Below are 144,179 nucleotides of genomic sequence, written 5' to 3'. Positions count from 1 at the left end.
GATTTCTCTGTCAAATCAGTGAGAGCCTTGCTGGGTATAATTCTTTAAATGTTTGGTAGAATTCACCAGTGAAGCCATAAGTTATTTAAAATTTTTTTTCACCAAATGTGATGTCCACACTATCCTGCATGTTTGAAGTTCACATGCGTAAGACTGGCTCTTACTGGAAGACAATTTGACACCAAGAGAATCTCTTCACATACAAAAGAATGAAAGCTCAGCAAGAAAGTTTGTCAACTAAAACAGATGTTAGACTTTAGTACAGTCGAATCTTACTTGAGACATTTGCTTCATTCTGAGTAGTTTCCTATTCAAAGCTATTTTTTAGGTCACCGGGTTATAAATTCACCTTTTTTAACATCACAGTCAGTTACTTGAAGATCCCATCTCAATAACTGATGTTCGATATTTTAGGTCAGAGTGATTAGTTTTGTTTTGTTTTTCTCTAATTAAAGTCAATTCTCTTATTAAAAAGAGACTTGTTTCCATTTTCGTATTTTTTTCTCAGAAGGAGCATTTCCACACACCCCCAATTGCCTTTAAGTACCATCTTTCTTTAAATTTGACTCTACAGTATATCTGTAGATAACAAACTATGGATACCTTGTGCACTATTTTAAATGTAGGCATTAATTTTTTCTCAGTTAAAGAACCTTCTTCTCCTTTTGAGTCCTGGTTATTAACAGCACATACCCAGTATTTAGAGTCATTTGGATAATGAATACTAAGTAGGAAAAGGTATATCATTTTGATGTTTGTTAACCTTTCTTTGACATTTACTTACAACCTGAAATGAAAGATCAGTATAGCAAGCTGTAACTAGCAGGGTGATTTTTTAAGACTTAATTATGTCAGTGGTTATTATTTCATCTCTCTTTCTCTCAACAAAAGATTCTTAACTTGTAGTCTACACTTTAAAACCGTAACCCTTGATTTGTTTTGAGGTGGTCTAGGTCAAATCTTATTTGTGATATCAGTTTCCTCCAGTCAGAGGCCATCAGGAACACACCCATAGTTGAACAAAGTTGAGCTTTTTGGCTATTGTAACGAGGAAGACAGTACATCATGAGGATATAGTGACAGAAGACAGAAACGATGAGGCATCTCAGTAAGAGGGTATCAGAAGGGACTTGTTTGGTGGTTTCTGGGATAGGTTCAAGGAAGCATGATTTTCCTATGGATTGGTTGCTCTCAGATGGCAAGGAAACTTCTATGTTTATGATCTTAATAATTTTTACCTACAAGGTGGGCATTCTGAATGATAAATTTGGGGCTAGTAGAAAATAAATGCAAATGTATTTTTAAACCTACGTGATACATGAAACTAAGAGCAAGGAGCTCTTTGTGAGTGTGGCAGGTATCTCGCAGAGGAGACAAAGATTTAGGACTGGAGAGTGTGAAACTTTGTCATTGGGTCAGTGGTTGGAAGGACATAGTATGGCTACATCCAGTGCAATTGAAGTGATGTCCTTTCTGCTGAAGCTTAAATTGTATCCAGTCTCCAGGCTGTAGCCCAATAGCATCTATTCTTTTTTTTTTTTAATTAATTAATTAATTAATTTGTTTTTGGCTGTGTTGGGTCTTTGTTTCTGTGCGAGGGCTTTCTCTAGTTGCGGCAAGAGGGGGCCACTCTTCATCGCGGTGTGCGGGCCTCTCAGTATCGCGGCCTCCCTTGTTGCGGAGCACAGGCTCCAGACACGCAGGCTCAGTAGTTGTGGCTCACGGGCCTAGTTGCTCCACGGCACGTGGGATCTTCCCAGACCAGGGCTCGAACCCGTGTCCCCTGCATTGGCAGGCAGATTCTCAACCACTGCGCCACCAGGGAAGCCCCTAGCATCTATTCTTGCAGCCATGAATTGTATGCCTTGTCACAGGCCATTAATATTTGTGATAATGTACAAAATATCATCTAATATTTTCCAAGTAGACGGCTGCTGCATTGCAGCAGAAAATCTTATGATTAATATTAATTTCTCTGTTGGTTGTATATCTCATGCTCAGGAGCACTACTGACTATAGTTAGTTCTTTTCATGCTCCAATGCCACAATTTGACCACTGGGAACCCCTTTAGGTTGGCTCTTTTTACTACAACCCCAGAACTTTTAAAAGCATCCTTGCTTTCTTACAGCAAAATAATTCAGACCCAACTTTATTTTTTCTAACATATTACCAGAGTTTACTAAAGATTTTCATTCATACTCTACTAATAAATCTAACTGGTACATGTGTTGCTAAGTATATATGCAATTGGAATGCCACCAAATTCCAAAGAGGGCAGTTTCTAATCAGTGAGTTTATCATCACTGTTGTCTTCATTTGATTGTGTTTTTCAATTACTCTAATCCTTACATTTTAATTATAAATACTGTCAATTTAGCTTCATCGTTATTAATTTAGCTTGGGAGTAGTTGTTTGTTCACCTTACAGTGATAAGGGATACATATTTGCATCAATAATATTTTTGATATATAATTTTCCCATAAATAGATATCTTTAAGATGTGTATACATTGAAGTTCAAATATGAATTTGTCAATCCCTCATTTATTGAGCAGCTGGATTCCTAAACTTAAAAAATATAGAGGGACTCTAAAAAACATCTTTAAAAACTCATATTTTTGGGGAAAGTTAATAAGTGACTCATATGTTGCCAACAACAATTTTACTACAAATTTAATACAGTGGTTGCCTACAGTTCTTTATTATCATGGTTATCACTTTTGGTATCATTATCATTTTTCGTTTAGAAAGTAGGAGCAAGTAATAAAGATGGGTCATAGAAAAAAAAGTTTAAAATTGCTCTTAGTGAAGTCCCCCTCAACTGGAAACTCATATTAGAAATATCAGAGTATATTGGGTGATTTTATTTTACAAAATATGCATATCACTTCGCCACTATAAATCCTGATAGGGTAGGCACATGTGTTACAAAAACTTTCTCCCTGTATTGCTCTTTCCCATCTCACCTTTCTTTCCTACCTAACCAACCTTGAGAAGCACCACTGTTCTAGGTCTCTAGTCCCTAAAGGTTATAAATGGATATTGCTCATTGGGAGCAAAGACTCAGCAATATTTGACATCCTTACAAAGAAGAGAAAGCCCATTGGCCATTTCTGCACCTTCAGGCCATAGGATTTTCAGAATCATATACCTGGTGCCACAGATCAACCTAAAGACTGTAAAGATCTCTCTGATTTCTCTCTCTGACTCAGTGTCCTTTCTAATAGGTACTGCACTATGGATCAGTCACCATGAAGGAAATATCCCTGTGGCTGAATGCTACTCGGAATTGTGTCACTAGAAGGAATAAGTAACAGGGTGTTTTTTTCCCTCCTACTAGTCATTTTGTGGAAGTATTGGTCTTCAGAACATGTAGACTGCCGTTTGTGGACTTTCATGTGTCTGTATATTCAAGATTACAATGGTATTGGCTCCCTTTGGTCCTGCAGTATGACCTATTGGGCATAGAAACAATCATAACATCTCAGTGGTATAAACAAAATCAGCATTTGATTCATTTTTGATCTACTGACCCCAGCTGGGCTTACTCACATATCACTCATCTGTTGTTGGATTGGGTGGCTTGCTGAACTCAAATGGATGGTCTCATGTGTCTAAAGGTCAACAGGTCAGCTGGAGTTTGACTGATTAAGGATATGGTGTCTGTGGTAGCTCTGCTTCACACTGTAGGTCTGTGAATTGGCTGCAAATGTTTCTCCTCCTCCTCGGAACACTGAGCTAGCCAGGGTAATGGCCTCTTTATTACAATGGCAGAGGCACAAAAGGCCTTCTAAGGCCTAGGATTGGAAGTGGCAGATCATCACTTCCTTCTCATTCTTTTGGACAAAGCAAGCCATATGACCAAATCCAAAGTCAAAGGGTGAGGAAATGTAATTAAACTCTTTAGGGGGAGGAGCTACAAAGTCATATATCAAAGGGCATGAATAAAGGAAGAAGAGACAGTGAAGAACTGGGACAATTAATGACATCTACCACGTACCTCTTGCATTTTCTGAGCATAACACATGTAATACACATGAAAAAGTCCCATAGTAATACTTTCTACCCTGATTCGGAAGCCACGGTCTTAATCAGAAAGGAAAGATATTGAAGTGATTAAAATCCCAGGGTTTGCTGGCAGCCAGACCAGGACTTGAATATCTGCTTTACTCCTTACTAATCAGGTAACTTTGAGCAAGTTGATTGCTCTGAGGAATAGTTTTCCCAACTAAACAATGACAAATGTAATAACACCTAACTCTAGGATTTGTTTTAGGACCAAATGAGATAATACTTGAAAGTTGTTTAGCACAACTGCATACACTTGGTAAGAGTTCAAAGTATCATATCTATAGTTTTTTTCTCTTTCTCTCTCTTTATTCGTCTTTTCCCCTTCTCATTTTCTTCTCTCTCCCTCTCTTTTTTCCCCTTTTCCAACTCTCTTTCTTTAGGATTTACTTCCTGATTATTATGCTCATTCTTTGACCAGCTCATTTTAGATAAAATATATTCATCAAGATCTCATTAAAGCATTTTTCTTTTTCTTTTTTTCCCAGTTTTATTTTGATATAATTGACATACATCACTGTATAAGTTTAAGGTGTACAGCATAATGGTTTGACTTACATATATTGTGAAATGATTACTGCAATTTAAAAAAGCAAAAAAACAAACCTTTTTCCCTTCTGATGAGAACTCTTACAATTTATTCTCTTAACTTTCCTATATATCATACAACAGTATTAACTATAGTCATCGTGTTGTACATCACATCACTGATATTTATTTATCTTATAACTGGAAGTTTATAACCTTTTGACCACCTTCCTCCAATTACCCCCACCTCACCGCCCACATCTGATTAATACAAACCTGATCTCTTTTTCTATGAAGTTTTATTTTGGTTCCACATATAAGAGAGATCATACAGTGTTTGTTTTTCTCTGATTTATTTCTCTTAGCATAATGCCCTCAACGTCCATCTATGTTGTTGTAAATGGCAGGATTTCCCTTTTTTTATATAGCTGAATAATATTCCATTGTGTGTGTGTGTGTGTGTGTGCACATTGTGTTTATATGTATGTATGCGTGTGTGTGTGCACGTTGTGCTTATATGTATGTATGCGTGTGTGTGTGTGTGTGTGTATATATATATAAAATCTAGTTTTCACAGCACCATTTATTGGAGAGACTGTCTTTTCTCCATTGAGTATTCTTGGCTCCCTTGTCAAATATTACTTGACCATATATGTGTGAGTTTATTTCTGAGGTCTCAATTCTGTTCCATTGATCTATATATCTGTTTTTATGCTGGTGCCCTACTGTTTTGATTACTATAGCTTTATAGTAGAGTTTGAAATCAGGAAGTGTGTTACCTCCCACTTAGTTCTTCTTTCTCAAGATGGGTTTGGCTATTTGGGGTCTTTTGTAATTTCATATTAATTTTAAGATTGTTTTTTATACTTCTTTTAAAATGCCATTGGAATCTTGATAGAGATTACATTGAGCCTATAGATGGATCGTGGTAGTATAGACATTTTAACAACATTAATTCTATTCCTTGAACACAGGATACTTTTCCTTTTATTTGTGTCTTCTTCAATTTCTTTTATCAATTACTTGTAGTTTTTTAAAAAAATATTTATTTATTTAGCTGTGTCGGGTCCCAGTTGCGGCACACGGGATCCTCGTTGCAGCACGCAGGATCTTTTAGTTGCGGCATGTGAACTCTTAGTTGCAGCATGGGGGATCTAGTTCCCCGACCAGGGATCAAACCTGGGCCCCCTGAATTGGGAGCATGGAGTCTTAGCCACTGGACCACTAAGGAAGTCCCTACCTGTAGTTTTAAGAGTAGAGATCTTTCACCTGTTTGGCTAAGTTTATTCCTAAGTATTTTATTGTTTCTGATGCTGTGGAAAATGAGATTGTTTTCTTTATTTCTTTTTCATAAAATTTGTTGTTAGTGTATAAAAATGCTACTGATTTTTGTATGTTCATTTCATATCGTGCAGCTTTACTGAATTAACTGACTAGATCTAACAGTGTTTTGGTGGAGTGTTTAGGATTTTCTATATATGAAATCATGTTATCTGCAAGTCAGGACAGTTTCATTTCCTCCTTTCCAATTCTGATGTTTTTTTTTTTTTTTTCTTGCCTGATTGCTCTGGGAAGGACTTCCAGTACTATATTGAATAGGTGAGAATGGGCACCCTCGTCTTATTCCTGATCTTAGGGGAAAAGGTTTCAGCCTTTTACCAGTGAATATGATGTTAGTTGTGAGCTTATCATATGTAGCCTTTACTATGTTGAGGTACACTTTTTCTGTATCTGCTTTGTTAAGAGTTTTTATCATGACTGGATGTTGAATTTTGTTGGATGATTTTTCTGCATCTTTTGAGCTGATTGTATGATTTTTTTCCTTTCAGTCTGTTAATCTGATGGGTCACATTGATTGACTTGCCTAAGTTGAACCATCCTTGCATCCCAAGGATAAATCCCACTTGATCATGGTGAATGATCCTTTTAATGTGCTGCTGAATTCAGTTTGCCAGTATTCTATTGAGAATTTTTGCATCTAAATTCAACAGGGATATGGTCTGTAGTTATGTTTTCTGCTAGCATCTTTTTCTGGCTTTGGTATCAGGATAATGCTGGCTTTCTAAAATAAGTTTGGGAGTGTTACCTCCTCTTTGATTTATAACAAGAGTTTGAGAAGAATTGGTGTTAATTCTTCTTTAAATGTTTAGTAAAATTCAACTGTGAAACCATCTGGTCCTGGGTTTTCCTTCATTGAATCAGTAATCAAAAACCTCCCAATCTCCTTAGTAGTAATTGGTCTATTCAGACTTTATATTTCTTCCTGCTTCAGTCTTTGTAGGTTGTATGTTTCTAAGAATTTTTCAATTTCTCTAGGTTGTCCAGTTTGTTAATGTATATTTGTTCATAGTAGCTTCTTATGATCCTTTGTGGCTCTGTGGTGTCAGTTGTAATGTCTCCTTTTTAATGTATTTTGTTTACTTGGGTCTCCTTCTTTTTCCTTTGGTTAGTTTAGCTAAAGTTTTCTCAATTTTGTTTATCTTTTCAAAGAACCAACTCTTAGTTTGGTCAATCTTTTCTGTTGTTTTTATGTGCTCTATTTATTTATGTGCTAATCTTTATTATTTCCTTCTTTCTGCTAACTTTGGGCTCATTTTTTTCTTCTTTCTAGTTCCTTAAGATGTAGAGTTACACTGTTTATTTGGGATATTTTTTGCTTCTTAATGTAGGTGTTTATTGCTGTGAACTTCCCCCTTAGGACTTATTCTGCTGTATCTCATAAGTTTTGGTATGTTGTATTTTCATTTTCATTTGTCTCAAAATACTTTTCCCCCCTTTAATTTCTTCTTTAATTTGTTGGTTGTTCAGTAAACTATTGTTTAATTTCTATGTATTTGTTAATTTTCCAGTTTTCCTCTTGTTATTGTTTTCTAGTTTCATACCATTGTGGTCAGAGAAGATACTGTGATCTCAGTCTTCTTGAATTTGCTAACACATGTTTTGTGACCTAACATATGTTCTATCTTAGAAAATATTGCACATGCACTTGAGAAGAATGTGTGTGTTCCTGTTGTCAGATAGAATATTCTCTATATGTGTGGTAGGCCATTTGGTGTATAGAGTTATTTGCTGTTTCCTTATTGATTCACTATCTGGATAATCTATCCATTGTTGACAGTGGGGTATTAAATAAAGTTCCCATGTGTTATTGTACTGTTGTTTATTTCTCCTTTTAGCTGTTTTTCTTTTTGCTTTATGTATTTAGATGTTCCAATTTGGGGCACATAAATATTTACAGGTGTTACATCTTCTTGATATATTGACCCGTTTATCATTAGATAATGACCTTCTTTTTTGTTTTTTTTTGTTTGTTTTTTTTTAATTTATTTATTTATTATTTATGGGTGTGTTGGGTCTTCGTTTCTGTGCGAGGGCTTTCTCTAGTTGCGGCAAGTGGGGGCCACACTTCATCGCAGTGCGCGGGCCTCTTATTATCGCGGCCTCTCTTGTTGCGGAGCACAGGCTCCAGACGCGCAGGCTCAGTAATTGTGGTTCACGGGCCTAGTTGCTCCACGGCATATGGGATCTTCCCAGACCGGGGCTCGAACCCGTGTCCCCTGCATTAGCAGGCAGATTCTCAACCACTGTGCCACCAGGGAAGCCCTAGATAATGACCTTCTTATGTTTATTTTTACCATTTTTAATTTAAAGTGTATTTTGTCTGATATAAGTATAGCTACCCCTGCTTTTTTTTGGATACCATTTGCTTGAAATATCTTTTTCATCTCTTCACTCTCAGTCTTTGTGCATCTTCAAGGCTAAAGTGAGTCTCTTGTAGGCAGCATTTCTTTGTATCTTGTTTTTTTATCCATTCAGCCATTCTGTGTCTTTTGATTGGAAAATAGAATCCATTTATGTTTAAAGTAATTATTGAAAATATGAATTTACTCTTGCCATTTTGTTGTTTTCTGATTGTTTTGTTTTGCATTATTCCTTGTTTCTTATCTTGTTGACTCTTTGTGCTTTGATGTCTTGTGATATCAATATGCTTTGACTTCTTTATCATGTTCTTTTGTATAAGTACGACAAGATTTTCCCTTGTGGTTACTATGAGACCTACATAATATCTTAATATTATAACACCCTATTTTAAATTAATAAGAATTTAACTTCAGTACAATTCTAAGCTTTACACTTCTCCCTCTCACACTTTAGGTTAATGATGTTACAATTTACTTACTTTTTATATTGTGTAACTAATAAATTATTGTAGTTATGGCTATTTTTAATACATTTGTTTTTTAACCTTTAAACTAGAGTTATAAGTGAATTATGCACCACCACTACCATATTACAAAATCTAACTTTGTATATTTACCATTATCAGTGACTTTTACACTGCCTTCTTTTGTTTTTGTGATGTTAATTAGCATTCTTTTACTTCCACTCAAAGAACTCTGTTTAGCATTTCTTGTAAGGCTGGTCTAGTGGTGATGAATTTCCTCATCTTTTGTTTCTTGAGGAAAGTCTTTATCCCTCTTTCATTTCTGACAGCAAGCTTTGCCAGGTATAGTATTCTTGGTTGACAGTTTTTTCTTTCAATATTTTGAATATGTCATCCCATTCTCTTCTGGCCTGAACAGTTTCTGTTGAGAAATCCATTGATAGTTTGTTGGGGAGGTTTCTCGTATATAAATTCTCTCTCTTCTCTTGCTGCTTTCTAAATTCTTTGTCTTTCACCTTTGCCAATTTAATTACAATGTGTCTCAGTGTAGTCCTATTCAGGTTCAACTTATTTGAAGTCCTTTGGGTCTCTTGGAAATGAATATCTATTTTTCTCCCCAGGTTTGGGAGGTTTTCAGCCATTATTGCTTTAAATACACTTTCGTATCCCTTTCTTTCTCTTCTCCTTCTGGAATATAAAAATAATGCAAATATTGCTTTGTGTTTGTATGTCCCTACTTTTGAAGCTCTCTATTGAATGCTTCAGTTCACTTATTGTATTTTTCAGCTCTAGGATTTCTGGGGTGGTTTTTTTTTCATGGTTTCTATTTCTTTGTTGAACTTCTCATTTGTTTATGCATTGTTTTTGTAATTTCATTTAGTTGTCTATATGTGTGTTCTTGTAATTTATTTCTTTAAGATGATTATTCTGAATTCTTTGTCTTCAGTTCATAGATCTCCATTTCTTTAGGGTCAATTATTAGTGCTGTATTAGTTTCCTTTGGTGGTATCATCATATTTACCTGATTTTTCATGATCCTTCATTCCTTATGTTGGTATCTGTACCTTTGAGTAAGTAGTCTCCTCTTTCAGGCTTGGCAGGTTTGTTTTGGCAGAGACAGTTCTTCACCAGTTGCCTCAGTTTGAGTTTCTGGAAGTGTCTGCTGGTAATGCCCTTGGGCAGGTGGGGCTGGCTATTGGGGTCTGTTTTGGGAAGAGACACCTATTCAAGCTCTGAGGTGGGGTGGGGGGTTGCCACTGGCTGAGAACAGCTAGGTAGGACTGATAGCTTGGTTCCCTGCCTAAGTGAGGCTCTAGGATGGGCTGCACTGTTGCCTGGATTCTCTGATCAGGCTTACTCGACATTCAGGACTAGGTATTATACTCAGCAAAAGGTGGGACTATGAATTAGCTTCCCTGCCCTGGCAAGGTGGCAGGCTAGAACCTGCTTAGAGAAGCAGCTCCAAGGTCACTAAGGCTCTTTGTGGTGTTGACTCTAGCTGAGTCATGCCCCAAGTTCCCTGGCCAAACAGGGCTACTGGCTTTGCTCTGAAAGTTATCAGCTCTATCTGCCTGACTCTCAGCTTGAGCATTTTTGGGTTATGCAGTTTCCAGCCCCTCTCACCAGCCCTTCATGTCAGATGGGGTTGGGGGCCACACTTCAGAGCAGGTCGGGCTATGACTCAGCCCTTCTGCCTGAGTGTGGACAGACCAGGCTCCAGGACTGGCGGAACTCCTCCTTTGAGGGCCCAAATCAGGCAGACCTGCACTCCACTGAGTTTCCTGGTCAGACTGCACCACCAACTTGGTTCTGAAGATGAGTAAAGCTGCTGGTTGGGACTACTAGTTGGACCCTGCAGGTAAAAGCTCAGTCTCCCAAGATCCAAGTGCTGGTTGCCGCAAACTTCTCCCGCATTCTCCGTCATGATGAGATTCGCAATAGTTGAGCCCCTCCAATTTCCCTGTGATCCCTATTGGGCAAAACCAGAGTTTGGGGGGCTCCCATGAAGTGACCCACAATGTTAGGGGGGCTGGATATTCCCCCTGGGTTCTTTTCCCACTGGAGGAACCAGAGGTTCAGGGGACACCTCTCCAAGCGGTGCTGTGCTACCCTGGGGGAGGTGCAGTGTGGTCAGTGTGCAGCCAGCCACTCCTCTTTCCTCTCTGATGCACTCTGCCTTGGCGTCTGTGGTGCAGGGGTACTTCAGCCTCCCTCCTGCATTCTAGGATTCTCTCACTGATATCCGTGAATAGTTGTTCTTCTTGTGAGGGGGGCTAAGTCTGGAATAACTTTTCCCTGTTTTGGTGATGTCACTTTCTAAAGTATTTTTCTTAAAAAGGCACTTTTCAAAAGAGAACTAAAACTAATTTCCTAGATTTGGCCCATGAGTCTGAATATTACCTCTTACACAAAACTAAACATAAAGCAGTTCTCTCAAAGCTACTGAAAAAAAAAAAAAAGTCATGGGGTCTCTAAGTTCAGCATAGCTTATATTTTGCTGTGAAGGAAATATTGATTTCTCTATGGCAACTGCCTAAGTTGTGAGGCCTGGTAAAGCCAACATGGCAGATTCATATTAAATTAACTTGAGGAAATGACAAGGGTGGGGGGGGTGTAATCAGCATAACTGTTTCTATCCCTTGACTACCTAGTATTTAATAATCTCTGAGGCCTTCCTTGACATCGTCCTCTGATCCAGAGGTTCTCAAGCTTGGCTGCACATTAGAATCTCCTGGGGAACTTTTAAAAATGCCAAGGGCCCATCTACAGAGATACTGATTTAATGTCGATGGAACGTAGACATCAGTATTTTTAAAAATCTCCCAGATGATTCTAATGTGCAGCTGGGGTTGAGAACCACTGTTCTAAACTAACATATACCTCCTCATTTGTGATATAATAAGTAGAGATAAGCTGCCTAAAGTTAATTATAACAGTCCCCTCAACTGACTAGTCAGTATAACTGCATCGTATAACCTAAGAATATTTGAAATAGATACCATAGGGAAAGCCAGAGGGGCATTAGGAAGAGTACGACTAGTAAGAAACATATCAAAATAAAGGTAGGTTGAACCCATACCTTGGAAACACACCCGTGGAGGCAGTTTGCTGTTCTAGGAGAATTATACAGGGACTCAGACCCTTGACTCTGGCCTTAACTCAAGCAGAAATACCTGCATAAGCTTGAGCCAGTCACTGCCCTTCTCTGGACCTCATTTACCTCATCTACAAAATAAGAGGACTTAACTCATTGATTTCTAATTCCCATCCTCTTCTCAAATCCTGTCGTTTCTAAAATATAGAAAGATTAAAACATGCTGTGCCAGGGCCCCTCCTCAAACCAGTTAAATCAGAACTTCCAGGAGTGGAGTGTGGATGTCGTATTTTTTAAATGCTCCCAGGTGATTCTAATATTCAGCCAGAGTTACTGACAGTTGGACTTGAAGGACCTGCTACGATATAGTTTTATGTGGAATGGGAAAAAAAGGAGAGAATAAAGTCTTTCAAAAAAATACGGGGTAAAAATCAGTAACACTTTTATAGGTTAATTAAAAACTAGTAGTACCTTTTCCATTTCTTTTTGATTTTTTCATTTTTACCATAGTCTTAGATTATGGTTCAGCATCTGTTCTCCCTCTCCTCTTTTAAACCTGCCTTACTAAGACATTTCATTACCAATGAATATTTCATTTGGAGAATTTAGAAAGTGATCAAAAGCAGTATTACTTAAGAAATGGGACTTACAAGATCTACTGCTAAGAGAGATGTCACCAAAACTGTAATGGAATATATTTTATTTTAATTTTTGCAGTATGCTCTCAGTAAGTATATGTTAAAGGTAATTCACTGTAAAAATGTCAGCATCTGTAAAAAATAAAAAAGAGAACACAGGAAGACAGACTAAATGTAGTCAGAGAGAGGCTAAAGGCAGGGGTCCCCAACCCCCAGGCCACAGACCAATACTGGTCCATGGCCTGTTAGGAACTGGGCCACACAGCAGGAGGTGAGCGGTGGGCGAGTGAGCAAAGCTTCAACTGTATTTACAGCCGCTCCCCATCGCTTGCATTACCACCTGAGCTCCGCCTCCTGTCAGATCAGCGGCGGCATTAGATGCTCATAGGAGTGCGAACTCTACTATGAACGGCGTATATGAGGGATCTAGGTTGCGCACTTCTTATGAGAATCTAATGCCTGATGATCTGAGGTCGAGCTGAGGCGCTGGGGAGCAGCTGCAAACGCACTTTATCATTAGCAGAGAGGTTTGACTGCACAGAGACCATAATAAATCAGTTGCTTGCAGACTCATATCAAAACCCTATCCGTGAGTGGCAAGTGAAAACAAGCTCAGGGGTCCCGCTGATTCTGCATTATGGTGAGTTGTATAATTATTTCATTATATATTACAATGTAATAATGGAAATAAAGTGCACAATAAATGTAATGCACTTGAATCATCCCAAAACCATCCCCCACCCCAGTCTGTGGAAAAATTGTCTTCCACGAAACCAGTCCCTGGTGCCAAAAAGGTTGGGGACTGCTGGCTAAAGGCATCTGTTTTATTCTATAAAGTTGTTGAGAGCATGGTAGCTTAGCCCAACAAAAAACTGAGCAAATGTCCAGTGTCTGGTGGGCAAAATAAGAATCTTTTCCAGATGTACTACATTCACTCCCAGCATCTTCCTGAAGTCTTCACCATTCTTCCCATTGTCTTAGAAGCAGTTGTTAAGAGTTTACTTCCAGAAATTGCACCTCTCAGAAGTCCTGTCTAGAGCTGTGATGCCCCAACCAGTAGTTACTAACCACATGTGTCTTATAAATTTAAATTAACTAAAATTTGAAATTTAGTTCTTTTGTCACATTAGCCACATTTCACATACTCGATAACTACATGTGGGTATTGGCTACCATATTGGATAGAGAAGAATATTTTCATCATCACAGAAAGTAATATTGGACAGGGCTTGACTAGAGTCTTAGCAGTACAGAAGTTAAACCTACTTGCTAACCAAAGGTAATTTCCTGTTCTTTTGGAGCCCCGTAGAACATAGAGATTAATTCTATGGGTCTCAGTTTTCTCCTCTTACAAATGGATATGAAAATAATAGTTGACTCCAAAAGAGTTATAGAATTATTTAAGTGTCCTAAGGAGCATAATTCTAAATAAAAGCCCCTACAGATGAAAAACCGCTGTGTTATAACTCATAATCTAAGGGTGGGAGGGAGAAACTAAGGCGTAATATTCAGAAGGATTACCATTGTTTCTCAAAATATACTCTATGAACCACTTGGTTTGGACTCCTCCCACCACCCCCTTCCCCTGTTGCTTGTTAAAAATGCAGATTTCTCTGCCTTATTCCAGACTTCCTGAATCAGAATATTTGGAGTAGAACCCATGACTGGGCATTTTAACAAATCCACTGATGATGTTTACACACACTATTTGAAAAAATGCCTTTTTGGAAAAAAATCATTTCTATCCCTCCCAAACATCCCCCACTTTGTGTTTACATTTTAATTTGACTGATTTAATTTATCATTCCTTTGGTCATTAGGTTATTTGCAAACCTGTTTGCAAAGTCAGCGGTCTCTCCGACAGCGAGATTACACCCATGATCCTGCAGAGAGAGTTAAATTGCCGTGTATTCCACACTCACTTTTTCTTTGATTGGGCAGTACCATTGAGTTTTAGTTATTTGATTTAGCATATCTTGCATAAATTGCTCATTTGGGGCTAGCCAAATGATTGCCTAGGAAATATTTTGCACAGTTTCTGAAAGAAGCTGTTTCAATTGAAAACAGCAGGAAAACACAGCCATTAAAAGAGAAAGAATGCCTATGTTTTTACAACAAAATAATTAGAAGCCATTACTGGCACCGTTTAGATTTCAGTACCCCATCTATCTTACTTTCAATTAGAAACAGTGTGCCCAAATAGGAAAAGTCTGGCTAAACATGAGTGCACTTGACAGCGCAGTTTTGACCCCATTGATAACATAGTCTATGCAATTTTCTTTAAGTACAACTTTGTTGGCTGATACTAGTTTTTGAGGTAAAGAGCTGGGTACCAATTTCATGAATTTATATCTATTTTTATCTATCATAATAGAATCTCAAAGATGAATTTTTTAGTTTTAAGCCCCAAACTTCTACTCAATGTCTGGATCATTGCACAGCTTTCCCAGTGAGTGATTGTCCATCCTCCATTTGAACACTTCTAAAAATGAGACGATCATTTCTTCCAAAGGAAGCCTTTCCCACTCTGGGACAGCCCTTACTCATACAAACTTCCTGTATCTTTTATCATTTGGCTCTAGTTCTGCCCTCTTGGACCACAGGGGATAAACCTAATACCTCTTTACATGACAACTTTTCCAAGAGTGGAAAATTACTGGGGTGTTTCCCCTTGTCATCTCCATTGTGTATTCAGAAATATTTTCTTTTAACTAACATATCTGGCTTTCAGCTAATGGTGATGAAAATAGAACAAATCATTAAAATTTTCTTCTACTTCAAAACACTTTCCCATATTATACTTCTTAATTTAGACAATGAAGGGTTGACAATTCGTAGTTGCTAATTCAAAGAGACTTAACCTAACCTGCAACAGAGATTATCTTGACTAAAGGAGATTCTTAAGAAAATGTATCCATTTCATCTAAACTTCAATGGTCTATCTGTTGAATCTCTTTTGTTAAAAGCTCAAAGTTTATTCATTAATTCAGCTTATTTATTAAATGCCCAACTGCTATATGTAGGGACACAATCATGAGTTAGAAGCATATGATCTAGAATAACATTTAGATGCCTATTTTAATACAAACCTTAAGCATTGCCCTTTCATGAGTACTCATTTGAAAGTGGGGCCACAGGCATTGGTGGGGTAGAGGTTGGGGGATTGAAGCAGCAGAAAGAGCCCTGATCTAGTTTTCAGAGAGGCAAAAATCTAATTTTGTCAATCCAGCTCTGCCTTGTAAACATATCAAGTGGCTTTCAGCAAGTCGTTTAGCCTGATTCTGCTGCATTTTCTATGTTCCTCCTACCTTGTCAATTTGCATACATTTTGTTCTGTTTTAATCAGTTAAGATGATACTTGTCAAATGACTTTCTATTAAAGAGAATGAAGCATAGTTTACTAAATACAAACATAAAAATAATGTTTTTGGTATATGTACAGTTTACAAAGTGCATCTCAAACATTATATCCTTAAATATTTTCAAAGATTTGTGAACTCATTGATTTGTGAGGGAAAGAAACTGCGACTGGGATGAGATAGGCATTCAATTTAGAAATTATTACAGTGAATTTTATCATTATCTTCTATGTAACCATTTCCAGGTTGTTTTGTTAATGTCTGAAGAATTTTTTTGTTTTTGCCCAAAGTCAAGCCTGCTGTCTACTTGTAGATGCTAAAGCTAATTAGCATTAGCTAAAGCTCCGTCTCTTTGACAGCCTTAATTTTTTTCACGATAGATAAGCTTTTGCCAGTTTCCAATCTTTGCCAAACTGATCAAGTAACTGATTTTATGGTTTGATCCCATGGAGCTCATTTCCAATTTGACATTTTTCCTCCTACCATTTTAAAAGTAGCTGCTGAAACACGAATATCAGAAGGAAAATAAAATGATCTCTTGAATTAGTAGCTTGATCCCCTTAGGTGCTAGTTTCCTTTTCCCAGAAATATACTTTGTACTGTTTTGTTAGTTGAGTTTTAAGTGTCTCAAGAGGTGGTGGATTTGGTACTTTCTTGGCAGCATATTTCACAGTCTAATAATCTTAATAGCTTTAATACTCTGGAATGTGTTTAATCCAGTCTTACTTGTTTGTATAGGTTAAAATTTTCCAAGGGCCTCTCATTACCCTAGCAATAGGAATTTTTAAATGGTCTCATCACTTTTTAATTGCTTAAACTTTTACCTTTTTTTTTTTAGTGTTTAAAATTAAAGGTTTGGAATGAGCATTTTAGTTTGCCCGGCAAAGTCCTTCAGTGGTTATTACCAGGATCACTTTCAGCATGCTTTCTCAGCTTGATCCTACACCTTTTTCCTTTGTCCCTTCCCATCAAATTAAGTTAGTTCCCTGTATTCTTATTTAGGTAGCAATAATTTAAATAGTACTTATAATTTACTCCATGTTTACTACCTGTCAGGTGATGGGCTACACACTTTACCAGAGTTTCTCAATCTCGGCACTATTGACCTTTTGGGTTGGATCATTCCTTGTTGTGGGGGACTGTCCACTGTAAGATTTTGAACAGCATCCCTGGCCCCTACCGACTAGATGCCGATAGCATCCCCAAGTTGAAACAACCGATAATGTCCCCAAATGTTCCCTGGGGAGCAAAATTGCCCCTATCTGAGAACCACTGACTTACATGATCTCATTTAACCCTTACAAAATCCTTGTAAAACAAATGGTATTATCATAATTTTATAGCTGAAGAAAATAAGGCTGAAGGAGGATAAATGATTTATCTAGAGTCACACAGCTAGTAAATGGAGAAGCCAAGGTTTGAACCCCTCTTCTGACTTCACAGCTAATGATTTTCCTCCTTTCAATACAAACTTACCTCAATAATATGTTCACAGTGTTAGTTTCACTTTAATATTTTTATCACAGTTGAGTTGAGTGACATTTATTTTTCTTCACATTTCTTCACACTTTTTCTTCACATTTATTTCATTTGAACTTTTAAATCTCCTTCCTTAGGGGAATATAACTCCCTCAACTTCTGTGTGAGGATCTTTTTTTGTCAGTCAGTACTTATTATCAACCAGTATTTTATCATTGTCTTCTCTGAAGCCAGGATGTCTTATATGATTTATCAAGATCTCATTTTGTCTTAATCTTGACTTCTAAAGAATTTGGGATCCCTCTCAGCTTGCCTAATCCACAAATTTCATTAGTCTTTCCTCTATTACATCAATAAAATATTTGCTATTCTAGATGGCATACTCCATTACATCTCTCTTCCCAAAATATCTTTCTATTTGGATTTTTGCCAGTTTATAATGCATTGATTCCATCTATAATTCATAGCATTCTTGACTATCCAGAAAGATAGGATCAGGTGCTGAGGAGAAGCAGAGGAAAAGGATGATGAACAGGTAAGCAGTGTGACAGTAGCAGCAGGAGCCAAAAAAAGAGCCTGTATTCCTTCATCGCCTAAAGGCATATACCTTAGGAAAAGCATCAGAACACCACGGAATGCAGTTTGAACTCAACCTTAGTCAACGTGAAGGACGAATATGAAATACAGTTGAGCCTTGAGCAAGCAACACAGGGGTTAGGGGTGCTAAGCCCCCACACAGTCACAGATCTTTGTCCTGCTCTCTCTGCCTCAAAAAGAAAGGAATTGATAAATGACTCACCCAGGGTCAAGAAGCTGAAACAGTTTGGACAGGATCAGGACTCAAACCCTAGTTCTTTCTGATTCCACACATTGGAATCTCTAATTGAACACAAACTTTTCCCTGCACTTAGTTAATTTAAAGATCTGTAAAATGAAAATATTTTGTTTTTTGAAAATAATCCATATGTAAGTGGACCTTCACTGTTCAAACCTGTGTTGTTCAAGGGTCAACTGTATATGGTTTATACTTAGGCTTGAGATGCTTGTTTATACTTACTAGCTACAGTGAAAAACCTGATTTAGATTTTAAGAGTTCAGCAATGGTTTCAGAGGAGAAAGAGGACATCTTTTTTTTTTTTTTGGCTGCGTTGGGTCTTCGTTGCTGCACGTGGGCTTTCTCTAGTTACGGCAAGTGGGGGCTACTCTTCGTTGCGGTGCACGCGCTTCTCATTGCGGTGGCTCTTCTTGTTGCGGAGCACAGGCTCTAGGCATGCGGGCTTCAGTAGTTGTGGCACGCTGGCTCAGTAGTTGTGGCCTGCGGGCTCTAGAGCGCAGGCTCAGTAGTTGTGGTGCACGGGCTTAGTTGCTCTGCGACATGTGGGATCTTCCCGGACCAGGGATCGAACCCATGTCCCCTGCATTGGCAGGCGGATTCTTGACCACTGAGCCACCAGGGAAGTCCCAGGAAGACATCTTTTTAAATGTAACATTCTAGGCTCTGCAGAAAAAGCTAAGCTGACCAAAAAAAAAAAAAAAAAAAACAATAGTCACTCTCATTTTTCCCTCTGGTGACTCTAATCACTTTGTCTTGAGATCAACACTCCAGATGTAACAGAATGAGATTCAAAAGTTTTGGAGAATATCAAATAAGCCAAAGAACAAAACTACAACTGTAGACCATAAAGTACTGAGACATAACTGAATTGTTTTAGGAGTATAAGGTTTTTCTTAAGGGTGACCAAAATGATGAATTTGTAAGATGTTTGGCTAAATTGAGTGTGAAATACAACTCTCATATGGAACAAAGCTCATTCAAATACTGGTGGTCTGAGTCTGTGGCATAGGTTTCATGAACACTTTTCTCTGACCAGCTACGAACTATTTAATAACTGGATTACTGATCAGATATTTTGTAAATAACCTGTGAGTTGATTGAATTCAGTCTTTTTCCTTTTCCGAGTTTGTATGTGTAAGCACATGAAAGTAACTTGAACAAATGAAAGGTATGCGCTAAAATAACATTATTTCCGTGTGGCATCCAGATACTCAGGAAAAAATTGGGGAGTGGGAGAGGTAGGTTGACTTTGTACCCTTAAAAGTTTCTGTTTACTACTTTACTATGCTTACCAACAGAACATATTTGTTTAAAAGACTCAGGAGGGTTGAGGAAAGAGCCTTGTAAACATTGTTTAATGATATATCAAAGCCCAGGGACTTCCCTGTTGCTGCAGTGGTTAAGAATCGGCCTGCCAATGCAGGGGACACGGGTTCGAGCCCTGGTCCGGGAAGATCCCACATGCCGCGGAGCAACTAAGCCCATGTGCCACAACTACTGAGCCTGCGCTGTAGAGCCCGCGAGCCACAACTACTGAGCCTGCGTGCCTAGAGCCGATGCTCCACAACGAGAAAAGCAACTGCAGTGAGGAGCCCACACACTGCAACGAAGAGTAGCCCCTGCTCGCTGCAACTACAGAAAGCCCACGTGCAGCAACGAAGACCCAACGCAGCCAAAAGTAAATTAATTAATTAATGAATTTTTTTAAAAAGCCCAATATTGAAAATGCCATGACAAACATCTGGTTGAAACTGAAACAAAAGTGATAATTTCCCAAATAGTTAAATATATGTAAAGTTGGGGGTGAAATACTAAATATTCTGGTTTTAAACTCAAGTGTTGCACATTTTTAACTGAAAGATGTCATGGAGATATTGACTTGAGCTCTGCTGAGTATCCAGTGAACTAATCATGTTTCTGGTTAATAGGTATGTCACATAACTTCCAGAAGTCCCTGTGACTGTATCAAAATATCCCAAGTGAGATGAGATGCTTGCAAGTGAGTTCTTTTAAAATTCAGATTGGTTTAACAATTCTGACAAACATTTATGAATATTTAGGCATCAGAGATGCGATCATTCTATGCATTGTTTAATTGCCAAAATTCTCGTATTCTCTGGGGGCTTCTTTTTGGATTATGATTGAGGAAGGTAAGGACATCAATAAATAAAATCGGGTGAACTTATTTGGATCGATACAAATTGGACTGTCTCTGTACCTCTATCTTAGCAAATAACACTTGTCTTAGGTTGCATTCTCCCAAAAGCAAACCCTGAGACAAGGATTTAACTGCAGATAGTTTATTTGGGAGGTGGTTTCAGCAATTACGGAGCAGGAAAGGAGGAAATAGGGTACACAAGGGAAGGAAGCCAGTACAGACTGCATCATGATCAGGTTCCCACTGAGGGCAACTGGGCCACAATCCCACTGAGAACTTCCAGGAGACAGTGGAGAAGACACCTCCGAGCTGACCCACGCAAGAGCCAAGGAGGCTCATGGTATATTTCTGCCACTTCTGATTGTCATTTATGGATGGATGACTGCTCCCAGGGGCAAAAGTCCCCAGAGTGAGCCTGTGCTCTGCACAGCTTGAGCAAGCACCTGTGGCTGGAGACTGCCCTCTGGCAGAGAGACCACAGAAGCTTGTAGTAAGTTGCCCTTGGCTATTGAATGGGACAATGACAGCATCTTTGATGGCACTATTATTCCCTAAAATATCAACCTGAAGCGCCCTAAATGAAAAATTCAAATAGGTCAGAGCTTTGGATCAGAAATGTGAAATCCAAGTTCCAATAACTGCCCTAAAAAAAGGAAACCAATATTTTCCTGATATTCCTCAAAACTGCTGCTCATACAATCTACAGAACCCTTGTAAAGAGGTTCCCTCACCATTTTTCCAGCCAAGACTGTTGTATGCTAGCTCAGTTTAAACAGAAAAACCTCACTGGTTCTGACTTGCTTTTGTCAATTTGCTGATGGCCTGGGGTGCTTCATTTACACATGCACTTTATAACTGAAAGAGTGGTCCTTGGAGAGGAATCTTGGCAATCATTTTAATTAGCAGCAAGTTGAAGACTGTCATTTCTTTCTTCCCCCAGTAGCCCTAATGAACCAAGAGATAAGCTTATAAAGTTTTGCCCCAAAGGTTTCTCAGCTGCCAGCTGATCAAAATGTGCAGAGGCAATAATACTAGACAACTATTTCATACTCAGGCCAATTTTTAAACTGTTAATTATAGTCCAGCTAAGAGGTGAAGGAAGGCCCATGATTACTAGAATCATGTATAAGTTGTTGTCAACATTCTTTGGTCTACCCTGAAACTGGAAAGACTTGGGGGAAAAAAAATTCACATGCATCCAGAAGATAAACTTTTAAAAAAATGTTCTTTACTCGCTGAAGAGTGTCTCTCTTCTCAACTATCCTTAATAGCTATCCTTAATCTTTCTTGCCTCACAGTTGAGGAAATCCTTAAATATGCAGCTCTTTTAAAATTGAACAAAACCAGAACCAATGCTGAAATCATAAAGCACAAGACAGTGAGATAAAACATTCACTGACATCTGTACACTTTTGCTATATTTTCATTTTAGATGAAGTTTTTTCGGTCCATTTCCATTTTGATCAGACTGTTAATTTTGTTTCTTTTAGGATGATGGTTTTCTCTCTTGCTCTCTCTCACTTTCTTTCAGCCAGTCTTAGGCCAACTCTGAGAATGGATTCAGATGCTCCAAGAAAATGCTTCATTGTATGTCAGTACATTCTCATTCTTCTTTAAACTTACCTAAACACCTGTACCCTGGGCGGGGCAATACTGGGAGGAGAGAGTAAGGGGAAGGGCTTAGATGAAGAGCAGAGGTCTACCAACTGAGCCCTTTCTTGCAGGACAGCACGTCCAAACGAGCTTTTTGTAATTCTTTTGTTTTCCAGAAACAAGTTCTCTGCTGCTGTATTTTCAGTAAGTAGTATCATTTTAGAGATGCTCTTTTTACTTGCAAGTCAGATGGCACATTTTAAATCATCTCCTCTTGTAAAATGCCAGGATAGAGAGCATTATATAAATTCAAGGCATGTACAGTACTATGCACAATTCTTATTGAATAAAGATAGATCTTAGGGTCATATAGTTTGTGTCCACACGATCCTGTAACAACCCATGACATATGAAACACTTAGGTGGTTAGGCAAGTTGTTTCAGCTCCATTAAACCTGGCATCCAGGGTACATATAAATGATTTAGGTGTTTGATTACATTGTTTTCACATTTGGTCTGCTGACTTGGCTTTGTGGCAGTAAAGCCCTGGAACCCCACTGATTCTCTGAAAGTGTTGCATTTATTTCTGAGGAATAATGCTATCATTAAGTTACTTTTCCAACATTTCCATAGTGGTTGGCATAGACCTTGACTATGTTACATGTCTGTGTTAATTGATCATAAGAAAGATAATACCAGGCTCACTTAAAGACGCAGAAATGTTTAAAACAGAGCTTTGTGACTATTCTGAAGTGACATTAAACAATGCAGTACTGCCAGACTTGGGTTTTCTGGAACTATAAAGTTTTTTGTTATTTTCAGAAAATAATTTGAAGAATTCTTTTGGACCATCTAATGAGATGCATTACCAGATACTGCCTTTTATAAACTTGAAGAAGTTAAATGGTTGTTCTTTTTCTTGTCCAATCCAGTTCTCTTTAAGTGTTTCAAGCCAGCATGGATTTCCTTGGCATCTCAGCATGTGGCTTTTCCAGGATTGTCTGATGGTACTGCTGTGAAATGTGATTAGGGAATTTGAGAGAGAAGGAAGTTGGCTGAAGGTCATTACCAATTAGATGAAAACTAAAGGCTCCTGAGCTACTCAAATAGAGTAATGAATAATTATCCAAACTTTTTGAAAGGCATTTAGAATGTAATATCATTGTGGATTTTCATTAAATTGAAAAATGGGCAGAACTATCAAATCCATCCAGACACCGGAATACACATACCTCCATGGCAGGGCAATTTCCTATAATCAGGAGTAGGGAATGGGCTAAGGTTGGAGCAGGATTACAATATAGCTTAAGCCATCATCACTAGGTACCTAAATAGGTAAGAGAAGCTTGAGCCAAAGTATGGCCCTTCAACTACCAATCCTAGTAGCCTCACAGGCCTCAGAATGATGACAGGAAGTTCTTCCACAGTTTCTTAGTTATTAGAGAAAATAAAAGGAGAGCCATCTCCTGAGACCACCATTTGCCTCACCTAATGGAGGGGGATTAGGTTCTTTGCTTGTTTCTCTAATAGGCTGATATAAAATAGTAATTTGCCCCAGTTTAAAATTATATTGCAGATATTCTCTGTGAGCATATAAGTGTATAACAACAACTTAATTGTTTTGAAAGGTAAAATGCAGAATAAACAACTATCCACAAAATTGGATCCTTTTCTCATGTATGATAATTACAGTCATTTTAACAGCGTCACCAATTACATCTCCTATTTTTCTGAAAAGCAATATAATTATATATAAATAATTCAAGCAAAGATGTGACCATGCAGGCCCAGAAACATGTGACTGGTTCTAGTGAGCCCAGAATGAATAATATTTAATATTTATCATTAAACACTATAAACAAAAGGGAAACTATAATCATGTAAGTCTTAAGCATTAAAAAGGAAAAAATATGCCAATCCCACCAGAAGAAACTGCTTCACCTAGAATAGACCACAAAGATTGGGAAAATAAAAGTCAAAGAACTATCATAAAATCCTCCATTAGAGGTCAGAAAATTTTAGAAAATTAGAAATCAAAATTTCAGACAGTGTTCAGTGATTTGGCCCAAGTCACAAACAACAAGAGTCTATGATGAAGGTGGATATTATAGATCAGCTTCTTCCCGTTTCTGAGTTAGAGAATACTTTGTAAAGTTAGGCTGTGTTTTGTCTCAGAAATGCATTGAAATGCCCAAACATATCTGAGCTGGAACTTCTGAAGAAGATAAAGCAGTCAGATGCATCCATAGAAAATAGACAGACTAAATTACACATCCATTCTGTGAAAGGAACTCTTCAGCAGCTATGAATCATAAGATGAAAATTAGTTCTGTGTTTAACTGCAAGAAAACTAAATCCAAATTAAACTAATTTAGTGCTGTCATTTTTACACATTAAACAAATGTTATTAAGGAAACAATCAACAGAGTGAAAAGGCAAACTACAGAATGGAAAAAATACATGCAAATCATATCTGATAAGATGTTAATATCCAAAATATATAAGGTACTTCTCCAACTCAGTAGCAAAATTAAATAAGTAAATAGCTTAATTTAAAAATGGGTAAAGGAACTGAATAAACATTTCTCCAAAGAAGACATACAAATGGCCAGCAAGTATATGAAAAGGTGCTCAACCTCACTAATCATTAGGGAAATACAAATAAAACCACAATTAGATATCACCTCACACCTGTTAGGATGGCCATTATCAAAAATTAACAAGTGTTGGAAAGGATGTGGAGAAATTGGAAAACTTGTGCACTGTTGGTGGGAATGTAAAATTGTGTAGCTGCTATGAAAAACAGTATGGAGGATCCTCAAAAAATTAAAACTACCATGTGATCTAGCAATCCTACTTCTGGGTACTTATCCAAAGAGTTGAAATCATGATCTTGAAGAAATATTTGGACTCTTGTGTTCACTGCAGCATTATTCACAATAGCCAAGATGTAGAAACAACCTAAATGTCCATCAACAGATGAATGGATAAATAAAATGGTATGTGTGTGTGTGTATATATATGTATATATGTATGTGTGTGTGTATATATATATATATATATATACAAAGCAATATTATTCAGCATTGAAAATGGAGGAAATCCTATCACATGCAAAAACATGGATGAACCTTGAAGACATATGCTAAGTGAAATAAGGCAGTCACAGAAGGATAAATACTGCATGATTCCACTTATATGAGGTATCTAAAATAGCCAAGCTCATAGAAGAAGAACACAGAATGGTGGTCGCCAGGAGCTAGGGGAAATGGCGAGTTGCTGTTCAATGGGTATACAGTTTCAGTTATGCAAGATGAATATGGTCTATAGATCTGCTGTACAACACAGTGCCTACATTTAACATTACTGTGCTGTACACCTAAAAATTTATTAATAGGGTAAATCTTACATGCTTGTCTTTACTACAATAAAAAATATCATTTTTATGTCTAATCATTTCAACCTGTTTTGAGATGTTTTGTCATTAGGACATAGCAATTTACTGGCACATAAATTTAGAAAACATGAATATCACTGTGGTTGCAAAAAAAAGAAAGCATGATAAAATATACATGATTGTTTACTTGCCTTCTTTTTATAATTATTTTTTAACTTTTTTTGAAGTATAATATATATCCAAAATCATAAATAAACAGCTCAGTGATTTATCACAAAGCGAACACACTGAAGTAACCACCACTCAGATCAAGACAGCAAATTATCCGCCTCCAAAAAGCCACCATCATGCCTCCTCTCAATCAGGACCAATTTATCCCCAAATGTTACCACTATCCTGAATTGCAAGAAAATACATTAGTTCTGCCTCTTCTTGAACTTTATGAAAATGTAATCATACAGTATCTATTCTTTAGTGACTGGCTTCTTTCGGGCAATAATATTATTTACCCATTCTATACTTGATGCAAATTTGGTGCTGTTTTTTCCCCCTAGTTCTTAGTCATTTCAAATAAAGCTGCTATAAATATTTCTGAACATGTCTGGTACAAATATGTATACATTTCTATCGGTTACATGCCTAAGAGTGGAATTTTGAAGTCATGGGATATGCATGTGTTCAACTTTGGTAAACACAAAGTCATTGAATCAATTAAACCTCCACCAGTAGTATACACATATCCTCCTTGGTCCACATTCTTGCCTACGTTAGATATTTTTAGGGATTTTAAAATTTTAGTCATTCTGGTAAGTCTTTAGGTGTTTAGTTTGCCTTTTTAAAGTTAGTTTACCATTAGGATATATTTTATAAAATGCCTGTTTATAAGTCTCTTGCCTGTTTTTCTGTTCGTTGGTCTTTTTATTTAAACAATTTATGTAAACCAAAAAAAATAACAGTTGACCCATTTCTCCCACCCGCCTCCTCTGGCAACCACCAATCCATTCTCTATACTTATAGCTTGGGTTCAGTTTTTGCTGCTGTTGTTTTATTTTTTTCATATTCCACATATAAGTGAGATCATGCGGTATTTGTCTTTCTCTGTCTGACTTTAATTAGCATAATGCCCTCAAGGTCCCTCCATGTTGTCGCAAATGGAAAGATTTCATTCTTTTTTATGGTTGAATGATGTTCCATTGTATATGTATGTATATATGCCTGTGTGTATACATATACATGTGTGTGTGTATGTGTGTGTGTGTGTATGTGTGTGTGTGTGTATATATATAAAACTTTTCTTTATCCATTCTTTATCCATTCATCCACTGATGGACACTTAGTTTGTTTCCATATCTTGGCTATTGTAAATATTGCTGCCATGAACACATGAACATGGAGGTGCAGATATCTTTTTGAAGTAGTGTTTTCATTTTCTTCAGATAAATACCCAGAAGTGGAATTGCTAGATCATATAGTGCTTCTATTATTAATTTTTTGAGGAACCTCTATACTGTTTTTCATACTGGCTGCAACAATTTACATTCCCACCAACAGTGCACAAGGGTTCCCTTTTCTTCACATCCTAGCAGACACTTGTTATTTCTTGTCCTTTTGATAAAACCATTCTAACAGGTGTCAGGTGATATCTCATCATGGTTTTGATTTGCATTTCCCTGATGATTAGTGATGTTGAATATGTTTTCATGTACCAGTTGGATATCTATATGTCTTCTTTGGAAAAATGTCATTCACATCTTCTGCCCATTTTTAATCAGATTTTTTTTTTTTTTGCTATCAAGTTATATGAATTCTTTATACATTTTGGATATTAACCTCTTATCAAATATAAGATTTGCAAATATTTTCTTTTATTCAGTAGGTTGCCTTTTCATTTTGTTGATGATTTCCTTTGCTGTGCAGATGCTTTTTAGTTTGGTGAGTACCAGTTGTTTAGTTTTGCTTTTGTTGCCTTTGCTTTTGGAGCCATATCTAAAAAATCATCAGCAAGACCAATGTCAAGGAGCTTACCACCTATGTTTTCTTCTAAGAGTTGTAGGATTTCAGGACTTACATTCAAGTCTTTAGTCCATTTTGAGTTAATTTTTGTGTATGGTGTAAGATAGTAGCCAAGTTTCATTCTTTTGCATGCATGTGGCTGTCCAGTTTTCCCAACACCGTTTTTTAAAATAAATTTATTTATTTATTTATTTTTGGCTGCAGTGATCTTCATTGCTGCACACGGGCTTTCTTTCGTTGCATCGAGCGGGGGCTGCTCTTCATTGTGGTGTACAGGCTTCTCATTGCAGTGGCTTGTTGTGGAGCATGGGCTCTAGGCATGCGGGCTTCAGTAGTTGTGGCACGCAGGCTCAGTAGTTGTGGCAGACGGGCTTAGTTGCTCCATGGCATGTGGGATCTTCCCAGACCAGGGCTCAAACCTGTGTCCCCTGCATTGGCAGGCAGATTCTTAACCACTGTGCCACCAGGGAAGCCCTTCCAACACTATTTATTGAAGAAACTGTCCTTTCCCTATTGTATATTCTTGGCTCCTTTGCCATAAATTAATTGACCATATATGCATGGTTTTACTTCTGAGCTATTTATTCTGTTCCAGTGATCTTTGTGTCTGTTTTTATGCCAATACCATACTGTTTTCATTAGTATAGCTTTGTGATGTAATTTGAAATCAGGGAGCATGGTACCTCCAGCTTTGTTCTTATTTCTCAAGACTGCTTTGGCTATTCAGCATCTTTTGTGGTTCCATACATACTTTAGGATTGTTTGTTCTATTTCTGTGAAAAATGCCATTGGAATTTTGTTAGGGATTGCATTGAATCTGTAGATTGCTTTGGGTGGTATGGAAATTTTAACAATATTAATTCTTCTAATACGTGAGCATGGAATATTTCTCCAGTCATTTGTATCTTCTTCAGTTTCTTCCATCAGTGTCTTACAGTTTTCAGTTTACAGGTCTTTGATCTCCTTGGGTAAATTTATTTTTAGGCATTTTATTCTCTTTGATGCAATTGTAAATGGGATTGTTTTCTTAATTTCTCTGATAGTTAATTATTATTGTATAGAACCACACCAGATTTTCGTATACGGATTTTGTATCCTGCAACTTTACTGAATTTGTTTATTCTAACAGTTTTTGGTGGAGTCTTTAGGGTTTTCTATATTTAAAATTATGTTGTCCACAAATAGTGACAGTTTTACTTCTTCCTTTCCAATTTGGGTGCCTTTTCTTTCTTTTCCTTGCCTAATTTTTGTGGCTAGGACTTGCAATACTATGTTAAATAAAAGTGGTGAGAGTGGGCATCCTTGTCTTGCTCCTGATTTCAGAAGAAAAGCTTTCACTTTTTCACCACTGAATATGATGTTAGCCGGGCTTGACATATATAGCCTTTATTATGTTGAGGTACATTCCTCTGTACCCACTTTGTTGTTAGTTTTTGTCATAAAGAGATGTTGAATTTAGTCAAATGTTTTTTCTGCATCTGTTGAGATTATCATATGATTTTTATTCATTGTTTAATGTGTTGTACCACTTTGATTAGCAGACATTGAACCGTCCTGCATCACTGGAATAAATACCACTTGATTGTGGCATATGATTCGTTTAATATATTATTGAATTTGGCTTGCACATATTTTGTAGAGAATTTTTGCATCCATGTTCATTAGGGATATTGGCCTGCAATTTTCTTTTCTTGTAGTGTCCTTGGTTTGGGTATCAGGGTAATGCTGGCCTCGTAAAATGAGTTTGGAAGCATTTCTTCCTTTTCTATTTTTTGGAAGAGTTTAAGAAAGATAGGTATTAATTCTTCTTTGAATGTAGAATTCACCAGTGAATTCATCTAGTTCTGGACTTTTGTTCGTTGGGAGGTTTTTGACTACTGATTCAGTCTCCTTACTAGTAACTGGTCTGTTTTCTTTTTCTTCATGATTCAGTCTTATAAGGTTGTATATTTATAGAAATTTATCCATTTCTTCTAGTTTTTCCAATTTGTTGGCATATAAATGTTCTTAGTAGTCTCTTATGATGCTCTTTATGTCTGTGGTGTCATCTTCTCTTTCATTTCTGTTTTTAATTATTTGAGCCCCTCTCTTTTCTTGGTGAGTCTAGCTAAAGTTAATTTTGTTTATCTTTTTTTCAGACCAGCTGTTGGTTTTATTGATCTTTTCTTTTTAGTTTATATTCATTTAATTCTCTTATCTTTGTTATTTCCTTCCATCTACTAACTTTGGGCTTCATTTGGTCTTCTTTTCTAGTTCGTTGAGGTGTAAAGTTAGGTTGTTTATTTGAGATCTTTCTTGGTTTTTTTTTTTAATATTTATTTATTTATTTGGTGGCGCCAGGTCTTAGTTGTGGCACATAGGATCTTCATTGTGGCATGCAGGATCTTTTAGTTGCAGCATGCAAACTCTTAATTGCAGCATGTGGGATCTAGTTCCCTGACCAGGGATCAAACTCGGGCCTCCTGCATTAGAAGCGCAAAGTCTTAGCCACTGGACCACCAGGGAAGTCCCCTTTCTTGTTTCTTGAGGTAGGCATTTATCACTATGAACTTCTCTCTTAATACTGCTTTTGCTGCATCCCATAAGCTTTGGTATATTGTATTTCCATTTTCATTTGTCTCAAGGCCTTTTTGGATGTCTCTTTTGATTTCTTTGTTTACCCTTTGGTTGTTCAGTAGCCTGTTGTTTAACCTCCACATATTTGTGAATTTTCCAGTTTTCTTCTTGTAATTGATTTCTAGTTTCATACAGTTGTGGTTCAAAAAGATGCTTGATATGATTTCAGTCTTCTTAAGTTTATTAAGACTTGTTTTGTGGCCTAACATAGCTATCCTGGAAAATGTTCAGTGTGCGCTTAAGAAGAATGTGTATTTGTTGCCTTTGGATGGAATGTTCTGTATATATCTGTTAACTCTATCTGATATAACATGCCATTTAAGGCCAATGTTTCCTTATTGATTTTTTGTTTGGATGATCTATCCACTGATGTGAGTGGAGTAATAAAGTCCCCTACTATTTTTGTGTTGCTGTCTAGTTCTCCCTTTAGGTCTGTTAATATTTGCTTTATATATTTAGATGGTTTTAGAGTTCCAATAGTAATCCTGGAGTATATGTTAGGATTCCTCCCTCTTGGTGGTCTTTAACTTGAATTTTCTGAGTCTATTGAAAGCTCTGTCTCACTTAACTAGCCTGTCAGCAACTGCTTTTGGAATTGTTTTATCTTGAGGTAAAAAGCAATGCCAAATGCTAGGCTCACTTCTCTGATTTTTCTTCTCTATAGGATCCTAGTGCTACTAACCTAATCCCTGTACCTTGATAGCTTTCCTATGCCTTCAAATAGAGGTTTTTTAAAAAATATTTTGTTCAGCTTTTCTTATTGTTCTCAGTGAGAGACATGTTACATTGCCAAAGTTGAACTCCCTCTCAGTCTGTGCACAATACATGTAGGCTTTACACAACATTTATTGAGTGGTTCCTAAGTATTGGGTGCTAAACAAAAGGCTCATACTTGTTTGTTTAATAATCCTCATAGTAACTCTGGGTTCAAGAATATCCATTTTACAGACAAAGGTAAAGACATTGCCTAAGACTGTATACCTAGCAATTTCCAGATGTGGAATTTCATACACTTAGTTATCTTTGTCCCCACATCTTATGCTAGATATCTGCAGTTATTTTTATAATAAATGAGACAAGTTTGGTTTTTTTTCCTTCACATTACTAGAAAATGCCACTCTAATCACAGTTATAGAAGTTGAAACTTTCCTCAGTGCCTAGCATTATGGTTGGGTAATAGTTCACCTGCTTTATTATTTACTTCAACCTGTTTCTTCTTTTTTCTAATTTTTACTGGAAAAATTTCCAAATGCACTAAGAGAGTAGAAAGTACAATGAGCCTTAATGGATTTATCACATAGTTTCAGTCACCATAAATATTTTTCATTTAAAAAATCTATTCCCCTTTATCTTCTCCTTTGCTATAGCCTTTTAAACAACATCCCAGAATTTACCCCCTAAATACTTCAGTTTGCATTTCCAAAAGTAAAAATACCTTTGCTTCATACTTTTAAAAGGTTCTGCTGAATGTATCTTGCTCATATCAAACTGGAGTTCCATTTTTTAAAAGAGCATCATCATTCCAGAAGTTCCATTCTAGAGAGAACTGAATGTATATGTTCACCAAAATGCATGTACAAGAGTATTCACAATATTCAAAAATTTTAAAACTACCCAGTATCCAACAGGAGTAGACTATATAAATAAATTATAGTATATTCATACGACAGAACAAACTACTGCCACATGCAACAACATGAGTGAATTTCACAGACACAGTGTTGAGTAAAATTAACCAGGCAAAAAATATATACTATATTACCCTATTTATATAAATTTCAAAAATAGGCAGAATCAATTCATGGTAAAAGCCTTTAGAAAAAAAATGGATCACTTTGTGAGGGAATGTTGACTGGGAGGGAGCCTTTCTTTAGTGCTGGACATCTTTTTTACTTTTATCTGTGTGTTGGTCACACAGGTGAATGCCTATGTAAAATTTCATAGAATTTGTACCTTTTACCCTTTATTCAAGTATTACATTATGCTTCAACAAAAAAGTAATTTTGAAAAAGGAGCAACAAGTATGCTCTAGATCAGGAGCTGGCAAAGTTTTTCTCTAAGGAACCAGACAGCAAATATTTTTGACTTTGTGGGTCATAGGGTCTCTGTCACAGCTCGCTACCTCTGTTATAGTGCAAAAGCAGCCATAGATGATACATAAACTCATGAGTATGAGTGTGTTATGATAAAACTTTATTATGGATATCAACATTTAAATTGCATATAAGTTTTGTCATGAAATATTCTTCTTTGTACTTCTTTTCAACCATTTAGAAATGTAAAAACCAGTCTTAGCTCATGAGACACAAAAACAGGAAGTGGGCATTTTGGACTACATATGGACCACAGGCTGTAGTTTGCCAACCCCTGCTCTAGATATGCGTGTATATAAACATATCAGGAATGTATAGATGAATATGGGCATGAGAACTTGAGCAGTTCTGGAAAAGCTGGAGGCCAAAGAGACTGGACATTCATGTGTGGAAGATTTATTTCAGACTTTCTACAATTTTAGGGAAAGACAAAAAGAGCCAGTGTTCCATGCTGGTTGGTGACAGTGGTCAGTAACGGGAATGTATATTGTTATTTTCATGCTCTGATTTACCATGAAAGTAAATAATGCTCTTGGATTGTTATCATTAGACCATGGTATAAGCATTTAACATTTTCTTCCCTCTGTGCTTTTTATTTACCTGAAACTTTTACTGCACACAGTGGTGACAGTAGTAATTTGGGATTTCAGGGAGATGGCACTAAATGCAGGCAGCTTGTGTGTGGAATATCTCAAATGAACTTTCTTCACCAGCTCATCTCCAAAACAGACTTCTTTTATGAACATATTTTTGTTTTTGTTTTGTGGCTTGGAGGTGTTCATGGCAGTGATGATAATAGTAAGTAAGACTTGGCGCTTACATGGTGTTTTCTCCTTTCAAAGTGCTTCTATCTAAAAAGAACCTAAAGGGTACATTTTAAGTACATCTTCTTTTCACAGCAGTAAAAGCCACAATTTTTACTAACTCCAGAGAATCACTGTAGCCTTTTTGAAAATATGTACTTAGCTTGGTACCAGAAAACCCTGCCTTTGGCCAGCATTTTTCTTTCAGAAACTGTGCATTTAGCCCTTTTAATTCTGTCTTTTCTCTTCTTACATTACACAAATTGCAACTAATTATTATATAAATGAAAGTTAACTCACCTAACCCAATAGTCTCTTTGTATGACTTGACTTACTTGAGTCGTTACACTAGCAAAAATATTGTGTATCTACTTAATCTGGATAATTAGTTTTCCAAAATTTATTTAGGAACTTATTTATTTATTTATAAATTTATTTATGCTGCCAAAATTTATTTAGTTCACATATGATAAGCAATACGGGAATAAGGAGTCCTTAAGTAAGAGCTTCCTGAGGGAGCTCACCGCCTGTGGGAGAGACAGCCTTGGAGTATAGGTCCCGTCTCCAGCCTTCATGGCTGGCTCCTTCTTAATACACTCCTACAGGCGCACAGGTGCCAACCCTGACAACACTGCCTGTGCCAAGAAACGTCTGGGGTAATTCTGTGCTTTCTGGAAGTGAATTTCTCTTCTCCCTGGCATCAAATCCCTGCCACTATCAGCTTCTGGCCTTGTGACTTTAATCATCTGCTTTGATTTGACCTTTCTGACTTATAGAGTCAACTTCCTATTCAACTCCGCTATGCATCCTTCTTGCTTTCAGCCCTGATGAAGCTTCAGGGAAAAGAAATGCTCCATTAGTTCTGTACCCAAAGGACTGTGATAGCCTGGCTGACCTCTGGCCTGGGGAGAAGTTTCTGGGCATACACCACAAATAGGCATAATATAACTGAGCTGAACAACTGCAACAAGAGCACAGAGGAATGAGCCAAACTTCCCTGTGTCGATATTGGTAATATCCGCCCCAATTTAATAGCTTCCTCAGAGGATAAATAGCCTCATCCAAAACAGACAAAATATAGGCAATAATCATGATTTTTAGCCTCTGTTGCCAGACTCAAACGTACAAGAAATGATTTTTTTCCTGTACATACATAGGAAGCAAGTAGAGTTCAAAATCTTATAGTCTGTAGTTTGCTGTTCCATTGATAACTTCATCAATTGCTACATTAAATTTGTGAAATCTGGTTCCCTTAATCTATGAGTAGATGCCTGTTCTCATGCTTCAACCTCAAGAAGTTTCCCATTTCTGAAAAGCTGTCTTTTCTTCCATAGACACAGCCTACTTTTGATTAAGCTGAGTGGAATGGCCAAGCCAGGGAAAAAGAGCATCCAAAATGATAATAACAGTGAGGTGTTCTCTTTGTGGGACTACATCAATTCTAGCAGGAAAATCGATGCACCTGGGGGGAGAGAACAATACTATTCCAGCATTATTAATGCTCAGGAGGCAACAAAAATCACAGGGAGAAAAATTCACTCAACTTTGGCCATACAGAGAAAGAACAGGAGAGGTGGCTAAGCTTGCCCTCAGTCACTAAGAAGAGAATGTCCATTTGAGAGGCATTGCCAGGTTTACTTTCAGTCACTCTAGGTACTGAAAGAAAAGCCACATAATTTAAGGTACTGTGGGCTTTTAAAAGTCTTGGCCATCTTTGTTTTTCATCACACTTAGTTCAGATGGAAGGCTAGGTAGTGATACTGTCCTTGCTTTCCTGGTAACAAAGCTTGAAAGATGGTGAGTTCAGGAAGGAGAAATTTGCGTCATCGAAGCCAGAAATAGACCTTGTTAAAATGAAGGATTCCACTCAGCTGCTTTGCTCACTGATTCGTGCAATTTCTGTTACACAAATCCTTAGACTTTGAAGGTCTCCCTATTCTTAAAACTACTAACAGAAACTGCCTCAAAAACAAGTAATCCCTGCCTGGTCTCCCTGACATTAAATGTAAAATCCAGAGGGAGCTTAGAAGAACTGTGGAGGCTAATGTACAAAGTACTCCAAGAAAGGAGAAATCCTTCTTATATTTCTCTTTGTCTGAGTCAGCTATGCTACAGAAATGGTGAGTAACAAATTGACTCAAAATTCTGTGTCTTAAAACAGACCTGCAGATTGGCTATACCTCAGCTGGGCTAGGATGGACTCCAAGTTCAAGGTGTCAGCCTGTAGATTGGATTCACTTCTGTTCCCACATGTCTCCACGTTCTCCTTGGACCAGTGGCTACACAGGATAGGCTGTTCTCATGGCAATCAGAGGAATGCAAGAGGCTAAACCCAGCTATGCAAGTAAGTTTATAGCCTGTGCTTATGTCACAGCTGTTAACACTTTCTTGGCTAAAACGAGTCACACGGTGTAAGCCCAAAGTTAAGAGGTGAGGAAGTAGACTCAGTTCACCATGAATCCAGGGCAAGTATGTGGATATATAAGGAAGAAAATGAAGTATTGTGAGCAGTGTCCTAGTGAAAGGGATTTTTCTCTGGTTGGAACTGGAAGATTGCTATAGTAGTAGAGAATGTTTCTCTTTTGCTTGTTCAGGAAAAAATATCTAGTTGGTCACCTGACTAGCCTCATTCCACCTATTAAGGTCAGTGGGGACTGACTGCTTTCATGGATGTTCATACAATTTAGGCAGGTGAAAAAGAGAGAGAACATTTTCTTCTATGGCCTCTAAAAAGCCTAGAGCTGTGCTGTCCAAAATGGTAGCCACTAGCCATTTGTGCCTACCGGAATTTAAATTATTTTAAATGAAATAATATTTAAAATTCACCTCCTCGGTTACACGAGCTACATTTAAAGAATGCAGTAGTCACGTGTGGCTTGTGGCCACCCCACTGGACAGTGCAGCTCTATCATAATACCCCATTTATTGCCTTCATAACACAAGTCACATTCTAAAATCATCTTATATATTTGTCCACTTACTTTCTCTCTCCCCCTGTGGTAGACTGAATAATGACCCCCTAGAGATGTACACATCCTAATTCTCTGAACTTGTAAATGTTATTTTTTATGAAAAAGGGGACTTTGCAGATGTGATTGAGTTAAGGATCTTGAGTTGAGTTGGAGAGATTATCTAGATGGGCCCGGGGTAATCACAATGGTCCCTATAAGAGGGCGGCAGGAGGGTCAGAGTCAGACAGAAGGTGATGTGGTGATGGAAGGAGAGGGAACGAGAGAGAGAAAGATTTGAAGATGTTACATTCCTGGCTTTGAAGATAGAGGAAATGGGACATGAGCATGAAGGCAACTTCTAGAAGCTAGAAAGGGCAAGGAAATAGGTACTCTCTGGAGCCTCTAAAATGAATGCTGCCCGGTGGACCCATTTTAGACTTCTGACCTGCATAACTGAAAGATAAGTTTGTGTTGTTTTAAGCCAGTAAGTTTGGTAACTTGTTACAACAGAAATAGGAAACTAGTACACTCTCCATTAGCATGTAAGATCTATTACCATGTCTGTCTCATCCACTACTTTATCTACAGCACCAAGCATAGTGCCTCTCGAAGAGCAGGCATTCTTAATTATTTGAGAAATAATGAGTTTATGGATAAAAGGCTAACATAAACTCCAAAAGGCGCTTCTAATACAGTATACCTTCCACAATCATGTGCCACATATCCACAATCTCCACCACTGGAGATCATCATTTTTTGCATCTTATTTCCAGAAAATCACTACTGGGAGACATTAGATCAAAATAGGAAAGCATATTGGATGAGCAGCCACCAAAATTAATTTATCAGTTAAGCAAATAGTAGAACAGATCCATGCAGAACAAACAATAGTGAAGATTTCAAAACAGAGAGAGAGAGAGAGGAAGGGAGAGGGAGAAACAGAGAAAGGAAGACCAAATGCTTTGTAATAGGCACATCAATAACAATTAGCAGGTGCCTTGCACTTTGAAGCTGCAATTCACCTTCATATATTTTATCTCATTTGAACTTCAGCCACTCATAGTAAGCAAGCAGGCAGATATTAATCCCAGCAGCTTACAGAAACTGAGGCTCAGAGATGTTAACTGTCATGCTCATTGCACTGCAACTAGAAAGTGCCTTATATTCAGATCTCATGGCTTGACACCTAGTTTTCTTTCTGCTACGCTTGAAATGACATCATGTGCAGAAGTATTGGGAAGGCACTGGAAAAATCCAACATTTCTGTTTCAAATTCAACTTAGCATTTTTCTGCTCAGTTTGAGTCGAGGTATCTGGCAACTTTCAAGTCAAAGAAGACAACTGCAAAGACAAGCAGGCCACCCACTGAATGGCTAAAATAACAGCCCACACAATCCTTGTCTTTGGAATCAATTGCACTCACATTTCAGAACTTAGAAACACAGCCTCCATTGAAGAGCAGCGTGCCTGTAGCAGGATATTTGGAAGCAAAAAAGCATGACTGTTTTGAACAAAATATAAAGTGTAGTACATATTATTTAGCCAATAAATGGTTATATCTTAAATGGTTATATAAGTTGCTACATCATAGCCTTGGTTTTGCTTCTTAGCCTGAGAAGCCTAAAATATTTACTGTCTTGCCCTTTAAGTAAAAGTTGCTCTTTAGATGAAAAGTGAGGCACAGGTACTAACAGAGAAATGTGTTTCCCTCAGCCCTGCCAGAGAAATAAGGATTGAAGGCCTGCCTCAGTACCTCATTCTGTGATTTTCTGTCTACTTCTCTATGATTCAGCTCCTTCTTCCTTCATACAGAGAAAGTTTTTAATTTCTTCTCTTTGTGGAGGGACAGAAAGCTAAAGAAGCATTTGGATTTTTTTTTATGGCTGTGTAATGATCACTACAAACTTAGCTTCATAAAACAACGATCATGGTATCATCTCATAGTCATGGAGGTTGATTGGGCTAAACTAGCTGGTTCTCACGAGGAGTCTCTCAGTCCAGTGGTAGCTGAGGCTAAATTTTATCCAAAGGACAAGACAGGCTCTGAGATGCCTGTCACCTGAACTGGAAGACTCAAACAGCTTAGGAATGGAACAGCTGGGACATCTGTCTCTCTGTGTGGTCTCTCCAGCAAGGTGGCTTCAGGTCAGCCATGCTTCTTATATGGTTGCTCAGTGTTCCAAAGGTATGAGTCCAGAGAAAGAGCATGCCAGGTCAAAATTGTACTGCCTTTCTGCTTTTTATAACCTAGCCTTGGTAGTCTTGTAGTATCACTGTGTTCATTTTCTACTGCTACCATATCAAATTACCACAAATTTAGTGGTTCAAATAACACAAATTTATTATTTCAGTTGTTAAGTCAGATGTCCAGGTATGCATGGCTGGTTCCTCTGCTCCTGGTCCCACCAGCAAAGTATGAGAGTTCCAGTCTCTCCAAATCCTCACCAACACACGTATTTTGTTATTATTATTATTTTATTGAAGTATAGTTAATTTAAAATATTGTGTTAGTTTCAAGTGTACAGCAGTAATTCAGTTACACATATATGTATCTATTCCTTTTCAAATTCTTTTCCATCATCATCATTATTATTATTGCTATTCTAATGGATGTGAAGTGGTATTCCATTGTAGTTTTGATTTGCAGTTCCCTAATGATTAATGATGTTGAGCATTGTTTAATGTGCTGATTTGCCATCTGTGTATCTCCTTTAGAAAAATGTCTATTCAAGTCCTCTGCCATTTTTTAATTGGGTTGTCTTTTTTATTTTTGAGTTATAAGAGTTCTTTTTATATTCTGGATACTAGACCCTTAACAGATAAATAATTTGCAAATATTTCTCTCACTGGATGGGTTGTCTTTTCACTTTCTTATTTTTCTGACTTTATTGAGATATATTTGACATAGAATATTGTGTATGTTTACAGTATAAAATGTGATGATTTGATATATGTATACATTGTGAAATGATTAATACAAAAAGGTTAGTTAACACATCTGTCACCTCACATAGTTACCATTTTTCTGTGTGTGGTAAGAACTTTTCAGATATACTCTCTTAGCAACTTTCAAGTATACAATACAGTATTGTTAACTGTAATCATTCTGTACATTAGATCCCCAGAACTCATTCATTTTATAACTGGAAGTTGGGACACTTTGACCACCTTCACCCATTTCCTTTACCCATTCATCTGTTGATGGACATTTAGGTTGTTTTCATGTCTTGGCTAGTAAATAATACTGCAGTGAACATAGGGGTGCATAGATCTCTTCTACATAGTGATTTTGTTTCCTTCTGATATACACCTAGAAGTAAAATTGCTGGATAATGTGGTTCTATTTTTAATTTTTTGAAGAATCTCCATACCGTCTTCCATAGTGGCCATGCCTATTTACAATCCACCAACAGTGCGTAGGAGTTCCCTTTTCGCCACGTACTTGTCAGCATTTTTTATCTCATCTTTTTGATAGTTACCATTATAACAGATGTGAGGTGATAGCTCATTGTAGTTTTGATTTGCATTTCCCTGATAGTGACGGTGAGGACCTTTTCATGTACCTGTGGCCATTTAATGTCTTCTTTGGAAAAATGTCTGTCCAGGTCCTTTGTCCATTTTTAATTAGATTATTTGTATTTTTGCTATTGAATTGTATGAGTTCTTTCTATATTTTGGACATTAACTCCTTATCAGAATGATGGTTTACAAATTATTTTCTCCCACTTTGTAGGTTGCCTTTTCATTCTATTGTTTGTTTCGATGTGCAGAAGCTTTTTAGTTTGATGTAGTCCCACTTGTTTGTTTTTTATTTTGTTGCCTGTGCTTTAGGTGTCGTATCCAAAAAAATCGTTGCCAAGACCCATGTGAAGGAACTTTTCCCCTATGTTTTCTTCTAGGGGTTGTATGGTCTCAGGCCTTACATTTAAGTCTTGAATCCACTTCGAGTTAATTTTTGTGCCTGGTGTAAGATAGGGGTCCAGTTTCATTCTTTTGCATGTGGATATCCAGTTTTCCCAGTACCATTTGTTGAAAAGACTATCTTTTCCCCATTGATTATTCTTGGTTCCCTTGTCAGATATTCGTTGATCATATATGCATGGGTTTATTTATGGGCTCTCAATTCTGTTTCATTGGTCTTTGTGTCTGTTTTATGCCAGTATCATACTGTTGTGATTACTATAGATTTGTAGTATAGTTTGAAATCAGGAAATGTGATGGTGCCTCCAGCTTTGTTCTTCTTTCTAGGGATTGCTTTGGCTTTTCAGAGTCTTTTGTGGTTCCACATGATAGTTAAGATTTTTTTTTTCTGTTTCTGTAAAATATGCTGTTGGAATTTTGATAGGGATTGCACTGAATCTATAGATGGCTTTGGGTAGTATGGAAATTTTAACAATACTGATTTTCTGATCCATGAACGCAGGATATCTTTCCATTTATTTGTGTCGTCTTCAATTTATTTCATCAAAGTCTTGTAGTTTTCAGCGTACAGATCTTTTGCCTCCTTGGTTAAATTTATTCCCAAGTATTTTATTGTTTTTGATGCTATTGGTCTCTTCACTTTGACGCTCTCCTTTGAAGAAGAAAAGCTTTTCATTTTAATGAAGTCCAATTTGCCTATTTTCCTTTGGTTCCTTGGGTTTTGATGTCATATCTAAGAAATGGGTGCCTAACCCAAGGTTACAAAGATTATTTTCTTCTAAGATTTTTATAATTTAGCTCTTACATTTAAGTCTTTGATCCATTCGAGTTAATTTTTATATGTGACGTGAAGTAGGGATCCAAGTTCATTCTTTTGCCTGTAGATATCCAGTGATTCCATTATAGATATTGATATTCCATATTGATTACGTTATTAATGAAAAGACTATTCTTTCCCCCATTGAACGGTCTTGGTACCCTTGTCAAAAATCACTTGACTATAGATGTATGGGTTTATTTCTGGGTTTCATTGATCTGTGTCTTATCTTTATGCCAGAACTACAACTGTCTTTATTTTTTTAACAAGAGAAAAACAAGTTTATTAACATGAGAAACTAAAAAAGGTGGTTAGAACTTGGGCTTATATTGCATCTTTACAAAAGAACAAAAAAATTTTATAGAAGAGGCAAGAGGTTTCTAGGGTGGCAAATTGTAGGATGGTGACTATATGGGGGAGCTAGTGGAAGATAAGGGCTAGTTAGGAAAGTTTGTTATATAGTTTTTTTCTGATGCCATCTCTGGGCTGATAAGGGTCTTGAGCTGTCTCCTATGATTAACTTTTGTCCTTCCTGGTTAGAAGGGACGGGGGACACCTTTACAAATTTGTGTCTGGCTTTTAGGCAAATGGTGGGAGACAGAAAGCTTTTCTTCGTATATGCTTCTTCTCAATTACATTCAGCTCACCATTAATCTTATGCCAAAGTGGCATGTTTTGTGGTGGCATTCTGCTACTCTTTATGGCTCTGCTTCAAAGTTAATGGGCTAGTTTTTAGTAACTGTACTGTGGTGATAATGTCCTTGGTTTTAGGAGACAAACACCGATCTCTTTTAGTGTGACTTATGCAGCTTATTCTCAAACAGTACAGAAAATAATTATATATTTGGGGGACCTGGATGAAGGTCATCGGAATTTTTTTTTATTTGCAGTTTTATTGAGGTATAATTACAATAAAACACTGTGAGTTTAAGGCATATAACATATTGACTTGATATATTTATATATAACAAATTGATTACCACCATAGCATTAGATAACTCCATTCCATCACATAATTACCATTTCTTTTTTTGTGTGGTGAGAACATTATTTCTACTCTTTTAGCAACTTCAAGTATATAATACAGTATTATTAGCTATAATCACCAAACTGTATATTAGATCCCCCCAATGTGCTAATCTTATAATTGGAAGTTTGTACCCTTTGACTATTTTCTCCCATTTCCCCTACTCCCCATAATCACTACTCTGTTTCTCTGTGGTCAGCTTTTTTAGGTTCCACATATAAGTGATGATGTCATAGAATATTTTTCTCTGACTTATTTCACTTAGTATAATGCCCTCAGAGTGAGTTCATTTAAGTTATTGCAAACAGGAGGATTTCTTTATCATTGTTGAATAATCTGCTATTGTGTGTGTGTGTGCCAGCCATATCTTCTTTACCCACTTATCCATTGATTGACATGAAGTTTTTTTTCATATCTTAGGTATATCTGAATGATGCTTCAGGAGCATGGATGTGCAGATATCTCTTTAAGATCCAGATTTCAATTCCTTTGAATATATACCCAGAAGTAGGATTGCTGGATCATGTGATAGTTATATTTGTAATAATTTGAGAAACTGCCATAGTATTTTCTCTAGTGGCTGTGCCAATTTGCATTCCCACCTACAGTCACAGGTTACCTTTTCACCAGACTCTTGCCAACAATTTCTTATCTCTTTGATGATAGTCGTTTTAACAGATATGAGATGATATCTCATTGTAGTTTTGATTTGCATTTTCCTAATTAGTGGTGTTGAGCACGTTTTTATCAAAAGCTATCTATTCAGTTCCTATGCCCATTTTGGAATTGGGTTTTTTTGGGGGTGGGGTGGGGGCTATTGAATTGTGTGAGTTCTTTATATATTTTGGATATTAACCTCCAAGTATTTTCTCCCATTCTTTAGGTTGCCTTTTCATTTTGTGGATGGTTTCTTTTGCTGTGCATACGCTTTTTAGACTGATGTAGTTGCACTTAGTATTTCTGCCTGTGTTGCTTGTGTTTTTGGTATCATATCCGGGAAATTGCTGCAAAGATCAATGTCAAGGAGCTTTTCTTCTGTTTTCCCCTAGGAGTTTTACATTTTCATGTCTTCCATTTAAACCTTGAATCCATCCTGAGTCTGTTTTTTTGACTGGCATAAGATAGGGGTGTAATTTCATTCTTCTGTATTTACTTATCCAGTTTTCTCAACACCATTTATTGCAGAGACTATCATTTCCTCATTGAGTATTCTTGGCTTCCTTGTCAAATACTAGTTGACCATATATGCAAGGGTTTACTTCTGGGCTATAAATTCTGTTCCATTGGTCTATGTATGTATTTTTATGCCAGTGCTACTGTTTCCATTACTATAGCTTTGTAGTATAGTTTGAAATCAGGAAGCGGGATGCCTCTGGCTTTCTTCTTCCTCTATTATTTTGGCTATTAATGGTCTTTTGTGGCTCCATATGAAATTTAGGATTTTTTTTCTATATGTGAAAATTGCTATTGGAATTTTGATAAGGATTGCATTGAATTCTGTAGATGGCCTTGGGTAATATACACATTTAAACAATATTTTTCCAATCCATGAACAGGGGATATTTTTCCTTTTGTTTGTGTCTTCAATTTATTTCACCAAAGTCTTATAGCTTTCATTTTCCAGATCTTTGACCTCCTTTGTTAGATTTATTCATATGAATTATGCATTTTTTAATCCCCTGAACCCCATGAATTATATTTTTTAATGCTATTGTGAATGGGATTGTTTCATTTCTTCTTCAGATGTTTTGTTGTTAGTGTATAGAAACAAACACAACTGTTTTCTGTATGTTGATTCTGTTTCTTGCAAGTTTCCCAAATTTGTTCATTAGTTCCAGTAGTTTTTTGGTAAGGTCTTTAGTATTTTCTGTATATAAGATCATATTATCTAGAAACAAAGACAGCTTTACTTCTTCCTTTCCTGTTTTAATGGTTTTTATTTCTTTTTCTTGACAGATTTCTCTGGCTAGTACTTCCAGTACTATGTTGAAAAGTGGTGAGAGTGGACGTCCTTGTCTTGTTCCTGGTCTTAGAGGAAAAGCTCTCAAACTTTCACCATTAAGTAAGTATGATGTTGGTGTGGGTTTGTCACATATGGCCTTTATTTTGTAGAGGTATTTTGCTTCTATATCCCATTTGTTGACTGTTTTAATCATGAGCCAATACTGAATATCATCTAATGCTTTTTCTGTCTACTGATGATAGTGATCATGTGATTTTTATCTTTCATTCCATTAATATAGTGTATCATGCCTACTGATTTGCATATGTTGAGCCATCCTTGCATCCTAGTTGATCATGGTATATGATCAATGTAATGAGCTGTTCAATTTGGTTTGTTAATATTTGGTGAGAATTTTTGGTTCTATATTCATCAGGCATATTGGCCTGTAATTTTATTGTGTCTTTGTCTGGCTTTGGTATCAGGGTAATGCTGACCTTGTAAAATGAGTTGGGGAATGTTCCCTCCTCTTCAGGTTTTTGGAAGAGTTAGAGAAGTATTGGTGTTTGTTTGTTTGGTAGAGTTCACCAGAGAAGCAGTCTGGTCCTGGCTTTTGTTTGTTGGGAGGTTTTTGATTACTGATTCAATCTCCTTACTTGTTATTGGTATGTTCAGATTTTCTGTTTCTTCATGATTCAGTCTTGGTATGTTTTTAGGAATTTATCCATTTCTTCTATTACAACTGGCTTTATTGTAGGTTTGTAGTTAGATGTGAAATTGTGAATTCCGAGGCCTCCAACATCGTTCTTCTCTTTCAAGATTGTTTTTAGCTCATCTAGGTCTCTTACATTTCCTTGTGAATGTCAAGATCAACTTGACAATTTCTGCAAAAAAAAAAAATGACTGACAGTTGGAATTTTGATTGATAGGTATTGAATCTATAGGTCAATTTGGGGAGTACTGCCATCTGAACAATATTAAGTTTTCCATACCATGAAATTAATAAGCCTTTTTAAGCCATAGTTCTAAGGGGTGCTGCTGAACTATTTATTTATTTAGGCCTCTAGAATCTTGACTATAATCACAAATTGGGGTCCTTTTTTTCCATACCTACCTCCATATGCTGTCTGTTGCTGCGAATGTAGGGTTTAAGAATGTAGTGGCTTCGTAATCAATGGAGTAACATAAAATCTAAAATTAACTCTGAGATATTGGTGTTGGGAATGCAAAATAGTATGATTACTATGGAGGGGAATTTGGCAATACCTATAAAAATTTACAAAATATCATGGGAGATTCACACACACACACCAGAGGCTAGGCCAGCAAGCTTGTTTTCTGTCTCCCTCTTCCTTTAACTGAGGAAGTAGTTTTTGAGAGTCCCAATATTATGAAGAAGTATGTATGTATCTTTCAGTTCCAACTGCCATGTCATACAAGCCTACAGCCTTGTCTCCTATCCTCCGGAAGGCATTAAAAGCCAATTTGCTGAGTTACAAAGATCGGTGTTCATCCCATCTTCATCCAGAGCCCCTTCAGCCTCAGTTAAGGTACTTAGACTCTGGTTTTCACTTTTCTTTTGGATTTTTCCCCTTGAGAATTTCCCCTAATTTCTTACAAGCTCAACTATCCATTTAAAAGGATATCGCCTCCCCCTTTCTCAACATTTCTAAGTACTTTATATAGCAGGATGATTTTTCTAGTTAACTAAAGTATTCTTAAATATAAGCATGTGTTAGATCGCAGATATGAGTACAATAAATAAATCTGGTTGACAGACTATCTTCTTCCCTGTGTTACCTTTTATCTCCTGTTTTTTCTGTATACAAATCTTTTTTCCACCACAATAAATTGTAATGAAGAAGACCTCTTGCCCAACAAGGAGGTCACTGAATTGGTCACTAAGCCCACCCATGGGAACCTTGATTGGCTGCTTAAGGGGTGCTCTTCCCACCCATAATTATATATTGTAGGTACCAGACAAGCCAGATGGCCCCCTGGGGAACATCCCCTCCCCGACAGAGGAAACAGATAACCAAAATTTCTCCCAGGCTCTCCTACAAATGATCAGGAATGGCTCATGTTGAATGCTCTGTATAGACTTTAGAAAGGCATAATGTATTCAACCCTGAGGCTCCACTTACTTAAGAAACCCGCACTTAAGAAATATTTAAATGGTAATTACCCTAGACCTCTAGTAATAGGCAAATATACCCCACAACTGGTAGGAGAAAACTTGGCTACTTTGTGCTTTTGTGATGTCGATTTTCTACCCCATCTTCTCTAGGACCTAAGATCTATTCTTTGAAATGCAAAGGAGGTATTTTGGAATTTGGCAAATGAAAAATCTTAAGTGTCTTCTCCACGTATATTAGTAAAAAGCTTTAGCCATCTGAGAGGGTAAACTTATTCCAACTTCCAGAAACACAGTTTGGATCCAGCTGTTTTATAAACAACAAGTGAGTTTTGTATTATTGTACCTGACTCAGGGCTAAAATTTTAGAATGACAGCTATAAGGTCTCTGTTTGCATCTGCCTGTGTGTTTTTGTATGTATGTTGTAGGTGTGTGATATTTTTCTACCTTCTGACGGTATTGCCAAAATTAATTTGTACAAGAGCTCTGTTTAATTGGTTTAAAAGGGGAAAAACATAAGCGCTTACTTGAATTAAGTATTCTTAAACTCTCAGAAATACAGAAACTAACCCAAATGTTTTTCAAGTTAATGCCTTAAGTTTGTTGGTTTAATTAAAATAGGTAGGTCTTCAGAATTATCAGCATTAAATATAATCGTTTTTTTCTCCTAAGTTTACTAGTTGTAAGGTCATGTTTTATCTGCTACAAAATTTGTCAACAAGAGAAATATAACTTAAGATGACGGCTAGCTAGCTAATGTCTTGTGAAATTTTATTGAGTACTCTAAACATAATTGTTAGGAGCAAGTGATTTAGATACATGTAAGTGGCATGAGAGATTTTTGGTGAATTTCTCAACAGTAATTATGTGTTACAGTATATCTAGTTTAAAAGTTTCCCAAATCTTTTTAGCAACTTCCACACTTAAAGCTTTGCTGAGTTAATTGATGGAAATTCATTGAATATCTAGATCATTTCCAAATAAGATAGATAAAATATTGAACATTAATTACTGAACATAGGTTTACCTATTACAGAGGAACTAAAGACACTGGTCTGTTCTTGTGCCAAATTGAAAAATTGTACTGTATAAAAGGTATATGTTGCTAAAAAGTTATGAAATGTATTCATAAATATCCCAATCTAAAGAATGCTGGTGTAACAGTTCACAATGGCTCACTACTTAGTTTTCACGAGAAATTAAGGTCTCTAAGAATTCTAGTTAATATGTAATTAAAACTACTAGAAATAATAAGGGAAACAATTTTATATACAAGGAAAGTAGTATCGTTTTGGGCTAAGAAAAGGTACAAGTTATGGAGATGCATTTTTGTTAAGGGAAATGAAAGTAATTTTGTCCTCAAGTAAAGCTGGTTGTTTCAGAATGGGAAAGAAGAGAATAAAGGACAAACTCAATGGATGTGGGCACTTGTGAGGAAAGAATTTTACCTTGTGTAGTCAAGCTGGATAAAATTGAATTGTTATCATAAGGCTTTTAAAAATAAGTTTTAATATCAATAGTATACTTATATAAAACTAAAACTTTTCTTTCATCTAGTAAATGGAAAAAGTTTTCTTAGACTTTTGGTGTGCTCTTGATAAAGAGATTGTGAGGGTTTTGCTCTCTGCCTAGAAAGCAAAGATTTTGTGTCTTACCGAAATAATTTCCTGTGCTTCATGTTGTCTTAATCAGGTCTTTGATTACTAAAGAAAACTGAATCTTCTTAATATTAAATGAGCTAAGTTTTGCCCACAACTATGTAACCTTCTATATTTATTTGCCTTTAAAATATTTTGTTACTTTAAGTAGATGAAGTATTTTTTCATAATGATCTGTGATCCTATTTAGTCAAGTGTCCAGAAACTTTTGATATGTTTGACAAACTTTCAAAATCAAATTCTAAATTAAACCTCTTTGAGCTGGAAGTAACTTTGGGACCTTCCAGAGGGCCCTTGGAATATCTCAAAAGATTTGTTCTCTCTCCTTATGAAAGAGAGATACTAAACTAATTAGGCTTAATTGAGGTGTTAAATTAATTCCATGGGAAGCATTGTCAAGTATATGAAGTGATACTAAGCCTTCTTTATGTTGCATTTGTATTAGGTATGTAAGTGTTCCAGAATTTGTGAGGTTCCTGAAATCTGATAATGCTATTTGCAATTCTAGTCATCATCTTAAAATGTATGTCATAGAAATAACCAAAGTTCCTTATCAATCTCTCATATCTTTAACCATGGCCATTTTAAAGTCCTTTGTCATTTACAGACAGCTATTGTCTTACTCTGATGCTTTTGCAGAAGTGCTTCATCTTCAGAGTGATTCGTGGAAATGACTCTGATAAGTCAAGAATTAATTATGTGGACTGATGAGGAAGATTATATAATTTTATGCCTTTTTCTTTAAAACATTGTTTGTTTATTTTTTAATGTTTTCTTTGTCCAGATTTAAGGAACTCTTTTCTCTTAAGCCATCTATGACTTACAGCTATTTGGTAAAGTATACCTTTGTGAACAAAGATGAAACAATTACAGTTTTCTCCCTACCTGATCCCTCCAGAATTTAGAAACTGTTAGTGAATATTCTTATTTTCATGGCAATATTGTTATTTGCATAAGTTCCATATGGTTATATTACCAAGGCTTCGACTGGCATGTCATATTTGAGAATGATGTGCGTAGACTCAGGTATGACCCGAGAGCTTTAAGGAAGTAAGGTTGACTTTATGCAGCCCATAAAGCCCCTTTGTAAAACAGGGTTCCTAGCAGCCTAACCACGTAAGGAAGGACACTTCCTGGCAGATGCAGGAACCTCAGGATATTTGGGGGACCCTTGAGGAGAAAAATTGTTTCAGTAGAAACTGTAATACACACTTGTGGTTATCCGATTCTAGTTCTATTAATTGAGATTTTGTTATATACATGTAAACTGGACTGGATCCTGAGTTCTTCTCGTTTCCTCCAGTATCTGACCACACCTCTCCAAACTAACATTTCCAATTTTGGAAATGCGTGGGCCACTCAGAAAGCTTACCTGAACACCCACCGACGTCATCAGAAACATTCAAACTGCAAAAGGCGCTTCAACCCCAACCTCTAGATAGATAGATATCTTCTCTTGTCTGCTGCCCGCCCTTAGGACTCGGTCTGCGTTTTCAGTGTGCTCCAGCTATTAACCTTTGTTTTTCTTTTGTTTCCATAGAAATGCCTTATTAAATACCTGATCGCTCATACCATTTAGTCCTAACTTTAGGAGCCCACCTAAATCACCGCCCCCTAAAATGAGATGCACTGTTTAACTGAACTGACCTTTTCTCAAGATTAAGAGACTGGTTCAGTAAGATATGGAGCAATCGATCAACCTAGCTGCTGGACTATGGCTGTGACACTTCTTGGGGACATTTCACAGGCAGGGCTGAAAGGGAGTAGAATTGGCCACCCTGAAATATGCCTCTTCTGCATAAGGATTATTTTAGGCTGTTTTTTAAAGAAAAGGAACTGCAGACATAGGAAAAGCTTTGAAAACCAAGTAGAAGTTACCCTTTTGTAAATAAGAAACTTACTTACATTTACGAGGGAAATCTTCATTTTTAAGGGTGTCGCCTCTGTACCAGGAAGAGGAGGATGACTAAATCTCTAATCAATCAGTAGAGACGTGCAGCAACTTAAATCTGCGTTACAACTGGGAAAAAAAGGCAGACAAGAAAATTAGATCTATGGAACAATTTCAATTAGGTAAAAAAATATGCTTAGAAAAAAGTGTGGATAGACCTATAACAAAATGTTAACAATGTTTGCCTTTTTGGCTGGTAGGATTATGGATTTTTTTTTTGTACTCTTTTTTTTTTTAGTTACTATAAACTATTTTTTAACCTAAGGGCATCCACACCTTTCCCTCTCTTATACACTATGGGAATACGAAACATTTCATTTTGATCTGACCCTTGATTTTGACTCTTTTGACAAAATGCAGAGGAGTTATTATGACATGAGAATAGTTTAAAGAGCTTTATCATATTTAGGCTGCCCAACTGGTTAGCAACACTTCAACGGTACTTCAGTCTTCTGGCAAATGTCACCACTGGACAGCACAGTGGGATCCCATCAGCTCTACTCACTTGAAAAGCACCTGACCAAAATTAAAAAGTTGTTGTCTTATTAATAAAAAGCGACGATTGATATACTGCAAAAGGCAAATCATGTTGATCCCAAATCTTTCTTAGAGTGTTAATTCACTGAGCATTCCCTAGTGTCACTATTATTCCTAGGGAAAATTTGGTCCCTCAGTTGGAATAGCTTCTTTTTAGAAGCCTTGTACCTCACATTACCAGATATATGCAGAAGTGGTATATTTAATGCTCTCTAATGCCCTGAGCTCCTTATTGGAAATCTGGAACCATATATCCCACTGATAACTATATTATCACAAATTGTGGGAAAAAAATGCTTTTCAAGACAGACATTTCAAGCAGTCTTTCTAGCTGAAAACCAAGTGAAAGTTGGGAGATTTTTTTGAAGACATCTTCATCATTTTCTTTGCTTCTTTCAAGGTAACAGAATTTTCAAACTATATCACCCTTACATTTTCAAAAGGTTTCATTTCAAGCTGTTTTAGGTTTACAACAATCTTACAAAAGCACTTCAGGGCTCTCCTTGGTTGAATATGCAAATTGTGGTTCACTTTAGATATTCAGACTCAACAGTGAGCATCAATATGCTACTTAGGGGTGGAAAATGCATTTGTATTATTTTGGCCCAGGCAGGTATGAATGGGGGAGTCAGGTGGCATGGCCACGAATAGGACAGTTTCATTTTGTTTTGGATTCTTAAACAAAGCTATTTGGAACATAAGCTTGAACCAACCAGGTCTCTAGGGAAGTCCTACAAAAAATGAATTCATTTTGAATCCAAACCTCAAGGACAAAAATTCATGAAACTGAAAAACAGTCTTGCCTTTAGCCCCTTAGGAAACCTCAGTAAGAAATTTAAAAGGGAAACAATGGACCTTCTCCATGACTGAGCAGGATAATATGCCTTTTCTCTTTGGATGATTTGAATTAGAGGAATGGTACCTAGCAGCTGATTGGCTCACTTTGTAATCCCAAAATTTGGTTTCCTATTGAGTTTACATAAATTGAATAAATTCAGTGAAAAATGGTCTCTGTGATGACTGGTCATAACTGCACTGTTTGCATGACAATGTCTCGCTCGCCATTTTATCACCTGTGGCTAGCACAAGACCTGGCACAAAGAAGGCCTTCAGTAAATACTTGTGAAGTAAAGTAAACTCTAGTTGCCTTAGATTAAAACAGAAGTTAGCCTGAAGACATCAAAATGGAGATAATCAGAACTGCACTGACACAAAGCATGAGTAAGAATCACAAAGGAAACCAATTCTAACATTCTAGAGAAAAGTCATCCCCTGAAATTGGAAAAGTACTACCACCAATGGCACCAGCTGCAGGTAAACCATTTAGCTTTGTTTTAGTTCCCTCATTTGAAAAATGAGGGTGTTCTAGGTCTAAAGTGTTCTGAGTTTCTTCTAAACCTCTCGGCCTTCCCTATGTCCCAAAACTTATTTGGGACAACTGAAGTGATTTTTTTGGTCAGTTTCCTCTCCTAGAATCAAGCTACTATTGTCTTTTCTGAAGATCACTTCTGTGTTCTATTTAACTGTCCTTTGCATACAAGACCCTTGACTCCTCCTAACTAGGTTATAATGCAAACCTCAAGTTGGCTGCACACTTTTTTTTTTTTTACCTTTTCTGCCCTTATCTTAGTCTGTCTTCCATAGCAGTGAAACATACTTGCAAGGCTGCTTCCCAAGACTGAGACCAAAGCCTGTGGTGATACGTGGAATAAAGCCTCAGAGAATTTTAATTCAGATCATTGACCTTACCAACCTGGTGTTCTAACAACTCACAAACCTTGGACTATCTCAATCAGTAGCTTAAACATATCAACTCTAACATAGCCTTAAAGATGATTACATCTTTTCAAACCCCAAGATCTAAATAGAAAAAATTTTAGAAATCTCATAGAACAGATTAGTGGCCTTTCAAGCTAAACTTAGAGTCTGTCATCTTATTTGTGACTAATCTAGGGCCTGACATATACAGGTATATCAGATACATTTATTACCTTCCAGAGAGAAATAATTAGTAGCATTCATCTCCTGTTTTTGTTTCCTTCTCTGTGAGTTTTTCCCTTTCTCCTTTGCTTTTTCATAACTTTATCTTTTCCTCACACTTGCGTACAAATTTAGATACTGCATGAAAGAACTCTCTGACTACAACCGTTAAGAAATATAGGAGTGGAATAGAGTACAGCATACGGAAATGTATTTTATATGGTAAGAAATTACGTACGTTTCCAAAACTAATGGTTGTATTTGTTCAGAGATACGATGACACAGGATGACTGCAGCAGAAAGCAGAGACAAGCTGAGTGGAATCAAATACCAATTAATCAGAATGCTTCTGGAATAGGATCTACCAAATAATTTACTTTCCTGGTTAATAGTAGTTAAATTTGTAGATTCTTAAAAGAATTCTTGTTATTTATTTGATCCTCACAGCTACTCAGGAAGGCAAACCAAGTGTTAAGTATTATCCCAGTATCACAAATGACAAAACTAAGGCCTAGAGAGACTGTTATTTGTCTAAGATTACACAACCAGGAACTGATTTTCAGATCTAACTGAAAATGCCATAGCCTTTTCAGTATACTGTATAACATCTGATTAGCCAAAAATTAACCTAGACCACCATTTAAAAATCCTGTTAAAAATTATTCTAAAGCATTTTCATACACTTGCCTCAGGAAACAAGATATGCTAAACATAGTAAATCATTTTGATAATATAAATACAGAAAAGACTGATTTGATCATGATTTTAAAAACAGCCCAGACACAGAAAACAAACTTACGGTTACCAAAGGGGAGGGGGGGGGGCAGATAAATTAGGGGTTTCGGATTAACACATACATACTACTATCTATAAAATAGATAACCAACAAGGACCTACTTATAGCACAGGGAACTATAGTCAATATTTTGTAATAACCACAAAGGGAAAAGAATCTGAACAAGATTATATATATTATATGTGTATAACTGAATCACTTTGCTGTATACCTGAAACTAACACAACACTGTAAATCAATTCTACTTCAATAAAATAGCCCAGTTATTGTTATACATTAGATTCATTTTGATGTTAATTGCAAGGAACCATGGAATGGAAAAAGGGTGCTGACTTTTCAGTGCAGGTGTACCTCAAAACATCCAAATGTTTGCTTCAGCAACCTTTGCACACATTATAAATAAAACTTTAAATCACATTTTAATTACATCAGGAACTCCTGTAACATAGAGATTATTTTTAAATGTGCATAATCTGATTATCCATTTTGAAGGCTGGCACCAACATTGGCAAGACAGTTGTAGCTTACTGCTTAAAATTAGTGCTGAAACTTAGTTTTCGTCATCTAGTCTAAACAAAAGAGCTATATGCAAACAAAATACACACACATTCAAATACAGACATATTTTGAAAACAAAAACACCCAACTGATTGGAGAACTAGAAAGATTCAGGGTAAATGAAAGCAGAGTCATAATTCTAACTTTAGATGAATATTTGGACCATTAGTCTCTTTCATACCTGAGATCCTAAGATCAGTGAATCACATCTAAGTATCACTATTCTCTTTACTAGTTACTTTGATTTCTTGCTAAATGACCTCCCGTAACCACCCTTACTGAATAATGCCTACATACCTTGGGCTGGAATTCAGGGCCATTCAAACACTCACCTCAACAACCTTTCCACCCTTTTCAATCTCTTCCTTCAAACACTATCAGTGATGTGGGAAACCGTCTCTCAAGAGTTTAAGAAACAAAGCCATGATTTGTTAATATTTGCCAATTTTCATGTTGTTACTGCTCCCACTATGACCAATTTCAGGCTACCAAAGATTTTAAAACTGGCTCGAAAGAGTCCTGAATATTTAACAATTGGCTCTACCTACCCTGTAGGAGCTGATCCAGCTCAAGCACACCACTGACTCATCCCATATTCCAATCAGATGAATTTAGAGCAGCTCTATGAATATGCCTTTCTATTCTCTGTAATGATATGCCTCCATATATAATGAAGTGAACCCCATTTCTTTTCATGGCAAATTCCTAGCCACTCTTACTTTTCAACCTAAATGCTACTTCTTTCTCAGTTTGCTGATTTTATCTCTACACCTCATTGACCTTAACACGTTGACTTCAAAGTTTTTTGTTATACACATCATAATTACCTAGTCAACAGAGGACAGACCTATTTCTTTTTGCTATCACTGGCAGCTAATAAAGTGCTTTACACATAACGATACTTCTTAGATTCTTGGTTTGGTAGGGGGCTAACTGGGAAGCGGTTTTTCAGTGACATGTAAGGCAATGAATAAATAAGTAGAGTCCATAAGAGTGTATTTGAGGGTGAATTTGAGGCCGCAAATTAAGATTAGTTTAAATATACATTCACTTGAAAATAATCCTCAAAAGTCACACTCATGAAATAAACAGTTTAGTAGTTAATACTATTAGCTTTGCCATAAGATTGCCTAGGGTTCAAATACTGTCTCTACCACTTACTAGCTGGTGTTATTGGGCAAGTTATTTAACATCTCCAAGCCTCACTTTCTTCATTTATAAATTGGACATAATAACAATACCTGTCTCATCAGGTTATTTTGAGGACTCTGTAGAATAATATATGTAAAGTACTTAAAACAGTGCCTGACAGATATGAAGCATTCATTACACATTTGTTATTAATAGAGTAGTAATAACAGTAGTAGAAAATAGTGCCTATCACCTAAAAATAAATCTCAAAAATTGTAAATAAAATGGAAGAATAAATGAATGTTAAAGGAAATAGGGGGCTTCCCTGGTGGCGCAGTGGTTGAGAATCTGCCTGCCAATGCAGGGGACACGGGTTCGAGCCCTGGTCTGGGAAGATCCCACATGCCGCGGAGCAACTAGGCCCGTGAGCCACAATTACTGAGCCTGCGCGTCTGGAGCCTGTGCTCCGCAACAAGAGAGGCCGCGATAGTGAGAGGCCCGCGCACCGCGATGAAGAGTGGCTCCCACTTGCCACAACTAGAGAAAGCCCTCGCACAGAAACGAAGACCCAACACAGCCAAAAATTAATTAATTAATTAATTAATTTTTTTAAAAAAGGAAATAGATAAAGGGGGGAATAGATGACTATTTATATTAATGACAAACACAGGATTTGCTGCAACCTAGGCCTTAAACTGAACCAAACACTAACTTTCAAAATCCTAATAGCCCCTCTTCTGTCCCACTTTTTTCTTACCAAATAAGTCAATCGTTCTCCCCATATCCTGCTTCACAGCTCCAGGGTAGTGTCCCACTGTAGAATACCAAAGCCGTAATCATGCTTCCAATGTCCACTTGTTAAAAACAAATTTTAAGATCAGCTTGTGGAAACCCCTTCTAAGCCCGCAGCATTCACTTATCTATGGCACAGATGGCCCCAACTCGCATTAGCCTCAACAGATTCATTAAGTGTCCCCCTCAAATGCTAGACAGATGAACCCTGAAGGACATGGAACTGCTGACATTTCTTTTAAACATATGACATTTTAAAAGGATTCTGGGTTATCCAGTTATTCCACATTGGATAAATATGCTGCCTCCACCGTACATCCTGATGGGTAAGAAGGAGATGAGTAAGAGGAAAACTCTCTGTTCATAACCAAGAAAGTGTAAGAAAATATCCAGGCACTTTTTATCTAAAGAGAGTGCATCTGCCTTTTTGATTCACTTTGGACATTGATGAAAATACTAAAGGAAGAAAGTTATAACTCATTGACCCTTAGCAGAAAGGTGAAAAAGCACTAAAAAATTCTAGGGCATCTCTTTGTCAATAAGTATAGGAGAAATTGGGGCATGTGAGAGAAACAGTTGGACATTATACTCCTACTTGGGACTTTCACATTTTTCACATCGATAATTCCCCAAATGAGTATTTTTAATGCCCATCTCAGAATGGCATCTAATCTCTCACTAAAGTTCATCATCTTGACAAATAGGAAGTGTTTGATTGTATTGAAATCTCTTTCCCTAGACGTATCAACCACCTACCTTTTCAAAGAAGTATCAACCAGCTGTCTATCATTGGCATGGCTAAACTTGAATTCAGATTGAGCCTGGGCTTTCTCTTTGCTTTGCCTTCCAGAGGAGCCAGCCACTGCATTGCTGCTTCCTTCTTGTGTTCCTGGAGCTATTTGATCTCTTGATCATTGTCTGTTGATTATGTGCTTCCACATCTGAATTTTCAAAACAACACTGAAAACACAATATGCACTGGAGCTTAGATGTTGTAGGTACTTTGCTCAGTGAAATCGAATAAGGTTTCCTTATTATACGAGGAGACTCTGAGATCCTCTGAAATATCGAGAAAACAGTCTGGTAGCCCCTTTTAAGCGCCAAGCTCTCCAGCATTTCCAGTGATTGCCATGGCCATAGGTGGAATAAAGTTAGAAAATCTTATACCATTCCAGTGTTTTAATTTGTAGCATATATACTCTGTCCCCATAGAAACACATCATCAGCATTTATATGGTATAAGAGCACAGAGCTGGAATTTCTATGCTACTTCAAGAAAACCACTGAAAAGCTAAACTGCTCTACAGCAATGCGAATATGTTTATTCTCAGTTATTACAGTTCCCCACATAACATCCGTGAATCTCAAAACTTAATGACATTCATATAGGGGTTACATGGAATTCACTTGGTGACAATTCATTGAGCCCTATGCTTTTCTACATGCATGTTACATTACACTGCAATAAAAATCTATTAACATAATAAAAGAAGGAAATTTGAAAAAATTTTATCACTACTGAAAATAATTTGAATGCTATTATATTCAAAAAGTCATATATTAATAAATCCTAGATTAAAATTTTTCAAATTTAAATGGGAAGTCATGTCATCTAAAAAAGAAAAGACAATAGGAAAAAGAGTGGGTGGTAATAAAGTGAGGACCAAAAGTTTAGAAATATGATGTTTTATAACTAAAGAAAATAAATTCCATGTAGAAATTTATGAGGAAATCATTCTTCCTCATATAGAATTTTATCACTCACCCAACCACTTCATTTTACAGATGAGGAAACTGAGGATGGAGAGAAGCCACTTGCTCAAGCTCACCCAGCTGCTCAGCAGCAATGTAGAAACTAGAACCTAAGCCTCCTCAGGCCTCCTCCTTTGCAGAGTCGAGAACAATAGGCTCCACATTGCCGTGTGACCTTACAACAAAATAATAGATCTGATAACATGGAAGGTTAGGGTGCAGGTAGATGGCTGCTTTGCAGATTGCAAGGCCCCAGCCTTTGGGAATGTTCCAGTAGTGACTTGCCCAAGGTTGCAAGGAGGCATGAGAAGGCTTGGGAAGGCAACTTCAAGCTCCTGCTGAGACTTCAATGGAAGAAACTGAATCAACTGAACAGGAATAGCAACTCTGAGCATTCGGTTAAGACCAGATCCCAAGGATGAGCTGGCTTCATTTAAATGGCCTGAGAAATCTCCAGATCACTGGCTACAGTTGAATGCAAAGAATCATTTCAAAGATTACATACTGGGGGCAAACTTTGTACCTGTCTGTGAATACTGTGTGCTTTTGAATAGGCCAAAGCCCCTTCTCAAAAGGCCCCCTTGGTAAAATAATCGTGCAGGAGAAGGAAATGAAAATAGCTGTAAGCAGTCATTTCCATTTCCTCTGTTCCTTAAGCAATGAGTGACACTAGGAAATTCTGACAGATGCGGTTCTATAGGGAGAGGAGTTAGCAATAAGAGACTAAGTCACACCGGCAGAGGGATTAATTTAGAAGGCAAAGTCAACAGAGATGGGGTGATACATGGGAACAAAGAAAAGTTTGAAAATCCAACCCAATGAAAAGGATGCCATCATTCAATCAGGAAAGGGGCACTGCCTCCAAAATTATATTTTTGTTTTCAGCAAGTAGCAGGAAACCATTGAATCACTTGACCAAAGGTGGGAACTCAGAACAGCCATGAAATGGTAATGGCAGAGAAGAAAACTAAGGCACAATGACTGCGAAATGACTCAGAAGTCAATGCCTCCATTAGCATATCTGTTTCTCAAGATTTTAAGACCAGAATCTCAGACCCACTCGTCATCCATTTCACAGGTCCTATCAGGCTTTACCACATAAAGAAATCCCAGGCCCTACAAAGAACAGTGTTTCCCTCGTCTCCCCCCCGACAGCCTACATTTGCTGCGAATGTGGGGTTGGGTGTGATGGCTGCCTGCCAGTTTCCTGCTAGGGAAGTAATGGCTGCAACTAAGCAACTCCTTTCAAAATGTCAGCGCTCAAGCCATTGGTTTGGGGATCTCTTCTTTTGAAAGCCTGTCACAATTCAAGGACTGCGGAGATTAAGAGCCCATTTAAGGAGACAGCCATAAAAGTTGAAAATCATGCATTTCTAAGGATGTCACGGCACCTGGTGATGAATGCACAAAATGGTCGTGTGTTTTTGGTCCTTGGTCAGAACCTCTCCAAGCTGGGAGATCGGGGTAGGGATAGGATGTGTAGGTCTGTCTCCCAGCCTGGGGTCCTTGTGGGAGTAGGCTAAGTGCTGGGCTAGGTCAGAGCCTGGAAGTATTAGTAGTTTTTTATGTAAATCATGGAAATTCCAGAAGTCCTGCCTACTAGTAGGTAACACGATTCATTACACGGAATCATAAACCCTTGATAAGTTGCAGGGTGCGTGTCCTCTAAAAATGTTCCAGTCAAATCAGTGCCCAGGCGCCTGATCCTTTTCCAGGTCATTCTCCATGGTCACCCCATCCCAGTGTGTCTCCTGAGGTGCTGGGTTATAGAGTGGGGTTTTACTTCTTTTCATCAGCAGAGCAGCCTCCCAAAGAGTGGGAGGAAGCTCAGACAGCAGTTATCATGCCCCTGTAAGTTCTGACCTAAACACTTTCATATAAACTATGTATCTTGTAATTGGCGAAACGCTACAGCAGTGACATATCTACATGTACATCTATACGCACATGTGGTATAAATCCATCAATTGGGTTTTTGTGATCTCAACACTGCAGAATACTGAAGTACATAATAGGGGGCTTCTTCTCCCCAAATTCACCTCTCTTGGACAGACATCCTCTTGAAACAAAATTAAAAGCAATAAACAGACCACCTGGAAGCCATGCCTCATCCTTCCCTTATCACCGTGGCCTTAATCCAAGGCATTATCTCACCTGGCCTGTCTCCCAACCTTATGTTCACCCACTGTGAGGTTGCGTCACTCTAGGAACGTTCCTTTTGCATGCTTTTGGCTTTCACTGAGAGTCCCATCTCAAGGCTGCCGGCTTCTCACTTGTCTCTGTCTCTCCAAAGCCTTCGCCACTAATGTGAATATTGAGGTTAGATAGACAAGAGAAGGGATAATTGAAGATGAGAGCCTGCTATAAAGAGATTTAATTGATAAGGCCCATGTCAATGAGGCCAAATGGAGCCAGATACCAAAACTCAATTTGTATACATCTAAATAGCTGGGCTACCTGGCAAGGATCTGAAATACCAGTTCTGTCACTTACATGTCAGTAAGACTGCTCTGGGGAGACTGTCTGTACCAACTAAATTCTGATAGTCCTGTGTTAAAATTTTTCCAGTTCCAAAAAGACATAGTACATACTGTTCAAGACACTAAATAGGAGCGCTTTGTTTTCCTCATCATTTTTCATAAATAAGATGCACATAACAGCCTCTCCTTACACTGACTCACCCAGAGAAGTACCCAAATCTGCCTTTGTTTCTAACCCAGTTCCCTCTTCATTATCAGACATTCTTGATCCTTCCTTCATAGACATCTCCAAGCCCAGCCACAGCCCAGTCCTTCAGTAGCGGTGCTGTGAAATTTCATCAAAGCCTTTTGAAAAAGCTAGGGGTCAAGGGCTCGGTTGTATGACTTGGGTAAACCACTTAATCTCTGAAGCTCAGTTTTCCAATCTGTTAAGGAGGGACCTGGAGTAAATTATCATCCAGGTTCCTTCAAGTTCTGAAAAGAATCCAAAGATGCTAGAATAAAGGAGGGAGAAAAAGAGAGAGAGAGGTAATTAGCCTATCTGTCTTTGGAGCTGTAAACCGCCCCACTTTCCACTCTCCCTAAACCTGTCTCTGTCATCAAAAGCCCAGAACCTTCCTATTTCACTAGCAAAACATACTATCAAGAAAGAATTTATTGTCAGTTATTGGCCTACATTATACACTCACAGATCAGAGACGATCTTTGTATTCTCAATGTCTAGACCCTAGTTGTAATCCTCTCAATTATTCTTCAAGTACTGAATGTGATGCCTCTCCCAGGCATCTTTTAAATTAAAACCTTATCTCTAAATGGAATGAAAGATTTCATCTCCTAATAAAGAAATTATAAGAGAAGTAAGGAGTAGAGGTTTTTTGCATAGCATCCTTTCAGTATCCCTGACAATTGGTTCCCTTTTTTTTTTTTTTTTTTGTCTAACCATGAAGCAGGTTAGATAGCTAAAAGTAGATCTAGGGCGAGAAACCCACGGGAGAATGTGAGGGCTCTCCCTACTTGCATCAGTCAGGTTCCCGGCAGGAAAGAGAAGGGCACACTCAAATGGGGGTGAATTTTACAAAGGTCTATTTCAGGAAGCCCAACAATGGATAATCCAGTACTCCGGGGACAGCACCGCAGGGAGCCATTACCACTCAAGCCTGAAACGGCGAGGGCACCAGCCACCTGACAGAAGTTGTTACCTTCAGCAGAGGAAGCCAACCCACCATGACTGGGCAGGGAGGGAGCTCGGGGAATAAAAACCCAGATTCTCATTCTCCTCCTGCCCACCTAGCTCTTACTGGGTCCTCACATTGGCCCAAACCAACTGGAAGCCAAAGGGTACGAGAGCCCATAGAGGCAATCCATAAAAATCAGCCTGCTGGGACAGAGCAGGTTGGGAAAAGGGCAGAAAGTAAACCTGCAATGGCAAGTGGAAAAGATCCAGCCCACAACTCAAACAACTCACTGACAAGCACGCCACCTTCCATGCAAGCTAGAGCAGAAGCCCAGTTCTGACCCGTTTCACAAAACCTTGTGTTCATCTCTGGTCTCCACACATCTGCCTCCCTGAGAATAAGAGCAAGAGTCCCAAATGATTCGAATACACATTTCTCCAAAGAAGATATCCAAATGACCCAAAAGCACATGAAAAAATGTTCAACATTATTTGTCACTAGGGAAATGCAAATCAAAAGCACAGTGAGATATCATGACATACCCACTAGTATAGCTTAAAAAAAAAAAAAAAAAGTCCCCATGCTTTTTAAATGTTCATTCAGAGTTTAACATTCCTTGTGAAGCCGCAAAAAAGGACCCCTACCACATTTGAGCTTGGCCTGGGGTGGAAGATACTGTACTTTAAAGCCTTGGTATATGTTTAGCATTAAGGAAGTCTCTCCACTCCAAAACTGAGCTGTGTGGGCGTCTGATTCAGCGGTCTTACCCACAGCCCAACCACACCTCAGTCCACCTGAAGCTTCCTAACTCCTTACCATGACCAAATCTTCGGGGTTTTGGGTCTATAGGCTTCCTTCTGTGAAGACAAAAGAACTTGAGTGTCTTCTCAGATTGGATTCATCTTTCGAAGAGGAAGCACTCTGGTAGAGGACAATAACTTCCTGTAGCTTCTAGCAAGTGCCTCTTGCTTGAAAGAAATGGCATTTCACCCCAGAGGGCTTTACGAGGGAACACAGACTAGAAAGATCTGTTGGAGCCACAAAAAAGCAGATTCTCTCTCTACCTCTTTTCAACAAAAATGTCTTATTTTACTTTGGCCAGGAAACATGAATCAGATTGTAGAAAGTAAAGTCCCGTCTTGGCTTTAATGAAGCCCAATTTTAGTGCTGATGAAATACTTGACAGCAATGTGGGCTTGTTTACTCGTCACTGAAATGAATGCTCCCACCAGAATTCATGGGCCTTTCCAAGAAGCTAATGGAATAAAAAAATTGTTTAATCCCTTTGAAAGATATGCAAGAATCATCACAGATTCTGTATTAGAAAAAGGAAAATAGTACCCTTTCCTAGATAAACATAGTCCCTTCTTGCTTGGGAGCAAACTGTCAAAAGACTATAGGTTTCAAAAGAAGGGATGGGTTTAAGACAAGCCAGAATGATGTCAAATTTCGTGGAGTCCAGATGGTCTGTCAGACTTGTCTTCGGCTGCTTGGTTTGTGGTGATTTTTTTTTTTTTCCTGAGAGCTAAATAGACGTGGGTGACAGAAACATAGCAAGCAAGCCCGGGAATCCATCTGAGTCACTGTAGTAAATACATTTCAGAACGTGTGCCCACCCAGAGCTTCACTTCTTTAACAATTCTCCTTCCCCCGAGAGGTGAGACTCTGAAGCCACGTCAGGCCTCTGCTCTCACCACTCATTGGCCCCAGCTGGTTGGACCAAAAGTGGATATTTGACGCAGGGATACCAATTCAGAGTCTAGACTGGCAGGAGAAATGTCTTTCACCATTTGGTATTGGGACACAGAAAGGTCCAGACAGCTAACTGTAGGCAGTCATTTTGTAAGCTGATGTAAACTCAACTGAAGGCCACCATTTAAAGGCAGCTCAGATGTGCCACATATAAACATAGCAGAAGAACCAGCCTGAAGAGTAAGAGAAATATGAAGCCAATAACAGAGATTAGCAGATATAAAAGACTGTGTGATCCCGAAGAGAGAAATGAGTACAGATAGGAGGGCTCTGCCTTCGCTTGTATGTTGACTTTCCAGGTCCTGTTTCCAGTCCCTAATGAGGCGCACGCCGTGCCCTTAGCATCTCAGACACACCCTTGTATTCCTCCAGGAAATGTCCCCTTTCAGTTTTTAATCCACTTTGGATCTTCCCATCAAAATCATCTGTGGACATAATTAACTCTGGAAAATGTGAATCAGGCATCTCAGGGCTTTAGCTTCCAGAAGCAATACCGTGCAGGCCCAGAGAGGCCTACAAACCTGTTGAGCCTGGTTCTCTAATAACAAAACGAAACACATCACAGGGACTCTTTCTGCACAATCACAGGAGACAAGAGGAGTGGCAACTGTCCAGCAGAAGATGGAGTTACATGAGGCAGCTGTTAATGCCCTGGCACTGGAGGCGGGGGTTTTGGGGAGGGTACATATCAGGGGCAGGGCTTCTTCACGGGACTTGCTTCATTACTCTGTTCTTTGTCGAGGCTTTGCACTCAGCAGGACTCCGAGAGTTGCGTTTACGTTTCGCTGTCAGCTCCGCCGTTGCCTGTTTTATGTATCAGCCTGCTCTTCCTTTTAACCACACCAAGCTTACGACGCGCTGACCCCACCAAACCACGCTTGTTTAATTCCGCAAGGATAAAAACATTCAAGTTAATTTTTAAGGCAGTGCCTTATAAAACATGTAACATGTTCTACAAAATGACACGATGTACTTCCATTTTTTAACGCCCTTGCTTGTTGACTGTTCATGTAGTATCTCCAGATAATGACTAAGTTTGGGGTTATGTGCTATCGAGGCTCTCACATATTATATTCTACTTTAGTCAGCCCTACAGCAACCCTGTGAGTTTAGCAGGGCAGACATTAGTAAATTCACTGTAAACGGAAAAAGGGAGGCTCAGTGAGGGAAGTGCAGCTACCCAAGGTTTTACAGCTAATACATGAACGAGTCAGGACACAGATTCAGAAGTTCTAACTCTAAAGCCTATATTCTTTCCCCTACAGAGGAGTGTTGAATTGTACAGAATGTCTAAAATACAGCCTTTATTGTGGGAACCTGTTTAACATGGGTTCTCACTACAGTGTCTCCAGGTAGTAAACTGTGAGTGTACTCCACGAGAGTTTAGGACTGTCTGACTTGTTCATGGTGGCACCCCAGCACCCAGAACAGGATGAGGTACATAATGTGACTTGGACTGGTTTTCCTATAAGCAAAGCCTGAGATAAGGACTCATGGGGAAATGGGTCATTAGGAAGTGTTCCCAGGAAATCCATAGGGGGCTAGAGAAACAGGACTAAGAAGGGAAGGAGACGAAGCAAGGACAAGACATCGACTCCCAAGGATGGTAACTGGCTCAATCCCGCAAGAGATCCTGTGGAGACAGTCTAACTTCAGAGTTGTCCCTGGTAGAGGGCATGATGACTGGAACATTTATGCCTTCTCGTCTATCAATTATTGCTTAAGGGAGGCCCACAAGGGGCTGTAAATTCCCAGGCCCTTTTGGTTCTTCAGGCAAAGTGGGTTCTGACAGCTTGAGGGTAACCCTTTGACAGACAGACACAGATGCTGGCTGCTGGGAGTAAAAACACACCGGGAGTCCTGTGTACAAAAATTATAAAGGGATCCATGGGAACACGGACAGGGCACTGGCAGCATCCGGCACAGTGCTCAATAAGTATTTCTTTTTTTTTTTTTTTAATATATTTTATTATATTTATTCATTTTTTTAACATCTTTATTGGAGTATAATTGCTTTACATTGTTGTGTTAGTTGCTGCTGTATAACAAAGTGAATCAGCTATACGTATACACATATCCCCATATCCCCTCCCTCTTGCGTCTTCCTCCCACCCTCCCTATCCCACCCCTCTAGGTGGTCATGGAAAGAAGGAAGGGCAGAGAAGGGCAGAATACTGTGTTCCATGTGCTTACTAATATTATCCAAGCCAAATATCCTGGCAACATTTGCAGATAGATATGCTTTTCTCCATTTTACCAATAAGGGAACTGAAGCTCAGAATGGTTCAGTAGTTTGCCTGAGGTTATACAACTTATAATAGTACAGCCAAAACCCTAGCTTTGTAGCCTCTGCACTTTCCACTACTCCACTGTCTCATTGAGCTGTTGTTGCATGCCGCCTGGCCTCCCTTTTCAACTCACCAAGAGTGAGCTGAGCTCTCATAGGCCACGATTTGGATCACTTTGCAGCATCCACATTCCTGAGCCCTGCGCACATTTCGTCTCTTATGCCCTTAGATCTTGTCCATTTGAAACACAATCAGAAAAGAAAAAAAAAAGTTGGACATACAGACGATCAGATAAAAAGTGTTAACCTATTCCCTGTACAAAAACAATGAAAGATGCCAAGGCCTAATGAAGAGTCCAGTCTCCTAAAATCTCCTGGCATTTTCAGCAGACTGCAGTTTTCTGAGAATGTCTGTGTTTTCCAGAGCATGTCTGCTCAGAATGTATGAGCCAAAACCTCCTAGGGATTTTCCATCACTTGTTTATATTGTGCCTGGATCTACTCGAATGAGTTTATTATAAATAAGATAGAGTGATGGGATTTTTTTTTCATGAATTGAGACTGAAAATTGGTTTTAAATATTGTTTTCTGCTTTAAACTAACAATCAGTGGCATTTAGACTGATTGCACTATTAGTAGGTAAAGAGTGCTGAGTTTTTAAGGGATTATAACCTGGTTTAATATAATTATGAAACCAAATTACAATCAGAGGGGTTTGGTAGGAGGTTATAAGCAGCAGCCATTTCCTTTTTTCTGTATAATACTCAAGCCTATCCCATTAAACATTCAATTCCCTTTCAAAAGAAGAGAAAAGAAAATAGAATTGCAAATGTTCCCGGAGCTTAGTGCTCTAGTTTTGGCATTAACTAGCCTCTGCTTTCCTCCAGGATCCTTCTGTCTATGATGTTTTCTCACCAGTCTCCATCACATTCATCCAATTTGTCTCAGGAGACATCCTAACCACTTTCTTCATTTTAATTCTGTAACAGGACTGGTCTAAGGCTGACAGGGGTGGACCGGACCTATTAAGGATCTGCCCTAGGGCAAAACTGAAAGCAGATTGAATTTCATTTGTACCTTCCTTTCTTGTGGCCCCGTAACTTTTCAGTGTCCTCCTCTTTCCCCACCAAGTTTCCCAGAGTGCTCACAGCCTACAGCATTGATGATTGATAATCACTTAAGTTTTGAAACTCTCTCAGAGGCACTGCCTTTTACAGGAGACCAAACAGCAGCAGCAACAACAAAACAGACCAAAACACCCCACAATGCCTCACCTAAAAGGAGATCAGATAGTGCGGCAATCTCACGAGGACATCTGTCAGGCTGCAGTTTCTCAAAGCAGTGCACATAGGCTGTGCTCTAGTTCACTGATGCGGGTACGGAAACAAAGAAAATGCCTGCTCTCATATCAACTTTTAATAAGAAATTTAACCACACTCGCACATCATCTGACTTAGGTAAAGTGAAATCTGCTCCTCCCCAAAATGAAAAAATACAACCCTAGCACATCTGTCTCTTTTAATCATCCTTGTAGAATCAAAATAACCTCAACTTTTTCCTAGCTGGCACACAGCTGACCACAGAAGCCTAAGTAAGTCCCACAGAGCCTAGCTCAGTTCAGAAAAATCAGCCAGCCAACCTGTACATTAATAAGCAGTAATAAATAGATGTTGTTTTAAGCCACTAAGTTTGGAGTAGTTTATTACGCAGCAATAGCTAACTGGTAATGGGGCTTGTTCTTCATCATAAATAAGCTAACATTATGCAAAGCTTATGCAAAAAAAAGAAGTCCCCTGGAAGAAAGATACAAAGACATAGTCCCATACTATAAATAACTAAGTAGAACTACACACACACACACACACACACACACAATCTGGTACAGTGTGTTCCTTTATTATTTGATTTATCAAACATGAAAAGCATAAGTTTGGATACTGCCCATGATTTATGAAAAGTCAGCTTTTAAATTAATATTTTCTGTTTTATGGAGATTGCAAAACAGCCTACTTCAGATCCCACCATCTTTGCATTTTACCATTATTAAAACATTCTCTCATCTTTGACATCCTTGACTCATGTGACCCAGGGACATTTTTCGGATCCTTTTTTTTTCTTTTTAACTATCAATTATTCTGGGCAATAAAAAGAAGGTAAAAGTGGCAGATCTGAGTTTACGCTGAAAATGTACGTTCTATGAGTTAGGCCCAAAGCAAAGCCCCTCCCCTATAGCAGATGCCTAAAATTATTCATAAGGTGTGCCCTTAACCACTCCGTGCTAGTATAGATGTCCATTCCTGATTGCTAGGCAATTTTCCTAGAAATTACCTGAGCGTGGCTTAGAGGCCTATCTATATGTTATAGAAAATTGGCAATTACCCACATCAGCTGTACTGGAGACTATGAATTTTCCAAACAATATGTTTTTCTAGAAATAGTATATGCATCCTATTTTTTCAATGGATCAGACCTCGCCTCTTATCAATGGGAGCCTAATTTTTGAAAATTCTTCCTGGAATAGCATCTGAAAGTTTTCAGAGTGCTTCCACATCTTATTTCATCTTCATAACAATCATAAGAGAGAGGGAACTAAGAATGAGAAATTTAATTGACTTGCTCAGGGTCACACTAGACAGTTAAATGCAAAGACTCATTTCACCACAAATTCCTATTTATTTTACAAGGCCAAATTTACACGTCACCGCTCTTTGAAGCCTCCCAGACTCCACAGGCAGAGATAGGGGCTCTATTCTCAGTGATCCTATAGCTCTTCATGATATTACTGTGTGTTTTAGTTATTGGTAATGGTGCCCTAGCTAGCTAGAAGGTGGTTTTCCAAGGCTCAGGAAAACCATGTCTTGTTCATTTTATTCTCAGTACTTAGCAAAGAGCTCTATACATGTTTAGTAGATGCCTTAATTCACAGATGATTACTTTTTTAATACTAATTATATAAAGTATCCTCTGGCAGCAGTATATGGAAGCAGAAAAACAAGGTGCCTAGAAGGTAAACAGAACTCAGGTTGAATCCCACTTCTGACACTTATTAACTGAGTCACCTTGGATAGGCCACTTTACCTGAGCCTCCACTTCCTTACCTGCCAAGGCTTTCTTCTACAACCACATGGTTAAGGTTAGTTTCCAACAGTTTGATGACACTATAGTCAGGGAATATCAAAAAATGAATGGGAAAGAGAAGAGAAGCAAATAAAGTGGTGGAAAGAGACCACTTTCTCTAGTTTCATCATGTAACAAGAACTACAGTAATTCAGAGACCCTATAATTACATTTCTAACTTTAATCATTCAAGGTCTAACTCCTACAATGTACGAAATGGTAAGACTCTGGGCATGTAGTTGAATGAAAACACAATCACTTTAGTCTGCATATAACATAGCAGTTGTCTGGGGGGAAGAGGGAGGATACTCCTGAACATCCCACGGTTTGTTACTACTAGAAATTCAATGGAGAAAACAATTTTTTCCAATAACAATACCTGCTCAAACTTGATTCATAGTTTTCAGCTTTGGTGGTGGCAGTGATCTTGCAAAATATACAGCATTTCCCATGTCTGAGATACTTGTATACAACCTAGGTCCCCCCATCCATCTATCCTTCCACCACATGCACATCTAGCACTTGATAACCACAGATCTAGACAGATTCATTTTAGCTCCAACCCAAGATAGCTCAGAGGGACACTCCCTTTCTTGTGCTCAGAAAGGATGGATGCTGAATGCAAGCTAGGCAGAATGGGAACCGAGCAAAGAACCCGCTCCTGCACGTCAAGCAAGATATTAAAGAGTTTCAATATGACTGTCATTTCCTCTACTGGCAGGGAGCGATAAATGAAACATACGTTCCTATTATCTGCCCACCCTTCAGAGTGATGGATTACCTGAATGGAAAGGGATATTGCTCTTGGGCTCTAGAGAATTACAGATATCCCTTCATGAATGTTAATATCAGATGGTGGGGCAGAATTGCCACAGCAGAGGCAAGAACTATCTGGTAATTCATTCTTCCTTTATTTTGTGTTAAAAAAAAAAAATAAGCAATGTCCTTTGCCTTCTTCCATTTCCCATATATTTTTTCCTTTAGAAAGTAAGTAATAACATCATCATTCCTGCATTAATGGCAGTAGTGGTCATAATTTGAGGCTTCAAAGCAGGGTGATGTGTTTTGAATAGAGCTTCTGGGAGTCTGAAGAGCAACCCTCTGCTACAAAGGAATATTGGTAGGTGTTTCGCCAACCAGAAGGTTGACCTCATCTGTCACGGTGGAAGAGTTTAACACGTAAAATAGTGCAAATAAAGCATATGGTACGTATACAAATAACAAGACTTTGATTAACTAAAATGCTCTGGGAGTTGAGTGTTTGCAGAAAACAATTAAAAATTTACCCGAAAACCCACTTTGTTTCACCATTTGCAGTTCAGACTTTTAAAACTGGTTCTTTTCCTTTTTCACCTTAGTAAACCTGAGTTAGTCTTTATCAACGGAAGGCTGTATAGTGTCCTGAAGTCCTCATTGCAAAGGTGACTATACTTCAGATGGAGATGGAGAGACGAAAAAGCATGTGAACAATCAGCCTTAATGGATCTGACCCAGGACCATTCCCTAGAAGTTGTTTTATTAACTAAATCCCTGATGTCAATTGGTTTGATGGCCACTGGCCTCTTTATCTTCTAAGTCTAGGCCAAAGCAATTCCCAGCATTTGGGTTCACTAAGTCAGGGTTTATGGAAGGAGGCAGCAATAACACTGCTTCGTGACAAAGACTGTTAGTGTTACTTTAGAGCTTAACCTTTTAAAAAAATCTAAAAGAGATTTTTAAAGGGAGATATAGAGTGATTTTTAAGATAGGGACACGTACCACATCTGAATGCCTTCCGCCCACCTCGCCCCACCCCAATTTCAGTCATCAAAGCACTAAACACTGGCTGCTTTTTCACTGGGCAAAATACTGCTATAAATGTCAGACTCTGCAGGGATCATTAAGACTACAGAGCAAAAGTCCACAAAAACATATTTTGTCAGAAAATAATCCTAAACCATTTTGGTCCAACTTGCTTTATAAGAGAAATGAACATATTCTAAAAAGTGAATATGGCGATTTTTTTTCTTGACCCCAAAGGAGTATCATTTACTTGCTATGAACGAAAATTCCCAAGATTTGTTGCACACAGTTCAGCCTGAGAACAATCTGTTGTGGAGTCATTTAAAATCCCTGCTCAGGGAGCATCAGGGATGCCCTCAACAGCTGAGCTGGAAGAATGCTCAGGAAGGGGAAAATAAAAACAATAAGAGTGCATTCCCGACCGTATTATCAACTTTAGACTCCTTCACGTGAAAGATCAAATCGTGACTTTGTAAATGTTTTGCTTTTCAGATTTCACCTCTGAGACTATGAGAGAGAATATACTTTTGTTATTTGAAACAGTCAGTAACTTTTTCAACTTTCCAGATACAAAGGGCCAAACCAATGTGACACCGTAGATGTCCTATGGATGCCCTCATGAGAAGCCAGAGATGGAAAATAGAAAGTTCTTTGGTTGTCAACTGTGTTAGCAGTGGAGAGATGGAAATACACACACACACACACACACACACACACGCACACGCATGCACACACACCCTGAATCCAATCTATACTGATAGATGAACCACTATTTAAATAATCATTCACTGGCTGTCTTCAAGAATTGGAAGCTACTGTTTCCATGATGAAAGATCTAATTCATAATAACAGTTCACCACATTAAAAATGAAAAAATACAGGTCTAGTGCATCAACCTAGATTAAGCATTAGTAAATGTTCAGACTTAGATAAATCACCTCTCCTGGAACTGAAGAAAAGACTCTTTAATATCTGGTCAAGATCAAATTTGAGTTGCTTATCTTGCTGCATATGCAAAGTGAACTAGCACTCATTTCCTTAAGGAGTTCATGGTCTTTGGACATACTCTATTAGAACTTAAAAATGTATGATTTATAGTGGTTATTAATGGTTATATGATACCACATTTCTGTGCATAGTCAGAATCTCTCGGTACCGTTGCCACCTGGGTCTGCAACTGCTTGCTCTGCCTCAGCCACTTCCGTGGCCCATCAATTCCTCTCAGGCCTGTGCGGTTCTGCCTTCTGAGGTCAGTCAGTTACTTGCCTCAGGAATGGTGGCTGCTTTGCCTTAGCCACTGCCCTGCAGCCCGGTGACCAGCCATCTGCCTGGTGTTTCTGACTCCTACACTGGATTAGGATGGAACGCCACTCCCCAGGGCATGGGATGGAGCATCGTCTTAGGTACCAAAGAATCAGGAGGATATAACCTAGAAGTGTGGGGGAGTTCACTCCCTTTGGGGCAAAATCTAACCAATGGGAAACAGGAGATGGGAGGGAGCCTGGCACATAAACTCTCGACCCTCCCTTCCATGAACTGTTTGAAGGCACAATTTATCCACACAGCTTGTGCAAAAACCTCCATAGACATTCTGACTAAGTGGACACATCTGCCAAATGATCTTCTTTGTCTCTTTGTGGCTCATTGCAAAACACTGTCACACAGCACCTTGCATTGCTTCCCTTCCTCCCTGCCTTACCTCCTGTATCCTCACCCTCACCGCCCTGGGTTTGTACCTTGCCAATTCAGAACTGGCCCTTAATCCTGGCTACAGGCTCTAGGGAATCTAAGCTAAGACAGCTGGTTAGAAATCATCCCTACATTTTCAAATGCATGTATTTCTTAGCCAAATAATGGGGCACAGTACATTTCATACAGCTTTATGATGTTTTGAGTCCCAAAAGCAATAACAGTCAAGTGTATTTGAAATTTTTGTATTTACATGTATTGAGAAAATAATGTCATTCCATTTAAACTGTAAAATATCAATGAGGAAATAGATACTGACTTGTTACGTATGTTATGTTCAGAGGGAAGAGCAAGATAAGGTTTTATTTTGTCAGATCACTGAAATGCTATGATCACAGTAAAATTTATACAAATTTTGGCGTCACAAAGAATGTGGATGGTGCCTCAGCTTTGCCACCTACTTAGTTGTGAGATCTTAAGCAAATTACTTAAACTCTCAGTTTTTGTTCCCTCCTCTACCATGTGGCACTAATAATACACACTCCCTTGTGTTGTAAACCAACCAGCCCTGTGCTTAGAACGTTAACAGTGCCCAGTTGTTGGTAGCTATATACATCATCATTGCAGATTTCCAATTAAGGAAGAAAGAAAAAGTCAGGTTTCTTATTGAACTTTTGGAAGAACTGTGATGTATTTGAATTACAAAGAGGTATTTTGCTTACAAGTGGTAGAATTGCAACTCAAATAAGCTTAAACAACAAGGGAAATTGTTGACTTAGCTAATACAGAGAGAGAAGAATGGATCTAGCCTCAAGCGTCAGAGCTCAGAAGCTTGGTCTGTGCCCTCCTAACTCTTGATCTATCAGGCCCCCTTCCCTGTACACATCACCTCCCTTCTCTCCTGTTACAGATGCTTTTCCATGAGGTCCGCCAGCATGACCAGGCTTATCCCATCTCAGCTGAGCAGCCCCAGTGAAAAGAGAGCTTTTCCCCAACGTCTGCATATCAGTTCTCTAGGACACTAATGGCCCCTGATGGTGTCACATTCTCACCCCTTGGACCAGTCATAGTTGTTAGGGTGATGACATACTAGAATTGGCCAAGTCTGATCACTCATCTGCCCCAGTGGTCAAGGGGACAAAATCTATTATTTAAAGAAGAGGGCTGACCAGCTACAAGATTTGATTTTTTTCAGCTCCTTTGTGGCTAGCAATGGATAAGTAACAGAATTTGAATCAGTGAGATGTAAGGGGATGTCTACTAAATAAGCTTCCAAAAGATGTTTTCCTGGTAAAAAGGAAAGACTCAGCGGCTTTGCACTTTTTGTCTTTGTCCTCCTTTTTTCCTGCCTGAGACACAGATATGACATCTGCAGCAGCCAACTTGTGACCATGAGGGAAAAGCTACATGCTAAGGATGGTGACCCAAGGAGCCAGACAAAGTTAGGGTCCTTGATGATTTCGTAACATCACTGCACCAGCTCTGGTCTGCTCATCTTCAAATTTCTTGTTATAGAAAACAAACTATTGAACTACTGTTGTCAGATTTCTGTTACATGCAGCCTATTGCAATCCTATTGTATATCCATGTACATCATCTTTTGATTGGTTACCATAAATGTCACATACCTTGCTACATAATTTGAGCATATGTCTATTATATTAAGCAATGTGTATTCAATATCAATCAATTTTACAACGCTAAATAAAAAATACAGCCACGAAAAAAATAAAGAGAGAAAGAAGGGGGCTGAGAAAGTTTCCTAGGTAGACCCATGTGCACGCACACGCGCACACACACACACACACACGCAAGCACGCACGTGCACACACGTAAACCACGATGCACGATCAGCAAACGTTTTCTGTAAGGAGCCAAATAGTAAATAGTTTAGGTTTTGCAGTCCTCATAAGGTCCCAGTTGCATATTCTTCTTTGTTTTTTGTTGTTACAACCCTTTAAAAATATAAGGAGTGTTCTTAGCTTGCTGGCTGCACACAAACAGGCCACAAGCCACAGTTTGCCAACCACCACTGCACTAGAGTATAACGCAAGCAGAATGAATATGAAGGACTTTTCATTATGGAATTGGTGATAGGTTGGATACATTTATACAGGGCTAAATGTCTAGACTTTCACTGGTGAGGATGTACATGGTAGAGCAGGGGGTGGGGAGAGGTGGGAAACAATTTCTCTCCAGCAGTCAACAAACAAGTATTTTTTGAGCACATACCATTGAAATTCCAAAATTCACAGCACACTCTTAAATTGCGCATTGTGTTTTAAAGATGCCAAGTTACCTATATATTTTGTACATTAGTATGTAATTAGAGGGAGAGGAATATAATAGATATTCTAGAACTTTAAAGGAGGCAAGAGAAAGAACAAAAGAACAAAGGGAAACCTTCATACAAGTGTCTATCCTTCTTCCCTATAAAGTATTCTGAATATCAAATAATGGGAGTAGAGGCAAATTTAAACATTTTCTGCCCTAATGAATTCAATTCAAAATCTGTTTTAATATTAGACGTCTTTATGAATATTAATGCTCTTCAACATAAGTAACTAGAGAAAAGAATATTTGGCATTCCCCTCCCCACTCCACCCACTTCCTCTGTCATTGCTCCTATGCCCTTTTAATGTCATTTTCTAACAGTGAGATAGAACATTGACAAGCTATGGGTATTGCTCAAAATTAAACAAGGATAGCAAAATAAGTCACTGTTTACAAGAATCCACACCACTGAGTGCCATTTCTGAAGCTTTACCTTTTAACATTAGACCAGTGATTTTGAAATCAGAGAGTCTGGGAACTTGCATGGAAAAACATACATCTTTGTTTTCACTAATCACTAAGTGAAATCTAGCATTTCTTTGAGTTTTAAACATAGTCAACAAACCACAGTAGTATTAGCAGTACCTGTGCCTTTGTCACAAAATCACAGATATTTTCATATGACATTTTCAAATTACATCTTACATACTACATTTAAGATACTGCAGATCTCAAAATATCATCTCTGCTCACCACTATTTAGAGATTACAATAGTTATTAACTCGCCACTAGATCTAGTTATAGAATATGTTACTAAAAACACATATTGCCATCAAATTTGTTTTTTAATATTTATTCAACATAATTGGTTTCCTTTGTATTTTATTTTATTCATTTAAAAACGTTTTTCTGAGAGGTGTTCCATAGGCCTCACCATCCTACAAAAGACATTATGGCAGAAAAATGTTTAAAACCTGCTGCTTTACACAAAGTTGACTATTCACTCCAACTTGAAATATTTCCTTCTTGTGGTTTTCTCAGCTTCACCCTCTCCTGATCGTCCCTCTGTCTCACTGGCAATCTCCTCTGCTGGTTTCTCCTCTTCTCCGTGACTTCTGTATTGGTGTGTTCATGGCTCACTCCTGGGTCCCTTTCTCTCCTCTAGCTGAGAGAGCTCATCCCATCCAGGGCCTTAAGGATCACTGATAAACAGAACTCCACCCTCAGCCTACTGTATCCAATCCTGACATCTCCACGTGAAGATCTGGCAGGAATGTCATGCTTAAGAGGGCTGTAAGAGAACTTCTGATCCCCCTACCACTGCCAAAACCTGTGCTTCCCCCAGTTTTCCCCATCTCAGTAAGTGGAACCATCTTTTTCACCAAGTGCTCAAAGCAAAACATATCTTTGATTCCTATTTTTTTCCTCATACTCCACATTCAATCCATCAGCAAGTGTTATCAACTCAACCTTCAAAACACGTAGCCTGAATTTGTCTACTTCTCTCCCTCACACTTGCTACCACCCTACCTCTGGCACCTGCAATTATACAATGGCCTCCTACTTCATCTCCCTACCTCCATTCTTTCCCTCTAACAATTAGTTTTGTACCCAGTGATAAGAATTATCATAAAAATATGAAGTATTTCAGAACTGCAAACAGAAACAAAATAAAATACATTTATACCTACCACCCAGGAACCTTCTTTATAATAATGAATCAGATCATTGTCATTTGTCTACCTAAGACAATCTAATTTCTACCCATTGTATTTAGAATTAATGAACAACTCTTTACCATGGCTTACAAGGCCCTATATGAGCTAGTCCTTGCCCATGTCTATAACCTTGTCCCCCTCTCCCTCTGCCCCTCCCCCAACACAATCAGTCCCAGTGACCTCACTGCTGTTCCTCAAACCCACCAAGCTCATTCTCACCTCAGAAGCTTTGCATTAACCATTCCCTCTGCCTACAATTCTCTGCCACCAGATCTTTGCATGGCTGGTTCTTTCTTGTTCCAGCTTAAAACCTCATGAAAAGACCTTTAGTGTTCACCCAGCCTAAGGAATTCACCTGCTAATCCCTATCATATCACCCTTTTGTCTCTTCATCATAATATTTTAAATGGATATTTTTGTTTATTCTTTACTTGCCTATGTATTTCTGTAAACAAACACACACACACACACACACACAATGAGAGGTGGGATGCTGTCAGACTTGTATAATCTTTTAACTCCAGCACCTACTAGACGCTCAATAAATGTTTGGAGGAGAAAGGAGGGAGGGAGGGTGGGTGGAAGAGAGGGAGGAAGAAGAGGAGGAGAGAAAGGAGGAAAAGAAGGAAGGAATTTAACATTTCAATGTAAAAATCTGTCATAAAATGATTTCAAGCAGCGTCTCAATAGACATTTCCTGAGGATGAACTTATTCATAGCACCCAGTAACTTTGAAAAAAAAAAAGTGTCATGTTCAGATCTTAAGGAAAAGAGACAATCGTAAAAGATGATGAAGGCTGAACAATCAGTGTTACAGCTCGAGAGGCCTAACTGCCAAGGGTGCTGCCCACTCATCTTTCCACCACTCGTGTCTCCGTGCACAGTGCCAAGCTCACCGTGAAGAGCACAGCGTGCTCACTAAACCGGAGAACAGTGCACGGTCTTTCCACCCAGATGAGCTGATCATCTCCTAGAGAAAAATGAGCATTAACAAGAAAATGTTGAACTGAAGACAGAACACAGAACTAATTCCTACAGGTGAGGATTCTGAGGCTCTCCTCTCTCAAGTTTTCAACATGTTAAGTACTGATGGATCTGGCCACCAAACCTCGGAGTGAGGTGCTTCAAGCTACACCATCAGTTACGCTTCCTATGCTAATTCTCCACCTGAAGAGGCTTGCTTTAGAAAGCATGGGTGGATTCAAAAGTGCTCAAGTTGAGCTGTTCTCTCTAGGCGATCCCAGCCTGGGCCTCACACACTGATTTGAGAGGCATCTTTCGGATACCTAGTACATGTGAGTCACTGCACTACATGCTGGGGACTCGAAGATCCTGATTTCACGAATCACACACAGTGCGCCTTAAGGCAAGAAACAGCATTTCTAACCTCCAATTCCTATCTGTAAAATGGGAACCTGATAGCACTTGGAAGCTCACTCAGGTCATTGGCAGAACTCATTTCCTTGCAGCTGTAGGACACCTGGCAGCTGGCTCCTTCACAGCTACCAAGGAGAGTGTCTAGAGTGAGCTGCTAGCAAGACAGCATTTATATAATGTAACCTAATTATGGGAATGATATCCCATCACATTTGCCATATTCCACTGACTAATACAAGTCACAGATCCCAAAATCAAGGCGGGGGGAAATAACACAAGAGTGTAGACACCAGGAAATGGGGATCATGGGGGCCATCTTAAAGTCTGTCCACCACAGTTGGGGATAAAGACAAGTAAAGAGGCATTTCCAACAGCATATGAGAAATGCTACGATGGTCAATTACAGAACGCTAGGCACATAACTTTTACTGGGTGAATGGTAGTGGTGGTAGCGGTTCAAGACTTCCTAGAGGATGAACCACAAGCTGAGACAAAGAGGATGCGTACAAGTCTGCCACGCGTGCATGGGGCGCGGTGAGTGTTCTAGGCAGAGGGCCTGATAGGATGAAAAACACTACATAAGTAAAAAGTAATGCATGTGACCAGCCGTGTTTCATTTTGTTCTGTATTCTACAAAGTGCTAACTAAGATCTTACCAGGAGAAGATTCTCCATCACGGGCACAAGGTCACACTCAATAAGTTTAAATACTGTCTTGAATTAATATCTAAAGGGAAAATCTTTTCAAATATGCTTAGAAGAAAATGCTTACTGTGTCTCAAAGAGAAAAGATTTCCATTTAATGAGTGTTCCCATCACTACTTAAAATAGTGATTCCTAAGATTTTAGTACATCCTTGGTCTTGAATGAACCCAGCTCAGATCCCAGCTCTTTGTCAATCTGAAATAATTGTCTTCTGAAAAGAGAGGCCCCACGAGTGGGAGAGCCCCAGCTGCTGAACGCTTAATACTACATGCCAAGTGAACCGCCAGTTGCCCAAGTCAAATCGGTATCTAAGCCAGGTGGAACTGTTCATTCTAATTTGCTTATTCAAATTGGAATGTAGCCAGTTAGTTTTGTAAAACGTGCTCACAAAATAATCAACTATTACTGATTGCTAGACAGTATCCTCCCCTGTGTTTATACTGAACCTCCACTTCAAGAAAACCCCTGAACTTTGACCGCTGCTAAATTTCTAATGGTGCTCGGATTTCTCAGCCATATTTAACATCAACTGCAGAAAAGTCCATAAAATGGGCCTTGAGAGCAGAGCTTATTGTGATAGATCATAGTTAAAGCAAAATTATTATTTTCAAAGAATAAGTTCCAGTAGTCACATTCCTATCATGCCTACGGATGTCCAGAAGAATGCCTTCTGAGGGAAATGCGAAAAAGAGGGGACATGTGTACACATATGGCTGAGTCACTTTGCTGTACAGCAGAAACTAACATCGTAAAGCAACTATACTCCAATAAAGATTAAAAAAAAGAAAAAAGAACACCTTCTGGTATGAGAAATAGAAGTCCTCATATAAATAGGCTAAAACACTAAAGAGGATTTAGAGGCTAATGTAACTGCAAAGTCCATAGATAATGGTAGTTTCAGATACCGTTTGATCCTGCCTGTGGCTCCACTTCCCTCCTAAATTCCAGGCGATTTTCTCAGCTCTGCCTATGCTCTTTTAAAGGCTGATTTCAAAGAGTGACTCTGAGTAGCAATTTACATCCCAGAGGAGAGGCTTCCTTCAACCATTCAACAAAAACCCTGACCACTGAGCCAAAGAAGCCACATTCAAACCAATCCCTGTGGCCAGGGGAATATCATTTGCTAATTGATTTCGTTCTATGATTTTGCAGGGGTATGTGGTTGTAAACCTCCATATCTGCGATGCTGGTGTGAGGAACCAAGTCCTTTAGCCAGTGTATGGCTCTTACAGACTACCCAGCAACTGCATCTCAACATACCTTTTTCTCTACACTGTGTCACACTATAGATGGATTTATAAATACAGGGCTGCCTGAAGGTCTACTGAGGTGCACAGGGAGTGTCTAGGGACCACTCTTTGGGGGTTGGTAATGCATCACAATGGAACAACTCAGAGCTATCCCCAAGTACCCCAAGTCAAAACATCAAGACATTCAGCATACCCCAGAATTCCAGTGTCTCGTGCCCACACTTCTAGCCCCCAAATGTCCCTGAAAATCAATCTCTTATAGCAATTCCAGGACAGGGGAAATGACCCTGCCTGCACCAGCAGCCTATAAGACTAGCTTATAGAATTATCTTGGAATTTTATTTAATCATGGCATTTCGAGATTCCCTTTCAAAATATTCTTTTTGCTCCTCATATTTGCTAGGCCTTCACATCTCGCAAGATATCAAACATGATACTTTTAGGAGCCAACCAAGTTATACATAATGCATTTTTATGTTCCTAAATTAACAAAGTGACTTTAGATCTGTGAAGGATGTTAAAAATTATATAAGCTATGTAAGTATTTTTATTTGTTCAAACATTTCCAGTTTCCTTCAGGGCTTAAAAGTTTCTGAGAACTTTATATTTCTAAATAGGCCCAGCTTTTATGTATGGGAAAAAGGCACTCTTAAAAACATGGCCATTTTTTCCTGAGGGGCCTCACAGCCAGCAATTTTTTTTCCTTATCTTCTAGAATGCCAAACATTCATTTGGGTTTATCTATCCCCGAACCATAGAGTACTTAGACTTCTTGCTTCTTTCTAACCGTCATTCCTGAGGTCAAGCCGACCAAGAGACAAGGATCTGAGTGCAAGTAGTTTATCTGTGAGGTGATTCCAGAAAACACCAGTAGAGAAGGGAAGTGAGATGGGAGAAGCAAGCAACCAATTCAGGATGTGCTGTCAGTGAGCAGGTGTGTACCATGTGCAAAAGACGCTGAATCCTGCTGGGGGCTCCTGAGAGACAGAGAGTGAAGCATAAGCTTCAGTGTTATCTCATCTGAAGGGCAAGTAGCTGGGGTGTTTATTCTTCAGATCCTTTCCATCATCGGTAGGGAGGACTATTCCCAAGGGGGCATTAACTCTGGAATATTTCTGGCCCTCCCATGCAAAGGTCAAGAAAAAGCCCGTAAGCAGAGAGTCACACATGCCTGCAGAAGTATGCTAATAGCATGCACTGGTCCAGTGAGTGCACAAGATATGGGCAGGGCACCACCACATCTGCAACACCACCTAAGGCCAAAGGATTAATACATACTTCTTGATACTACTCACAAGTATCACTGGCTCTTACCTTAAAAAAAAAATGCATTCAAGAAATTCCTCTTTCTTGGGGTTTACTGATATCATTTCACTTACACAACAAGGCATCATGGCAGAGTAAAAAGAGCCCTGAATTGGGGATGAGCAGAGCTAGGTTCTGGCCCAGACTCTGTGGCCTTACATGCAGTGATTCATGACTCTGGAGCTCAGTTTCTTCAATGTAAATTGAGGTCTTAAGCTAATGATAATAGAAAACACATATATGGCCTTATTACATGCCAGGCACTGAGTGCTTTACAGGTATTAACTCAACCCTCATGACACTCGATGATTTGAGGACTATTACTATCATCTTCATTTTATAGAGAACAAAACTGAGGCACGAGGTGGTTAAGTAACTTGAATGAGGCCACATCGGCAATAAGTGGTAGAACCAGGATTGGAACCCAGATTGTCTGGCTCCAAAATCAGGACCCTAAACAACCACCAGGCTTCCTCTGAATGTAATCATCTCTAAGCCCCCTCATTACTAGTGACCTGTAAACTTTGAACCTCTGATAAAATCAGGCAGGGGAGTGGTATATTCATCTGCCATATGTTTTGATTTCTGTTGTTTGACACAAGCCGACTTGTGACATTGCTCTTGTGGCATAATTTACAAGACATATTTATAGAAGCCAGCAATAAGCAGAAAACAACACGTACCTAGCAGGCCTTAATATATCCTCTCTGGAAGTGGCAATCCATGTCTGCACCAGGAAGAGATGTTATTTAAATCCTTTCCTTAAGAAAATGAATTGTCATATCTTTCCACTACCCTTGCAAATATTGCACCAATGGGGGAAGCTTTAGACCATCAAAAACTTCTGATCTTCTGCCAGTTTTATTACTAGAATATATCCTCTCAAAATTTAACCTGCATTTGTTCAAGTAAGATGCCAATAAACCAGTCATCATCAGTATCAGGCTGAAATTTTTAGTTTCCACTGGAGAGTAGCAGTATCTATCAGCTCAAAGTAATCATTTCTATCATCTCTTAAAGTCTGATCGAAAAATTTCTTAGAATATCACATGAGTGGACCTAGAGATTGTCATACTGAGTGAAGTAAGTCAGACACCGAAAGACAAATATCATATGATATCGCTTATATGTGGAATCTAAAAAAAAGAGGGACAAATGAATTTATCTACAAAACAGAAATAGAGGGCTTCCCTGGTGGTGCAGTGGTTGAGAATCTGCCTGCCAATGCAGGGGACATGGGTTCGAGCCCTGGTCTGGGAAGATCCCACATGCCATGGAGCAGCTGGGCCCATGAGCCAAAATTACTGAGCCTGCGCGTCTGGAGCCTGTGCTCCGCAACAAGAGAGGCCGCGATAGTGAGAGGCCCGCGCATCGTGATGAAGAGTGGCCCCCGCTTGCCACAACTAGAGAACGCCCTCGCACAGAAACGAAGACCCAACACAGCCATAAATAAATAAATTAAAAAAAAAACAAAAATAGAGTCACAGATGTAGAAAACAAACTTATGGTTACCAGGGGATAACGGGGGGAGGGATAAATTGGGAGATTGGGATTGACATATACACACTACTATATATAAAATAGATAACTAATAAGGACCTACTGTATAGCACAGGGAACTCTACTCTATACTCTGTAATGACCTATATGGGTAAAGAATCTGAAAAAGAGGGGATAGGGACCTCCCTGGTGGCACAGTGGTTAATAATCCGCCTGCCAGTGCAGGGGACACGGATTCGAGCCCTGGTCCAAGAAGATCCCACATGCCGCGGAGCAACTAAGCCTGTGCGCCACAACTACTGAGCCTGCGCTCTAGAGCCCGCGAGCCACAACCACAGCAAGAGAAGCCACCACAATGAGAAGCCTGCGCACCGCAACAAAGAGTAGCCCCCCCCCCGCCGCTAGCTGCAACTAGAGAAAGCCCGTGCACAGCAACAAAGACCCAATGCAGCCAAAAATAAATAAATAATAAATAAATTTTTAAAAATAAAAAAGAGGGGAGATATTTATATGTATAACTGATTCACTTTGCTATACACCTGAAACGAACACATTGTAAATCAACTATACTCCAATAGAAATTATGTTTTTAAATTCTTAGAATGTCACTTTCAGATGTCTAAAAATTTCCCTATGAAGTCATATTATCATGATGAAAGTTATTTAATTCTTTTATGAAACGTGCTAATTTCCTACTACATACAGCCCACTATGCTAGGAATTGAGATCTTGAGGATAGTGACATCTATTGATGTCCCTGCCCTTTATGATGCTTAAAATATAGAAGGTGAGAGGGATGCATGACAATAATACAAGAAACTGAATGACATGTAGAAAGCTGGACTCTAAGTATAAGGTGAAAATGGAATTGGCCATCCTCAGGATCTAAATTATTGTAATGGTGTCTAGTGGTTATGACTGAAGGTCTTCATTCATTCACCAAATAATTATTGAGCACCTGTTATGTGCCAGGAATTTTGCTGTAAAGAAGAAAATTTTTGCAATGAAGAGCACGGATACGGATCCTGCCTTCATGGAGTTTCCAGTTTAACTGGGTAATTGACAGATGAATTAACAACTGTTCTGCCTCTGGCATGTCCCTTACCACTGTAACCTTCCAGGGGCCAATTCTAGCTCCTCAAACATGCATCCTAACTGATTTTCTTTACCTCATGCCCTTACTGGTTTCCCCTATCAGGTCAAGGAGGGTTCGAATGATGTGTTTTTAAGAGGAAAAGGTCATCGTTTTTATCATAAAATTCTCCAGCTCGAGCCAAAGGACTCCCAGGCACCAACAAAAGGATACATATGGAGAGGGAACAAATCCAGGCAGAGAGTGGAATGAGTATGGAATATTCTAGATATTGAATGGATGGGGTTAAGGAGAGCGATTTCATGAGCAATCATGCCAGTAAACACCAGAAGAGATTACAGGAACCCACCTAACCTGGCTTCTCTGGGGTCACCCTCAGATCACATCTTCTTTTGAGCCTTTTTGGAGGCAAATTTGCCATTAGACGTGGTTTTTTCTATTATGTTAAGAGAAACAAAACAAAACAAAATTCATGAGGAGGGAAGCAGGTGAGGGAGGAAAGCATGGACCACTGCTATAAAATGCAAGTGACAGCCTTTATAAATAGCAAGAGAACCATGAAGTGAAATATGCCTTTGACATTCCTTAAAGCTTCCGGACACTCTGCCCACCCTTCTGAGCAAGAATTCTTTTGGTTCCTTGCTAACTTTACACTTAGATTTCTCACTATGAACAGCAACTAAGGATGTGACTCTGGCTATGATAACATATGACTCAAGCACACCCCTTGGTACATACTTTGGTCTCATCAGATGATCTGTCTGACTTTGACACCCTTCTCTGCTTCAGGACAATTTGCAGGATGGAGCTTAAGTGTAAACAGTCCTAATTCCCTTTATCCCCAAAGGCTCCCAAGCCAGCAATCTTGGAATGATCCATGCCTTGCAATGCTCACATTTCTCTTATCTCTGAGACTACTTTTCATGTTCCCTTTGATGCTACTCGAAAAAAATTCTCACCTTGACCTCCAATAGAACTGAAATCCCCATCTATATCTTGACCTCTTCTTGTGTCAACCCTTGCAATACTGCCTCCTAATACCTTTCTAAATCCCTCTTGAACATGAGAATTCTATTTATTGTAGCCGCCCCGAACTCTCACTCATCCCAACTTTAGTTATTCTAATCATTTTGTTTAACTCCAGTTTTTGAAAATTCAGCATGCATTGCTTCTTGTAGCTCAGTTTATAGCCAAGGGCCTCATCCCACTTATGTCAGGTTTCCACTGTAAAATTTAACTGGAGAATTGAGGCAAAGATGGATAATCCAGGGAAGAACTTAAAGATAAAAATAAGAAACTGAAATGGTCTTATCACCACTATTGGCTACTCTCCCACCATCTATCTACTTCTTGCTTTGAATTAGGGGAGAAAGTGAATGAAGACCAAGGAAAAGATCAGGGTAAGAAAGGGGGTAATTAGGAGGACACAGAATCAAATCTGGCTAAAACAGAACCAAGCTTTGCCCCCCCTCTTCCCTACGCCCCTATCAAGTGCTACTTCACATTGGGCTTTTGCCTGGAAGGTCCCTTGAAAAGAGGCTTCGTGTCTTGAAAAGGGCACAAACATTGAGACGAGATGGATTCTAATCCCAGCTCTATCACTTACTTGCTGTGTGACTTTGTGCAAGTTACTTAGCCTCTAGAAACCATTTTCCCATCTACAGAATGAGGATAATAGTCCTTCCTCACAGGGTTGTTGTGAGAATTAAATGAGATAACCCAAAGAAAGCATCTGTCAGTGGAACACACTTAAGACATGGTAGCTCCCTTCCATTACCATTAAGTGAATGATTCAAAGAATTGTGTTAAATAGCAAGGTAACTGATTGATTCAGCATTCCACTGTGATGCCAAATTGCGAACCCAGCAAGACAGCAGAAATGTTTAATATTTACCCAAGATCTCCCATTTCTTGGAGTACCTTTCCTCCACTGATCAAGTAAAGGACAAATAGGCTGGCCTTTAAACAGCTGTCATCAACAAATACTGATGGCTCACTATATACTCAACACTGAACTGGTGCTTTAGGGGAAGCCAAATCAATATGAAACATGGCCGCAGGCCACAGGGAGTTAGTAATCTAGGTGGACTAAACTTCATTCAGGCAGGCTAAGTAGTTTTCATGCCTTTTAGATAGCAATTCTCAAACCTGCAAGATCTTCAGACTGCTCTGGTTTGCATATTAAATATATATTACAGGAGGATGGGTTCCTTATTTGTGACAAGCTTCTAGGTAATTTCAGACATTCACCCAAGTTTGAGAGCCTCGCTTTTTTAAAAGATGCCTCATTACTGCACAGATTCATTTATAAATCAAGTCTCATCCTCCAACTGTGTTAAAAAGTCCAGGGAGATGTGCTTGTCTGAACACTAATAAATATGTCATTTCTCAACGTCACTGTTTTCTGGAGGTTCCACTCTATGCAAATTAACTTTCTGAATTTTTATTCTTTTAATTTTTAAAGTAACTTTGCAGGTCCTGAACACAAGCAGTGTGAAGAAAATTATTATAAATAAAGTAAAAATAAAATGTAGTGGGATCTTTGCAGAAGTCTGTCAATGGCAGAACTAAATATATAAATAAAAGAATAATTTACAAGTAACATGAACAAATGATGCATCAGTAAATGTATTAATGCAACTTGTGCCAAAACCTTTAGACAGATCTCCATCTGGTATAACTTTTCCAAATCCCTCAAACCCCTTCCTCTAGAATGGATGGATCCCATCTCATATGCAAGGCGTTCCAAAGCAAAACATCAGATACTGCACTGTACTCTGGTAATGTCACACGGGATATTTTAGCCAGGAAAGCTGAAAGTATTCCAGAAAGGAAAATAATAAAAGAACACTGAGTACATTAGTAGACATCACAAGTTATGATTTTCAAAGATGTGTCCTCAAAGAAAACATGTTTCATTTAAGAAAAGGTATTTTAATTTTTCTTGATTTCGGTCTCATCAAAAAAATCCCTACAAGCTTCACTCACTCATTCACTGATGTCATTCAACCAACGTTTACTGGTTACATATTATTTTTTAGGATTGGCTGCTGCAGATGCTCTAGATACCCCCATCCACCCCCCTCCTTAGCTCTCACCATGCCCTTATACACTACTGGCTTTCTTCAGCAACCACGTGATTTTCCACCTGAGGGTGTCCTTGGGCTAAGCTCAAGTACAGCGCAGGTCCAAATGCCAGGAGCTGATAGCCCTCAATCAATGAAGGATGGGAGTCGGTGGATAAACATCCCAACGTCCTCACCCTTCAGTGGGACACGTCTGACAAGAGTTCCGTACAGCTTCCCAGAAGCCCCCAGTGAGATCAGCCCCAGTTGCCCAGTAACATGCTCACTAGTACATTCTCCATTGTTTGCCTTCCCTTCCCCGCCTCACTTCCCACTCTCTCACAGAGCTTCTCGGAATCACCTTCCAAAGAACCTACTTGCATTCAAAGCCTTGTCTCAGCTCTGTTTCTGGAAGAACCCAGACTAAAACGCTGGGTACAGGACAGTGAAAAAGATAGAGCCGTGCCCTTGAGAGGCTCAAATACAATTTGAGAGACAGGCTCAAACAGGCTGACAAGTACCATAAGGTAACGTAAAATATATCCAGTTGTCAGAAGGTACGTGTAGAAGTTTTACATCTATATAAGAAGAGAAAGGGCATTTCAGACTAAGGGAGTGGCATCTGCAAAGCACTGTACCCCACCATGTACCCTTCCACCTCTTACACGAACATACACAAAATCCTTAAGAGGCTTTGTATACTTGGAGTGCAGAGTACACGGGCAAGAAATGCAGAGGATAAAAGTATAAAAGGAATTTGTTGCTTGGTAACTGGTGATCCAATGCACCTTGCCTCCCTATAACCAGTCTTTTGTGTAGTCTTCTCCCGCACTAAATCTGGACTAGCCTTAGTTTGTAGCCAGTAAAATGCAGTAGAAGTGACCTATACTAGTTCTGCGCCTCAGCTTTAAGAAGACCTGACTGCTTCTGTTTTATAATTTACGGAGCCCTGAACTATCACTTAAGAAGTCTGGTCACTCTGCTGGAGACATCACAAAAAAAGGCCAAGTGGAGAGGCAGAGATCGTAGAGTCTTAGGTCCCTAGGGTCCCTGCTGAACACAGCTGTCCAAGCCAAGGTGCCAGATGTATGAATCTGGTCGTCTTGGATATAGCAGGCCCAGTTGCTATCTGACTTGAGAGATCCCGAGAGAAATCAGCCGAAGAACCATCCCACCCACAGAATTGTGAGAAATAAAATTAAAAGGTTGTTTTAAGCGATTGTTTTGGGTTGGTTTGTTATGCAGCAATAGAGGACCAAAATAGCTGCTAAAACCTGAAGAGTCTCAAATGCCATAATGAGAGGTCTGAGCTCAATTACAGACAAAAGAAATTAACAAAGCAACAATCCTGATTGGAGTTCAGTGGAATAGTTTCAGAGAGAGAGGATGAGGATCTGAGAGGGGAGCAACACTTATCATCAAGGGTCCACTATGTTCCAGATACTCTATAACTCGTAGCTCATTTATTTATCACAAGACACTATAAGGTAGGCATTACTATCTGCAAGTTATAGATACAGAATTGAGAAACAGAGTTTGACAAGCTCACCCCAGGTCACAGTGTTAGAGCTGAGACTAAGCCCAGGACTCACTCTGGGGTTCCAAAAGCCTTGTTCTTTTCATGACTACACCATGATGCCTCAAGAGAGAGAATGCGTGTGGTAGGAAAATGTTGTATTTGAGAGAGATTTAGGAGGTAGAATTCACGAATATGGTGAATGACCGAATTGCATCTGGCTCATGGAGAGCATTGAGCAATGATATTGGCTTCCAAATCAAGTGATGAGTTATTATAAAAGGTGCACGGGGCTTCCCTGGTGGCGCAGTGGTTGAGAGTCTGCCTGCCAATGCAGGGGACACGGGTTCGAGCCCTGGTCTGGGAAGATCCCACATGCCGCGGAGCAACTAAGCCCGTGCGCCACAACTACTGAGCCTGCGCGTCTGGAGCCTGTGCTCCGCAACAAGAGAGGCCGCGATAGTGAGAGGCCCGCGCACCGCGATGAAGAGTGGCCCCCGCTTGCCGCAACTGGGGAAAGCCCTCGCACAGAAACGAAGACCCAACACAGCCATAAATAAATAAATAAATAAATTTTTAAATAAATAAAAGGTGCACGGTTACACATTATAGAATTAACAGTGCAGAATCAGGTTAAAGGTAATTCTACATATAAAGGAATAAGATGAATATGATGACATTTGGGGTTTTGCATTTGGACAGACAACCTAGGAAAATAAGACATTCCAAAACATTGCACGTAAAAAGGACTCAAAATATTTCTAACTCAGCTCTCCAGGTTCCAGGTCAGAGAGAGCTTCTTTACTACAAGCCCTCTGAGGTTTTATACTAGGGCTAGGAGAACTTATTTAATTCAAGAACCAGTGAAAGAAAATATTTCTTTCCTTTGTTGTCCAAAGGGCAGGTTTTTTAGCTTATCAGAATTATAAGGGAAGGGTTCGGCAAAATATTTTTAAGAAATACAGCAACACCATAAAAACAGTATATTAATACCATCTTTCAAGAACTGAAAAATAAAAAAGATATAAAAGTGAAAACTATATTCACCAGAAAAAAGCTATCTACACATTCATCCATTCTGAAGCACCAGAGGTAAGATACAGATTATTCCTGTCAGAAAGCAAAAAAATCAATCAAAGCTCCCATAGGAAACAGTAACTTTATTTTTATTGTGTTTTAGAGTGAGAGAAAGATGAAATGTTCTCTGCTTTAAAAATTAACAAAAGGGAGGGCAAAAGTACTATACAACATATAAAATTTTATATGTCTTTTATTTATAATAAAATTATTTCTCTCTTGAGCCTGTGCAATGAATACAGAAAGTAAAGAAACTAAGTGAACCAGGCCTTGTTGATTCAATAGCCCATGGACTCTCCAATCTACCAGGCTGCCTATTACAGAATCAAAAGAAAGTCCTTCCCTAGAATACAGCTCCTGGAAAAGGAGGAGTAAAATAAAATTTCCCAGGGGAACATTATGCTCCAATCAGAGTGAACTTACTGTTCCCCCAAACACATCAGGCTCTGTTAGTATGGTGCAATGAACTGAATTTTCCAAACATGGCCGCAACAATATCTGTGTGACTTCCAAGGGCTTGATCAGAAGAAGCCTTGCAGTGTCTTCCTTGGGCTTTTGAACACTCACTCTCTGGAAGCTCCCTTTTTGGATGCTCTCTTAGGAACCCAGTCACCATTCTGTAAGAAGCCCAAGCCACGTGCAGGTACTCTGCTTAACAGTCCTTCTGAGCCCAGCCATTGAGTCATCCCAGACACGTGAGGGAAGAAGCCTCCAGATGATTCAAGCCACCCCAGCCAATTAGGTCTTCCCAGATGAGGAACCAGAAATTATAGAACAAAAATAACCGCTTTCCATCGTGCCCTGTCCCAGTTCCTGACCCACAGAATTCATGACCATAAAAAAAAAAAAAGATTGTTATTTTACACCACTAAGTGTTGAGGTGGTGTGTTATATGGCATAGATAACCAAACTATATGTACTTGGCAAATGCTCTTCCCTCTCCCCTGCCTAGCTGCCTCCTACTCATATTTTCATGTCTCATTTTACCCACCATTTTCTCTAGGAAGCATCTATCAGCCACTCCCCAGCTACTGACACAAGTAAAATCAATGGGCTTGCAATGCTAATACAATTTTAAAACGAGTCTCTACCCCCTTCCCTTTCTAATAAGATTGTCATTTAGATAGAAATTCTGGAGCCACCACTGTTCCCACCCCTACTCATACAGAGGACATATCACAGTGTATCTTAACTATCTGTCAGTTGCCGTCTCCTAACACACTGGTGTTCCCTGAGGGTTCAGTGGTGTCTTGTTTACTATCATCTTCCCAGAGTCCAGTCTAGTATATGATACAGAATGGCTACTCCATATATATTTACTGAACAAATGAGTGAGTAAAGGAATGAACGGATCTATATATGGCACTGGCGCTACAACCAGCACACTAAGGCAGGGCACGTGGCAGAGGGACAGTTGACCTGCGTGAACCTGCAAAGACTAAATGTCCATGACCCTGATCCTTCCTAGGAGGACTTTAGGAACATACTTTTCAAAACTCAAAAAGAACAAAAATAGTAGCTCGCATATAGCACTCACTATCTGCTAAGCATAGTTTTAAGTGTTGTACGCAAATTTACCCATTTAATGTTCACAACCCTATAAGGCAGGGAGTTATTAATTCTACCTTACAAATGAAAACACTGACACATAAAGAGATTGAATGACTTGCCCAACATCATACTAGGAGATTTACTCCCCCAGGATCAGAAAAGCAGCTTGGTTGCCAACACTAGCACCAGCCAAAATTCTAAATGTACGGCAACCTGAAAAGAAACGATAACCTACGGCTACCCGATACCCTTCCATCTTCCTCCCCCTCAAGACAATATGCAAAAAAGAAACCCAAGAAGCCTTAAAAAAGAACATCCAAAATACTTTGCAATACCATTTTCAATCTTGCCACTTACAATGAACACAAGATCCCTTTAAACAGCTGAAGGTTTTGAAGAAAAACAAACACCAAAATCAAGAAGCATAGTTTAAAGAAAATAAAAAACACTAGCTATTCATAGTTCTAACATGGACTTTAAGTATAAATAATATAAAAAATGATATGTGTCCATCAATTTGAAGAATAATGACTAACAAATGAAAAACTCACCCCTGAATCAAAATTACTAATCTCACATTGATCTTCCTACCTCAGCCAACATTTCACCTTGATGAAACTTTCGCTTCATTCTGCAAATGACAGCTGGGTCTTTCTTAGCTATACAATACACTTTGGGAACTTCTGGTTTCTAGTCTGGCATGTGAGGCATTTGGAAGTCATCATTCCCATTCATGCAACAAGAAAAAACATTTTAATAAACTGAAAATGATTTTTCTTATATCCATCAAATAACTGCAGTCACAGGGCAAACTGCTGCCCCCTAAACTTGGAGAGGCAGACAGGCAAATACAGAAAATTACAACTCACCAGAGCATAAACTCATGAGCAGAACCTCCGAGGGAACCATTGTGGAGCAGGAAAACCTGAACTGTAAATGATGGATTGCTGGAGGCTCAGAGTGGACGAGTCTGAGAGTTAAAAACTCCAAGGGGCCCTACCATGTTCTCATGGTGAAAACGAGAAAAATCTCCTGGTGCTTCCAGCAAGAGGAGGGGAAAAGTAGCCATTCTGAAATACACCAGAGCGCTCTGCTCTTAAGGCTTGCCCTCAGAAGAAACGACTTCACCAGAAATCACCTTACCAGAGTCGAACTGGCCTGGGAAGGGGAGAGAAACAACCAACTCTATGCCCCTCTGGCCTTCCTGTCTCCCCTAAGGGGGTGGGGGTAGGAATGGGTAACTGAGATGGAGTGGTAAAGTTCACATTCCAGGGGGACAGGCTTACTTAGAGACTGAGACCTCATCATAGGACTAGAGAACGCTTCCCCTCCCCTCACACCTTACCATTGTGTCACTCAAGCTCTATTACCTCAATTCCTTTTACCCAATACATCATATCCAGCTTCCAAAAAAATTATGAGGCATAGTAAAAGGCAAAAAACAATTTGAAGAGATAGAGCAAGCATCAGATCCAGATTCAGATATGGGAGAGTGCTGGAATTGCCAGACCAGATGCTTAAAATTACTATGATTAATACACTAAGGGCCCTAATGGGAAGAGGAGGCAACATTCAAGGACAGGTAATAGAAGCACAGAGATGGAAATTCCAAGAAAGAATCAAAAACACTGTAAGAGAAATGAAAAAATGCCTTTACTGGGTTCATTAGTAGGGTGGACACAGCCCAGGAAAGAATCCTTGGGCTTGAAAACATGTCAGAAGAAACTTCCAAAACTGAAATGCAGAGAGGAAAAAAAAAAGACTGAAAAAACAGAATATCCAAGAACTGGAAGATGATTACATTACACTGTGGATATAACAGCATTCTCAGCCATCATCTGTATTTGTCAAGAAGCTATTCACAGATGATTAATCCAATACTTATATTCATATTCATCCATGTAGGAGGAGACCTATATTATGAATCACACATGTACACAGAAATCCTAAATGTTGACAAAATCTCAATATTTTGAGAAACAAAGAAATATTTCTAGGGTATATACTTTTCTGAGGAAAAACACCTTTCTGAGGATGATCTTGTAATTTATAATTAGAAATTTTCTTTTGGCTACCCCTATACTGGTGCTACCTTAGCAGAATGAACTGGACGTGGATTCTCAATGGATAATGTGTTTGAAAGAACTAGGGGAGTCTTCTAGAGCAGCACTGTACAATAGAAATATAACAAGTCACATATGTACTTTTAAATTTTCTAGTAGCTTCATTAAAAAATGTAAAAAGAGGGACTTCCCTGGTGGTCCAGTGGGTAAGACTCTGCACTCCCAATGCAGGGGGCCCAGGTTCAATCCCTGGTCAGGGAACTAGAGCCCGCATGCATGCCGCAACTAAGAGTCTGCATACCACAACTAAGAAGCCCGCATGCTGCAACTAAAAGATCCCACATGCCGCAATGAAGATCCCGCACGCCACAACTAAGACCCAGCACAGCCAAAATTAATTAATTAATTAATTTTTTTTAATGTAAAAAGAAAGAGATAAATGTGACACTATATTTTATTTAACCCAACATATCCGAAATATTATCACTGCAACATATAATCGACATTTTTAAATTGTTAATGAGATATTTTACATTCTTTCTTCCATATTAAGCTTCAAAATCCCATGTATCCAGTGCTCCACAGCTACACATGGCTACCATACTGGACAGTATAGTTCTAGGGCCTTAAATCTAAATGTGTGGTTCCCAGACTAGAGGCACCAGAATAACCTGGGAACTTTCTGAAATCAGAATCTTAGGTCTCACCCAGACCTACTGAACCAGAATCTGCATTTTAACAGGATCCCCCCGCCCATCAGGTGATTCACGCACATTAAAATTTGAGAAGCACCGGAGAAATGAGGAAAGCATGGAAGCGCACATTGTAACGTGCTCTAAGAAGCTCCCAGGTGATGCTGCCACCGCTGGTCCTTTGACCAGACTTTGAAGAGCAAAGAGGGTTTAGCCCAGAAATATCCATTGAGTACTTTCTATCTTCCCAGCGCTACGTCAGATAAAAAGGTACTAGATTCAGTCTAGCCCCAGAACAACCTATGTCTGCTTGGAAAGACAAGACCATTGCAGCTGAAAACACCAGAAAGCAATAAAGGGCAGTATTACTAAAACAGCCGAATATTGAATCAGACAGGGAATGCTGTGAACTATCAGGGATATGAACAATTTGAGTATGGGTCAAAGTTATGGAAGAATGAAGCTTCCCTGGTTACCAGAGTGGAGTTTAAGCTGGGCTGTGAAAGGAATAGCTGCCTTTAAAGAGAAGGTGAAAGGGGGGATTGCAGAGTCTGGGCTCTGCTTACTCTGTAATGATTCCTGGTTATTCATTGTTTAAGTGATCTCCAAACGTTTTGATTGTACACACCTATCCATAAAAATACTGTTAACACATGTCCTCGGATGATGTAAGTTTATTTAAAACCCATATACACATACTATGCCAATCTTAAAGTAAATACTAATATTCATTCCTTTCTTACCTTTTAGAATAAAAATAAACACATATTCCAATATCATCTTCCTGCTCTCTAATAGATTTGGAACCACTGCTCTAAGCCAGGAAAACACCTTAGCACCCAACACAATGTGATTCAATCAACAGAGGCACCAACCAGTGGGGGGGAGGGGGAAGCCAGGAGATGGGGGACGTGGCAACTTGATGTTGCAGTGGTAGATTTCACCCAAGGGAAGAGTTCAGCCCATCGCACAAGGGTTAGCTGGGCCAGAGCTGGACAAGCCTCGGCAGAGTTTTGCTAAGCGCTCTTCCCCTGGCAAATGCTTTACTTATCCTTCACGTCTCAGTTTAAATTTTCCTCAGAGACCTTCTCAGACCTCGCTATTTAACTTGCAGCCTCTTGCGGATCTAACTCATCACATCATGTTCTTTTCCTATATGATATCCATTACAATTTGTAACTCTTAGTTTATTCGGGGGACCATGCCTTGCACATCTGCCTTCCTCACTGTACTGTCAGCTCTTTAAGAGTAGTGATTTGTTCACCACTGTGTATCCAGCAGTGAGCCCGAGGTCTGACACATAGTAGGTGCTCAAAACATTTTTGTAGAATGAATGACCAAGGAAATTAATTATGGCCATTATAGTCCTTTTAGCTCACACATACGGTAAAATTTTCTACAGTGTGATGATATGCTGCATGAACTAACTCTTCTTTAGGTAAAAGAGTCAGAGAGAAGCAAGTGGGCCTTATTCACTAGAGCTCAGCAGGGGACTAATTTACCACCCCGCTGGATGGACTGTGAAAGCTGTTGAGATTTTGATCTCCATTTTCGCCCATTTTTAATCATGATTCTCTTTTCACAAATGCTTTTCTTCTATGCATGCAGATATTTACTGTTTGGATCTGTGATTCCTGTTGGGCTTAATGGGGAAATGTTAGCAACTGTCAAAATCACAACTGTGCAGAATTTGAGGGAATCCAATCAAGCAACACAGGGTCAAAAGAGGATTTGTTCTCCACTTTCTCTGGGTTCTTATTCTGTTACTTATACAATTGATGCAGTTGGTTATAGGTGGTTTGATTCAGTTAAAGCAGCTCACATGAGCTGAGATCTCAATTTCACTTACTATGTCTGTACAACAACAAAACACGTCTCCAACTTTGAATACTGATTGTGTCTGACATGCAAAAGACGCCAACAACCAAGATCCCCAGTTACCATTAGACTTAACATTTGATTAGATCCTTTTCCATCCACATCTTTCAACATCATATAGACTTGCCTTTGGTGTCGTTAGTAAACCACTTTTATACAATATTAGAGTCAGGTTGGTTTGCTTGGCTGATTTTAGGAAGCATTATCTAATTTTAGCAAACTGAGCCTAAGTCTGCATCTTGCTGTTGTAGGAGTGTGTGTTTAAACAAATGCACTTAGTAGAGCCCCATTTGGATGGGTAAGTTTCATAAATATGCAGTAATTGACCCATGTACAGCTGACTTTAATCAATTTTATTATTTTCTTGAATAGATGCTATGCATGTATCAGTTTGTCATTTCTCAATTGAGGGAGCACTCAGAAGTTGCCAGAAGCAGCAAAAATTCACATGTATAGAATACCTTTTCACCGTATTGAGATTTTTCATCTTTCATAATCTTTCTGGAAGCTGTTTCTGAGGGATTTCTCAGAAGAAGGATGCATTGGTTTCTGTGACTGATGACAGTCTAACTTCACAAGTGGCCTTTTTGAGAGGTTACTAAGACTTGACACGTTAACATCCCGTCAATCTCCCGTGTTCCAACTCTAAAGCATACATTTCCTTTCCACCAGCCAGAGCGCAGAGCAATGCTTGTGCTCCTTTGGCAGTCATGCCTAAGAAAGGAAAAAGGGGAGCCACTTCTGCACAGACATAAACCTGCCCCATGTCTCTGATATTTTACGTACATACCCCACTTCTCTCTTCCAGCCTCCAAGAAAATACGTGTGACCTTTGGTAGTGCAGAAAAATCTTGTAAACCTCTCTAATGTTTAATAATTTGATTATTCTTACTGGATATGATGTACCAGCCGGTACAGACAGCTTGTGGAACTCGGCTCATGGGTAAATGTTCAGTCTCACACTGTTCTAACAACATTGGCACCATCATCAGTGCAAAAAGAAACAGTGGAAAGAATCCGAAGCGTGAGATATTTATTTGGAGTTTCAGCTGTGATTATGTTTTCCCAGGCGCTGCAGTGAAGGTGCACTTTTGGGGGCATGAGGCACCAGCGGTGCCGCCAAGTCCCCCGTGAGGGCTTGCTCAGTAGTTGCTGGGAATGATTATGATGTAATTCCATGAGGCGGCCATCAGTGAACAAACCACGTGAGTCTCAATCAGCCCTGATTTAATTTGCCCTTCAGGAAAGGTTAAAACATGGAGAAACTCAAAATATACATTTTGTAGAAGAAATACACTGCAGCTTTTGAATGAATGCACAAGCCATTGTAGCTATTTAAAGGAAAATGGTCAATTTTTCCACTATTTCTCTCCAATTATGTGTCTCCTCTCCCCCGGGACACACACACACACAAAAATGTATACACACACACAGACATACACACATGCATATATCTCAGTATAATTATACACAAATAAGATTAATTCCAGAATGTAACTCTGCCTTCATTATCACAAAATTGATAGCGTACGCAATATTTCTTGCAGTTGGGCTCACCACCATGCAACATTTCCAGGATGGGCTGGTGCTTCTAATCTGAATTACTTGTCCTTCCTTTCTCCCTTCCCATTATATTGACAACTGACTTACTAGGGAAGACCTTATACTATGACCACCATCTTTTAGGGCTGGACTTACAAGTGTCTATACTAGTGGGTCTTAACCTTGGTTGCACATTAGAATCACCTGGGGAGTTTTTAAAAGTCCCTATGCCCAAGCTGTACCCTAGACCAATTAAGCCAGAACTTGGGAGCTATGGGACCTGGCATCAGTACTTTTAGAGCTCCCCAAGTGACTCCACCATGCAGCCAAGGATGAGAAACAGTAGTCCACACCCACAAATGGTTTGATCGATTAATAGGAAGTAGTGAGTTAAAAATCACTACTTAAAAAAGTAGTGAGTTAAGTTCCGTAAAGCCATTAGACACCTGACAGTTATGTAACCCGGAAAGATTTCACAAAGCAAAACCTTGTGAGGATGGAAAGAAATAGGACATGATGATGTGACAAGCTTAGCAATTACTGCGTTCTCAGAGTAACTTTCCAGGGCAGTATACGGTCGACTCCCTGGGTTGTAATTCTGCCTTTTCACCTCTTACTCGCTCTAAGATCTTGGGCACGTTATGTTATCATCCCAGAGCCTTGGGTTCCTCTTACGCGAAATGGTGTTGATATTACAAAAATCTACTTCAGGGAATTCCCTGGTGGTCCAGTGGTTAGGACTCTGCACTTTCACTGCTGAGGGCCTGGGTTCAATCCCTGGTCGGGGAACTAAGATCCCACGAGCCACACAGCACAGCCCCCGCCCCCCCTCCCCCATAAAAAAGAAAAGCAAAGAAAGAAAATCTACTTCATATTGTAAAGATTAAGTGGACTAAGGATCGGCAAACAGTTTCTGAAAAGGGCCTATAATTTTGGCTTTATAGGCCATACAGTCTCTGTGTAACTACTCTGCTACTGCAGCATAGAAAGCAGCCATAAGCACTGGGTAGACGAATGGGCACGGCTGTGTTCTAATTTACCTTAATTCACAACAATAGGTAGTGGCCCCAATTTAGTTCACAGGCTGGAGTTTGCCAACGCCTGGACCAACACATGCTACACGGTTGGTACGTACACTGCTATTTTTGTTACAAAGTATGGAAAGTAAGCCGTCTCCCTAAGATACACACAGTGACTCCGCTCCTTCTCAGCTCCACCAAGGCCTCCTTTTAAGCTGACCGGACATCAGCTCGTAGCACAGAACTACAGTGGCTGCAGTTCCTAGGAAAGGAGAAGGTGGCAGGTCTCCTGGGTTTCCGAGTGTTTTCTCCCATTCTAGTGACTACAGTCACAGAGCTGGGGGAAGAGAACTCAGGCCAGAGCACAGGGCCAGGAGTGCCCTGCTCCCAGTGACGCATCACTTCACAGGAGCTCTCGGAGCAAACACCACAGACACTAAAGCCATTAGGGAAACTGTGAATTAAACCACGAGTTGTAAGGAGCTGCCGAAATCCCAGAGACGCAATAAATCATTACTGTCAAATGCTCAGCATGAGTAATAATTTTTTAAAAAATCAATCCACTTAGCTAGAAATGAATTTGAAAATCATGCTTTAAACAATAGCAAAATAAACAGAGAAGCAATTCTGCTATTTCATCTTTCAAGGAAGGACAGAGGAGGGTGATACTAGAGGCTTAATTTCCTTTACCTCCTAACAGAACTCAACGTGGTGCTTCACTCCTTCCTGAGGATATAAAACCCATCATTTTTCCTACAGGTCGTATTTCAAAGGCCAGATCCTTCCCAAGGCCTAAGCTGTTCCTTGGATACTTTCAACAAGCTATTTATTCACTAATTGTTTAGTACCCACCTCCAGCGTGCCAAGCACTGTGCCCAGGGCTGGAAATGCAGAAGCCAGGAAGCCTCTGTCCTTGCCCCCAGGACCTCTCTCTGGCTACTCTTTGAATTTGCTAATTTAGACGCTCACATTCTTAACTTTTCTCCCAGGAAGAATCCTAAGGACCAAATCATATCTATTTTCTCAAATGGCTTCCAAGACCCGTGTCATCATGTGGTGTCATGTATTTCTTTGCTGATGTACTTTCACCTTTGAGTTCTGCTTACTTCGTGTAGCTCTCTAAGACAGACTCAGAGTGTAGGGGTGTCTTTCTCATTAAATCTTATCCCACAAAACTCCAGGATGTTTTCATCATTTAAGAAAAAACTAAAAGCTATCTGACTTGTTTAAATGTGTGGGGAAGCGGGTGGGAAGCGAGGAGAACTGGTAGGAATTTATCACAGTTACTATCTGTAAACTCTTAAGTAGGGTAGACAGAGCCAAATGCACGGATGGCATAGAAGGTCTTACTCGGGAGAGCATCTGTGGTAGGTACAAGGCACAATAATGTCCCTCCAAAGATGTCCACGCCCTATTTCCCAGGACCTGTGAATGTGTTACTTTACCATGTAATGATTACACGGCAAAAGGGACTTTGCAGGTGTGACTAAGTTAAGGATCTTGAGATGGGGAGATTATCTGGGTTTATCTGGATGCACCAATGTGATCACAAGGAAAGGAGGCAGGAGAGTCAGAAAGAGAGGACGAGACTGAAGATGCTACATTGCTGGCTTTGAAAATGCAGGCAGGGGCCATGAGGCAGGGAATGCAGGCAGCCTCTGGAAGCTGAAAAAGGCAAGAAACACATTCTCTTCGAGAGCCTCTGTGTAGGAACATAGCCCTATGGACCCATTTTAGACTTCTGACCTCCAGAACTGTAAAATCATAAATTTGAGTTGTTGTAAGCCACTGAGATTGTGCTAACTTGTTACAGCAGTGATAGGAAACTAATACAGCACACCTGTACGAGTGTGTTGCTAACAGATGCAGAAAGGGAGGGGTGACCTTTAAGGCAGGTGTGCTAATTTGCCACCCCAGTTGCTTTGTTTAGAGTCATGATAGAAGCAAAGCAGTTTACGTTTCCACCCTCTGCCTCTCTTTTCTAAATAAGACCATCACAATCATTTGCTGGGAATGTGAGAATATTTTATTGGCACAGCATGCTTCTTACATTGGATTATTCGTTGTACTAATGATTGAAAAACACAGGAAAATACAAACTAGCGCATGGAGAGCTGGAGAAAATGTTCTCTAAGAGACAGGAACAATGATGTGGGTGTGGGTGTGTGTGGGTATGTGTGGGCATGAGTGAAACCACTTTCTAGCCCATGAGAGCATCAAGACTCATAGAAACACACTGATCAATAATGTATAAATAATTTTATCTTAAAAATCACATGGCACTGGTTTAAGAAGAACACGATATATTGCATTTGCATATTTCTCATTTTAATATACAGTCCCTTTTTAAGACTTTTTTTTAAATTTATTTTATTTATTTATTTTTGGCTGCACTGGGTCTTCGTTGCTGCACACGGGCTTTCTCTAGTTGCGGCGAGCGGGGGCCACTCTTCGTTGCAGTGCTAGGGCTTCTCATTACGGTGGCTTCTCTTGTTGCGGAGCACGGGCTCTAGGTATGCAGGCTTCAGTAGTTGTGGCACACAGGCTCCGTAGTTGTGGCTCGTAGGCTCTAGAGCGCAGGTTCAGTAGTTGTGGCGCACAGGCTTAGTTGCTCCGCGGCATATGGGCTCTTCCTGGAGCAGGGCTCGAACCTGTGTTCCCTGCATTGGCAGGCGGGTTCTTAACCACTGCACCACCAGGGAAGCCCTACAGTTCCTTTTAAATCATCATTTAAAAGGCCCTCATTTATGATCAAATTAGTGTTCCAAAATGGTCATTTTAGAGTAATATTTATAATTGCTCAAGTAATCAGGGTCACAGTGGGTTGTGAACCACAGAACAGGATTCCAGCTTTGATCATTCTGAGCTCTCAGAATTTTGATGCTATTACGAATCCCCAGCCCTTCACATGCCCCTTCCTATGGCCAAGGCACTGCTCCAAGTGCTTTATAAATATTAACCTGCTTAATCCTCACAGCAACCTTTTGAACATTTATTATCCCTGTTTTACAAACTAGGAAACTGAGGCACAGAGCAGCCAAGTCACTTGCCCAAGTTCCTAAAGAACTTTAGCCCCCTGGCAAATATCACAAAGGGGACTTGGGGACTGTTGGCCAAATCCCAGGATACCCCAGGAACTCTCCAGCAGGGAGGCAAGGAACTGGCCCTGACATAGGGAGAGCAGAGGTCATGTGTCCTGCCATATGGATGAAGATGTGACAAGGCTGTGACACACCCATAACCATGGCGACCGCGTCCTAGAGGAAGGTGGTATAAGGCCCTCAGTAAAGGAAAACTACCCAACTGAAAGAGCAAGGCCACTGTTGGCGGACGAAAAGGAGAATGATCATTAGGAGTCAGATTATGCACCCCTGGGTGAAGAAGCTTCCCGTTGGAAGGGAAAAGCTCCTTCCTCTTGGGGCTAAACTGGCTCAAGTTATCTCTGAGCTGAACAGAAGTACAGAGCGTGGTAGAAGCAGAAGACTTCCGCGCAGGCCAGATCACAATGGGAAAATGGAATGATCGATCACCAAAGAGGACAGAAAAAGATGTTGCTAGAGGGGATTTTAAGACTTCTCATCACAAGGAAAAAGATAATTTGTAACTATGTGAGATGATGGATATTAACTAAACTTATTGCAGTAATCATTTTGCAATATACACATATATCGAATTGTTATGTTGTACACTTAAAACGTATACAATGTTATATGTTGGTTACATCTCATTAAAACTGGTCCAGTATGATCCCCATAATAATATCATAAACATAACTTCATCACAGTGACCCAGGAGAAAAATAAACCATGAGAGTAAATAGCAAAATCAGCACTCTTCCAACTCTTAGTTTGTTTTGTCTAGAATAGTAAAAAACATTGAAATATTTCATTAAATATTTTTTAAATTGAAGCTTAATTATTTCCATGTAGTATATTAAGTTAAATTGCCATAACAAAATGCTTTTTTTCACTAGCATCTCAGTTATAGGTAATTAGGTGTTTTTAAATGGCTTGTGATGTGAAAATCGGTTTGTCTTTAGGTATCTTAATATCCCATGCTTACCTCCACCATGACAAAAAAAAAAAAAAAAGGTGTTTTTCTTATCCTACTAAACAAAAATTTTGTCCCCCATCCGCCCAAAAAAGCAAACTGGTACCCAGAAAGTTTGATTTATCAGAACTCCGAATTAGAGAAACAAACATGTTAAAAATTGAAACAAGGAAACATTTGGTTTATTTAAGAATAAGTACCCAAACATATGGGTCTAAATTCCTTGAGTTTTCAAATCTTGGCCCAAAATATCTTGGGAAAGCAGATATACCAAAGAGGTTTCTTGGCATACGTCTCTCTGAGTTGTAAATCTGAGTTGTAAATACTAGGAGAGTACCGTTCCTTAAATAATTTTGGCACATTCAGTGTCAAGAACAACATTCACAACAGAATCTGATTCTGTTCTAATCAAAGTTAGTATTGAACTCTCATTTTAAACAAATTATTTAAACTACTAATTTCTGACAGCTTATTTATTAGCATTTATTCTGTCACAAAGTAAAAGAGAGAGATGGGGGTGGGTGTCTGTCTAGTTAGCACCAGGATACAAGAAAGCCAGGTAAGCTTGAAGGTTCCCTGAAGACCCTGGTGCAGGGCCATGACTAGAGAGAGAGCCCACAACAGAAGCCCATGGCTCCACTAGATGGCACCATAAAAGACCACAGATTTACATATGTACAGAAACCTTTCTCCACAGTACCGCTTACTGGAGCGGAGCTGATAAAATGGCCTCTTTTCCTTTTGTGACTTCTTCCCCTACTGCCAGTGTTCATAAACTTATAAACTCACAGAATTCAATAGCTGAGATCGCTTTAGCTCTTGTGTCTTTGGGCAACATAAAGCAGTAGACAAGGCATTTACTTCGCGAGCAGAGTGAAACCTGGCCCAACCCACACAGAGGACAGAAAATATTTACTTTGAAGAGATTATGGTGCAAGGGGGAAAAGATGTCTGCAGAAAGCTGTTTACTGAGGCACCGTTTATAATACTAAATAAAAAGAAATGAAAGCAAAATACCCATAAATGAGGGAACAGTTTATGTACATACAACCACACAATGGAGTACTGTGTGGTCATTAAAAGCCGTGCCATGGGTCTGTATGTGTAGCATGAGATGATGTCCATGAAACACAGGTTAATAAAAGGGGCCAGTAATAAAATAACATATGCAGCATGGTCCCATACAAGTAAAACTGAATACACAGAATACATTTCTGTGTATGTGCAAACAGATATCTTACAGGAGCCAAAATGATAACTCTGGTTGTCTTAGGACGCAATTTCCTGTGATCATTAATCCCTTATTTTCACTTTCTGGTATTAAGCTTTTCTATAATGAGTATGTAAGATTTTTATAAAAATAATAAAGCTGGAGTACTATAGTGTCATTTGAACCAACCAACCATGTATACCCAGAGCAATATGGACGTATCTTAAGAACACAGTGCTGAGAAAAAAAGAAATAAACTGAATAAAATATATGATAAGAAAATAGCAATTATATAAATTAAAATACATGCACATAATACAAGACACATTTTACAAGTGCATACTTGAAATCAATTACTGGGAAAAAAACGAAAAAACAAAAAAAACACATGGAGGCTAAACAATACATTACTAAATAACCAAGAGATCACTGAAGAAATCAAAGAGGAAATCAAAAAATACCTAGAGACAAATGACAATGAAAACACGATGATCCAAAACCTATGGGATGCAGCAAAAGCAGTTCTAAGACAGAAGTTTATAGCAACACAATCCTACCTCAAGAAACAACAAACATCTCAAATAAACAACCTAACCTTACACCTAAAGGAACTAGAGAAAGAAGAACAAACAAAACCCAAAGTTAGTAGAAGGAAAGAAATCATAAAGATCAGACCAGAAATAAATGAAATAGAAACAAAGAAGACAATAGCAAAGATCAATAAAACTAAAAGCTGGTTCTTTGAGAAGATAAACAAAATTGATAAACCATTAGGCAGACTCATGAAGAAAAAGAGGGAGAGGACTCAAATCAATAAAATTAGAAATGAAAAAGGAGAAGTTACAACAGACACTGCAGAAATGCAAAGCATCCTAGGAGACTACTACAAGCAACTCTATGCCAATAAAATGGACAACATGGAAGAAATGGACAAATTCTTAGAAAGGTATAACCTTCCAAGACTGAACCAGGAAGAAACAGAAAATATGAACAGACAAATCACAAGTAATGAAATTGAAACTGTGATTAAAAATCTTCCAACAAACAAAATCCAGGACCAGATGGCTTCACAGGTGAATTCTATCAAACATTTAGAGAAGAGCTAACGCCCATCCTTCTCAAACTCTTCCAAAAAATTGCAGAGGAAGGAACACTCCCAAACTCGTTCTATGAGGCCACCATCACCATGATACCAAAACCAGACAAAGATGTCACAAAAAAGAAAACTACAGGCCAATATCACTGATGAACATAGATACAAAAATCCTCAACAAAATACTAGCAAACCGAATCCAACAACACATTAAAAGGATCATACACCAAGATCAAGTGGGATTTATCCCAGGGATGCAAGGATTCTTCAATATACGCAAATCAATCAATGTGATACACCATATTAACAAACTAAAGAAGAAAAACCATATTATCATCTCAATAGATGCAGAAAAAGCTTTTGACAAAATTCAACACCCATATATGACAAAAACTCTCCAGAAAGTGGGCATAGATGGATTCTACCTCAACATAATAAAGGCCATACATGACAAACCCACAGCAAACATCATTCTCAATGGTGGAAAACTGAAAGCATTTCCTCTAAGATCAGGAACAGGACAAGGATGTCCACTCTCACCACTATTATTCAACATAGTTTTGGAAGTCCTAGCCACAGCAATCAGAGAAGAAAAAGAAATAAAAGGAATACAAATTGGAAAAGAATAAGTAAAACTGTCACTGTTTGCAGATGACATGATACTATACATAGAGAATCCTAAAGATGCCACCAGAAAACTACTAGAGCTAATCAATGAATTTGGTAAAGTAGCAGGATACAAAATTAATGCACAGAAATCTCTTGCATTCCTATACACTAAGGATGAAAACTCTGAAAGAGAAATTAAGGAAACACTCCCATTTACCATTGCAACAGAAAGAATAAAATACCTAGGAATAAACCTACCTAGGGAGACAAAAGACCTGTATGCAGAAAATTATAAGACACTCATGAAAGAAATTAAAGATGATACAAACAGATGGAGAGATATGCCATGTTCTTGGATTGGAAGAGTCAATATAGAGAAAATGTCTATACTACCCAAAGCAATCTACAGATTCAATGCAAATCCTATCAAACTACCAATGGCATTTTTTTACAGAACTAGAACAAAAAAATCTTAAAATTTGTATGCAGACACAAAAGACCCCGAATAGCCAAAGCAGTCTTGAGGGAAAAACGGAGCTGGAGGAATCAGACTCCCTGACTTCACACTATCCTACAAAGTTACAGTAATCAAGACAATATGGTACTGGCACAAAAACAGAAATACAGATCAATGGAACAGGATAGAAAGCCCAGAGATAAACCCACGCACATATGGTCAACTAATCTATGACAAAGGAGGCAAGGATATACAATGGAGAAAAGACAGTCTCTTCAGTAAGTGGTGCTGGGAAAACTGGACTAATGCCTACATGTAAAAGAATGAAATTAGAACACTCCCTAACACCATACACAAAAATAAACTCAAAATGGATTAGAGACCTAAATGTAAGACTGGACACTATAAAACTCTTAGAGGAAAACATAGGAAGAACACTCTTTGACATAAATCACAGCAAGATCTTTTTTGATCCACCTCCTAGAGTAATGGAAATAAAAACAAAAATAAACAAATGGGACCTAATGAAACTTCAAAGCTTTTGCAAAGCAAAGGAAACTACAAACAAGACGAAAAGACAACCCTCAGAATGGGAGAAAATATTTGCAAACGAATCGATGGACAAAAAGTCTCCAAAATACATAAACAGCTCATGCAGCTCAATATTGAAGAAACAAACAACCCAATCCAAAAATGGGCAGAAGACCTAAATAGACATTTCTCCAAAGAAGACATACAGATGGCCAAGAAGCACATGAAAAGCTGCTCAACATCACTAATTATTAGAGAAATGCAAATCAATCTACAATGAGGTCTCACCTCACAGCAGTTAGAATGGGCATCGTCAGAAAATCTACAAACAACAAATGCTGGAGAGGGTGTGGAGAAAAGGGAACCCTCTTGGCACTGTTGGTGGGAATGTAAATGGATACAGCCACTATGGAAAACAGTATGGAGGTTCTTAAAAAACTAAAAATAGAAGTACCATATGACCCAGCAATCTCACTGAGGGGCATATACCCAGAGAAAACCATAATTCAAAAAGAGTCATGTACCACAATGTTCATTGCAGCTCTATTTACAATTGCCAGGACATGGAAGCAACCTAAATGCCCACTGACAGATGAATGGATAAAGAAGTTGTGGTACATATATACAATGGAATATTACTCAGCCATAAAAAGGAACGAAACTGAATCATTTGTAGAGACGTGGATGGATCTAGAGACTGTCATACAGAGTGAAGTAAGTCAGAAAGAGAAAAACAAATATCATATATTAACGCAAATATGTGGAACCTAGAAAAATGGTACAGATGAACTGGTTTGCAGGGCAGAAATTGAGACACAGATGTACAGAACAAATGTATGGACACCAAGGGGGTAAAGTGGCTGAGGTTTGGGGGTGGTGTGATGAATTGGGAGATTGGGATTGACATATATACACTAATATGTATGCAATGGATAACTAATAAGAACCTGCTGTATAAAAAAATAAGTAAAATTAAATTTTAAAAAAGCACACACTTGAATAAAAAGATACATATTAACCATTTTTAAATGGTTACCCCTGGTGGGGGCTGGGGGAGGGGGAATGAGTGCGTGAACTCGGGCAAAAAGAATATACTGATAAAATTAAGTGCCTGAACCAATGCTAATAACTCTCTGTACTATTACTCAACCCCTACACCTGAGGTCCCCAAAATGTAGACACAAATTTAAGAACGAGAAACATTTCAATATATAAGGGTATATATATATATATATACACACACACACACACACGTATATATATATATAAATTGATAGTTTATTAGCTACTTTCAAAGAAACTAAGGTATATAGATTTTAGAACCATTTAGACCCACAGACACAGGATCTTGGACATACAACTTAACCTCACTAAAGCCTCATTTGCTTCTCTGTTAAATAAGGAAAATACCTTTCTGAGGTGTTAAGACTTGTGATAATGTCATTCTCAAAAATAATCATTATGAGTTCCAGTTTTAGCTGTGGCACGTAAAGAGCTTACAACCCTCATCCTTACAAGGAAAAGCTGGACACATTAAAAATCAATGACTTGTGTGGGACCTGTCGGAGAATGGAGTTTTCAAGGTAAACCATCACGATGAAATCTGGAGAGACAGGCAAATCAGGAGAGTTACAGCCACAACCTGCCTGCCTGAAATAGAAGCCACTGGAGCCATAAACTGGTTGGAACACTTACGTGGTAATTTTGGTGGATTGCTGGATTCTGAGTGTGGCCTAGCCTGAGACTGAGCAACTCCTGGGGGTTACGGTCAAGAGAGACTCCAAACTTTCATGGGCTTTTATCTCCAGGATCCACACTAGGTTGTCAAAATGAAGAGCCAAGAAAGATTCCCCTCCGTGGCTCAGGAAGGCAGAGCAGTGGAGTAATCTTGGTAAAATATGTCCAGAGCCTTCTGCATAACAAAGGCCTAGTCTTCAGGGAAAAAGACTTCACCAATGCCTTGTCTCAGACCTTCTCTCTAGCGTTCCTGTCTCACATAATTCGGAGGGGGGAACACTATATAAGAAGGAACACTTGTGATGATCACAGGTCAGAGTCACAGGTTCACTAAAAGACTGAGATTTCATTGGAAGATTATAAAATGCTTCACCTCCTCCACACCCTGTCCTCATACCAACAGAGCTGGCAGTATAATATAGGAGACTGCAGCTGCAAGAGCTGAAAGACACACATCTTCTCTGAGAAGAAGTACTTAGGGAAGTCCAAAGTCAGCAGGGAAGACAAAAGCAAAGACACTAGAGGAATTTGAAGCCTCTGGCACCTAGAGCCACAAAAAACAGAAAACAAAGCCCAACTTCTAGCCAGGTTAACATAAATCCCCACACGCCTTTTGACCTCAGTGCCTATTACCCAATACAACATATACAACTTCTAATTTAAAAAATAGAAGGCATGCTGAAAAGTAAGAAAACCTGTCTGAAGAGACAAAGGAAGCATCAGAACCTGGTTCAGATGTGACACAGATGGACTTATCTGACAGGGTATTTAAAACATAACTATAACTAAGAGGATAAGGACTCTAATGGAAAGAACGGACAACATGCAAGAACAGATGAGATATGTTAAGAATCAGCAGGAAATGCTGGAAATCAAAACCACTGCAACAGAAATGAATAATGCCTTCAATGGACTCATGAGTAGATTCAAAACAGTGGAGGAATCAGTGAGCTTGAAGGTCAGTCAATAGAAACTTCCCAAATTGAAATGCAAAAGGAAAAAATAATTTAAAAAAATAACAAAACATCCAAGAATTGGGGGAGATTCCAAAAGATATAGCATGTGTATAATTGGAATACCAAAAGGAGAAGAAAGAGAACAGAGCACAATAAATTTTTAAAGTAATAACGGCAAAGAACTTTCCAAAATTATGACAGCAAACCACATCAAGGAAGCTCAGAGAACACCAACCAGGAGAAATACAAATACATACATACATACATACATACATACATACATACACACACACACACACACACACACACACACACACACACCCTCCTAGGTATATCATATTCAAACTACAGAAAAGCAAAGACAAAGAGAAAGCTTACAAAGAAACTAAAGAATAAAAACACCTGTAGAGGAACAAAAATATAAATTACATCTGACTTCTCATTGGAACCCATGAAAACAAGAAGAGAATAGAGTGAAATATTTAAATTGTTGAAAGAAAAAAAATCATCAATCTGATATTATATATCCAGTGAAATTATCCTTCAAAAATGAAGGAGAAATAAGGGCTGTCTCAGACCAGCAACAAGTAAGAGAATTCTGCCCTGCAAGAAATGTTAAATAATTTTCCTTCTGCCTGAAGAAAATCTTTTAACTACCAAATGTAAAATAGATAGCTAGTGGGAAGCAGCCACATAGCACAGGGATATCAGCTCGGTGTTTTGTGACCACCTAGAAGGGGTGGGATAAGGAAGGTGGGAGGGAGACGCAAGAGGGAGGAGATATGGGGATATATGTATACATATAACTGATTCACTTTGTTATACAGCAGAAACTAACACACCATTGTAAAGCAATTATACTCCAATAAAGATGTTAAATAAATAAATAAATAAATAAATAAATAAATAAATAAATAAATGAAAGAAGCTTAGCTCTACATAAAGAAAGGAAGAGCATCATAGAAGGAATAAATGAAGCTAAAATAAATTTTTTTTCTTAATTGTTCTAATATATACCTTTCTAGTTAAAGTAATAATAATAACAATGTATTGTGTGATTATACCATATGGATGAACAATGTCCCAAGGGATGGGAGGGAGGAATTGGGAATACATTGTTATAAGGTACCTGCACTACACATGAAATGCAATAGTGTTATCTGAAGATGGACTTATATTAGTTAAAAATGCATATTTTAAACTGTAAGGCAGCCACTAAAGAGTTTTTTAAACAAGTATAATTGCTATACTAACAGAGGAGATAAAAACTGAATTCTAAAAATGATCAATTAAAACCAGAGAAGGAAGAAAAAGAAACCTCTGGTAATAAGCAAAAAAGTTACAAACATATGTGATATTAACACAAATATATTAATAATTACTTTAATGTGAATGGTCTAAATGCAACAACTAAAAGACAGTGATTGCCATACTAGATACAAAACAAGACCCAATTATGTACTCTCTACAAAAGAAAAAAACACTTTTTAAACAGAGAATGATAGGATAAAAGCCAAGGGATAGAGAAAGATATACCATGCTACCACTAATCAAATGAAAGTAAGTTGGAGAAGCTTTATTAATTTCAGACCAAGCAGATTTCAGAACAAGGAAAAATATCAGGGATAAAAAGAGGCACCACATAATAATAAAGGGATCAATTCTCTAAGAAGATATAACATTCCTAAACATGTGTGCACCTAACAATAAAACATGAAAATACTTGAGGCAAAACCCAAAAGAATTGACAGGATAAAATGAGAAATCCACTACTATAGTTGGAGACACTTCAGCCCCCGCCACCCCCATTAGTAATTGCTAGATTGGGTAGGCAGAAAAATCAGTAAGGATATAGTTGACTTGAATGGTATTGTCAATCAACATAACCTAATTGACATCTGTAGAAGACTCTATCAAACAATGGCAAAGTACACATTCTTCTCAAGCTTACAAAGAACATTCACCAAGATAGACCACATTCTGGGCCATAAAACATACCTTAACAAATTTAAAAGAATAAAGTTCATACAAAGCATGTTATCAGACCACAGTGAAATCAAACTAGAAATCAATAACAAAGATAGCTGGAAAAATCCTCAAATATTTGGAAATTAAACAATACATTTTTAAATACGACATGGGTCACAGAAGGGTCTCAAGAGAAATTTTTAAATATTTTCAACTGAATTAAAATGAAAATACAACTTACCAAAAGTTGTGGGATGCAGCAAAAACAGGGTTTAAAAGAGAAATTTATACCATTACATGCATATATTAGAAAAGAAAAAAGATCAAAAATCAATAACCTAAGCTTCCACCCTAGGAAACTAGAGACATAAGAGCAATTTATGCCTACAGCAAGCAGAAGACAAATAATAAAAATCAGAGAAGAAATCAATGAAATTGAAAACAGGAAAATAGATATTAAAAAAATCAACAGAACCAAAAGTTAGTTCTTTGAAAAAAATTTTTAAATTCATAAACCCCTAGTGAAGCTAACCAAGAAAAAAAGAGAGAATACACAGGTTACCAATATTAGGAATGAAAGAGAGGTCATCCCTACTGTTTCATGGACATAAAAGGATAATATAGGAATACTGTGAACAACTCTGTGTCCACAAATTTGATGATTCAGATGAAATGGACCAATTCCTTCCAACACACAAACTACCAAAACTCACATAAGGAAAAATAGATGTAGAGCTATTTAGATTAGCCATTAAAGCAAGTGAATGAAAAAAGAAAAAAAAAAGCTAGTGAATGACTACCAAATGTAAAATAGACAGCTAGTGGGAAGCAGCCGCATAGCACAGGGAGATCAGCTCGGTGCTTTGTGTCCACCTAGAGGGGTGGGATAGGGAGGGTGGGAGGGAGACGCAAGAGGGAGGGGATATGGGGATATATGTATATGTATAGCTGATTCACTTTGTTATACAGCAGAAACTAACACACCATTGTAATGCAATTATACTCCAATAAAGATGTTAAAAAAAAAAAAAAGCTACTGAATGAATAAAATAACCTTCCAAAAAAAGAGAAATCATCAGGTCCAGATGGTTTCACTGGTAAATTCTACCAAACATTTAAGAAAGAAATTGTACCAATATTTCCTAGAGGGAGGGAACACTTCCTAACTCGTTCTATGAAGCCATCATTACCCTAATAACAAAACAAGATGACATTACATGAAAGGAAAGCTACAGACCAGATGACATTACAGGAAAGCAAAACTACAAACTAGTATCTCTCATTAACATTATGCAAAAATCGTCAACAAAATATTAGTAAATCAAATCAAAAATAACTATATATACTACATTCAAGTGGGAATTATTACAGGTGTGCGAGGCTGGTTCAATATTCAAAAAAATCAGTCTAATCCACTACATGAGCCTGGAGTATCTCATAGTGCCAGAACATTCAAAAGTGCTCAAACAAAAAACCCACAGTCACAACAATGAACTGGAACAATCTGAACAAAATAAAGTAGTACTGGATTATAACACAAATTGTAATATAAATATCTATGAATCTACACTGATACAAATAAATGATTGAATAAATAAATGGGGGACAATAACTCTACCAAGGAGAAGAGTTCCAAATAGTTTATGTAGATACACAGCCCTTAAAGAGTGGAGCACAACTCCTCACTCCTTAAGGGTGTGTTACTCAGTGACTTTCTTCCAAAGAGGACAGTATGGAAAAGGAGGGAAAAGAGAGTAACATTACAATGGAGAAAACTGACAAACACTCCCTCAGCCAGGTGATCAAGGTCAACATCAACAGTGAGATTGCTTTGGGTAGTATAGTCATTTTCACAATATTGATTCTTCCTATCCAAGAACATGGTATGTCTCTCCATCTGTTTGTGTCATCTTTGATTTCTTTCATCAGTGTTTTATAGTTTTCTATATCATAAGATATAATGTGATGAGAACTTTGATATAACTTTTATGATATAATGTGATGAGAACTTTACCCCTGTGATCATCCTTCCAAAAACACATTACCCTAGTATAATCATGAGAAAAATATCAAACAAACTCAAATTGACAGACATTGTACAAAATACCTGACCAGGAACCCTAAAAACTGGCAAGGTCACCAAAAATAAGGAAAGTCTGAAAAACCATGACAACCCGAGGAGCCTAAGGAGACATGGAATCTAAATGTAATGTGGTGTCCTGGGAGGGATCTTGGAACAGAAGATGGACATTAGAGAAAAACTGAGGAAATCTGAATAAAGTATGGAATTTAGTTAATAATCAATGTATCAATATTGGCTTATTAATGGACAAATGTCCCATATTAGTATAAGATGTTAATATGTGAAACTGGAAATGGGATATATGAGAACTCTCTGTACTATCTTTGCAATAATTCTGTAAATCTAAAACTGCTCTAAAATTAAAAGTTTACCTTAAAAATGATCATTATCGCTTTTAAATTACCATAGCTCAACACCCATTTATGATAAGAACTCTCCAGAAAGTGGGCATAGAGGGAACCTACCTCAACATAATAAAGGCCATATATGACAAACCCACAGCAAACATCATTCTCAATGGTGAAAAACTGAAAGCATTTCCTCTAAGAAAAGGAACACGACAAAGATGTCCACTCTCGCCACTCTTATTCAACATAGTTTTGGAAGTCCTAGCCATGGCAATCAGAGAAGAAACAGAAATAAAAGGAATCCAAACTGGAAAAGAAGAAGTAAAACTGTCACTGTTTGCAGATGACGTGATACTATACATAGAGAATCCTAAAAATGCCATCAGAAAACTACTAGAACTAATCAATGAATTTGGTAAGGTTGCAGGGTACAAAATTAATGCACAGAAATCTCTTGCATCCCTATACACTAACAACGAAAAATCAGAAAGAGAAATTAAGGAAACAATTCCATTTACCAGCACAACAAAAAGAATAAAATACCTAGGAATAAACCTACCTAAGGAAGCAAAAGACCTGTACTCAGAAAACTATAAAACACTGATGAAAGAAATCAAAGATGACACAAACAGATGGAGAGACATACCCTGTTCTTGGATAGGAAGAATCAATATTGTGAAAATGACTATATTACCCAAAGCAATCTACAGATTCAATGCAATCCCTATCAAATTACCGATGGCATTTTTCACAGAATTAGGGAAAAAAAATCTTAAAATTTGTATGGAAACACAAAAGACCCCGAATAGCCAAAGCAATCTTGAGAAAGAAAAACGGAGCTGGAGGAATCAGGCTCGCTGACTTCAGACTATACTTCAAAGCTACAGTCATCAAAACAGTATGGTACTGACACAAAAACAGAAATACAGATCAGTGGAACAGGATAGAAAGTCCAGAGATAAACCCATGCACCTATGGTCACCTAATCTATGACAAAGGAGGCAAGAAGACACACTGGAGAAAAGACGATCTCTTCAATAAGTGGTGCTGGGAAAACTGGACAGCTACATGTAAAAGAATGAAATTAGAACACTCCCTAACACCACACACAAAAATAAACTCAAAATGGATTAAAGACCTAAATGTAAGGCCAGACACTCTAAAACTCTCAGAAGAAAACAGAGGCAGATCAGTCTCTGACATAAATCACAGCAAGATATTTTTGATCCACCTCCTAGAGTAATGAAAATAAAAACAAAAATAAACAAATGGGATCTAATTAAACTTAAATGCTTTTGCACAGCAAAAGAAATAACAAACAAAACAAAAAGACAACCCTCAGAATCGGAGAAAATATCTGCAAATGAAGAAACCAACAAGGGATTAATCTCTAAAATATACAAACAGCCCATGCACCTCAATAGCAAAAAAACAAATAACCCAATCAAAATATGGGCAGAAGACCTAAATAGACATTTCTCCAAAGAAGACATACATATGGCCAAGAAGCACATGAAACAATGCTCAACATCACTAATTATTAGAGAAATGGAAGTCAAAACTACAATGAGGTATCACCTCACACTGGTCAGAATGGCCATCATCAAAAAATCTACAAACAGTAAATGCTGGAGAGGGTGTGGAGAAAAGGGAACCCTCCTACACTGTTGGTAGGAATGTAAATTGGTACAGCCACTATGGAGAACAGTATGGAGGTTCCTTAAAAAATCTAAAAATAGAACTACCATATCACCCAGCAATCCCACTCCTGGGCATATACCCACAGAAAACCATAATTCGAAAAGATACATGCAGCCCAATGTTCATCGCAGCACTATTTACAATAGCCAGGACATGGAAGCAACCTAAATGTCCATCAACAAGGAATGGATAAAGAAGATGTGGTCCATATATACAGTGGAATATTAGCCATAAAAAAGAACAAAATAATGCCATTTGCAGCAACATGGATGGACTTAGAGATTGTCATACTGAGTGAAGTAGGTCAGACACAGAAAGACAAATATCATATGAGATCGCTTATATGTGGAATCTATAAAACAGGGTACAAATGAACTTATTTACAAAACAGAAGTAGAGTCACGGATGTAGAAAACAAACTTATGGTTACCAGGGGATAAAGGGGGGAGGGATAAACTGGGAAATTGGGATTGACATATACACACTATATATAAAATAGATAACTAATAAGAACCTGCTGTATAGCACAGGGAACTCTACTCAATACTCTGTAATGACCAATACGGAAAAAGAATCTAAAAAAGAGTGGATATATGTATATGTATAACTGATTCACTTTGCTGTACACCTGAAACTAACATAACATTGTAAATCAACTATACTCCAGTAAAAGTTTTTAAAAATAGTAAAAAATTTTTAAAGTTTAAAATATTTAAAAATTACCATAGCATGTTAAAAGATGTTTCAGGGTGAGCGACACAGGTGGAACGATTTATCATGGTCCCCATTCTAAAGTCCATATACACAGATACATCTGTCCAACGGAGCAATCTGTGTATCAGCCCCACGTTGATAGATTCTGCTTCACCAGCTGTCCCTATTTCTAAGAAAATAGGTCAATTCAACTTGCAGACATCCCAGCCAGGCTCCATACCCACGCCTGCACACACAAGTGCTACACTTGTATTCACCAGATTGACAGATGATTAAGTGATCGTTATCCGGTTATGAAAAATTAAACTAGAAAGATAAAAGGCAAAACTTGACTATTTTGTTCTACCTTTGAATTGTATTGCTTTGGGCCAACCATTGTTGCAACACAGACTTGGTTAGTATATTCCTTTCCTTCCTTTCCTTTCCCCGCTGTTTAATGGTGAAAAGGCAGGCCAAAGCAAGGAAGAAAGGAGGGAAGCTTCAGGAGAGGGAAAATCCAGAAGCTGAGTCCAAGCCCCTAATTAATTAACTTGGCTACAGAAGCTCCACTGTCTCTCTCTCATCTTCTGACTTCTAAGTGACAATCCTATTCTTTGTCACAAATTTCCTTCTGTCTTGGCTTCGGGCTTTACAGATGACTGGCGCTTTTCAATTGTGAGAATGGTTTACCTTTCTGGCTGAGGAGCCTCTCAAAAATCATTTTATTAGGGGAAAACAAAACAGGGCTAGCAGCTTAGTGAGTTCTCTCTTGGCAGCGTACCTTTTTATTTCTGAATTTCATTGTGACTTGCTTGCCTTGTCCCTCTGCCACCGTCTAGTCTAACATCCTAATAACAGCCTGTAACTTGTAATTTGGGTTTTCAAAGCTGTATTTTTCAGGCATCTTCTTTCTGTCCAAATCAAAGACACCATTTCAATGTCAGACGGAGGGACAATGAGAGAAAACCTGTGCAGGCACATGTGCGTGTCCACACACACACGTGCACAGGCACGCACACACACGCACGTTATCAGGTCAAAGTCTTGCCTGAATTCTAGCTCAAATATTTTCTGTTTTTCTCTTTCCTCTGTGTCTGAGCACCTAGCTTCCTGGGCTATAAAGGAAGTTCGGAGTTTGGGTTATTTTTTTACTATTATTCAGTGACCTTAAATAGAGTTCGAACTATTATATTTTCAAATCAATATTGAACAGTCTTCCGCAGACGTAGGGAATGGACTTGAGGACACGGGGAGGGGGAAGGGTAAGCTGGGACAAAGTGAGAGAGTGGCATGGACATATATACACTACCAAATGTAAAACAGATAGCTAGTGGGAAGCAGCTGCATAGCACAGGGAGATCAGCTCGGTGCTTTGTGACCACCTAGAGGGGTGGGATAAGGAGGGTGGGAGGGAGACGCAAGAGGGAGGAGATACAGGGATGTATGTATATGTATAGCTGATTCACTTTGTTATACAGCAGAAACTAACACACCATTGTAAAGCAATTATACTCTAATAAAGATGTTAAAAAATATACATTGAACAGTCTTCTACCAAAGATACAGAGATCTTTGCAAATAAACGCATTCTGACCGTCAAGAACATTTAATTTAAGCACACAAGCATCTTGTATTATTGCTTGAGTCTTTATATTTTCAACTTTATTCATCTGTTCTATGCTCCATGCCAATAGTGATTAAATTAGTAAAACTTACTGTGCTCAGAGTGTCTTCCAACATGAGGAAGAATTTTTTACATATCTCCACCCAGTTACTGCTTCCCACAAAAGTTCCCACCTCTTAAATAGAAATAGTTTACAAACACCTCCAAGGGAAAGTTAATGTATCTTTTCAGCTGTTGAAATTCTAGAGCTGTAAGTGACTAAAAATAATGAGGCCAACGCTTCATTTTCAATACAAATAATAATTTGTAAAAACAATAAACTAGCATTATTAGCAAACACATGCCGCAGTATAAATTATTTTATCCCTTAAGTTTGTGACTCTGCTCAAATTTAGATAATTAGAGGAGGCAATAGAATGACAAGATTCCTACCAAGCATGGAGTTGCACTATTTTTAATATATGAGGCTTATGTGCCAAGAAATGACCATTAGCAAATTAAACAACTGTGCTGTTATAAGAATTAAATTCCCTAATTTAGCTCTTCTATTAAGTTTTACCTTAATTTCCAACTGTTGCTAGTGATTAGAAAGTAAAATTATTTGGCTATCACAAATATGCTTAAATTTACATCCCACACGTTTCACACACCATGAACTATATTATATAGGTGAATATATGTACACATTTTTATCTTACCTTGATCCAAAAAGGACTTCAAGCCATTTACAAATGTTCCTGTAAAGTAGCAAAATAAAGGCCCATTAAAAGTAAAAAACATATGAGCCAAAAGGTAACTAATCACAGGAAACTAACAGGAAGCCATTAATAAGGTTGGAACACAATGGCATTCATGCCAGAGGTAGACCAATACTTTTGGCTCCGAGCTTGCCAACTGCCAACAGGAATATGGATGCAATTTCAAGTTTCATAGAATGTACAAGGAAAAAAGAAAGCATTTGCTCACAAAAAGCACTACTGCTGAGACCAGAGGACTAAATATCCCCCAATTCTGTCTCAGAAAGATCAGAGATTAATTCTACTGATAAAAATATGCATATGGGCAGATGCAAACTATTATATACAGGATGGATGAACAACAAGGTCGTACTGCATAGCACAGGGAACTATATTCAATATCCTGTGATAAACCATAATGGAAAAGAATATGATAAAGAATATATATATATATATATATATGTGTGTATTACTGAATCACTTTGCTGTACAGCAGAAATTAACACATTGTAAATCAACTATACTTCAATAAAATTTAAAATATATATATATCCAGTGAAAAGTTCTGTAGAGCTATGATTTTTTTAAAAAAAATTAATACTAGCTAGGATTCTATTGAGTTGCCTATATAATTGATTCGGGTACTCAGTTCTCTGGGTTGTCAATTAGTGTATTTTAGATTTTCTAGCAGTGATACCTAGCCAGGGGTGGTATGGCTTTGGAACTATGGGTGGGCAATTGTTAATTGTTAAAATGATGGGAGGTGGGCACCACTTGCTGAACAAGGTCTGGGGATTTTAACATACTACAGTGCATAGGAAAGTCACACACAATAAAGAATTCTAATGTCCCAAATGACAACTGCAGCCCCATTGAGAATTACTGAGAGAAATGAATGGATTCCATGTCTTTCAGATAATCTTCTACAGATATTGTTGCTCTTGGACAAGCTATTAAAAGGTATTGTACGGCACTGAACTCAAAATTATACTCCCTGGCAAGTGCTCAAAACATTTTTAAAGCTAATACTTCTGACCATGGCATAAAGCCTTACTTAAATAACAATTTTCCTATGGATGGAAATGTATCCATAAAGAGGCAAGACAATAAAATAGATTTGCTGGGCTTCCCTGGTGGCGCAGTGGTTGAGAATCTGCCTGCCAATGCAGGGGACACGGGTTCGAGCCCTGGTCCGGGAAGATCCCACATGCCGCAGAGCAACTAGGCCCGTGAGCCACAACTGCTGAGCCTGCGCATCTGGAGCCCGTGCTCCACAACAAGAGAGGCCGCGATAGTGAGAGGCCCGCGCACCGCGATGAAGAGTGGCCCCCACTCGCCACAACTAGAGAAAGCTCTCACACAGAAATGAAGACCCAACACAGCCAAAAATAAATTAATTAATTAATTAATTTTTTTTAAAAAAACTTTAAAATAGATTTGCTTATCTTTCCTCCTACTGTAGCCAGAAGTCAATGACTGAGAATAGCCATCATGTTGTCCGTCTTTAGTATGTGCATACTGTATATATATCATTGCATATGCACATGTGGTCCACGCATAAGTAACAGTTCTTTCTGATTCTTGGATCAACCCGGAATTTTCATACATGGCTTTCTTCCTTACTCTAACACCAGGACCCGGTATAATGACTCTGGCCTTACCGTTCAACGCATCCAAAGTTTCATTCATAAAACGTCTCTTCATTTCAAAATCCTCAACACCAGGGCACTCTCATTTGTTCTATAGTTTTATTATTATTATTACTGGCTTTAAGAAATGTTATTACTGCATTATCAAAATATTTCTTCTGTCTTCAATCTGCGGTCCATATCACAATAGGGTAATATTTTGATGAATAAACCAAACCAATAGGTCGTTCATTCTAAGAAATTGATTTCTTTTTTTTTTTTTTTTTTTACTTAATCATCACTCCCTACCCCTCCACCCAATAAAAATATACCATGGCCACTGAGGCTTTGGGGAGATCGAACACAGTCAAATGCAGGGAATTCAGCCACATTTTTGGTTTTGAAACTCATGACAGAGACATTGTCTTGAAATTCAAAATGTTTGATAAGCAAGAGCTTGGAATTTCGGAATTCAGAAGGCAAACCTTGTGCCAAGGGAGATGGGGGGAGGGAAGGACCGGGAGTGTGGGCTTAGCGGATGTAAACTATTATACACAGGATGGATGAACAACAAGGTCCTACTGTACAGCACAGGGAACTAAATTCAATACCCTGTGATAAACCATAATGGAAAAGAATATGAAAAAAAATGCCTGTATGTGTATAATTGAGTCACTGCTGTACAGGAGAGATTGGTACAACATTGTAAATCAACTATACTACAATAAAAAAATTTAAAAGGCAAAAGGCAAACCTTGAAGAAACAAAACATCAAGTTTACGCCTTAGTCAATAGAGAATGGAGAAGAGGCCAGATTGTCCATTCTGAGGATAAGACAAGGGCTGCCCAGGCAAAGGAGAAAAAGAGGGAAACATTACCCAGGAGCCAGGCTGGTTGGGAAAGGGGTGAGAGGACTGGACTCTTCAAGTCACTGCGAAGAAAGGAGCTGAGCCAGCACTGGAGAAATATCACGGCCTCTGGTCAAGCAAGAACCACCCATTGCCAGAACCAGGGAGCCATAAGGAAGCTAAGCCAGCCCCCAAAACTATCCAACAAGGTACAGGAGAACCCCCCACTTCACCCCTACACCAAGGAGCTATAATCATTATCCTGCTTTTTGCCAAGCATGCCATCCATGTGGACAATTGCCCTGTCAAGAGCTTAGTTTAATTATCAGACCCTCCCAGCAGAGAGCAGAGCTTTGGACAACCAGAGGGAAAACAGTGATGTGAAAATGAGAAACCACAACACTTCTGTTTGCTAGGACTTCAATCCAGCCTGAAATCTCTTTGTCGGGCCTCGCTTTACAATATCCCACAGCTCTTCTGCTACCGTCTGTCTTATACACAACTTGCCTGAGTGCATATTACCTTAATACTACTACGTACAAGATCAGAATAATTCAACATTTTTAAAAATACAGTTTAAGACATATAAAAATGGAATTGTTCTGTTGAAGCAGGGCCAGAGGCTTCAGAGCCCTTGCTGTTTGGCCTCTTACTACGCCCACCCTCACTGCTAGCAGCTCAGTTGACCCCTGTTATCCTTCTGTGAAAACACAATTTGCAAACTATTCTTCTAGAATTTTCTGGTAAGGATTTGGTTTTGTCTCTTGATGTGCAATGACTATTTCTAAATATAAGGCTTGTATTCCCACTGCATCAGAATCACCTGGAAAGTATTTACGTCTTTATTGTCCCTACTCTGGAGACTGTGACCCATTGATCTGAGATAGGGCCCAAAAATCTGTTTTTAACAAGCTTCCCAGGTGACACAGACGTTCAGGCAGGTTTCCAACCTGCTGAGATAAAGCTTACAGGTGGTGCTATTAAAATCCCTCAAAGACCCTCAAACAGCACCAAAGCTGCACTGACCTTCTCTGGAGACGCTGACTTAACGCTCCATCTGATCAACTCCCATGTGACTCTTCAGCCTTCTTGTGATTTATTTGGAAGCCAAGTTTTACCCTGAGGAGCAAACGTGATTCCATGTCATCCCCCACCTATATTTTCCAAGTGACTAATGGTATGTTTTCTCTCTCATTTTTCATTTTATTCTGCAGGCAGGATATATGTATTTTGCACTGAAATAAAAGGCTTTTTCCTATTTAAGTCCCTATATCATCAGTAGCCACTGAAGTTTTAGAGTGAAGATTAGTACAAGAAAGTTTTGTAAATGAAATGCTGACGAGCTGCTCTGAAGCTTCTTTTCAATTTTTTTTTTTCAAAGAGGTTATGGTTTGAAGCAGGCTTTGAAGTAAATGAACCCATTAATCAGGCACTAAAACGCTGCTACAGCAGTTTAAAACTATATCAATGAAAGTGTATTCTGGAAACCTTTTGCCAAAACTGTCCAGCTTGATTGATTGTTTTGTATATACATATATCTTTTGTTCCCCTAGTGCTGCTGTGTTCCTGACTACAGGCAATATTTATAGGGCAGAAGAGGGAAAAATAACACAACCACAAATATCCAGTCAATGTGAATGGTCATATGGTAAACTAAGCATTCTACAATGAAAGGAGATGCATTTAGGCTGCACACACCTCAACCACAATAACAAAGCAAGTCAGGATTGTCTTTGGCCACTACTTTGGGTTCTCCTATTACCCCATCAATCTTTTCCTGGCCAATGGTTCAGAACTACCCCTCCCAACGAAGGCAATCTCCTGAGCTCAGCATCCTCACCTTCTAGAAGCTTTCTCCAGCGTCAGCACGGTAGCACTGTCTATTCTGACAACCTGTTCTGTTTTCTTCATAACAGTTTTCATCTTTTGTTTATCATTGCTCTCCTCCACTAGAATGGAAAATTCGAGAGCAGGACCCTGTATGTCCTGTCCTCACAGGATAACCAGAGCCAAGGTCAGCACACCATAGCCACTCGAGAAGTATTTGTGGAGCTTAACAGAAGGAGCCCAATGCGCTGAAAATCAGTTGGCCAAATATCTGCTCTCCAAAAGTCCAAATACAACTTGATTTGCTACTTGAAAATTGGATGGAAAAAAAAGGTCCTAAAAATGCTAGAAGAGGGTTGCAAGAGAAAATGGCACACCAGAGGATCCAAGGAATTCGATAGAAACTGAGAAAAAACGTCCCACTTGAACTTCTGCAATTCTGTATAATGAAAAGTACTTTTCTGATTATTAAATATATTTGTAAAAATATCAAACCACTGTATCAGTCTTAGTTTGCAACAAATTGACTATTCTTTAAAATGCTGCTACAAAGACAAAATGAGAATTAGTCAAGTAAAAAAAACTTCACAGAAATCTCCCAAAGCTGTTAGGACCAGCCATTCAGTATTAAATGCAGTGAGCTTTATAAAGATTTAATACAGGGACATAAGTTTTAGGTAGGTTGATGAATTTAGTAGGTTAGGCTAATTGGTCACTTGAAAAACATTGTTATTTAATATATCAATTATTCAGCCTATAGATTTTAGCTATTTAGCTAGAATCTTATTTTGGACCTAGAACTTTACTATTCCCACCTTACGGTGGATGAACCTGAGGTCCACTAGCTTGCCCACAGATACCTGGGCAGTAAGCGGGAAAGCTGGCCTTCAGCTTGGAGTCTTTCAAAATCTGGAGTCTGAGCCTTCAACACCAAGTGGTACTGCCTACCCAGAAGACTCTCTGCAGTCTAGGATTTAGTATCGAAGGTTTCGACACTTCTAGAACGCTTCTGCAGGACCGAGATAATACGTAGTAACATAATTTGTAGAAGGCAGGAATTTGGAATCAAGGCTGCTTACTGGGCAAGTACCGGTAGGCTGTGGAGGTATCTGAATGCTTATGAAGCTATTATTTTCTGCTCAAGATGGCTCAAGCAGTCACTCTCATGAGGAGTCTGAATTTTACTAGGAAAAGTGCGTGCTATAGATGAGAGGTATTTACAAACCTGGGATGTGTGAAAATCTTACCAGGTATGTCCAGCATCTAGTGAAAGTCAACTTCAAGGTCCTTGCAGATAGAAAGAGAATATACCGTACAATGGCAGCCTTGGGTAATCATGAATTTTCTGCACTGGCCCCTTTATTTTTCTGAGCAATACGGTAAGCAGGGCCATTGGCTAAGATAAAGAACTGGTAAGTACCGTACAGCTGCAGGAGATGAATCTGAGACAGTCAAAAGATTATTCCTCCACATCTGTCACAAACTAGACATTTCTTTGCACCAACCTTTTTAAACATTCAGCTATCTCCTGGGATTCTTAATCCTCACATAGGTTATTTTTGTTTGTTTTCTTGCTCTTTCAAAAAGATACGAATTCAGTTTTCTCTTCATAGATTTAAGCTAAAGTCCAAAAGTTTTAAATGATTTTCTCAGCGTCACTGAGCTCATCACTGGTGGAGTATGGATGTGAAACAGAGTCTTAATTTTCCCAGGCCAGAGTTCTCTATGTTATCAATGGTTTTCAAGCAATTTTAAACAGTGGAACCATTTTTCCTCTGAACCAAATCTTATGTAACCTCAGTATACGTAACTGATAAAGGCGGCATTTTATTAGTATAAAATTATTTATGGGTATTTTGTGCCGCATTTATTTATAACATCAATCAAAGACAAAAATGAGATTTTTGAAAATTCTGAAATTGGGGATTATGGATGCCAACAAATCAGTCTCGGCATCCAATTTTTCTTTATTTTATTACACAGTATAGTACTGAGAAAATCCTGACTCAGAAAAGTAATTGCAAGTGGTAACAGTTTTTAATAACTGCCCTTGCAACCTCAGAATGCTCTTGAATCAAACTTTGCCCCTCAAACCAAACTCGTGAAAAGGCCTTGGAAAACTATGCCTGGAACATAGTTCGGAAACCTCTGCAATTAAACTCTGTTCCTTTTCCATCTTTGACACATCCCTGCCAATTACTTTATTCAGTTCAATACCAGAAGTCATCAACAGACTAAATGTTGACTGAGGACGATTAAAAAAAAAGGAGCCTGTTGGAAGATGGAAAAAAAGGAAAGGGGAAAGCAAAAAGAAGAGTGCAGTTTTCACTCTAGCGCAATTCACTGAAAACTGATTCAGCAAATGAGCAGTCTGCCAAACGACTGATTAATCAAATGTATTGATTTATACAAAATGTGTTTCTTATGACTATATATAGTTCAGGGCATTTTGTACTGAATGTGATGCTTTTAATAGCCTTTTGAAGGCTTCTGCTAAATTTCAGTGGAGTGGTTTTCATTTTGCTTTCAGAGCAGCGTTTTAAGGAAAGTACAGTTGACTTCGCTCCATCAACCAGTAACTCTCAAGAGCAGGGAGGGAGACCTCCAGCCTGCAAAAATCACTCCTGGGCTGCCCACCCCAGAGAGGGGGTTACTAGCGGGCAGAGAACGAAGAGACCAAGGGGCAGATGGAGGAAAGAGGAGGGGCAGAGAACCTGAAGAGCATGAGGCCCACGTGACGGAGTGAGGGAAGCGCTGACGCGAGAGGCGGGGAGAACTGAAGAGCGAGGGTTGGGATGGGCAGAATCCAAAGGCCCCAGAGTGCAGGCAAGTTCTGGCTCTTCAGAGCCCTCCTTGCTAGTTCCTCGGGTATGAGTGGATGTAAACTTTGTAAGAAATCAGGTTTTGGAAATGGGTAAAATTGCTGACGATAAGACATGCATTCCTAAAACACTTGGAGGAAAATTGGGGTATTATCAAATCCTGCTCCCCACCCAAATATATATATATACACACAGAAAGCATACACCCCCAGAGGTGCGGAGATTAGGCCTGGAACGAGGAAGCAACTTTCCCACTAGTCCAACTAGAGGCAAACCTTGGATTAAAACCAGACCTGATTCTTAGACTAATGCCTTTCTTATTGCTTTTTATGGTGAATATGCCTGTCTGAACATTTGCCTTCATTGCCTCTTAGAGATTTCTCCCCCAAATAATACCAAAGTAAAACAAAATTACATTATCCAAGTTAATTAAGTGTCCTTTTTAAAGGACTAAATAAATGGGCTAGAGCTTAAATCAATCCAAAAGACATAACCCTCCTAAAAATGAAGTCCTTCTTAAACCTAAATTTAGTCATCAGGTGCTTAGACACTTCTGTTTAAACATGCCTAATTTTTAGAGGTTTAGAGGTGGTTATGCTTTTTCCCATTCTTTGAAGACTTCCTGCAAATGAGACATGCAGCCATTTTATAAAAATGATGAATTGGCCTCTGTTACCAGTAGCCCAGGATCCTATTCCTCACGCCTCTTTCTCCTCTCACACTGTATCACTTCCTGGAAGTATTAATAGTTGCATTTCATTTTCCTGTATAAATATTTAAGGACTGTAATTCTGCCCAGTTGACACTGGCAGTGCCTATGCACGGTGATGTTTCATTATCTGCTCCTCGTATCAACATAATCTTGTCAAACTTTGTTTCCAATAAATAGGGCAGGCTGTATTTGGAATATTTTAATAACGGAGCCCAGTCATATCACTTTCAATCATGGCCTGCTTACAAATCCCCAGCTAAGAGGTGAAGTTACATGGAACAATAACCCGTGAGCGGCGTGCCAATATATTTTCATTAGTCAATGACACCCAGCTGCAGAGAGAAATTAGGCTGTGTCCTTTAAAACCCATCGTTCCCTTGTGGCAGGACCACAGCCGGCCGGATTGGCTCCACCAGACCTTCCTGCCATTGTTCAGTGAATGCTCCAGCTGGGTTGTGTTCATCCTAAACCCTAAGTCTGCAATTTTTCAATTCCATATTAGGCTCGGATTCAAAGCCTATTGTTCTGACGTTACTGGTGGGGCAGACAAGGAGAATGTCATTGAGTAGCTATTGTTTCAAGCACTTCTTCTCACCCTATCATCCTGGGTCTTTTGGAAAAATAATTCCTCTATGGGAACTTTGGAAACAATGATTGCTCTGGCATTACTTTGCACTTTTCCCCTAGTCTTCTAATTCTTTAACAATACTCAGAGAAAGAAGTCGTTTTGCAGACTTTCCAGATTAAAGTAGCCCAAATGGGGTCACTGGAAAGGAAACACTTCAAATGGAAGCACTTTTTTTTTTTTTTTGGCTGCACGGCAAGCGGGATCTTAGTTCCCCAACCAGGTGTCGAACCTGGGTCCCCGGCACTGGAAGCTCAGTCCTAACCACTGGACCCCCAGGGATATCCCGGAAGCACCTTCTTAAGTCATGTTTTCATCTTTGCTTTACCACCAGGTTGTTTTTGCACTTTCATCGATCGTCTTAAAAGCTAAGATATTGAAACCACATTTTTCCATAATCGGCAGATTGTCATTTAGATCGGTAAAACACCAACATCCCACCTTGCCCTGCCTTCATTCAGCTCACCGCTCCATTCAGGCCTCTTCCCACCCTCATTCCACCCTGCAGACTTGCCTAAGCGGAGGGAGACAGCAATGGCTGAGTGACCCATGCTGGAAGCATCTCATGAATGCCACCAGGTGTGATGGAAACCCCAGACACATGGGCAGCCTAGCTTCTGAGGAGGGAGGCTGTTCTTACACATGGTTTTCAGTGACTCCATAGAGACCGAACACCAGCCACAAATAACTCCCCAGACCTTCTGAGGATTTCTCTAGGCAGATGATGTCAGTCCTTGCTGCTGGGTTCACAGCTTCTAGGGCAGTGTTTCTCGACCCTGGCTGCAAATTAGAACATCTGATTTTTTTAAAAATACTAACGCTTGGGCCTCTCCTCCAGAGATTCTGATCTAATTGCCCTGGGGTGAAACTTGGACGGAGGTTTTTTTTTTTTCAATGCTCCCCAGATGACTCTAATGGGTAGCCAGGGTGCAGCGACACTGCTCAGAGGCATTTGTGTGAAAACCATCACTAAACACACAGCAAAGTCCTGCTCCCTTAATTTGCCTATTTTTAGGCAATACTTTGACCAAGTATACCTGACTACCGAAGTCTCAGCAAAAAGAAATGAGAAACTGAGCTGAACACCTGTAAAGGGTTCACATCACACTGAAGTTTCACCACTGCGATGTTTTTCAGCTTGGGTCATCCCAGGTCAATCAAACTCAAATAGCTACAAGGACTTGGAAAAATCATGTGGGAAGTGTTCAGGGTATGAAGAACAGCCCAGAATGGTGAGGGGTCATGAACTAGAACGAGAACTGCCACTCTAACGGGGCAGGTGCTGCTCAGATCCAGCTGAGGGCTGCCCTAAAAGAATGCCATAAATAAGACGAAATGACAACCCTCAGAATGGGAGAAAATATTTGCAAATGAATCAACGGACAAAGGATTAACCTGCAAAATATATAAACAGCTCATGCAGCTCAATATCAAAAAAACAAACAACCCAATCCAAAAATGGGCAGAAGACCTAAACTGACATTTCTCCAAAGAAGACATACAGATGGCCAAGAAGCACATGAAAAGCTGCTCAACATCACTAATTATTAGAGAAATGCAAATCAAAACTACAATGAGGTATCACCTCACACCAGTTAGAATGGGTATCATCAGAAAATCTACAAACAACAAATGCTGGAAAGGGTGTGGAGAAAAGGGAACCCTCTTGCACTGTTGGTGGGAATGTAAATTGATACAGCCACTATGGAGAACAGTATGGAGGTTCCTTAAAAAACTAAAAATAGAACTACCATACGACCCAGCAATCTCACTACTGGGCATATACCCTGAGAAAACCATAATTCAAAAAGAGTCATGTACCACAATGTTCATGGCAGCTCTATTTACAATAGCCAGGACATGGAAGCAACCTAAGTGTCCATCAACAGATGAATGGATAAAGAAGATGTGGCACATATATACAATGGAATATTACTCAGCCATAAAAGGAAACAAAATTGAGTTATTTGTAATGAGGTGGGTGGACCTAGAGTCTGTCATACAGAGTGAAGTAAGTCAGAAAGAGAAAAACAGATACCGTATGCTAACACATATATATTGAATCTTATATAAAAAAAAAAGTGGTTCTGAAGAACCTAGGGGCAGGACAGGAATAAAGACTCAGACGTAGAGAACGGACTTGAGGACACAGGGAGGGGGAAGCGTAAGCTGGGACAAAGTGAGAGAGTAGCATGGACATATACACACTACCAAATGTAAAACAGATAGCTAGTGGGAAGCAGCCGCATAGCACAGGGAGATCAGCTCGGTGCTTTGTGTCCACCTAGAGGGGTGGGATAGGGAGCGTGGGAGGGAGACACAAGAGGGAGGAGATATGGGGATATATGTATATGTATAGCTGATTCACTTTGTTATACAGCAGAAACTAACACACCATTGTAAAGCAATTATACTCCAATAAAGATGTTAAAAAAAATATTTGGGGGGGGGGATAAACAAAGCATGTCAACACTGGCTTCAGGTCCTGGCCAGTGAGTAGCTACCTTACAACTTCCTAAGACAAAATACAAATATATGAATGGAACCGTCATATTCTAACTACTACATCATTAACAGAAGCATCAACTGTTAAAGCTAAAAGAAAACTAAAAGAAATCATTCAATCTAGTTATTTTAAAATAATGAAAATAGGGAAAAAAAGTAAAGAAACGTAAGCCTTCAGAGGTTACATGAACTAGTTCATGATGCCGCAATAGATGCCAGGATTCCAGACTCCTCATCCAGGGTCTGTGTTGACATCAAAGTGAACCAGCCTTGACTCTGTAACTCAGGACATTTCTACACTGAAATGCCAAACGCCACCATTTGGATAACAAAAGCCATGACAGGTAAACCAAAGAGGTCATATCATTTGTATGGTGAGACTTCGACACCCATAATAATTTAAAATATTAGGGGAAGTACTTTCAGACTGAGATTCGTGCTGCATGTTCAGGAAAGAACTTCTCTGGAATATAAAAAGCAAACTCCTGCTATGACCCACTTGCTGGGCAAAGAGCTGTGGGTGAAAACAGACATAGGTCCCCTAGTTTACAGGCCAAAGAAACAAAACCTCATCAGATCTGTCACTCCCTGCTTAAAATCCTTCAGTGGTTTCCCCCAGTTTTAGAATAAAAGCCAAGTACATACAAATTTACTGAGAGAAGTTAGGTAAACAAAGACAAAGACAAGTTGGTGGTGGGGCGTGGGTTACGATCGTGGTAACAGACATTCCTCACCTAATGGAAGAGATATTCCCCTGAAATATATACCTTTCAATCAAACTATGTATTACAATAAAGCATACAAAATTATCAATACTTGATCATTTTTTAACTACAAAAATAGCAATTTCACATGACTCAATCTAATACATAGCTTAACACTATTATCATTTAGTCCTCTCTGGAGAATTCCATGCTGTTAACCCCTTCTCCTCCTTCCTGCAATACTCTTGTTTACTTCCATGATGCCTTGTTTTTCTGATTTTGCCCCTTCATTCATTGGACACTGCTCTTCTAGCTCCTTTGCTGGCCCTTCCTTTCTACCAGAACTCTAAAGGTCAATTTCCTAAGGCCTAGGTTCTGCTTCTTTTCTATTTGCCTATAGTTTATTTAAAATAACAAAATGTGGTACCTATATACAATGGAATATTATTCAGCTATAAAAAAGAACGAAATAATGCCATTTGCAGCAACGTGGATGGACCTAGAGATTGTCATACTGAGTAAGTCAAAGAAGGACAAAATAGTGTATGATATCACTTATATGTGGAATCTAAAAATATGGTACAAATGAACTTATTTACAAAACAGAAATAGAGTTACAGATGTAGAAATTGATCTTATGGTTACCAGGGGGAAAGGGATAAATTGGAATATTGGGATTCACATATACACACTACTATATATAAAATAGATAACTAATAAGAACCTACTGTATAGTACAGGGAACTCTACTCAATACTCTGTAATGACCTATATGGGAAAAGAGTCTAAAAATGAATGAATATATGTATACGTATAACTGATTCACTGTGCTGTACACCTGAAACACAACACTGTAAATCAACTATACTCCAATAAACATTTTAAAAAAATAAATAGAATAAGGTAAAAAAATAAAATATCTACTTGCAGACAATGTCCAAATTTACATCTCTAGCCAAAATCTTCTTTCTAACCACCAGTCTGATACATCCAGTTGATAACCTGATATTTCAACTTGGATATCTTCTCCCTGGCATCCCAGATGTATCATGTTCAAGATCAAGCCCTTGGTCCTTTCTGAAATCTGCCCCACCTTTCTTCCCCATTTCAGTAAATGCTACTTCTAGCCACCACGTTGCTTAAGCTAGAAAACTTGGACTCCTGCTCAACACCTCCAGCACTCTGACCAAGTCCTGATGGTTCTAAGTACAGGATATCCAACATGTCTGCTTCTTTCCATCTCTAATGCATCCACCACAGACTGACACACCTCTGGCTGGAATACTACAAAACCACCCTAACAGCCCCCTCGCATGCTTCTGGTCTCTTCTGCACATTACAAATACACTTATTATTCCATTCTTTTATTCATTCCTCAAAGTTTTGAGGGCCTACTACGTGCCAGACAGTGTTGTATGTACTAGAGATTAAATATTGGACCTAAAGCCCCGATGAAGCTTAGATGAAGCAAATACCGCATCGTGACACTTTCCTACGTGAAACCTTTCAATGGCTTCTCATCTCTTTTGAAAAAGACCCAAACAAATTAACATGACCAAACGGTCATGTCTGACGTGGCTCCTGGACACCTCTCTGGCCCCATCTCTCAGTCTATCCCCCTCACTCTCCGTACTCACGTTGGTTTTCTTCTAGTTCTTCAAATAAGCCAACGTCTTTCCTAATTTCAGGCCTCTCTTCATGACAGTTTCTCTGCCTGGAAAGTTCTTCCCCATCAATCACCCCATCACCTCTATCACCCCACTTAGATGAAATGGGTTAAAGTCACTCAGTTTCTGTCAGAGTGAAGTATTAGAAATAAGCCCTGAAACCCTGGACCTCAAGTCAAGAAATCTGAGTAAATGTCCTGGGTCTGTGGAAGGTTTGTCAACAGTTGTCTCATTGGTAAAGAAAGGGATGAACTGCATGCCCTACCAGGGCTCAGCTGTAAGACTATCTATTGCAGACTTCTGTCTTACTGATGAGGAAACCAAGGCCCAGAATAGTTAAATTAATTTACCGTAGTACAATAAACAGCTCTTTCGTTGGGCAAACCCTTTTTCTAACATTATGTGGATGCTACTGGCCTCTGGAACTGAACAGATTATTTTGTACTAAGGGAAGAAAAAAAACAGGCATATTCAGCTAGGATAGTAATTCAAAATGTATGCATTAGTATGGAGATAGGAAGTAACAGTAAATTAAGCATCTCAGTTTCTTCATTAAATGTATTTTTTTAAAGATGGTTTATAACGATGTGAACATTCAGTACAGATGGGCACACTGTTCGTAAAATCATTTCCCTGATCTATAAATTCTAAACCTTCTGATGTCACAGCACTTTCATTAGTAAGCTGGTTCAATGACCAAAAGAAGTTGGAACACAAATGTCTATCTTCCTAGGAGACAGTGAAGCAGATGTTGCATGTAGGTCCTAGACATTCTCCTGACACAAACATCTCTAATCAAAGAATCTCTTTTCTAATTCAAATCAACTTTATTAAACTTAAATAAGGGAGGAAAACACATTAGGGGGAAAAAACCCCAGCTGGCTGAGACTGGTGGCTAAGATACAGACTAAATGAATCATTTCCCCAGAGACCTTAAAAATTAAAATTGGCAAGTCTGGGAACAGAGGGATAATATGACAAGTGGCTCAGTTGACGTGTTCATTTAATTTCTGGGGCAAAAGTGTATTCCCCAGATGTCTCAAAAGGTAGTAGGGAAGAGAGCCAAATGTTTATTTTATCAACACACCCTGTGTGACACCTTCACCATAAGTACACATAGAGCTAGTTAGTGAAAAAAAAAAATGAAAAGAAATGAAGTCAACAACAGAAACCACAGGAAACATTCATTTACATAGTCTAATTGGCACCAACTTATGAAAATTTAAATTTCATCCTCTTTCATAATTAAGCTATGTAGAACGCATCAGATGCCATAAATATGGGCCACCTTTTCAGAACACAAGGGATAAAACTGAACAGAAATATTTTACATAGAAATCTGAGGGAGGATGAAAAAGATTTAACTGTTATAGTCTTGTTTATGGTGTATTTGAAATCTACATGAGACAGCATATAACAATTCTTCCATCTTTGAAAAAATCATGGAGAATACAAAATTATCTTTGAAGAAAATGATTCATCTGGATACAAAAGAGTCACTTTTAAGAGTTTTTTAAAATGCAATTCTTCTCATCTGTAAGGTCCAATTGCCTCTTCCAAGCCCACCCAAATCTCTCTTGTCTTTCAAGGTCCAATCCATCCCCCACCCATAAAAATATGGAAAACACTCAACTTTACTGAATTATAAGCTAAAGAAAGATTTTTTTAAATTTTCAAATTACCAAAACTTAAAAAAACAAAATAATGCTGAAGCTTGTGAGGGTTCAATGAAGTAGAACTCTCATGCAGTGCTGGGAAGAATGGTGGGAATTTGGCAATATATCAGAAAGCTTAAAAGAACTCATGTTCTTTGACTTAATAGTTACATTTCTGGGAATCTATCAAAAAGACAGAATCAGATTAGGAGAGAACTTTTTGTGCATAAAGATGCTTGTTTCCATGTTATTTATATAGGAAAATTGGAAATATTGATGTGTCCAACAATAGGGAAGTTGAAATTATGGTATATCAATAATTGCCATTTTAATAATTTTCTTCTCCCTAGTTTTTATGCTTTAAAATTTTTATATGCTGTATTACATCTGTAATGCTGTTTATATTTTATACTGCTGTATTTCTTTTATATTGCTGAATTACTTTTTTTTTAACTTGCCTCTCTACAGGGAAGTCTTGGTTCTAGTTGATATTTAAGAAAATTCTGTAAAGATATATTCTCACAGTTGGAGGCAACAATGGGATTATGACTGTGGATACTGTCACCAAAGGAAAGTGAGGTGAGACTATTCTTGAGAAAAATTGACCAGTGTCCTTTAAAGACCAGGGGGTCTCAGAGATTGCTGAGCTCTTAACCGGCGCTGACAAGTGCTGCTTCTAATGTCAGAAGGGAAAGGTTCATGTATTTATTACATCCTATCAAAAAGAAATAGTAGAGAATTAGAGCAGATTTGAACTTTGCAGATTTCAAAAGAAAAGCTATTCAGGTCTAGCCAGTAGACTGAACAAATGGATGCTATAGACTCGGGAACACGGATATATTTGTGAATGCACCTTAAGAATGCTTGAGACTGCCAGATAGGTCAGAGATGGACATTCTAGGGTGGGGGAATCAACTTATTCAAAGGCACAGAGATGTGAAAAGGCAGAGTGTTTAGTTTTACTAGAGTATAAAGAGAAACTGGAAAATGAGATGAGGCACAGAAGAAGGTAAGGGGCCAATCATGGAAGGTCTTTTGTGCCATGTTGAGGAACTGGAGATAAGGAGCCACCAGTGATCTTTCAATCATGAGAGGGACATGATCAGATGTGTTGCTTGGAAGTATATCAGTGAGAAGAGGAGGGTAAAACTGGAGGCAGAGAAACCTGAAAGACATGATAAGAATTACTGTAGGTTGGATGCATCTTCGGGGCTTGAATATACATAAAGGTAGGTTCAGGGGCTTCCCTGGTGGCGCAGTGGTTAAGAATCTGCCTGCCAATGCAGGGAACACGGGTTCAAGCCCTGGTCCGGGAAGATCCCACATGCCGCAGAGCAACTAAGCCCGTGTGCCACAACTACTGAGCCTGTGCTCTAGAGCCCGCGTGCCACAACTACTGAGCCCATGCACCACAACTACTGAGCCTGCTCTCTAGAGCCCGTGAGCCACAACTACTGAAGCCCTCGTGCCCAGAGCCCATGCTCTGCAAGAGAAGCCATGACAATGAGAAGCCCGCGTACCACAACAAAGAGTAGCCCCCATTCACCACAACTAGAGAAAGCAGTGAAGACCCAATATAACCAAAAATAAAAACAAATAAATAAATAACAGTAACAAAAAAAAAAGGTAGGTTCAGAAGAAGATTTAGTGAGTGAAACCCAGTGAGTTATAAAATCAAAGGAAAATGCCCATTTGTGTTTCCACCAAAAAAGATCAGGAATTGAAGAGCTATGACCATGGCAATAAAAAAAAAAACTTGTTAGAATTTGAAAACATGAAACCTTCCTATGTTTGTCTGCTTAAGTCTGCGGTAGTTATAACATATGTCCACAAGGTCTTTGATCCTCCTTCCAAAAGATGGAGTTTAGTTCCGCACCCCATGAATTTGGCCAATCTTGGTAACTCTCTTGTAACAAATAAAATGCAGCAGACTTACGACATGCAAGACTACAACATAAAAGGTAATACAGCTTCTAACTCACTCTTTTCCTTGAGATCCAGCCACTAAGCTGTGAGGAAGCCCAGGTTACATGGAGAGACCACTTGTTCCAGCCATGTGCTCTAGCATAGCTCAGCTGAGATCCCAGTAGACAGCCAGCCTCAACCTTAAAGCCCTTGAGTGAAGAAAACCTTTGAGTTGACTCTCACCCCACCCACTACAACTGCATGAGAAACCTCGAATGAGAACTGCCCAGCTGAACTCAGTCAACTCCTTGAACACTCCTCAAACTGTGAAAGATAATAATATCAAACAAAATATAATAAAATATAAAATAAAATAACTTGGGGGTTGATTGGTTATGCAGCAAAAGATAACCAGGACATATCCCATATGTTTCTTTTAAAATGACAAGAGTCTATGGACTTGTCTTCAGGGACAGGACAGAATGTAGGGAATTAGGTAGTACTGAACCCCAAGCTTAATGAGAAAAGAACTGTAACGAACAGAATGGCAACGGGGGCCTCCAAGGGACCTTAACGCTAGAAATGCAAAGACCTTAACAATAGAAAGACACCAAGAACATGTTTATCAAACTTCAGGTAATGCAAAGGAGGTAGGAATAACTAACTCTTTAAGGGTTAACTTAGAATTCAGCAGCAATTTGATCTTGGTTTAACAGAACAGATCACACTGTGGAAAATACTCTTGCTACAGAGAGGTAACAAAATGCTAAGGTCAACAGCTGCCCTGAGGTTACCTGCAGAGCCTTGGGCCCAAGCAAAAAGAAAAGTTGAATGGGTTCCTTTGTCATGCCTGGTCCCTCAGGAGCTGTACTCACTGTGAAAAGGGGGAAAATTTCAGCTGACAGTTACAATAAAGTCATTTGCCTTTCTTAGTCATTTCTTTGGTGGTAGGGGTGGCGGCGGGGTCTCTCCTGATAATCTACAACTGTAAGCCGGCACTCATGCCAAACTGGATCTGGAAATCACCCAACTTCCAAGAACTGAAAAAACACAGGTAGAGATTTACTTTAAGAAGTCCAGAAATCTCACAGAAGTAAACACAATTGCTTTCTGGAAGAAAGCACATTAAACCCAGGTTTCAAAGAATTCTCATAGATAACAGTTTCTACAAATATTACTCACCACAAAAGAGAGGGAGCAAGAGAGGTAGAGAGGAAGGAAGAATATAAGTCACAAAACACACAATGAAATCGACCACCCATTTCACACCACTTCATATCCTCTTGGCTTTACCTGACTCTTGCACAAGCTGCCACTGTGATAACTAGCTCTGCACAGATTCCAGCCAATTGAAATCTATACTCCTGAAGAAAGGAACAAGCTGACAGTGCCTCATTTTATACCTGGACATTGCACCTCTTGCCTCCCTCCTGCAGCCCCCTGCAAATATCACCCAGTCACCTCAATGGACACAACCTGGTCATGAGAGAAAGCTAACTCTTTGCAGGTCAAACGTCGACCAATGGGAGCTAGAAGCTGGGGGACGAACTGTTCTCCTTTATCCCCACCAATAGCAACCCTGCGCTGCAGGTGACTTGGCTCATGGGAAACAGGACACTCAGGACAGACAAACAGAATGCTAGCAAGAGACATTCAATAAAGAAATTCTAGGGACTTCCCTGGTGGTCCAGTGGGTAAGACTCTGCATTCCCAATGCAGGGGGCCCAGGTTCGATCCCTGGTCAGGGAACTAGATCCCGCATGCTGCAACTAAGACCCGGCACAGCCAAATAAATAAATAAATATTTAAAAAAAGAAATTCTAAAGGATGCCCTTCATGATGAAGGAAGATGACCACAGAAGGCAGGTCTGAGATGCAGGAAGGAATAGTGAGCCAAGACTATGGTAAACTGTGAGGAAATGTAAATGAATACTAGCTATAGAAAGCAAATCTAGTTTGTAATTTGTGATATCAAAAAATAAGATATAATTAAAATAGTGGACAATAAGAGGATAGTCAGAACTGGGTAAGGAAAGTTAAAGCTTTCTAAAGTCCTCATATTCTTCAAGAGCAGGGTAATTATTGCTGCGCTTCAGGCTTCATTAAGCTAAATATAGAAGTGTCACTGGATGATCAGCTGGATTCTTCCTGACTCATTTTTGAGACCCCAGTAACATCAGATACCAAGGTGAGTGTGAGCTGAAGCTCTCAGGTACATAATTCATGAAGGAATATTTAATTTATTAAATTTAATAAATTTAATTTATTAAATATTAAATATTTAATTTATTAAATATTTAACATTAAAGAGCCAGTCCCATGACCTTTGGTACCCCCAGCCAGAACAAGGATGTAAAGGGAAGTCAGAATGCAAAAATGGGACAAGATTTCTCACTTCCCTTGTAGGGGAGGACTGAGGTGGTGCTACCTTCCCACCTCAAGTCTCATCTGAGGTATTTCCATGGTTCCACCCAAAGTGCTTATTTCCTGTAATTGGAAGACACGGAAGACTTGCGAGTGTCTCATGCCTGAAAAACTTAAAACAACCTGTGATGGAAATGGCTACCTAGAGATTCCAGAAGCAAGAAGCTGCTAGCAAGTGCTGGATTCCTAAGAGTCGTAAAAGAAATCCTACCACAAACACCACACTGTGAAAGTTAAAAGAATCCCCTTTGAAAGTGGAAGAAAAAGAACACTCCCTATCACCACTTCTGTTCAACGTTGTCCTGGATGCCCTAGTCAGGTGATTAGACAAGAAAAATAAGTAAAAGCTATAAGAACTCAAAAGGAAGAAATAAACCTGAAAGATGCTATGATTGTCTACGTAGAAAAACTAAGATAATCTACAAAGAATTAGTCTTATTAAGAGTTTAGCAAGGGGCTTCCCTGGTGGCGCAGTGGTTGAGAATCTGCCTGCCAATGCAGGGGACACGGGTTCGAGCCCTGGTCTGGGAAGATCCCACATGCCGCGGAGCAACTGGGCCCGTGAGCCACAATTACTGAGCCTGCGCATCTGGAGCCTGCGCTCCGCAACAAGAGAGGCCGCGATAGTGAGAGGCCCGCGCACCGCGACGAAGAGCGGCCCCCGCTTGCCACAACTAGATAAAGTCCTCGCACAGAAACGAAGACCCAACACAGCCATAAATAAACAAAAATAAATAAATTTAAAAAAAAAAAAAAAAAAAAAAAAGAGTTTAGCAAGAGTGCAACCACACTACAATGCACTAGTAACAAACAGCAAATGTAGGTTTTGAAAGGATACCATTTAAAACTGCAACAAAAGAACATGAGGCACATACAAACAAATCAATCAAAAGTTGTGTTAGAGCCTTACTGAGAAAATTATAAAACTATTAGATGACATTAATAAAGAGTTAAATGGAGAAATACATTCATAGATAAGAAGAATATGATTTCATAAGGCTCTCTCTTCTCACCAAGCTCATCCACAGATTCAGTGATATTTTGATAAAAATCCTAAGAGTTTTTAAAAAGATATTTAACAAGCTGATTCTAAGATTTATATTGAAGAACAACAGACTAAGACACATCTGAAGAAAAACAAGGTATGGGAACTCATATCAGACATGAAAATTTTTATAAATTATAGCAATTAAAATGTTGTGGTTTAGGCATAGGAATAGGCCAACTGACCCCAGTAACAAAACAGAAAGCCTAGAAACAGACTCATGCCTAAACAGAAACCTGGTACATGACCAAAGGGTGATTAAGAAATTGAGGGAAAGGTTGGACTCTTGAACAAATATGTTGAAACAATTAGTTACACATTAGGAGGAAAATAAAATTGGATTTCTTCCTTGATAAAAAAAAAAAAAATCAACTCTCCACAATAGGACTTAAATGTGAAAGGCAATAACCTTCAAATATTTCAAAGAAAATATGAGATTTGTCGTGGTCCAGACGCGGGTTGGAAAAGAATTTCCAGACACAAGGCAGAATGTAAAGAAGATAGAATTTATTAGAGGGAAGGGTCGCTGCCAGAACAGCGGGCCGACTTCCTAGTAGTCTGGGAGAGTCAAGCCCAAACATGTGCTACTGATCAGTTTTTATAGCCAGAAAACAAAGGAATGGTCCGAGGTGAAAATTTCGTTTACTGATTGGTCAAGGCACATATACCTTCCTTCTATAGGGTGGGAGTGGGACGGGGCATATGCCTTTCCTTATTTGGGACAGGTCCCATTGTCCAGGTGGGCGTCGCCCAAGGGGACTCAGGAATTTCATAACCATCGCAACAGGGTGGGAAGGGGATTAAGAGTCAGTTCGGTAGGGGGTGTAACGCTAAAACTTCTTCAGGCAGGGTCGTCTTTGTCCTTGAAGCACCATTGTCCTTGGACCACCACAAGACTATCTTTATGCCACTGGGGTAAGAAAAGATTTACTAACAAAGATTTACTATTTACTACTATTACTTTGTTTTAGTTATTTAAAACAAAGATTTACTGAAAGATTTACTAAACAAGAAAAGATTTACTAAACACAAAGTACCAACCACTCAAAGCTGTCTAAAAACTAAAAATCAAAAATAAATTAAAGGGCTTCCCTGGTGGCGCAGTGGTTAAGAATCCGCCTGCCAATGCAGGGGACATGGGGTCGAGCCCTGGTCCGGGAAGATCCCACATGCCGCGGAGCAACTAAGCCCGTGCGCCACAACTAGTGAGCCTATGCTCTAGAGCCCGCTAGCCACAACTACTGAGCCCGTGTGCCACAACTACTGAGCCTGCACTCTAGAGCCCACGAGCCACAACTACTGAAGCCCGCGTGCCTAGAACCCCTGCTCTGCAACAAGAGGAGCCACCTCAGTGAGAAGCCCGCACACCGCAACCAAGAGTAGCCCCCGCTCGCCACAACTAGAGAAAGCCCGGGCGCAGCAACGAAGACCCAACGCAGCCAAAAATAAATAAATTAAATTAATTTAAAAAAAACACACACCCCCTCACTTCTGAACATCACATCTTGAGAATAATATCAGAGGGATCATAAAGGATAATCAGCATGGTGCATGGTGAGGGGCCTGGAGATCTTCTTACATAGAAAGTGGTTGGGTTTTTTTTTTTTTTTTTGGCCACGCCGCACTGCTTGCAGGATCTCAGCTCCCCAACCAGGGATTGCACCCAGGCGACGGCAGTAAAAGTGCCGAATCCTAACCACCAGACCATCAGGGAACTCCCAGGGGATTTTTAATTTTTTTAAAAGAGAAAAAGCGCAAATTTACATGGCAAATAATAACTACCTTCATCTATTTGAAGGACAGAAACGTTCAGAAGGCTTGATGTATGCTGGGGGATAGGGTCTGGGATGACCACACACCTCCAGTTTCCTCTCTTCTCTCGGAAGGGACTAGTATGGAAGGAACTCTTTGGGTTTCTCTCTTCAACCCACCCCTCTGCAGTAGAGGAGGTGAGGAAAGAGAGGCTCAGGCATGTGTGGACCCTGACCTTGCTGGCTTTTTCATTTGGAGCTCATGGGGAGCTCTGCTTGCCCTTATAGGATGTGGTAGATACACTCACAGAGATGACTTCTCTGCCCTGCAACAAAGTCAGTCCAATTCACAGGGAAGTGGTTGAAGTCAAATTATGTTTTCAGGTCAAAGCCCCAATTTTATCCACAATAATGTGGACCTCACAGTGATATCTGACTTCTATGTCTATTTCCACTTGGCTCAAAACCAACAGGGAAAATGTTATGAGTAGTTACCCACAGGATCACAACCCTCAAAACCCCCATCAGGCTTTTGAGTTACGATTATACATCCTTCCTTGACCTGGAAAGGATTTTAAGTAACCCGCTTCTCAGGAGTGGTTCTCCAAAGAGAACTGAGATGAATGGGTATAACTTGTAAGAAGAAATATTTCAATTTGAACTTGTTAATATCAAAGAACTTTCTAATAATTGGTTGGTTCAAGGGTGATACAGTTAAGTTTCCCGGCAAATTTCCGTTGGAAGCGACCAACCCACAGAAACAGGAGGGAGTACTCCTGTAGCATCTGTGGCCTCTAATGCCCCTTCTAACTGTAAGACTCAATGAAATAAAATAAACGCAGGCTTAAAATGTAACTTGGTCATTTAAGGTCTCAAAGAACAAGAGCAATGCAGATGGTTTTGGACCAATATTCTTGAGTTGCAAAGTAACTTCTTCAAAATTGTTATGCTATTTCCCTATATTTTTTGCCATCAGAATCCCACAGGAATCTCTCTCTCTGACATAAATTTTGAAGTGTGTCAACCACAAAAGCAAGACTATTTCTCACACAGAGAAGAATGTTCTTACCTGGAGAATTAATCATCACTTGAAAAGTGTCCGGAAACTGACTCAGATGCCTTCAGACAGAGCAGAAAGCATTCTGGATGTATAACTCACTTTATCTGTCTCTCCCCAAACTCCTATTTTGCTTTGTTTTTCTGTCAATGCTGTGTCCTGCTTTTCTTCTTTGAAAACTGCCCCTTATAAGTGAGTACGTTGATAGCACAGTGGGTGGATCCTCTGCTTCTCTGAATATCAGTATCACCTGGAGAGGTTTTGAAACATTCAATGATCAGGCCAAACCCCAGACCAATTAAATTAGAATGCCCAGAGGTGGGGACCAGACATTGCGTGTTTCTTTTTAAAGTTCTCCAGGTGATTCCACTGTTCGGAAAAGGTTGAGACCCACTCTATTAGCAAACACCAGTAGTTCCCAAACTTAAGCCTGCATCAGAATCCCCTGGAGGGCTTGTTAAAACGGACTGCTGGGCTGCACCCTGTGGGTTTCTGATTCAGTAGGTCTGGAGTAGGGCTGAGAATTTGCATCTCTAACAAGTTTCCAGGTGACCCTGATGACCACACTGCGAGAACCATAGGAAGACACAAATGTGTGGACTTTAGTCCATTTGGTTCTAAATAGGGAGTCTTCAAGATAAAAACTGGTTGGTGGGGTTTCCATGGTGAGGTGGATCCCTACACACACAAGAAATGGTTCCTTCCATCTAGTTTTTTTTCCCCCTGACTTTTAAATAGGGTTTGTGCTTCTTAACACCCTAGGCAGTCTCAGCCTAGAGCTCACTTTTAAGGGCTTTAACATAGTATTGTTATAGCCAAAGGAGGTCCAGAAGGCTTTCCAAAGTTCCAACAACCCTGATAGGAAACAGGTTAAAAAAAAAAAACAAAAAACAAGTCAAATCCAAAGCCCACATCACCACCTCTTTAAGGGGGAGAAAAAACATACACATGCATATACATATATACATGTGTATATGTGTGTGTGTGTATATATATATATATATACACACACACACATATATTCACTTTCTTTTTATAATAATATTTATTAACAAAAATCATGAAACCAAGTTTCTTAAGTGCAATAGTTAATCTGGCCATTGCCAGGCAAGCCAGGTCCCTGCGGTTTGAGATGGACAAATCCACAATGCTCCCGGAAGCACATCCTTCTCTGCCCATCTCCCAGGGTATTCGGGAACTCTGTCTGAAAGAAAACTCAAGGTGCATCTGCTTTTCCCATCTGTTTCAAGCCTTGATAGTCTTTTAGTGTTTTGGAGGTTTCGGTATTGAACAGTGGGAACAAAAAAAATTAAGTTACTCCTGCTAAATTTGTACAATCAATCTCGGCAACCTGGCCACATCCTTGAATCTATCTTTTCCAGCAGTTCTGGCCTCCAGTTTCAGATTCATGCAATTTCCCTGGTTTGGACAATCCTCAGGCTGTTTCAATATCAAACCCAACGATTAGAGTGCCAAGACCATTATTTTCTTTAAATTCAAAGGGAAGACTTCCATTTTTTCTACTTTATATTCAGCATTTGCTGCCACATTCTCAATGTCTTCATTGCCTTTCACAGTCTTCTTTCAAGTTGGGAGTGAGAAGCTAATGAAATTCAGGAAGAACAACATAAATGCAATCTCATCCCGGAGGAAAAATGCAGTCCTTCATTTTGCCTAAGATTGAAAACCTCAACTCATGTTCCTTGAAAATGTGCTTCCAGACCATCTTGATCATCACCCTCATTCTATTCTGGGTAAAATGAGAAAATATGTGTGAAATACTTGAAAGACCTCAGAGCACTGTACAAATATAAGGGTTGGTTATTATTATTCCCAGACACAGGCTGCTACTCAGGCGTGTGATCCTCTACCCCGATGACTCAGCGGTTAATAACTCTTCTTGCAACTGGTCCAAGAGTAGTAATTAGTCATTTTATCTGTCCCTCGCTCTGGTCCTGCATGGAGTTTGGTGGGACGGGGGCGGGGAGGATGTGAGTCACATGAAGACCCAAAACTAGGTACTGTTTCATGATCTTTAGAGCACGGAAAGAGAATTGGGTCTTTTTCTGTTGATCTCAGATTCACCTGGGCTGGGCTACAGGAATTTTTTTATTTAAGGCCTGAACCTAGCTGGCCTCACAGTCAAATTTCAGGGTTGGGGGAGAGGGGTTTAATTCAGCTCTCGTAATTTACACATGGGTCAAGGAAATGCAGAGAATTGACTAGCCCAGTGTTTCACAACGACACAGGACCAAGCAGGAACTCTATCACAGCCCTGATGCAGCTTCATATGCAGAATCATACTGTCTGTAGCTAAACCACACTGATCATAGGTCCATTGACTGGTTGAAAGGTACACACAGAAAGATCCTTTTAACACAACATTTATGGATGCGCATAGGAAGCTGGTCTGAACATTGAGGATTTTGTTGACGTGCGTTTTGAAAAAACAGCCTGCAAAGCATTTCCATCTGTGGTAAAGTAGCCCTCGTACCCATTAATAATTCACAACTCAGCTCAGCAAATGGAGCAGAGAACAAACCTGATCATTAGTGCAAACTACTATTGTCAGCACTAATGAAGGTAATCAACATCGATGTTTAAGGTTTTTGCTTATGGAGTAACTGGCAAGGGATTTAAAAAATAACTTTATGAGGAAATTAACCAGCTATCCTATAACTCTGTACTTTCGTTCCATTGTTTTAAACATCTTAATTGCCAGGAAAGCTTAACCACACAAAATGAAAAAAAAAAAAAAAAAAAAGAAAGAAAAGAGGTTAGGAACCCAGGGAGGGTAGTTCATCATTTTTCTACAGCTTACATTTTTCATTATAATACATTTTCCATTTGTAATTAAATGAATAAAATAGCTGTGTTGCCTGTGAGATTATATACAATTGCCAAATAAAGCTGCAGACGTCTCTCTCCTTAATGTTCTTAGAGAAGACTGCTCTGCTGTCTTCTAAATAGACACATTTTCTTCACTTAGCTTGTTTTGAATTTGTGCAGGCTTATAAAATCATAACAGATGTTTCCTGCGGGTACCAGGTACCAAATAAATTATATATCAGTTTCCCGTAGGTTTTCTTTCTTACCAGTCATCAGATTCTTTTGAACTCAAAATTGGGTAAGACAAAAATCAACTCTACTTTCAATCTTCTCTACTCCTGCAAGGAGAATGAAGGCCAAGCCAATGACAGTAACATGGGCATTCAGAATTTAAAAAAAAAAAAAATGTTTAAAGGGAAAAGTTGACTACCTGCCCATTTCCCATTGCATCAAAGTTTAAGCATTAGTACACCAATACACCAACAGGCATTTACTGTGTCCTGAACACTATGAAGGACAGACAATGATGAGACATGGTCCCTAAATTCAGGGGGCTATCATCAAAAGTAACCAAGTTAAACCTAAGAGTAATACATTGACGGGAACGGTGGAGTTCCTCTCTCTGGAGCTTGGAAAACATTTTCAGTAGGTAGGGAATTCGTTATAAACAAGATGGCCACCCAAGTTTCCTTAAGTCCTATGGATCAGACTTTATCCAGTTAAAAGTTGTGGGGATTTGAAATATTAGGCCAAAAAATACCAAATTTCAGCAGTGATACAAGAGCTACAAGTGATGACTTTGAAATAGGCTCTGCCATGCCCAGGCATCATTAAAATCATCAGGCATAATGATCACACTTGGATAGAGAAGAAGAAAGTGAGAAGGAGCCAAGGGTGAAATCCTCAATGACTCTCCAAGTGGACTGCAGGTGACAATGCAAAGAAAGTGGTCTCAGCAACAACTGATTGGTGTGAGCCTTACAGAAAGAGTGGTTTCCAGTAAATACTGGAGAGGGTGTGGAGAAAAGGGAACCATCTTAGCCTGTTGGTGGGAATGTAAGTTGGTGCAGCCACTATGGAGAACAGTATGGAAGTTCCTTAAAAAGTTAAAAATACAGTTACTATGTGATCCAGCAATCCCAATCCTGGGCATATACCTGGACAAAACTATAATTCAAAAAGATACATGCACCCTTATGTTCATAGCAGCACTATTCACAAGAACCAAAACATAGAAACAACCTAAACGTCCATCGACAGATGAATGGATAAAGAAGATGTGGTGCATATATTCAATGGAATGTTACTCAGCCATAAAAAAGAATGAAATAATGCCATTTGCAGCAACATGGATGCAACTAGAGATAATCATACTAAGTGAAGTAACTCAGAAAGAGAAAGACAAATACCGTATGATATCACTTACGTGTGGAATCTAAAATATGGCACAAATGAACTCATCTACAGAAGAGAAATAGATTCACAGACATAGAGATCAGACTTGCGATTGCCAAGGGGTGGGGGGAGGGAGAGGATGGACCGGGAGGTTGGGATTAGCAGATGTAAACTGTTATATATAGGATGGATGAACAACAAGGCCCTACTCTATAGCACACAGAACTATATCCAGTCTCCTGGGATAAACCATAATGGAAAAGAATACTGAAAAAAGAATGTCTATATGT

The 144,179-nt window shown here is 39.0% G+C and overlaps 2 long non-coding RNA genes across 2 annotated transcripts; one reads left to right on the top strand and one right to left on the bottom strand.

Annotated features, from left to right (window-relative positions):
• Positions 1-27,501: 27,501 nt before the first annotated feature.
• LOC309652994 lies at positions 27,502-119,235 on the bottom strand. The gene is made up of 2 exons (XR_014258959.1): positions 116,452-119,235; positions 27,502-49,310 (listed from the first exon to the last, which is right to left on the bottom strand). It is a non-coding gene; the product is annotated as an uncharacterized lncRNA (long non-coding RNA).
• LOC309652999 lies at positions 85,904-104,965 on the top strand. The gene is made up of 2 exons (XR_014258964.1): positions 85,904-87,155; positions 87,464-104,965. It is a non-coding gene; the product is annotated as an uncharacterized lncRNA (long non-coding RNA).
• Positions 119,236-144,179: the final 24,944 nt, after the last annotated feature.

This window comes from Balaenoptera physalus, assembly GCF_965194825.1.
Source record: "Balaenoptera physalus genome assembly, chromosome: X".
Taxonomy (NCBI): Eukaryota; Metazoa; Chordata; class Mammalia; order Artiodactyla; family Balaenopteridae; genus Balaenoptera; species Balaenoptera physalus.
The sequence above is the reverse complement of the archived record's forward strand: the minus strand, read 5'-3'. Positions and strand labels throughout refer to the sequence as shown.